At 39.0% G+C, this 124,535-nt stretch overlaps 1 protein-coding gene across 1 annotated transcript; it reads left to right on the top strand.

Annotated features, from left to right (window-relative positions):
- Positions 1-3,191: 3,191 nt before the first annotated feature.
- On the top strand, positions 3,192-77,927 carry REEP3 (receptor accessory protein 3). Its single transcript, XM_081104873.1, has 8 exons — positions 3,192-3,452; positions 37,958-38,030; positions 55,266-55,342; positions 58,493-58,613; positions 58,789-58,902; positions 66,702-66,849; positions 76,027-76,172; positions 76,847-77,927. The coding sequence occupies exons 1-8, from the start codon at positions 3,421-3,423 to the stop codon at positions 76,901-76,903; spliced, it is 768 nt and encodes a 255-aa protein (XP_080960999.1). The 5' UTR covers positions 3,192-3,420; the 3' UTR covers positions 76,904-77,927.
- The last annotated feature ends 46,608 nt before the right edge of the window (positions 77,928-124,535 follow it).

The raw sequence follows: 124,535 nt of genomic DNA, 5'->3' as shown, positions 1-124,535 counted from the left end.
GCCACCTACTAGTGCATCTCCATTATCCAAAGCACAGCCCCAAAATACAAAGATTAGAAACACCCACTACTAAAATCTAAGTACTTTTCATGAGAGGTTCCTCCTCAGATGAAGTTACTCTTAGTTTAGACCAACAATACTCAACCATATCAGACTTGATTTCCCCCTTCCAAAAAGTATTTTCCAACTTCTGCTTTGTCACCCCGACATGAAATAGCAATATTCCTACAGACAACTTCAAACAAATCCATAAAGCCTAAATAAAATATAAATGGAAGAGGGAAATGAAAATAATTTATAATAAGATAATATGTATTCCAATGTTAATCCTGAAACAAAACCGAACTAGAAGACATAAATGTAATTAGTAGCTACACGTGACAGCTACAAATGCAAAGTTGTTTGTGATGCAATTTTTCAAAACTGTCAACTCTTGGTCAAGTTGAGAAGAAAATAAATCTTCCTTTCACACATGGGTTGCATGTGGAAATAAACAATGGAAAGTTCAGTCTCAGTTAAAACCAGGAGTTTACTAGTATATGTAAAATGGAGGTTCTAGGTTCACATAATTACAAATAGTACACAGATGTCAGGCAGGATATTCCTAAACCATGCAGAACATTGTGACATTCTTTGTTCAGGATAGCTCACACACTGCAAAGAACTATAGCATCCCTGAACCCTACCCACTAAATGCTATTGATTAGCCCCTGTCATCCCAGCAATAACAAAAAATGTCTCCCAACTGGAACCACTGCCTTGACACAATTCACCTATCAGAGTATAATGTAAACAACGCATAGGAAGCATGGACTACAGTTCCAGTTCTGTTTCCTCTGAGCTATGAGGTCACTGGCAGTGAGTTATCTAAACCTCAGTTCCCGAAGTATCAAACGGGAATAAACACTACCTAGGCTTTTTGGGGTGTAGAGGCCGACTCAACAACATAACAATTTGGGTGTAGGTGGATTCCAACACATGGCATATTGAGATGTGAATAAGAGGGCTATTCCAGATTGAGAGCAGCAAAAGTAACATGAATGTGGAGGAGGCTGAAGATATAATGAGCATACAAAATGAGATTGAACACACAGTAACCCAGGGACATTTCGGAGAGCAGCCAGCAATCCTAAATATCTCACCAACCCCTAAAGGCATTACTATATTACAACGCAATGAAATAATTTATATTCAGAATGATGACCCCCAAATTAAGAAGATAAGAAAGACTTAGATCTTTAAGAGACTTACACTATACATGGCTGAAATTTTGTCAAGTTGTGATACTTCAGAGAGTAACTAATATTATTCAAACTTTTATTGGGCAATTACCCTATTCTACACACTGGGAAAACAGAAAATACCTAATATACCATACCTGTCCTCAGACATTTTACCATCCAGTAGATTAGACATCAGTAAAATATAGCCATAATATAAAGCAGATTGGCACAGGCATTAAATAGAAATTCAAGTAAAAAATTATGGGAGCCTAGGAAAAATATGAATAATTCTTACTGAGGAAAATCAAGGCCATCTTCACAGCATAGGACACTGGAAAAACAAAACAAAACAAGGATTCTGACAGAGAATGGGGAGAAAATCAATAAAGAAAAGTCACTGAGCATGAAAATACAACTTGGCTCCGAGAAGAGAGCTAGGGAAGGGTATATTAGGGGTTGAGAAGACAGTAAGATTAAAGCTATAAAAAAATTTCAGGACCGTTCATGGAGAAATTTGAATGCCATTCAAATGATTTTGTGTTTTTATTGCACAAGATTTTTCAGAAAACTGGTGTTTATGTGGCACACGTGATCCCCAAATAATGCTAATGGCCAAAAATAAGATTCTGAACAAGTACAAATTTTCATTAACAAGACCCCTCAAATTAAAATACATTCTTAATATGAATAAACAAAAAGAACCCAACATAACAGTATAAAACAGCTTCTGAGCTCATTTCTTAAATAATCAAAATATTACTAAATCTATTGAACCCCTGGGAATTTAAGAGAACTCAGGATAATCTTAATCTTATGTGTCTTTGATTTTCTTCCAAGCAAGTTTGAGAACTTCCTAAACATGTTATTTAGCACTGCCTCATGTCACCCCTAAAAGGCAAGAGGTAGGCTACAGTATTATTAGCTTCTTTTTACTATGGGGAAACTAAGGAACAAAAAGAGTAAATTACAGTATGGCCACAAAATAAGCTATTATATTTTCTTGGACTTTAATTAAAGACTCGAGACTCACATATCATCCATTATTCTTTGTACCATCTAAATATTAGAATTATCTTTCCCTATCTTGGCTGAGAATAATAATAAAAAAAAAGACACGACTAAACTTTTAGGTCATTTTCTCAATTTGGTACTGCCACCAAAAAAGTTTTAAAATTCTACCTCCTGAATTATGCTACCTGCGAGAACTGCGAGGTATACCCAGTAAGCCAGCCACCCCCCAATAACAGACAGCTGGAAATAGCAGAACAGGTCAGGAGTCCTAGGCCCAGCTTCTACTTGGAATGTCTGGCAGGCTTTGCAGATCTGGGGATGGAAAGGTGCCCTAAGAGGCCCTGCAGAGCGTCATCAAAACTACACCCACGGCTGCAAACACGAAATCCAATGCTTTCCTCCTCGGCCCCTCCCCTGCATTGCGCCACGCACGGCACGAGGATCCTGGAACACCCCAGGGCCAGAGCAGGTATCCGCCCTACTTTCCCCTTAAAACGCAGCCCTTTAAAGCTGCCCAGGGCGCCGGGACTCAGGGAACAGGGAGGACACCGGATGTAGCTGAACACGCCTCGACATCTTGCCTCTCCAGAATCCACGGCCTGGTCCAGGCGAGTCAATGTCACGCGGAGTTCCTGCTCCTTACGACTTTGTTTTTTCACACACGCGCTGACACCCCTACCTGCAGGCCCCCGTCCTCAGCCCCCCGCCACGACTCGCCTCCACGCCGGGTAGACGTCCCAGGGACTAGAGGAGGAAGAGGGGGATGAGAGCGCAGGGTCCCGGCCGCGAGACCGCTCACCTCGGGCCGGGGTCCCCCTCGCCCACCCACTCACCCACCCAAACCTCCGGCCCGGCCGCCCAGACCTGGCCTCCGCCAACGCGCCGCCGCCGCCGCCGCCTATCAGCGGAGCGCAGGGGCGGGGCCGGTGGCTCCGCGGCGGATCGGCCGGCGGGCGGGGACGGGCGAGGGATCGACCGCCTTGCAACTCGGGCCGCCGCGCGCGCACAACACACACACACACACACACACACACACACACACACACACCCCGGCCCAGCTCCCGAGGGCACCAGCGCGGCCCCGGGAAGCGCGAGGAGCCGGCGAGCGCGCGGCCTGCCGTGGGCCGCCCGGTCCGCTCCGCTCGGCGCCCACCGCCCTGGAGGTGGGGTCCTGGCCTCCGGGAAGATGGTGTCCTGGATGATCTCCCGAGCCGTGGTGTAAGTGCTGCTCACGGCGCCCCGTGGCCCACGCCAGGCCCGCGGGAGGTGTGGGAGAACCCCGGGGCCCGGAAGGGAAGGGCAGGCCTGGGCCTAGGCGGGCGCGGGCTGGCCCGGCCTCGGCCTGCCCGGGGCTGGGGGTCTCGGCCTCCTCACCCGAGTCCACGTCGCTGCTGGGCTCCCGGCGGCGGGCGAGGGTCCGGCGGCGGCGGTGGCGGTGGCGGCGGCCGGCTCGCGTGCGGCTCGGCGGCCCTGCTCCCGGGGAGCTGGAGGAGCAAGCGCGCAGGGCTGGCGGCGCGCGCTCCGCGCTCCCTCTCCGTCTGCCCGCGCTGCGCGGCACCGCCCTGCGGCCCGGGAGCGGCGCGCCTGGCGGCGGCCCCTACGCAAGCTCCGCAGACGCCGAGCGCGGCCGGCCCCGAGAGCCTCGCAGGATGCGCCGGCGGCACCGCGTCTTTGTATCCCGAGGCGGGCGCGTCGCGGCGTCTGTCTCCGCGGCTGATCGCCGCTCGGTCACGTGGGTAGGAGGAGAGACTGGTCGGAAAACCCTCGACCGCTCCCAGCTCGCCTCCCGGGGAAGGGTCCCCGTCGCCCCGTGATGTACAGTTTTACGCAGAAAGGAGCTCCCGGTCGAATGAATGGGGACACCCGCCTGCTCTCCCAGGTTCTAGAATTTGGTGGTTTGGGCGGAAATATTTGCTAAGTGAGAGGCTGCAGGTGCCTGTTGCCTTTGTTCGGATTATCGGTTCATTTTCTTGCGTTTTTACCAAGTGCTACAGGTCCACTTAAAAAAAAAAATTTGCTTGAGTTGTGTTTATTCTGTGAAGGTATTCGTTGGACTACAATTTAAACTGATTTCCTCCCATCCTTTCCATTTTACCCCTCTCCTCCTCAAAAAAAAAAACCAAAAAAAAAGTCACAAAGTAAACAACAATGCTGTAGTTTCAGCCAGGAACCCGCGGATTTATTATTCATGATCTCTGTAGGAGTCCTTATCTCCTGATCTTTATGAAATGTTTTCGTGAGGCGCTGGCTTCTCTGATTAGCGTTAGAAGGTGGGAGAAAACATTACCAGATATTTAATTTTGTTTCTCACTAGGGAGAACGCTTCATTTTCTTTGGGAGTTGGATTAATAGCTGAGTGGCCGTATTCAACCCGATTTGCAGTAGCATTGAAATTTGTCAGTTGATTGTCTTAATGCACTTTGCCCTTCCTCGGTACAGTTTCTAGTTTTAAAACTTCACAGCTTCCTGTGTTCATCTGTACAAAACTAAAACTCGAGAAATAAAAGCATATCACAGATTGTTGTCAGGTTGTTTTTTAGCCTGTTTGGGTCTCTCTTTGAGTATCATTTACATGATACAAGCATACCTTTTTCGACCTAGTGATGTCTATCAAGTGTTGTGTCTGCACCCAAAAAATCAAGTGCCCCATTATGAAACTGTACCTTAAGAAAACAAACAAACAAAAACTCTCTGGGTTCCCTTGATCAGTTATTTAACTGATTTAAAAGAGAAAAAAAAAGTGGAGCACAATTGATTTCATTTGAATTACTCAAATAATACTTTCGTTTTTTTATCGTTGACTACGAATATGAATGCCTTTTCTAGATGCTACCTGTAACACAAAGGTCAGTAACACAGTTGATCTTAATGGAACTGACAATTCAGGTACCCTATACCTGCAGTACAGATCAGAATGTCAAGTCTTATGAGTTACACCCTGTGTTATATCGGATAGACAATGAAGTTATATCTCGGAGAATCAGAAAAAGCAAGGGAGATTACATTTGAGATGGGCCTTAAAGGACAGACTGAATTTAGACAGCCAAAGATTAAACAGAAAAGGATTCCAGATAAAGGCATCACTGTGAGCCAAACCACAGAGGAGGGGAAAGCCCGGATTAGTTACAGAGGACTTGAGGGACTGGGGAGAGGAAAAGCTGGAAATTTAAGCTGGGGCCTGTTTTCAAGGAATTTGAGGAAGAACTGATCGGTTATATTAGGAAGCAATGGCTTTGCTTTGGGAATTTCTCTCCCTTGTTGTATGAGATGGTTGTACAGGAGAGAGACACTGAAGACTTAGAGAACTCCCTAACTGGAGAGAGGGTTAGGCCTGTGTTGCCAGAAGCTACAGAATTTAAATTGTGTCGTAAAAGAAAGGAAGCAAAAACGTGAGAGAGGAAAGATCATAGAAATTTATTTCATGAGCCATTGAACCGTTAGCGTATTAGAACGCACACTTGTCAGGTAAGGAAAGCATCATTCTTATATTTTGTCCCTGGGATCCTCAGTTTCTCTATATCTATGCACTGAATTTTTTCTTTTTCTCTTGATCAATATTATGAGGACACAAAAAATCAATCGCAGGATCTACCCAAACTTGGAAACCGTTTTTACAGCAGGAGATAGAATTTACTTACATTCTTTCTAACCCAGTGGAACAGCCAGCTGGTCCTGAGCCTAAAGAAAAATCAGACAGTTATCACAACATGAACCTCCGGTGGCATAAGCAGGGAGTCTCCGTAACCAGAGCTCCCTGTGGGCATGAGCACTTTCTCCCCAGACCTGGCGGCAGACCATTGCAGGGAAGAGCACTGGCTTGGAATCAGACCTGGATGCCAGCTAGTAGTTTTGTGGTCCTGGGAAACATACTCAGTCCATCTGAGCTTCAGTGTGCTTGTCTTAAAAAGGTTACCATATTTACCTTTTTAAAACTGTTGTAAAGATTAAATCAGTGCAACTAAAACACACCAAATGTGGCATCTCACATTTATGGTACATTTAAAACATGATATATAGGTGTGTGTGTGTGTGTGTGTAAGAGCAAAGTAAGATAGAAAGAAATATCATTGGGCTATCATTTAGAAACCTGGAATTAATAACTAATGTGGGTTATATTAAATCAGCTGAATGACACTGAGTCAGCCTCTTACTGCTTATAGCCCTCAGTCTCTGTCTCGCTTGAGATAAAGGATCTGATCTGGTAATCTCCAAACTCTTGCATAGCTCTTGCATTCTGTGACGGTGCGAGAGGATTTTTCATTAAAATCAACTTACTTGAACTTTACAGACAAGATTCAAAGGTTAGTTGGCAATTATTAAGGTTATAGTAATCTGAGATTACCAAATAATATTACATTCATACCTAATGCCCGTGCCCTACCTTTTGAAACATGATTGTTACAGATTGAGGGAAATCCCACTTTTCTAACTTTTCTTAATTTGTGGTTAACGTCAGGACTAAAGACAGACTGCCTGAATTAAAATCAGCTCTGCCGTTCTTGGCTATAACATACTCCATAGAATTAAATGCATTTGCACATAAAATGTCCATAATCCAGCATTGTGCACATGGTAGATATTTACTAAATATTAGTACTTGTTATCAGAGCAAGAACAAATATGTTCCCTGCCATTCCCAGCATACTGAACGTTTAAACTTTTCAATTTACATTTTTTAATATTTTTACTGATTTTTAGAGAGAGAGGAAGGAAGAGGAATAGACAGAAACATCGATGAGAGAGAAACATCACAGGATCAAGCATGTGCCCTGACCGGGAATCCAATCAGTGACCTCTTGATTCCTGAGTCAACGCTCAACTGCTGAACCACACTGGCTGGGCTTTCAATTTACCTTTGTCTTTCAATTTCTTTGTCTAATTAGAATAGGGTAAAAAAAAATTTCTATTCAATATTTTTTAAACTGTAAGCATTTTCTGTGTTGCTCTGAAATCTTATTTTTCTATTTGATCTAGGCCAGTATGCATAATTTTCATAGCCATCTATTTTTAATTTTATTTTTAGATAATTTCTAATATTTCATTATTAAGTAATGCCTCAATAAAGTTATAATGCTAAAATGGACATCATTTATATATACTTTTTCTTTTTATGTATTTCCTTAGGGCAGCAGTTCTCAACCTGTGGGCCACGACCCCTTTGGCGGCCTAACGACCCTTTCACGGGGGTCACCTAAGACCATCCTGCATATCAGATATTTACATTACGATTCATAACAGCAGCAACATTACAGTTATGAAGTAGCAACGAAAATAATTTTATGGTTGGGTCACAACATGAGGAACTGTATTTAAAGGGCCAGAAGGTTGAGAACCACTGCCTTAGGGTAAATATCCAAGAGGAGTATATCTGAGTCAAAGGCTATGAATACTTTTATGACAATTGATATGAATTGCCAAATTACTTTCCAAAAGGATATTAATATTTTACATTGCCACCAAGAATGCATGAGTAATATCTTTATCACAGGGTAACCAGAGATGGGGGAGTTTGACTTTTTTTATGTACTTTCTTACTAAGTATAATGAATCTCATTGGTTTCTTATGCATTTGCGTTATTAACAAGGTCCTAATGTTTATTAACTAGGAGCCCAGCATGATTCAAAATTGTGCAGTGCCTCCCACCCTCTGGTCTGGCCTGACTCCCTCCCTGGCCATTGAAGCAGCCTCCGCCGCTGCTGATCAGGCCCTCCCCCAGCGCAGGCTTGCGGAGGCCCCTGCTGCCCTACCCCCCAGTGCTGTGTGTGCAGCCTCCTCTTGTCTGGTTGACCGGTTACAGTGTCCCGGTTAATTAGCATATTTCTCTATTTTATATACACACACACACACACACACACACACACACACACAAGAGGCCTAGTGCATGAAATTCGTGCACAGGTCGGGTCCCTAGCGGCTGCCGGCTGGAGAGACCCTTCTGCCAGCCGCCTGCCACTGCCACTTCTGCTGGCCCCTCCCCCTGGTCGGACTCCTGGTTGAACTCCCGGTGGAGGGGACAATTTGCATATTAGGCTTTTATTATATAGGATAGATTATATCTCCCATAGTGCAAATCGTCTGTATGTACTTTACCCATTTCTCTCTTAATTACTTGGTAATTTACTTGTTGGCACACCTTACATAATAAAGAAATTAACCTTAAGTCATACTTGAGGCAAATATTGTTTCTCAATCTAATTATACTTCTCTTCAGATATTTTATTTTTAGTTGTAAAGGGAGTCCAGTTTTAATGCAGTTCAACTTGTTCATATTTTACTTCGTGACTTTTCACTTCTAAATATAAACTATCAATTGCTCCATTTGATAAGTACTACTTTTTCATATAGAACTGGATGAATTTGGAGACTTCCTTTTTTACACGTCAGTATTTAGCTTTTTACATTAGTAACATTTTTATCTTTGTTTTACAATTTTATTATCTGGCAATACTAGTAAAACATCAATCCTCTTTCTTTAATTGATTCTTTTCAATTATATTTAATGGGTGCCTTTAGAGTCTAAATTACACACCTTGAAAACCATACTCCGGCAATTTCCCCCCATCTTTCCAGCATCATCTGTTTTCCCTCTGCCAGATCATTCTTGTCAGCATTCAAACATGCTATTATTTCTCCCATCTTAAAACAGCAGCAAAAACTCATTCTGTTAATACTTTTCACCTCATTACCATTTGTCTCTCATTCTTCAAAGCAAAAACTCCACAAAAGAACGGCCTACAGACAAACTTTCTCCACATCCTCTTTTTTTGGGTCACTCTGAAACCCATACCATTTAGGCTTTGCCACCAATCACTTGATAGAAATTGCCTTGCTCTAGGTCAGCAGTGACCTCCACATGGCCAAGTGGTTTGGTCCTCATCTGACTTAGCAGCTTCTGATACAGTTGCTCACTCTCTCCTTGAAGTACTTTCCCTTGCTTTCTTTTTTCTTCATAACTCACTGGCTACTCCCTTCTTAGTCTTCCTTGCCACATCCCCCCGCCCTCACATACACACACACACACACACACACACACACCACCCGAACTTCTTTAAGTTGGTGTGTCCAGGGCTCAGTTCTTAGATCTTTTGTCTTTTCTATCTACATTCCTATAAGGATGCTCATTAATTTACATCTTCAATCCAGACCTCTCTGCTGAACTCATGATCATATATATTTTCAACTGCCGACTTAACTCCACTTGGAAACCTTTGACAGTCATCTTGAACTTAAGATATCCAAAACTGAGCTCCTGAATTTCCTTCCCCATCTGGCTCCTCAGCAGCCTGCGTCAGCTCAATTAATTACAACTGAGTCCTTCCAGATAGCTCAGGCCTAAAACCTTGGGATTATCTCTATTCCTCTTTTTCTCTCATTCCCTACACTTAATCCTACAGCAAATCTTGTTGACTCCACCTTCAAAATATACCCGGGATCCACCCACTTCTCACCACCTTTACTTACATTACTTTAGTGCAAGCCAACATCACCTCTTAAATGTATTGTTATAATAGCACCCTGCTTCTACCCTTTGTGTGTGTGTTAGTTAAGATTATTATGGAATTAAAAATACCTTATTTTTAAATCCTAGTGGAAGTTTGAGGGCAGTCACAATTTATAAGTGATATATTTCTTCTTTTATATGTGCTTTCAGTATTTTTAAATGGTTGTAAAATCTCAATGATGGCTAAAATATATTTCAGTTAGGTTAAGGTAGATTTTATCTTTGTTTACCAGTTTTGATGAGATCCATTATGGGAATAGCTTAAATGTTCATGAGCTGTATCTAAGAATAGTGTACTTACTGAAATTGCTCTTAGATAGTTATAAATAAGGTAGGTAGAAATGATGTTTTCAAGGAAACTGAAAAAGTTAAAATCTTAAAAATACAATTTGTTGTGAATGAGCTATAAGAGTTCATCTTTTCTGTCTTCCTTCATTAAGACAGAAGACACATCCTAAACTGTTGGGTCTTATTTTCATTGCATAGGCCAGAACTTCCAACAAGATTTCTTTATTAGCCTTTTCAGAAATAATTGGCTTTTGCCCATTTTTTTGTTACATCTGCTATATTAACTATTTCTTTTTCTGCTGGATTTTTGAACCCTTTTAGGGTGGTGATATTTATATTGTCTACTTTCAGTATAGATTTAAATGTTCAAAAATGGTATATTACAATAATAATGTCATAAATGGCTAATTTCAATATCTTAAAATAAATATGACATGACTGTTTTGATTGTCACATGGAAAAAGATTACTGCTGGGTCTGTGTTTTTTATTGATTTTTTAAGATAGAGGAAGGGGGGGAAGAAACATCGATCTGTTGTTCCACTTACTTATGCATTTATTGGTTAATTGTTGTATGTGTTCTTATTCAATATCGAACCCAAAACCTTGTGCAGGGACAATGCTCTAACCAACCGAACTACCAGGCCAGAGCCATTATGTCATTGGTTGTACATTTGCATTAACTTCCCCTTTCGTACATTTTTTAAGTTAAATGAGAAGTTAAAGGTACAAATTATTCTGTTAGAAATGTCTTATGTTTACAAAACTGTCTGTTAAGGGTTTAAGTATACCTATTATTGAAGTAAATTTACCCATCAATCATGTTAACTTTATAAAGGCTACTATGACTGAAAATCAGGACAGATGTCATACTCACTAAGATACTGTGGACAGAGAAAACAGTAGCAGTTGGGATGGAATTATTGAACAGTGGCTAAAACTTATCTATAATAATAAAAGTGTAATATGCTAATTAGACCAGATGTCCTTTCAGATGTCCTTCCGGACAAAGCTGGGGCTGTGAGGGCTGAGGCAGAGGCAGCCGCCAAGGCAGAGGCCCCTGGACATGGTGGTGGTGGTGGTGGGGGCCGAGCCCCTTGCATGAATTTCGTGCACCAGGCCTCTAGTCTATAAAGAGCCAGGGACCGTCACATCCAAAACAACAGAATGGAAAACTGAACAGGCTGAATAGGGCGACAAGTCCGGCAGGAGGGTTAGTGAGGGACGACCAAACGACTGAGCGACAGGCTGTGTGGGGTGACCAGGCCTGCAGGGGAGGAAGTTCTGGGCAACCAGGCTGGCAGAGAGGGGCAGTTGGGGGCAACCAGGCTGGCAGGAGGGCAGTTAGGGGTGACCAGGTTGGCAGGGGGTGCAGTTGGGGGCGACCAGGCTGGCAGGCAAGTGAGCAGTTAGGAGCCAGTGGTCCTGGTTTGTGAGAGGGATGTCCCGGATTGGAGAGGGTGCAGGCTGGGCTGAGGCTACCCACCCCCCTGCACAAATTTCATGCACCAGGCCTCTAGTTTTAAATAAAGAGCAGGCTAGCTAATGTTAGAATATTATACAGCCATTCATAATGGTATTCAAAGTATCTTTAATTTTATTTGAAGATCCTTTAAATATGTCAAGTTTTGTGTGTGTGTGTGTGTGTGTGTGTGTGTGTGTGGTGGGGTTTTTTGTTTTTGTTTTTTGGTTAATCCTCATCTGAGGATATTTTTTCCATTGATTTTTTTAGAGAGAGTGGAAGGGAGGGGGAAAAACATATTTGTGAGAGAGACACATTGATTGGTTGCCTCCCACATGCACCCCAACTGGGCCAGGGATTGAGCTCACAACCGAGGTACCTGCCCTCGAACAGAATCGAATCCAGACCCTTCAGTTTGCAGATGGAAGCTCTAACCACGGAGCAAAACCAGCTAGAGCTATGTCAGTGTTTTTTTAATGTAGCACTATGGACATTTTGGACTGGATAATTCTCTCTGGGTGTGTGTTTGGGGTGGGGGCCAGGGGAGGGGGGGTCTGTCCTATGCATTGTAAGATGTTTAGCAGCATCCCTGTCCCCTACTCCAAAGATGCCAGCCCCGCCCCCCCCCCCCCCCCCCGCCATTATGACAGCCAAAAATGTCTCCAGATACTGCCATATGTCACCTAGTGTGCAGAATTGCCACTGGTTGAGAACCACTGTGCTAAGTAAAAAGGGATGAAAAATATATATGGGAGGGAATGAGCCTGAATCTGTGCTGCTCAATGTGGAAACCACCACTCCCATGTGGCTATTGAAATGTAAATTAAGTAAATTTTAAATTAACTTCCTCAATCACACTAGCCAGATTTCAAGTGTTCAATAGCCACTCAAGCTTAGTGGTTACCTTATTGGACAGCACAGAAATAGAACATTTCCATCATTGCAGGAAGTTCTATTGCAGCGATCACCTACAAAAGACATTCTGCTTGGTATTCCCATCTGAAAATGACTTAGTTGTTTACTATTTGCTGCTTCTGTATACTCTATGGGAGAAATTATAGGCTATAATGATATTTGGGAACTCATGAGTGTCTTGGGATATCTCTCACTTAAGAATTTTCTATATGAATGTTTCTGATCTGTCATATTTTTTTTTTACTATTTCAAAATTAATTTCTGTCAGTATTACAGAGAATTTCCCACAATTGATGAAAATTGCTGATACCGTACACTTTGAAAACAATTTTTATAATCACGTATCTGTACATCAGCACCGATATTCCTTATTTTCTAAATTTACAAGTGAAATGTGGTTTACAAGTTATAATTTTCTGGTCCTAGAAGTTGTTAGGATGCTTGAATTTGAATACATAGCCAAAGGTTACCTACCAGTGTATTGCTTTCCTTGCTATTAACAGTGTCATCAATTCAGCAAAAGCAGAGCTACCAAGGAAATCATGAAAGCAAAACTCAGGAAAAATCTAAACATTATATGTTTGTACTGGCCAATAATTCAAAACGTAATTTCAGGATGTATTCAAATTATATTATTGCTGAGAGCATTAATATTTTTAAGTTTTGATGTGTACATTTTAGAAAAGAATTATTCTCACCCATAAATAAAACCAAACTTTCTGCTGTGGAAAATTTCCTTAGCCTTTTATCATGTCACATTTCTGGGAAATGTATTAGTTTGCTGGTATAACAAACTGGGTGGCTTAAGCAACAGAAATGTATTATCTCACAGTTCTGGAGGCTAAAAGTCCAAGATGAAAGCGTCGATAGGGTTCCTTTTGAGGGCTCTGAGGGAGAATGTGTTCATGTCTCTGCTCGCTTCTGGTGGTTTGCTGGCCATTTGTGTATTCCTTGGCTTGTAGTTGCATCATCCTGATCTCTGCCTTCATCTTGCAAATGGAAGACTCCTTTTCTGTATGTCTGTGTCCAAATTTCCCATTTTTATAAGGACACAAGTTATATTGGATTAGAGCCCACCCCAGTTACCTCATTTTAACGGGATTACTTCTGTAAAGACCCTGTCTCCAGATAAGATCACATTCTGAAGTAGTGGGGGTTACAATTTTAACATATCTCCTCTCCCCACTCCCCACCCCCAACATATCCTTTTTGGGCAAACACAATTCAACACATAACCATCTCTTTTACATATCTGAGGAAAACCAGTGGATTCCAAGAAGTAGTTTTAGGAATTGAATTAGAAAAACAAGAAAAAAGGCTAACAAAAGAACTGTCTTAATATAATTTGAATTGTTATGTGGGGAGGGGAGTACTGATTTTTCTCCTACTGTGAAATGCGAGGCTAGAGCAGTAGGTAAATGTTATAGGGAAGATGATTTTATTCAATAAATATGGGAAAACTTTCTAACACCTAGAGTTGTTCAACAATGAGACTGAGTCAACTTCATGAGAGCAGTATGTTCTCCATCCCTGGAAGCATGAAAGAGAGAGTCGAGCCTAGTTGAAGATCTTGACTATTATTGCTTGTGTGCTTCCTATGGAGAATCATAGATAAATTACTGCGAAGTATTTTGTATTAAATAAGGCAGATATTTAAATAAGTGAATACATTAACCTTATATTATGTAAATATCAGCAATTAATAAATGACATTATTTGGCATTTTATACAAAAAACATCATGAATATGTAAAGCACTGAATAGATTATATTCTAAAAATTCTGCTAATGTGACACTCTTTCATCATCAAACTGTAATCACTAATCTTTAGGGCTCTTAAAATTTGAAATGCACTTTCACCAAAACCAAAACTGTAAAGTGGATAAACTGGCTTCCTTTCCTTGTTTAACATTTGAGGCCCACAGGAACAATGAGCAGTAGACATTCTTGAGTGTTAACTTAAAGAAAGCACAGATATGGGAATAGAAGAAAACAAACTGGTGATATTTGCCTAATGGGTATCATTATTGCCACAATTGCTTCTCCACTGCTTTGTGCCTGTGGTCCTGTTTTCTATTGGGGGCACCAACCAATCTCACTATAACTAAGGTCAGTAAAACATAAGCAGGAAACCATTTTAAGAGTAATAGGTATAAAAAGATGCCCTGATTACCTCAAATGACCCAGAAATAGAAGGGAAATGCTAATGATAACAGGTTATTAAGTAACCTGTTAACTAAAAATAACACTGCCTAGATGCACGGTAAGTATGTGATGGGAGGAACTATATTAAGAATAAAAACATTCCATTTCTTCCTTTGAAGAATTCATTTCCGCTCCACTTCAAAGTATGTCCTCACTGTCTCTTGTCCTCTCTCTTATACTTTCTTCCCCTTTTTTCTAGTTTTACTCTTCTTTCCCTTTATTTCAGTAAAGGTGAGGAAAGAGTGATACAGTCTGTCATGTACAGAGATATAATAACTTAAAATGTTATAAGTATAATCTATAGTTTCAACCCAGTAGAGAAAAGAGGAGGTCAAAGGGGCATAAAAGACTAAAATAAAGGGGGCAGTAGGTGAGGGACATATGGACAAAAAAATGCTAGAAATGGGTTCATATATATCAGTCATGACAATAAATGTAAACAGATTATATTCTTCTGTTAAGAGACAGACTGTAACACTGGGAATAAAAACTACAGTATAACGAAAGGTATAAATAATGATTGAAAGATAAAAGATCTTAATAAATGTATAGCTTATATTAATGGATTAATATTAGTTTATGATTATCATTTTCCCCCAAATAGATCTATTAATTCACTGAAATTCCCAAAAGATTTTTTGTTATTTTTGCTTTTAAGGAACCTGATAGGCTAATTATCTGTAGTTCATAGGAAAAAGCAAAAGCTCAGGTATCAATAAGACAAAGGAAGGAAGATTTACATATCAAGATTTATTTTAATGTTGTTTTAATTAAGCCAATGTAGTGGTATTAGTGCGGTGCTTGACGATAGACTTAATAGAACCTATCAAATATTTTTTTTTAAAAGAATCCAGAAACTAATGTAGTTATATATGGAAATCTGATATGACAAAAGTAGTATTCAAAACCAGTAGAAAAGGATGGATAATTTAATAATGTTGTGAAACTTGGTTATCTCTCAGAAAAAAAGAATGAAATTACATCCTTACTTTACAGAAAACTTAAAACTAATGATAAACAGATTACCTGCCTAAATGTGAAAACTAAAACATTTAAACTTTTAAAAGAAAAGATAGGAGAATATCATCATGATTATGATTTGGTAGAGAAGAATTTTTCAGACCTATAATAAATCATATAGGAAATGATTGATAAATGTAGCCTATTGTATATCTGATGTTTATTTTGTAATAAGCATTATTCCAAGCACTTTTAAACTAATTTGTTTATATCTTACAACAGCCCTAATAATATAGATTCTGCTGTTATCCCCATTTGCCATTGAGTAATGCAAAGCTTAGAGATGTAAAATAACTTGCCCAGCTAAGGTGGTCACATAGCTTACTAAATGGCAGACCTAAGTATCAATCTAGCTCTAGAACCAGACATCAACCACTATGTTATAATTTATACTTATAATTTATACTTATTTTTTACATTTTAAATCAGTTTTATTGATAGAATTTACATATAATTTTAATGAGTTTTGTTAAATGTTTGTCAAATGTATAAACTCAGATATCACCATCCCATCAGGATTCAGTTTGCATTCTCAACAGTGGTAGTTAAATATCCACTACATTAACCATCCCTGACAATAATTTTATCTTTGCCAATCTATATGAAAATACCTAATTATTTAAAATATCACTTTCAGGCTATAAAGTTTTAAAAATTCTTTAGAAACTCATATTGCTATTTTTCTGTATTCCTCAATGGTTTTGAGACTGGGGGGTGAGGGGGGTGGTGGAGTACGGAGGAAGCTAGCACTAGAATTGTGGCCCAATGATGGTAAAAAATGCAGACAGTTTGGTAACATACATAACTAACAAAGTATGGTAGTCGGGAGATAAAAGCAATACTTTAAACTCAGTTTACTCAGTTTTTAAAAATAGGCAATCTAAAGAAAAATGGGCCAGTGAACCAGGCATATCTTAAAAGAGGAAACCATTGCAAACAGCATAGGAAAAGATACAAAAAACTTATTAGTTTTCAGAGAACTGTCAATTAAGACTACATGGAAATTCTATGTCACACCTTCTAGATTGCAAAAGTTACAAAGTCTGAAAATACCATGTGTTGACAAAGATGGGTAAAACAACAGCATCTTTAAAAAAAAAACTATCGGAGAGTAAGAGGCTGTAACTGCTTTAGAAAACAATTCAGCCCTAACTTACAGATATTCATCATTCACATACCCAATAACCCAGCAGTTTCACAACTAGGTAGAATTAGGCACATGCACCAGGAGACATTTGCAAGGATATTTATAGTAAAGTTCTTACAGCAAAAATCTACCGAGAATACTAATTCACATGGAGTAGAGAACGGGTAAATAAATGTTGGTATATTTACATAATAGAGTAAAACTGAATGAAATAACACAAGCATTAGCATGGATAAATGATAGGAAAATTGTTGTGTGTTTTTTTAAATATATGTTTTTATTGATTTCAGAGAGAGATAGAAACATCAATGAGAATCATTGATTGGCTACCTCCCGCACGCCCCTCACTGTGGACTGAGCCCGAAACCCAGGCATTTGCCCTTAACCAGAATCGAACCTGGGACCCTTCAGTCCGCAGGCCAAAGCTCTATCCACTGAGCCAAACCAGCTAGGGCAATTGTGTTTGTGTTTTTTGTTTTTTTTAAATATGTTTATATTGACTTCAGAGAGAGAGAGAGTGTTAGAAACATTAATGATGCCCAGCCGGCGTGGATGAACATTAACCCATTCACCAGGAGGTCACGGTTCGATTCCCAGTTAGGGCATATGCCCAGGTTGCAGGCTCGATACCCTGTGAAGGGCATGCAGGAGGTAGCCAATCAATGATTCTCTCTCATCATTGATGTTTCTATCTTTCTCACCCTCTCCCTTCTTCTCTGAAATCAATAAAAATATATTTTTTTAAAAAGAGAGAAGCATCAATGATGAAAGAGAATCGTCAATCGGCTGCCTCCTGCATGTCCCCACTGGGGATTAAGCCGGCAACCTCATTCATGGGTGGACGCTCACCCACTGAGTCACACTGGCTGGGCTGTATAGTGTTTATTTGTTGGTGGTGGTTTTTGTTTTTTTAAAAAACAAACAAACAAGCAAGATATGATTGCATTTCATATGATATCATTTTAAAGGCCCCAGCATAGGTAAAACTAAGCATTATGTAATTTAGATATATATAAACATAAGGAAAATCTACTTTTCAAGAAAGAAAAGAGAATGATGAACACAAATTTTATGATAGGGGTTATCTCTGAGGAAGTAGGAAAGGGTTCTGGAATAATGGTATTGGTGCTATTCTACTTTGAAGTCAGATGACTGATTCACTTCATTATGCTTCATAATTTAGAAGTATGTGTCATATTTATGTCAGCTGTTACATTTAAAAGATGCTTAACACCTGCAGGGAGTGAAGACCAAGATATTTACAGTAACTAAAGGGACAAGCTAAGACAACAGGGAGCAGATAGCAACAGAAAGGAGATGCTGCCCCTGCCCCAGCCCATATGCTTCTTGCTGTTGTAGAGGCCAGTTTTTAGTGCTCAGCCAGGCCCCAGATGGAGGGAGGCAAGGGGCTGCACCTGTCACGAAGAGAATGTGAACAGAAGGCCAGAACCTGTGTGAAATCACCAGGCAGGCTTGTCTCAAAGCTGGTATGTGTCCAGTGAAGTATGTCCAGTTTCTTATTTACCCAAAGGATTTTTGAGGTTTTAGAAGTAGCTATACAGATGGCACTTAGCTTTCTCTCTCTTTTTCTTTCCCTAGTTATCTTCAGATAATGGTAGTTTTCTTATCTATCCATTTGTTATGTGGGATATTGCTATAAAAAACTCAGTGTCTTAGAAATTGTATAAATTAATGGAGACTTCCAATTTAAGACAGACCTGGTTGCTCTGAAAACAGACTAGTGCAGTGATGGCGAACCTATAACTAGTGCAGTGATGGCGAACTCATTTTTTTGGTTGATTTTTCTTTGTTAAATGGCATTTAAATATATAAAGTAAATATCAAAAATATAAGTCTTTGTTTTACTATGGTTGCAAATATCAAAAAATTTCTATATGTGACATGGCACCAGAGTAAATTAGGGTTTTTCAAAACGCTGACACGCCGAGCTCAAAAGGTTCGCCATCGCTGGACTAGTGGGACAAGGGTGGAAGCAGAGAGACCAGTTAGGAGGCAGCTGAATCTACCTGAGAACTGATGTTGGTTTGAATCAGAGTAGTAATGCTGAATCGTAATGTCTGCTTTGCATTCTTAAATGATGTTGTTGTCCATTTTGTAGTTTAGCTGATGAAAAATATTACATTGCTTGAAATTCCCAAATGCGCAGATAAGAATAATTTAACTTTTAGGTTATGTATTTCAAAGCAATTCCCCACTATTGCATAGGTGACATTAGTCCTAGAATCTGGGATGGGTTTGAACCTACAGTGGGAGATAATGTCTAATCGTGACATTTATGCTAATATGTAGCTCTGATTCCTGATGCATGCTGAGCATCATTTATATAAGAGGAGGAAAATGGAAAATAGAGAGTTTTGTGTTTTCCATGTGGTCAGCATTGCTGTGGGGTGGTCTGGCTAAGACATCTGTCACCCACTGATGGCCAGGATTGATTTGGCCTGTGTAGGCTGTCCCTGCTCCTTTGTCATTCCTTAGTCAGTAGAGATGGACATTCAGAGCCTTGCAGTGCCTCAGGAACATGATTGTGAGACATTAGCTAGATTTCCAGTTCTGTCTATAGAGATTTCTTTTTTTCTTTTACATTAACATTTCAAGAAAAATGATCTTAAATATCATAGTGTTACATGCAATAAACACCAATTATTCAAGAAAAAAAGATCTTAAATATAATAATATTACATGCAATAAACATTAATATTTCAGAGATTTCTAGTTTGAGGAAAACAAAAGAATGGTCCATTTGTAAATGGACTCTGAAGTCAGTGACCACTTATTCCTTTTACTGCTATACAGATTCATGTTTCATTATTGTTTTGTCAGAGTCTTATGTTTTGCTAACCTTTAATTCCTCAAACTAATCCTAAAACTTCCCACTAAACAGACAAAATTTCCTAACCTTATTCACCCATTATGAAGTAATTTTATATGATGGGGTACTTTAAAATTACACCTTTGAACCAGAAAAGCAGTTCTATATAGCTTTACAAATGTGGGAAATTATTACTACTGTTTAATTTGAGAAATATAGTTGATTAAGTGGTAACTTTCATCTCTTAAGAGTCTTAATACTGTTGTTTTCACTACAACTGAACACATGATAAATTAAGAGTATCTATTTCAGAGATGCTTCAGAGTCTCATTTAGAATTAAGCGTTCATAAAGCACTCTACTGTATTTAAATGCTTTTAGAACACCTTTCTCCCATCCAAGTACTAACCAGGCCCGACCCTGCTTAGCTTCCGAGATCAGACGAGATCGGGCGCGTTCAGGGTGGGATGGCCGTAGACTTAGAACACCTTTCTCAGACCCCATTCCCAAAGATTCTGGCTTAATCTTAGGTGGGGCCTGCACATCCTTATTTTAAAAGGTCCCCAGGTGATTAGAAGGGGTTTAAACCATTACACTAGAGATTACACAATAGAAAACGTGGTGATGATTTTTTTTTTGAGAAGTAGTAGTGTCACAAAAATATCACAGAATTGAGCAGCCAAATATTGTTACCATTTTAAAACAAGGAAACAAAAATTGTAAAATATCCTTAGTTTGGTTTTCAGTGATTTGATATTAACACTAGGACATTTGAGTACCTAGAAAATATCTGAAGCTTAGTAATAAGCAACATGAGTGATCTATAAAGAAGCAGTCTTTCCAGAAAACTTGGTTGGTCTTTTTAGGTTAAATTACAACAGAAATATTAGAGGAAAGGAATGTAGTGGAAGGAATGTCTGGATTTTATTACAACATACTCTATAGTACTTCATGAAATTCAACTTGGAAATGCATTTCACGTTCCCAACTAGCACGTGAATGCAGTCAAGTAAACAGCAAAATATCGCATTTGTCAGGTTGGCTGAATAGCACATTTGCAGCAATAGACATTTATGCTGCCTTAAAAAGATTGTATGTAAAACTTGTCAGTATGGGTTTTTATGTTTATTTTTAGTTGAATTCATCAGTCATTCCATGCCTTTAAAAGTTTCCATAGTATTAATATTGTATATTAGAATGTGTTATACATCTTGATTAAAAAATTATAATTAATGAAAATCTGGTGGGGGATGGAAGGAAGCATCAGGGCAAATTTTATCTTTATTAGTAGAAAGACATGTAGTTTAGAGTTGAAACACCAACCTTTTATAATTCTTTTCTGAAAATTAAAGGATTCATTTAGGCATTGACATTTCTACTGTACAAGTAAAATTTTATGTATTCCTTGAGTTTTATTTATCTGTTAAATTTAATAAAATGTAAGTTAGGCTTTTTATTTTAAACTAGTGACCCAGTGCACGATTCATGCACATTGAAAGGAAATTAATTAGAAGGTGGCCAGTGGGGCAGGACTGGATGAGATGGACCGGACATGCCCTGGAGCCAACCTCCTGCGGACCCTCCTGGTATCTGCCGAGTGAGCGGGGTCCCTCTGGCAGATGGGGTCCCTCAGCCTGCCCTGCGGGGATCAGGCCAAAACTGGCTCTCCGACATCCCTCGAGGGGTCCCAGAGTGCGAGAGAGCACTCTGCAAAGTTGCTGTCATACAGGGTATGGAACACAAACGCAAGTGCGCAGTAAACCAGATTCAGGGCCGACAGTGCCCCAGGAACAACATAATCCACTGCCGAAGGTAGAATCGCATGGCCCTGCAAGGAATCAGGCTCCCTCCTCTCTGGTTTCTGGGTGTGTCACCCGAGAACCGCCACTGCCAAGTTACTGTAGCTCAGCAGCTCCTGCATTGAGTATCTGTCCCCTGGTGGTCAGTGTGCATCATAGTGACCAGTTGGATGGTGGACACTTAGCATATTAGCCTTTTATATATAGAGATTTTATATATTTTATGATCTCATTTTTATATATTTTTTGTGTCAATCTCATTCCCTACTAATAATATAGAAAAATATATTTGGATCATCAAATGTTATAACTGATTATTTCTGGTCAGTGGATCTGCTAGTTTATATTTCTATATTATTCTCTTTGATAATGTTTCCATAATAAATATAATTTCTACTAAAACCACTTATTCTTTTAAACAACTAGGCATGTTTTTTGTTTGTTTTGGGGTGTTTTTTTTTAATTCTCACTGAGGATATTTTCTCTATTGATCCTTAAAGAGAATGAAGGGAGGATATTGACAGAGAGAAACATCATGTGAGAGAGACACGTCGATTGGTTGCCTCCAGCATGTGCTCTGACTGGCCAGGATGGAGCCTGCAATCCAGGCACGTGCCCTTGACAGGAATCAAACCTGCAACCATTCAGTCTGAGGGCCGACACCCTGGCCAGGGCTATAGTTTCAACTTGTAATACCAATCATGACTGAAATCTTTTCAGCACTGGTCTTAGAATAGCTACTGTGTGCACAAAACAAACTGAAATACTGGCCAGGGCTATACTTTAAATGCCATACAGCTTTTCTCAGGGAAGGGTTATAAGGGGCGGGGGGGGGGTGGAGAGGGGATAAATAAAAGGAGCCAACCAAGTGCTAACCCCAAGGCAGAGCTCTGCTCAGCACAGGAGGTTATTGTGGCCAGGACTGAGCAATAGTGTGGCCAGACATGTAGGCCACTGTTAAGGACTTTGGAATTCACTCTTGAGTGAGGTGGGATTTGAGCAGAAGAGTGACATTATAAGATTTTACTTTAAAATATCTCTCTACCACTGAAAATAAACTGTATAGGCACAAGGTTGGAAGCTTGGACACCAGGCAGGAGACTACTTTAATAAACCAATGAGAGATGAACAGTGACTTAGACCAGGTTGGTAGCAGTTGTCAGATTCTGGATTATTTTTAAAGGATTGTTTGACAGATTGTCTGTGGATATCCAAAGAGATGAAACTGGGTGAGTTCACCTAGGGAGTGAGTATACTACAGAACAGAAGAAAATTTATGTTATTCCTAAAACATTTGGAAATGCAAAGCACCAAGAATGGCTAAGACAATGTTGAAACAGAAGAGCAAAGAATAAAAACAGTGGGGTGACATACTTACTTAGATATTAGTAATGGGATGAGTTAACCAGATAGCAAGATTACAAAGCTACAGTAATTAAGACAGTGTGGTATTGGGACAAGAATAGACAAGCCAATGAAAGAGCATAGACTCTAGTAGGAATCACATATATATGTAGATATTTGTTTTATGACAAAGGTAGCACTACAGAGCAGTGAGGAAAGGTTATTTACAATAACTCTCCTATATCAGTTAGACATCCATATATCTATATAATTACAGCCCCTAACTCAGAACACATACAAAAATACCAATTGCATTCTTATTGCAGATAAAAAGTAAAACAATAAGGTTTCTAGAAGATAACATAGAAAAATGTCTTTATAACTTTGAAATAAAACAATCAAAAAGCATTAGTCATAAATAAGAAAAGTGATCATGATAAATTGAGACAGACTAAAATTAAGCACTACTCTTCATCAAAAGACACCATTAAGAGAGTGAAAAAGGCCCTAACCGGTTTGGCTCAGTGGATAGAGCATTGGTCTGCGGACTGAAAGGTCCCAGGTTCAATTCCGGCCAAGGGCATGTACCTCGGTTGCAGGCACATCCCCAGTAGGGAGTGTGCAGAAGGCAGCTGATCTATGTTTCTCTCCCATCGATGTTTCTAACTCTCTATCCCTCTCCCTTCCTCTCTGTAAAAAATCAATAAAATATATTTTTTTTAAAAAAGAAGGCAGAGTGGCAGACAATATTTGTAACATACGAAGTTGACATATAGGTCACATTCAAAATATATAAAGAAAAATGGACAAGGGACTTTCCACCAAAGAGGGACAGGAGGACACGTGCAAATAGCCAGGAAACCTGGGGAAGGCGCTCTCACTTTTCTTTCTGGAGTGGTGGCAACATTATATAATGCTGGGCCATATTTCTGTTCCCTTTATATATCTTTGAGAAAAAACTAGAGCTTCTGGGTCTTTATTTGCACTACTAAATCTTTAAGACTGGTTAAGAATTGGAGATTGTTCAAATTTAATCTAAAATGTGAATGGTTACACATTTAAAGAAAACCAGAACCTATTCATGAACATCAAGATTACTGTTTTAAGGAAAGCTCTCCTGCTAGACCCATCCACGAGCATAAGCATAAATAATATTTTAGGCACATTCATGCAAACCTGTTTTAGAGATAGATGCTTTGACCTTGCTGCTAAAACTTGTGGTTTGGAGGGGGGGCAGTGATATCAGAAAAAATATCAAGAACACTAACATTTTATCTTAAAAGAAATATCCCTGAGGAAGAAGAATGCGGAGACTATTCTGTACACAAAATGCGTGTTTTTAAATGATGTTTCTAAATTTGTTGTGCCCTATTTTTCAAGATGTAACCTACAGGTGGAGGCTGCCCTGAGTGGCGGTTATTGATTGTCATAGGAGGAAGGTTTTCATTAGGTAGCACTGGGATCCAAGGTAACCAGCATGTGTTTATCGGGGACTGGAAGTGATAAGGATGGAAAAGCATCTGTGTTTAGAATGCTCCAATGAGCAATCAGCACTCTCCTGAGATGACCCTTTGCTGTTGCTAGGCGCTCGTTTCTGGAGTGGGTAGCAACGTTATGTAATGCTGAGCCACATTTCCATCCTCTTTATACATCTTTGGGGAAAGAATTAGAGCTTCTTAGTTGTTTATTTTATACTATTAAATTTTTTAAATTGAATAGAAATTGAGATTGTTCAAATTTGGCCTAAAAATTGAATGGTTATACAAAACAAGAAGGTCATAGACATCCTAAACAAGGGCATTTTTTAAATAGCCATAAAATTGCTATCACCTAAGATTATATATATACATATATATGTAACTTATCAATAAGTTATTAACACCTACAGTTCATATTCAGATTGCCCAAGTTGCCCTAATAATGCCTTATGTAGCTGCACTGTTGTTTTTAATACAGAATTCAGTCAAGGATCATACATTGCACTTTATTGTCATTTCTCTTCAAGTCTCCTTAACAGAACAGTCTCCTATGATGAGGAATTTTAACATCCCTTTCTTTTCTTTTCTTTTTTAATACAATTGATATTATTATTTTTTTATCTTTAAATTCTTTATTAGTTAAGGAATTACAAATGTGTCCTCATTCCCCCCCATTAACCCCCATGCCCCCACCCCTTTCTTTTTAATTAATAGATCAATTGCTGTTTGCTTAATCACTTTTATATATTTTTAGGGAGAAAAGCAGCAAAGTCAGAATTGGAAATTATACTATTTCTCAAGAATGCGAGTGGGGTCATCCCAAACTGCCTTTCATGAAACAATCAGTGATGTTTCATACAAGGCAGAGGGCTTGGTAGTGCCAACCAGCCAGCATGCTGTTTTTGTGTTGCTGTAATTACTGATGTCAGAATTAAATTAGGTGGTGTAGGCACACATTTGCTCTATTTTTTCATTGGTGTGTTACACAAGATAGTGTGAAGTCCCCACCTCTCTGATTTTCTTGTACAAAGAACTTAGACATTGCCCTAGCTGGTTTGGCTCAGTGGATAGAGCGTTGGCCAGCAGATTGAAGGGTCCCAGGTTCGATTCTGGTCAAGGGCACATGCCCAGGTTGCAGCTTGATCCCCAGCAGGGGGCGAGCAGCAGGAATCCGATCAATGATTCCCTCTCATCATTGATGTTTCTATCTCTCTCTCCTTCTCTCTTCCTTTCTGAAATCAGTTTTATATATATATAAACTTAAACATTTAATCAGTTGCTCTATCTCAAGAGAAGAGAACATAGTGAATATTTTTAAATGTTTTTGCAATGTTTAATTTTTATGTTCCAGTTGGGATTTTTTTTTGGTAATTTACTTTCTGTTACTGTTTTTTTGCTATACAAAATAAAAAGATCCAACCTTCTTTGAACCTCATTAATGAAAGGCAGTAACATGCAGGGTGCCAATGAAAAAGGGAAGGTTCTTAACATAAAGAGATAGATTGTTCTAGCTCTAGGGAGTGGCATGAGAAAATTTTACTGAGTTGCAGACTCTGGAGGTACTACAATAAGATTTGACCAAATGAAATGAAGGAAGTGGTTTAAGAAATATGAAAATAGAATGTTTTGATTTCCAGACCATCACAAATTTAGTTTTAATTAATAAACAATGGTGAGCTCACTGTTGTGTCTCAAATGCTGGAAGACAAGACCTGGCACGCAGTTTGCCATCAATGATCCTGTTTTTCTGCAATGGAGAGGAAATTAAAAGATTTGAAAGCAGAATATTAAATTCACTTTAGATTGGGTGGGGTCTAGTAAAGAGTTGTTGCACTCATCTGTGAAGTGACTGTAGATGACTGTAGCTTAGATTGCACGTAGGTATGAATATACATGGGAGGACTTAACAGTAGTTTTAGATCTGACTTCAATTCAGGGAAGTTCACTTTGTGATCATGTGATAATGAGTTGCCCACCCTGGCCAGTTGGAGCATCCTCCTGTACACCTAAAGGTCACAGGTTCGATTCCTGGTCAGGGCACATACCTGGGTTGGGGGTTCAACCCCGGTTGGAGCGCATAATGGGAGGCACCTGATCAATGTCTGTCTGTCTGTCTGTCTGTCTGTCTCTCTCTCTCTCTCTCTCTCTCTCGGATTTTTTTAGAAAATGGATTCTGTCCTATTCTGTGCAATTCGTTCCTGTTTGTGGCTGTCATTTTTGTTTTTGTAGTGGTGCATATATTTTAACAGAGAAATTTTCTCAACAGTTTCAGAAGTGGTTTGCTTGTGATTTTTCTTCAGACCGAATTTAAGCCTTAGATTAAACTGAGCTCTCGTTATTTCAGTGTTGATGAGGCTAATGATAAATTTGGGTTTTAACAGATCCTGTGCTTAAGGGGCAAAATAAAGAAAATCGCTCCTCTGCGTTAAGAATTACTCAGGAGGCAGGACTGGTCATATGATATGAGTAATTCTAAACTCCATCAAGTATAGCTTCCTCACCAATTTGATAAGAAATGACGTGCATGTTGATTAAACCTGTGGATATTCCTCTCTGCAGACTTTGTACACAATCAAAAAATGGGTCTCAGATATCTTTTTATTATATATGACAGTAGCATATTGTCAGGTCACAATTACAATTACTCAGATAACATCTGAATGTTGACTTCATTCAACTACTAATATTGGGGATCTTTGTGCTGTGAGTTATACATTATATGAAGTACAAAGTTTGTTTTTTCTATACAGGAACGAGCACAGGTCTTGAAATTAGAAGTTTTTCGTGTTTATTATGTTTTGGCTTCAGCACTTGCTGGGTGCTTACTTCATGATTCTTAATCTCCCTGAGCCTTACAGCTTTATTGTCTGTAAAAATAGAGCAATAACACCTACCCCACCTATGAGTTTGTTTTTCATTTTTTAATCCTCACCCAAGGATATTTTTTCCCATTGAATTCTAGAAAGAGTGGAAGGGAGGAAGGGCTGGGGGCCAGGAGGGAGGGAGGGAGAGAGAGAGAAACATTGATGTGAGAGACACATTGATTGGTTGCCTCCCACATGCTGGGGATTTGCTACAAGGTACATGCCCTTGACCAGGAATCAAACCCAGACCCTTCTGCCCACAGTCCGACACTCTAATCACTGAGCAAAACTGGCCAGAAGTTTCTTATTTGTAATGGCAATCAGAATGGAAGAATTACACCTGGTAAACTGGGGAATGCTGTAGATTGTGGGGACCATCATCTTTTAGCTACGTGAGCCGTTCTGTGGAACTCTGCCTACAGGATGCGGTGTTTACTTGAGTGCTTCAAGGGTTTATAGCCTTTGGTTTTAAGATGTACTCTATTTTGAGTTCAGCATTCTTTTTAAACATCTTTCTTTGGTTTGGGTCTACCACATAGTAAGCCCTAGTGGTTGGCTGAGGAGAGAGTGAAAGGATGATGAAGTACATTATGATTTGCTATGGATTGATTTCTTAGTTTTATCTTAGCTTTCCTTCTAGAGTAGAAATTAGAAGCTCTGGAGTAAATTTAGAAGTTTAGTTCTGACAGCATGAAAATTCCAAGCTTCATAGCTCCTGATGACTATAATTAAAAAATGTATAAAGTCTTTCAAAGGAATTTTACTGTCTTTTTCTCTCCTTAGCAGTTTTAAACTTATATCATTGATTATAGATTTCAGGATTTGGGTTTTTCTCGTGGGTTTGACTTTTTCTTTCTGTATGTAATTTTCGTATTTTTCTTTTTTCTTTTCTCCCCCCTAATCCTCACTCGAGGATATGTTTTTTTATTGATTTTAGAGAGAGGAGGGTGGGGCTGCTTCCTATACAAGCCCAATCGGGGAACAAACCTGTGACCAAGGTATGTACCCTGACTGGGAATCAAACCCACAACCTTTTGGGATGATGCTCCAACCAACTGAGCAACCTGGCCAGGGCTTCTTTTTTTTTCTCTCTTTTTTTTAAGGCCACTTAACTATTGTTTTACTAAATGGGAATTCTCTGTTAGCAGAGGTTCTTAGCAACAAATCTCTTTTTTCTTGAAATTTGTATAAGACAAAAGTTACATAATATATTAGCAGTAATCATGCATGGACTTTTGCTACATAATGGCTTGTTTATCCAGTGGCATAGTGACTCATGTAGGAAGAATATACATGGGTACATTGGTTATCACTGCACAAGCTGTAATCATTTGGCCTTAAACAGAATAAGGCAGACAATTCATTGCAAAGATTTGTTAAATTTTATCACTTGAATTTATGTGACTCTCTTTTCCCTATGATCTCTTACATTTATTTTAGTGTCTAAGTAAGGATAGAGTTTAGCAAAAGTCATTTCATTTTCACTTTAAAAAATCTAATTAGAGTGAAACCAGCTTACCATACTGACAGCATATTGCTTAATCATGATCAGTTTTAATAATAATAATAATAATAATAATAATAATAAAAACAAGGTAAGCATAACATTGTCACACCGTAAGTTTGTTGAAGATGCAGAATCCGGAAATTCAAATTCTGAAGCTTCACTTCCAAAGATCCTCATTCCCACTTGATTCTTATAGACACACAGGTTTGCGAGCTCCAGCACCATTTGTAGAGGATGCTTTCCAAACGGTTCTCAAGGGCTTAGGATTCCTCAGAGGATTCTATAATCAGTGAAATTCAGTTCTCTAAGGACAACTTAATTTCATTTGCCTCTCATTAATTTGCATTTGTCTCTTATTTATTGAGATTTCTAAGAAAGATTTCCTCTGAGTGAAAAATATAACTTTGAAAAACAAAACTATTGTTATTAGATTATTTCTAGGATTCCTTGTTATTTAAGATTCTAAATATATTTTTAAAAATTCATTAGAGTCTGTTAATTTACAGATCTAATATTTAAACAGAATTGAACTATGATAGAGGACAGAAAACTTTTGCCCTCGTCTTTTTTTTTTAATCTTGCTTAAAGCCCTTTATAAACTTGGTTGCCATAGTACCCTGCCTTTTTTATTTCACTAATTTCTGTGCATTCCCTCTGCATATAGTGTTTCATAGTTTCCCTCAGCTAAAAATACAAATAGGCAGTGTGTACCCATAACGCTTAACAACTGGAGGAAAGGGGACTGATTCATAGCATTTGCTAATATCCATGACGTAATTACTCCATACAATAAGCCTATTTTAAGCTACCAATGTGATGTCACTTAATGTGGAGCTGGGAAGAGATACACACAGCATACTTAGTATTTCTACAGATAGTATAGCTATAAACAACTTTAAGAGCATAGCAAATAGTAAAATAATTAGAAATAAAATAATTAGGAAATGATGAGGTTTTGAGTATTTGCTGTTTTATATTACTGTTTCTTTATTTAAATTATTTTACTGTAAGATATCCAAGAATCTATTTCATGCTTATCTTTGCGGAAATAGATTGTTTCAAAATGGGAGAAGACTTTGACTTTGCATTTTCTGCCTTATCCTGTTGTGTAAATTAACCAACCTATGTTTAATTTATGAGTAGCAACAACAAAGGTATTAAAGCAGCAGCTCTCCGGGTGATCTTGATGTGTTACAAAGTTGGAGAACCGCTGGTGGTTCTCAGTTACAGCTGCCTCAACTAAAAAAAGAAATGTTTTTCTTAGTTCTCTGAGAGCTTAGAGCTGAATTTTGTGCTTGATTGCAGTAACTACATGACTACTACATCTTAACTATTTATGCCTTGTCATGTTCTTTCAAATTATTTGAGAAACCGTTTGCAAAATGTGTGTGCTAAAATATTTTTAAAAGAGATTTAAGACTAGAAAAAATAGCAATTAAAGTACAAAATCAAACTCTAGTGAATACAAGGGTAAATATGCCAACCTTAAGGCCCACAGTGGTTGATATAGTTCAGTGATGGCGAACCTTTTGAGCTCGGCGTGTCAGCATTTTGAAAAACCCTAACTCGGGGTCCTCAAACTATGGCCCGCGGGCCACATGCAAATACAAATATTGTATTTGTTCCCGTTTTGTTTTGTTTTACTTCAAAATAAGATATGTGCAGTGTGCATAGGAATTTGTTCATAGTTGTTTTTTTTTAACTATAGTCCGGCCCTCCCACTGGGGATGCGCCCGCAACCATGGTACATGCCCTTGACTGGAATCGAACCTGGGACCCTTGAGTCCGCAGGCTGACACTCCATCCACTGAGCCAAACCGGTTTGGCTGTAAATTAACTCTTGATCAGATATGTTATTAAGCTATCATTGATGCTTTTTAAGGGTTTTTAAGCATTTGAGAGAATGATATATCAGACTTGTGAAAAGTTTGATAAAAATTGTAACATATATATGTAAATGTGTGGAATAACCTTTAACAAAAAAGAAAGATGGTACAGTCAGTAATGGAATTAGTAGTTAGTTTTATCCTTTTTATACTTTTCTACATCTAAAAATTATACAGTAAGCTGTTTTTAGGTTCTTAATTATAAAAATAAGCTGTAATCAATTTTTTATGGAATTATGCTGATAACTTCTATGATTAAATTACCTTATTCTAGTATTGAGAGCACTCTTGATAGTTGCTTCTGAGATTTGCTTTTGAACATGCTATTTATTATTCTCTAAAACAGTTTTGGTGAAGAATGCATTGTGTTTGGACATCTGTCCAAAAAATAGCTAATTCCTTGAAAAGTGATACAAGGACCATTTCCACTACTGCATTTTCATAAATTTTATTTCCTTTTTAAAGTAGTGTAAATTTTCAGTATAGCCAATGTTCATATAGGCAACTTTATCTTAATGGAAGGGAAGGGTGTCAAGAATATTTTGGCAGAGTTCTCCTTCATTAGGCAAAAATAAGACTAAAAGGAAATGAGTAACTATTTCTTCTTGCCTCTATAACTGAAACAATATTCTAATTTATAGGTGAATTTTATTTGTAGCAAATAAATCCCTTTATAATCCCTAAGTTTATCTTGTAGGTGGCCTTCTAAAATACACTTTATTTGATTTTATACACTGTGCTCACACTTTGGCTTTATGCCTGACCTCCCAGGTTGCAAACATCTACAGTAGGACCAAATATTTAAAAAAATAAGCCAGAAAAAAAACACCTGTAAAATATTACAGATGTGAGTAATAAATTACTCAGTAACATTCACATTGGAGCAGTAATAAATTATAATATTAATAGTGGGGGTCCTTAAAATGGTCCTGCTATTCTCTAAGACATTTAATCTTTCCCACATTCCAAATGAAACACATTATTGTTTTCTACTCTTACAAAAGGTAGGTGTTAGGGATATTGTGTTTATTCATTTGAATGGTTCTAATCAATACAGGGCTTAAAAAATAAAGGCAAAGCACCTGTATGCATAGTATCAACTAGCACCAAATCCTTACTATATGTAAGAAAATTATCTATTTTAGAAGTCAGTTATGTCCTTAAAGAATACATCAATCTAAAATAGAATATGCTAAAGGCAAAATGACTAATCCTGACAAATTTTAAAGTTCAAACAAATGTAACTTAGAAGTCTATGGAGATAGAGTATTGGATTGGGGGTTGGGAGGGGAGAGGTGAATTAAGCAATAAAATGGAAGAAAAAAAAGCAGAGGAGGAAAGATAAGGAGGGTGGGAGGCATTGCAGGTAAGGAGCATGCATTCCAGGACTGAAGTAGAAATATAAGAGAATATTGAGGAAACCGTGTTGGCTTAGATGGTTTATATAAGTAGTGGTTTTCACATTATGTTCTGATGACCACCCCCCTCCCCACCTCACCGCCACACACACACATAAACGGACTCATTGGCAAGAGGGTGCGAAGGCCAGCTACTCAAGTCCTTAAAGCAAGGCAGCGATGCGGGTATATTAGGAAGACTGATCTCACGTGGAGCCAGAGGCATGTGTTGGGAAACTAGTCATTAAGTCAGAGGAGATGACATGACCCTAAATGTATTATTAGCCACTGGTTTGAAACTCAAAGAGAATGGCTGGATGCATGAACTCTCACCCAGGAAAACCAACAGGACTGGGTTACTGATTGGATGGCTGTCATAGCAGGGGAAAGAGGAGCCCAGAAGCCATCCAGTGATAGAAAGGAAGAACCTCAGCTTGCCTTTACAATCAGTGGTACTCGAGTATATGGGAATATGGAAGATAATATGTTAATTGTATCCAAATTCTAAAGGAAATGTACAAAGTGGATTGAAATGATTAACACCTTGTTTTCTTAGAAGTCAATAAGCTGAAAAGCCTCTGCGCCCTGTGCGGGGCTGCCCCTGTGTGAAATTGAAAAGCCCTAGGCCCTGTGGCTCAGCTAAAAATCCCATTATCCAGAATCTGGGGATTGGCTTCTGGTGAAGCAGATTCAGAGGGTAGTGTTGTTAGGTAAAGCAGAGACTGTTACTGATATGGCTGCCAGTTGGTAAGAATAAAATCCCCAGCAGGAGAAGACTTGGTATTCATTTGACCTGGTAGCATCAGCCCAAAACAAAGGGTTCAGCTTTGTGAGGGATGAGAAAGTTACCAGGGATTTACCACCCCTCACCAAAATAAAAGAAATAAACTATAAACAACTAATAATTTGAGATGTAGGTATACATTTGCTCTCAGTATAAGAAAGACTTATCTATATATATATAAAAGCCTAAGCGACCTTACGACCAAATGACTGGAATGACCAGAACGACCAGTCGACCAGTCGCTATGACGCGCACTGACCACCAGGGGGCAGATGCTCAACGCAGGAGCTGCCCCCTGGGGTCAGTGAGCTCCCACAGTCAACTTTCCACGGCCCCCCTCTCTCCCTGGCCGGCCAGCCAACCTCCCACAGGCCCCTCCCCCCAGCTGGCCGGCCCCCCCCCATAGGCCTTGATCACCAGCCAGGCCAAGGGACCCCACCCATGCACGAGTTCGTACACTGAGCCTCTAGTTTAATATAAATGCAAACACTTATTTCATATAAAAGTTGTAAGTATACAATATGTGTTATGGGCTGAATTGTGTGTCCCTGTCCCCCCAAATTCATGTTAAACTCCTAATCCTCAATACGTCAGAATGTGAATACAGATAAGTTACTTAAAGGAGCAATTAAGTTAAAATTAGGTCCTTAGAGTGGACCTTAATCCAATATGACTGGTATTCTTACAAGAGGAAGAGATTTGGACACACAGACAGACCAAGAGATGACCATGTGAGGACACAGTGAGAAAACAGCCATTTGCAGTCCAAGGAGAGAGGCCTCAGAAACCAGCACCTCGATCTTGGACTTCTAGCCTCCAGAATTATGAGGAAATAAATATCAACCTGTGGTATTTTATTATGGCAGCCCTAGCAAACATGATACAGTTGTACTTCAGGAAACCTCATAAACAAAATCAAAAGATACAGTAACTTAGGAAGACGTTGGTTAACATGTAAGATAGACAGAGAACAGCCTAGTCAATTATGCTCCACTAATAGTGAGCATATCAAGCACCCAGATCTTGGTCTTAAATACCATCTTCCAATAAAAGAAACCACGGCCTCTTGGAGAAATAGCTGATTCTAAGAGTGAGGCAGGAAGTACACAGTCGGAGCCTGGTACATCATGTAGTGCCAGAAAGTAACAAATTGCTTAAAAAACAAAACAAAACAAAAACAACCCTCACAATTATAGAGCTGTGTCAGAGGGGCATAGGAACCAGCTAAAACTCTTACCATGTTCAAAGCTTTGAGCAACAAAATAAAGTATTACTGGAATAGAAACCAAGTGTAAAATAAACACATGAGTTCATAGTGATACAAATAAATCATTGAATAAATAAATCACAACGGGAGTATAGACAAATCTCCAGTGCAGAAGAATTCCACATAATTTATATAGATACTGCACCCTCAAGGTGGAGCATAGCTCCCCACTGAAGTGTGGCCTGTGCATAGTGACTTCCTTCTGAAGAGTACAGCATGGAGGAGGGGAGGGGGGTAGCTCTGCTGTGCCAAATCCAACAAGCACTAGCTCAGCCTGGTGGTCAAGGTTAGCACCAAGAGGGATAAGTCGTGTTGACAGCATGTGTCCTTGATACACTGCAGCGAAGCAGTGCTTGGCCTCTGGTCCTCTGTGGTCTTCCTCCCCAAGACCCATACCTCAGATTAATCACGAGGAAAACACCAGACAAATTCCAGTAGAGGGGCCTCCTACAGTTAACTTGACCAATACTCCTTTAAGCTGTCAAAGGTCATTTCCCAAGAAAACTCTGAGAAACTGTTACAGCCAAGAAGAGCTAAAGAAAAGGGGGATATATGTAGTACTTCCAACAAGAAACATTTTTTAAAAAAAAGAATAGCTAAGGAGGCAAGAAGCCGTTTAATATGCAATTCTCAGTGGGATCCCTGGACAGAAAAAAAGGATACTAGGTAAAAACTAAAGAAATCTGAGTAAAGTATGAACTTCAGTTAATAAATATTAATATTGGTTTTTAATTGTGACCATACTAATACAAGATGTTAATAATAGGGGAAACTTGGAGCAAGGTATATGGGAACTATGCTCTCTTCACAGCTTTTCTGTAAAACTTAAAACTATTTGAAAATAAATGATTCTTTTTAAAAATAGTCCAAAAACCACAAGTAGACAACAGGATATCACATACCCCAGGCATCAAAAAGCCAGTAAACACTTGGAAGAAATTCATACTTACTGGTGTTCAGAAATGCACATTAAAACATATATGAAATCATTATTTTATTTAGCTGGCAAACTTGTTTTGTGTGATAATTGGCAATGTGTAGGAATGTAAAGTAGAACTACCCCTCTGGAGGGCATTTTATTTTGGTAATAGGTTAAATTGTGTGTATTTGAAGCAACAACATCACAACCAGGAAGTGAACATCAATATACACAGACGTGTTTTTCACAGTATTATGTGCAATAGCCAAAACCTGGAGATTTACCAAATGTGATCAATGTAGGATTATTTAAATAAACAATGGGAATCTCAATGTAGAATGTAATGATGAATAATACGGTAGAATATTTAAAGACAAAAAATTCCATGAGGTAACATGTGAAAATGCCTCTTGTAAACCATATATATTCTGTCATGCCATTTCTGTGTCTGTTCTTTCATTATGTGTATACTAGAGGCCCAGTGCATGGATTCATACACATTGAAAGGAAATTAATTAGAAGAAATATTTTAATATCACTATTCGCCCTTTCTCTATAATAGAAGTGTCAACCAATTCACGATCGACAACGACAGATCGAAACACACGCATGTGATTGGAACCAGCAAGAGCTTAACCTTTTATAAATGTATACACACACACACACACATAGAGAGAGAGAGAAAAAACTTGCTTAATTAGACCTGCTTTCTGATTTAGCTTTTCTAGCCCAGTGAAGCACCCCAACTTCTCTTTCAGGTAATTGTTAGCAACACAGCAATAAATATCAACACGGAGCAGATTATTATTGTAGATCACGATCACGCAGGGAGAACAAAGGATAAAATATTTAACTGCAGCAGTGTTTGACTATTCTGTGCAGTGAGAAAACCTGAAGTCATTTTCAAGTTCCACCATTTTGTCTTTTCAGTCATGTCAAATTTCTAAACTTTCTAAATCTCTGTTTTCCGGCTAATACAAAGAAAATAGGGTTCTACCGAGTCTCCTACCTACCTACTCCAGGACTTCTATAAGGATCAAATGAGATGAGGCACGTGAAAATGTTTCACAGACGTTTGGTTAAAGTGTAAAATGTTTGTACCGGCTGTAAAACAAGTCGTGTTCGTGGGCTGAAGAAACTCCAAGGAGGCTAGTCACTAGGGAGAGGAAGCCGGGTGTTGCTATGGGACGTCGTTACCCGGCACCCACAGCGACCATTTCCAGGCCGGGCTGGGCTGTGGGCCGCATTTTGCTCCATGGCGTCTTGGCAGCATTGGCTGCAATTTGGTAAGGTGTTGCTCTGGGGTGGTGGCAGAGCTTGTGTCCCACTTGGGTGAAGCTGGGTGTTGGTTTGTGGGCACCAGGTTCGTGGTGCTGGCCAGTGCGTGTCACGGCAGCTCCTGCGTTGAGCTTCTGCCCCCTGGTCGTCAGTGTGCATCATAGCGATTGGTCGGACAGTTGGAGGGACACAGCACATTAGCCTTTTATATATATAGACTCGTGGCCCGGTGCACAAAATTCGTGCACGGGGGAGGGGTTGTTCCTCAGCCTGGCCTGCACCCTCTCCAATCTGGGACCCCCTCAAAGGATGTCCTACTGCTGGTTTACAGGGATCGAGCCTAAACCAGCAGTCAGACATCCCTCTCGCAATCTGGGACTGCAGGCTCCTAACTGCTCACCTGCCTGCCTGCCTGCTGATTGACCCTAACCATTCGGCCTGCTCTCCCCCAACTGCCCCCCGCCACTGGCCTGCTTGCCCCCAAATGCCCCCTCGCCAGCCTGATCACCCCCAACTGCCCCCCTCGCTGTCCTGATCACCTCCAACTGACTCCCACTGCCGGCCTGCTTGCCCCCAAATGCCCCCCTGCCAGCCTGATCACCCTCAACTACCCCCTGTGCCAGTGTGCTTGCCCCCAACTGCCTTCCCTGCCAGCCTGCTCACCCCCAACTGCTCCCCTACTGGCCTGCTCACTCCACACTGCCCCCCTCGCTTGTTCTGATCACCTCCAATTAACCCCCACTGCCGGCCTGCTTGCCCCCAACTGACCCCCCTGCTGGTCTGCTTACCCCCAGCGGCCCTGCCCCCACCAGCCTGATCACCCACAACTGCCCTCCCCTCTTGGCCTCTAACCGCCTCTACCTCGGTCCCGCCACCATGGCTTTGTCCAGAAGAATATCCGAAAGGTCTCCTGGAAGGTCTCCCAGTCTAATTAGCATATTACCCTTTTATTAGTATAGATATGTACACATCTCTTGGACCTGGGATTTGGTGAAGTAATCTTAACAGAAGGCATAAAAATAAGTCCTGTTTGTGATTTAGTAATTTTATAAATGCTTAAAGAGAGTTATTTTAATGCATATCATAATAAATATATCAAGTATTGTTTCCAAGCACTGTCATTATAATTAGAAGTGAAGGATCACTTTTTCATTGTCACAAATTGTGTGTCTGTGTGTGTGTATGTGTGTGTTATTTTTAAAGTATACTACACATATAAAAGTAGGATTTTACATACACTAAAGTTCTGTCTATGGTTATCTCTGACTAGTAGGGTTGGGACAATGTTTTCTTTTTTCTTTCCGTTTTCTGCATTTTCCAAATGTTCTTCAAAGAACCACAGAATATTTTTTGTGGTAAAAAAAATGTTTAGCCTCGGCCTGTGTGGCTTGTTTGGTTGTGCATCATCCCTGGCACCAAAAAGTTGCTGGTTTTTATCCGTCAGGGCACATGCTCAGGTTTTGGGCTTGATGCCTGGTAGGGGGCATACAGGAGGCAGATGATCGATGTTTCTATCTCTCCCTTCCTCTCTTTCTAAAAATCAATAAAAGTATTCAAGAAAAGAAAGAAAAAATGGTTTAAATGGCAATTTTTAAAAAAATCTTTTTTCCATGAAACTGTATCTGGAAATATTAAAATCATTTTTTTGTTGTTTCTTAAAAGTCCATATTTCTTTTGCATTTCTGAGTAATTTAGTTTATACACAAGTTTGCTTTCATACACATTTACACTGTCATATGTTTTCCATGTACTTTCTACTTTTCTGTTAGTTGATATTTTCATGAGCTGTTGAAAGCATTATTTGATTAGTCTTCTCATACTTTTTACTTGTAGGTTGGTGTTTGGAATGCTATATCCTGCATATTATTCATACAAAGCTGTGAAATCAAAAAATGTGAAGGAATATGTAAGTATAGTTTTATGAGTGATTAATTTTATTTTAATGTATCCATTACATACAAGACTAGAAAAACTCAATATTTTAGAAATGGCTGGCATAATGTTTTGGGTTAAAAATGTGATGTAAATGTGGAGTACTGAAAATTAGTATGTTTTTAAACTAATTTTCAGTAGAATTCTAAAGTAGGGTATGAAAAATAGTGCATTGTCAATTGACATTTAAATAAATCTAATTCCCAAATGAATAATTGCATGTCTCTTACGTAGTTTGTAAGTTCCAGTATAATTAAGAGGTTGGGGGATTGTCTGGTTTTTTAGCCTTATAAATTTATAGGTATATTACTAGTATATTTCTTCAGCCTCAAAACCTTTTCCCTCTTTCATAGTTGTTCTGTTACTTTCTAATTGATTTAAAAATGCAGATACCTCATTATTACTGACAATTGTAATCAGCAGTTTGCTATTTGTATGGACTTAACTATTCTGGATATTTTATGTTAATGGAATCATATGTGACCTTTTTGTGTCTGGCTTCTTTCACTTAGCCTGTTTTCAAGATTCATCCATATCATAGCGTGCATGTATTAGTATTTTATTCCCTTTATGGCTGAATACTATTCCACAGTATGCATATGCAACATTGTTTCTCCATTCATCCATTGATGGACATCTGGGTTATTTTTACCTTTTGTCTGTTATGAATAGTGCCACTATTAAGCTCTTACATTTATATAATTCCCTACCAATTTCAAAATTAACACAGTCCTATGGTTCAGAAATCTGAAATGGATCAACAGGGCTACATTCCTCCTGGGGGCTCTAGTGTAAAATCTGTTTACTCACCTTTTCAAGCTTCTACAGGCTGCCCACGTTCCTTGGCTTAAGGCTCTATTCCTCCATCTTCAAAGTGAGAAATGTTGGGCTGAGACCTCATGCTGTGATCTCTCTGGTTTTCTCTTCTGCCTCCCTCTTCCACTTATGAAGACTCTGGTGATTACAGTGGGCTCACCTGAGTAATCCACGATCCTCTCCCCAACTGAAGGTCACCTGAGTAGCAACCTGAATGCTCCTTTACGTGTAACCTATCATATTCACACATTTCAGGGTGGGATGTGGACCTTTTGAAGGAGGGGGATATTATTCTTCAGACCACAATATCTCACTGGTCCTCACTACAACTCTATAAAGTAGGCAGGAAAATATTCCAATATTATAGGCTCAGAGCAGTGAATTAACTTGCTCAGGGTCACATGGATCATTAAAGAAGGAATGGATATCTTCTGTTTCTAATATTTTATTCTTTCTTTTCTACCATGCTACCTTTAGAAAATTAGGTGAGGATCTAGCTTCACAAAAAAAGTTGAAATAGCTTTCACAGCCAGCCAGTGAATGTGCTTCTGATGAATTCCACGGCAGGTCTTCAGGGGCCACAACTATATGGGTATTTTCCAAGAAGAGCAGTGAGGCAGCTTAACCAGTTCTAGAGCAGGACCCATAAGCAACTAAATGAAATATAATCAAAATGGTAGAAAATAAAATTGGAAGTCTTTGAAAGTTCTGTAAAGTCTTGGCAGTTCTTTAAGTATTTCTAACCTAAATTTATTTCTGACAAAAATTTTCTTGCTGAGTTTCATCTAAACTTAGTTATCCAATGTAACCTTCAATTACAACAGTTTTCCCAGCAGTCTGTTCTCAGAAAGTTTTCCTGTATGGTGATCCCCATCCAAATTTGCTTTGTCTGTTCGTTTTTTAGCAAAATTAACCTTCTTAAAATTTCCCTATTTTATTTTTAACAGCCTCTTATACTATCTGTTACTATGTTATGTATTTGGTTTTGTTTGTCTTCCCCACCATAGAGAGTTTTGTTAACTGCTATAGTTCCCTACCTAGAACAGTATATGGTAGGCACTCAATATTTTTTGAATGAATGAATAAATAAGAAAAGGAATAAGAGTTGACTTTTAAGTCTATATCAAACACTAAATTGTGTTTACAGGAGCATGTGTACTTCTTAAGTAGATTGGTCTAGTTTCTCAGCTTTGCTGCTGGGGTAAGGAGTATACAATCTAGTCCCACTTATCCCAAAGCCCACTTTCTTTGAGGTATTTGGTTATTAACCTAAATTCCACTGATATCTGCTTCAAAATTATTTTCAGAAAGCGACATTTTTTATTAATTTACTTTTTCCCACCGTAACTACTACCATTCCCTGTAAGCCTTCAAATAGTAGATTGCACCTGATAAAACAGATGGCTGTGTTAAAATCAAAACACATGGAAAGTGCTGTATATTTTGGCAACCTTCCTTTCTTCCTTTGCCTATTTTTAAAAGAGAGCTTTCCTAGGATATAATTTCCTGTGTAGTGTGGCTGATATGGCCTACTTAAAGACTTTCAGTCTTGCAGTAATTGAAATGTAAACTTACTGAAGAATTAGTATGGTTTGCAAATTTTTTCAAGCTTATACCATTTCATGACTTGAAAATAGTGTGTTTACTTCCAAGTGGTGTGTAATTGCTGTAGCTTTTCTAGGAAACCAGTGTTTTTATTCTAAGAATGTTGAAGAAAGTGGCAATGAAAAGATTGTCTAACAGCACATAAAAATCAAAATCAGACATTTGGTCCTGAGATTTACTGTGAGCAAGAACAAAGAACAGGGAAAACTCTGTGAGATTAGTCCTTTAAAGGGCTAGAAATGACCCTCTAAAACTCTATTGACTTGGGTTTTGAAAGTGACCTAATTTTTGGCTGAGTATTTGGGTGATATGAAAATGAACAAACATACCACATACTGGTTCTTATCAATTATTAAAATCTGAAGTTGCTTACTAGATTTAGGGTGGAGAAAAAAACACTGAAGAACTCCTCTTTATTGTCAAAAAGTGTTCCTTAGGAATCTTTTCATATTTTGCATTAAAAATATTCATTTGGTTCAAGGATTGTAATAATGTAGGTAGTGTAAAGATTAACCCACTGATTAAAGTGGAATTTAAAATATTTTTTTTTGGAAATTGGCTTTGTCAGGCCACATACTTATCTGTTTATTTTCCATTCTGATATTCTTAGTTTTTATTTTTATTAAGGATGTATTTCTTTATAATTTTAAAATCAAAAATTTTTCAAGACTTACTATGAAAAACAGCAGTTTCCTACCCTCTCCTCATCTCCAGTGGCAACTACTTTCAGCTCTTTTATCTGAATCCTTTAGTGTATGTATTTTCATATCTAATTAACATGCTTATACTTTTGCTATTTTTTAATTTTTCACATGCACATCATCAGTTGCCTTCCTTCTAATAAAGATGACTTAGTAGTTGCTACGTTCTGGTGGGGGCTCTAAGTATTCAATTTATAAACTTTTACTTGGTTCCTGTTAGCCCTACTCTAAACTGTGCCAGAGATTTGCAAATCCAGAGAACCTTTGATTCACTCTTTACCAGAGACTAAGCCTCAGAGTTGGGCTGCGGGAAAGAGGGGTACCATCAGACAGCTAAAATCGGAGGGCAGTTGTGCCACCAATTCTTGAGCCTTTTTGGGGAGTTTTGCAGTGAAAGTTAGGTTTGCAGTTTTTCCCACTGTTGGCTAATACTCAGTTTTCTCAGGCCTCCTAAATCACTTCTCATCCATTTCCTTCCTAGCTCCACAAATTTGATGTTCTCTTCTCTTCTATATCCTTCTGAACTTGAGTCTTTTAAAAATATCCGTTTACTGTTGTTTTAATGAGATTTGTGGTGGGGATGCAATTAAATGTGCATATTCAGTCTACCGTCTTCACCCAGACTTCCAAATTGACCTTGTTAGTGGGATACTGTGGTTGAATTATTATGTGATACCAAGTAAGGCTTATTTTATCATTAACATTGATTTTAAATGTGTTCACATAAGAGATAGGTTTAGTCCTAACCGGTTTGGCTCAGCGGATGGAGCGTCGGCCTGTGGACTCAAGGCTCCCAGGTTCGATTCCTGTCAAGGGCATGTACCTTGGTTGTGGGCACATCCCCAGCGGGGGGTGTGCAGGAGGCAGCTGATCGATGTTTCTCTCACATCGATGTCTCTAACTCTCTATCCCTCTCCCTTCCTCTCTGTAAAAAAATCAATAAAAAATATATTAAAAAAGAGATAGGTTTAATGGTAATTTACGTCATTTTTAAATCTTTGACAATAATTTCAAATTTTAATTTTAGCTGACAAACAATGAATACATGCGTATCTTGTCTTGAGTTATAGTTGTTTATAAATCAGGTTTTGATAAAATCACAATTTTCACTTTGAACAGTAAATGAAATTACTTGGAACAGTTCATTATCCTTTAATGAAGTAAATGTACTTATATTTACCTGAAGTAGTGATGAGTATTCTTTGTAAGCTTAATTTTTGATGTGTCAGATTTACCTATTTTATATGTAATACATATCAATATGTAACTTAGCTGCTGAAATAATGGATAGTGTTATTATCCAGTGAGATACTCTACCTTATGTTTTCTAAACACACTTTCTTCATGGACATCTCAGGGTCATTAGTTACATTGGATCCATTTTAGAAAACAAGTGGTAAGCGTGAATAAGCTTGTCGAATTGGGGAGCTTTAAATGAATGCCCAACACAGTTTCTTCTAAAATTTTGGCATGTGGATTAGCGTGCCCCTTCCCCTTTATGAAATAAACTGAAAGCATCCTCACAACTTTCATGCCAAGATGCAGCTGAACAACCGCAGCTGTCTTGTCCTTTTCTAGCTTCCAGGGCAAGTACCTTGGAAAACAGACATAAAGGAAAAACAGTTCTCACGGTAACATTTAAACCTATGAGGCTAAGTCAGGCATTTGCTAATATCTAGGAAAAATTTTACCAACTATCGTGCCAATGGAAATAGATTTTTTAAAAACAGGGACAGAAACCGTTGTTTCCATGAAAGGAAATGTTGTTAAGTAATAAATTGGAGGGAGGCCTAGCCACCTCCACCCTAATCCCTAGTGATGGAACAGCTTAAAATCATAAAAGCTACAGCAACCAAAAAACTCAACTGCCACCACCCTCCCCGCAGGGAGAACTGTGTGCAGAGGCAGCCAGTATTCTGCCTCCCCCTAATCTGTTCAGAAATAACCACAAACTCACTACTTTGAAGAAAACCCCCAATAAGTTCCAAAAGGGAGAAATAATAATTGAATACGAGAAAAAATATAAAAATGCAATACTAGATGAGTTAAAAAATTAAAATGGCAGTGATACATTTAGATTTTTGAATATGATAGATTTATAAGCCTTTATTTTGAAAAGGAAGTGAGAAAATGAAACGTTAAACTCACAAAGCAAGAAAAATATCAAAATTAAAGGAATTTGTAAAGAAAAGTGGGCTGAATAAAAAAGCAGAGATAAAAATATAAAATTGGGAGAATTACAGTATCTAAGAGGTGTTCCCCTTGAAAAAGTCTAATAAGATACATACTTGAAATAGCTGAGATAGAGAGAAAAGTAGAAAAAAGGTCTGACAAAATGTGAAACAAGAGAGGAGTTAAGTAAACAATGATAAATTTGACAGTAAATACTAGACTACCTAATTTTTTTAAATTTAAAAATAGAATATTTTCTAATAATGAAAGGCATAGCAGGTCTTTTTCCTTTTTGGCTAAAGTTTACATTATTCATGCAGGAAAATCTTCTCTTTTACACAATCCAGGATATACCTTTGGAATGTTCAGCTACATACATCATCTTTCCACTATGTAATTTTAGAAATATAGTGCTTTACCAGCTACAGCTGTAATAATCAGATTGTCAGCCATATTGCCATCACACTACAAAAGGGCCCCCTAAAAATATAAAAGCTAGAGCTGTTCCTGAAGATTTTAGCTAAGTAAGAAAACTAAAATCTTTCCCAAAACCTCATGTAATTTTTAAAAGCTCATGAGATGTTACTTCAGAAATGTAATAGAATTGCAAGAAGGTGAAGTTCTTTTTTAAAGCTATAAAATATTTAAAATATATTGAATTATATAAGTATATAAAATTTTGTCTCGCTGTTGGCTATCAGAATATAGATTGATTCTTTAAAAAAAAATAAAACCACAAATCCAACTACTAGTAAAATAAAAGGTTATTTTCAAAAGGTTTTGAAAACACAGAAATAGATTGAGTCTAGTGGTTTCATTTTAAAATACAACTTTAACTTCCAAAGGTTTCCAACAGGCATCTTTTAAATGAAGACCTAACACTTGAGTTTTATTATTATATCCTTCTTGAGAAGATTAGCAAAGTAAGTTATGGAAGCCAACTGGGGAAGTTTTTGTTATTAACGTAATGTTTGAATATAACATCAGCCTAGTAATCAACCTTCTTACCTTCTCTCTGTAGGAGGCAGATTTACACCTGCCCTTAGGGAACAGTCTAAGGGCACTTCCTCCTTGGGAAGGGAGGGAGAGTTCACCGAGTGGCCACTCTTGAGATAACTGGGCTCTTGGGCTTTGGGGTAGTCAACAGGACCGTCCTCATGGAACTTCCGAGTGGAAGAGCCTGAAGGCTTCCCTTTCCTGAGCAGTTTGCTCTAAGCTTTTGTCTGCTCAATTGCTAGACATAAACAGTGCCTCTGAAAACTGGACTGAAGGCCCAGCTTCTGTTTTTTTAGCTTTTTGGTTGGGGGGTGGGGAGTGTTTGTTTGTTTGTTTTAATGATGATGTGCCTAAACTAAACAGTGTTATGAAAATAAGGGTACATTTTAACTTTTTATACTGAACAAATTTCCACACAAAACTGAGTCCATCATCTTTTCTCCAAACCCAAGCCTCTTCTGACATTCCGTTTATGAATGATACCACCTTTCTCTGCCTGATGCCACCAGAACGTGCACAGAGTAGCCTCCCACTGCAGTGTTCCTCTCACTTTAAGGGGCGTAGGATTGCCCCTGAGATTTGTTAAAATGCAGTTTCTGATTAGTCCGCATGGCCTGCGTTTGAGATTTTGCATTTCTAACAAGCTCCCAGGTGGTGCCAGTGCTGCTGGTCTAGAGACCACAGTTCAGGTAGCAAGACTTTTGTTGTGCATGTTCTCAACGGTGGTTACACATCAAAAACTCTCATGGAGCTTTGAGCCCCCTCGCTGCCCTCTCTCTGCACATTGTGATGATGGGGCCTAGGAATCTATATAAATTTTTTTAATCCCCAAGTAATCCTTAGCAAAAATCAAAGTGAAAATCATTTACGGGTATCCTATTTTATTGTGAAAGTGAATGTAATGACCACATTGTGCTTTTTAAATATAAGTTTATGTATGCAGATGGACTTCATCCTAGTTTCCCTGTTGTAGGGCTGGCCATACCCTAAGTTCTGCTTCAGTAAAGTTTCTCTTGAGAATCATCCATCTTGCTTTCTGCGTCTCTCTCCAGCCTTTGTTCTCCTCCCTGTGTTTACCCAGGGCCTTCATGCTGTCCTGCACTCTGGCACTTGGCCAGCCCTTCCTTACCCCAAGTATCCTGTGTTCCATCACTCGCCTCTCTCTGCACTCACCCCAGTGTGAACCTCAGTTCTCTATGTGAGGTTGACTGCACATGCTTTTGAAGGAAAGTAATTTAATAACACAGGCTCATTCCAATCATGACAGAGATTGATTCTTCCTATAGTTTTTCCTACCAATCTTTGCTTCTCAAGAAGGCTGTGTTTTATCATGTGGTTTATAAAGGCTGGTTCTTACTATCTGAGTGATTATTGCATGTTTAAATATGCTACCAGTTGTACGTAGAGAGTGGTATCTTAGCTAGAGAATGAAATTTTTCATTTACTATGTTAGTCATATAACCTTGTCAGTCACCTGGAGAAAGGAGCATACCTTTTAAAAGGCGAAAGATTTATGCGATCTGAAGAGAAACCAGAATATGGGGAGCATACCTTTTAGTGACTATGTTAGTTCACTTGTGAAAATAGCAAGATGGAATTGACTATGTCATGGTAGATTGGGCACAGGGGGACTTTGGTGCCTAAGAAGTGGTTCCAGCCCTGGTGAATACCTCAAGTAGGCAACATAATGGGCCAAGACTTTGTGAACACTGAGGGAAAAAAGAAGGTAGGGTGACAGTTTAGCATGGAAACTTGGATGATCACTAGGACGTCCATTTAGACCAGTTTAGTTCTTTCTATCAGGGTAGGCACTTTACCATGCTAACATCTGGAGAAATGCTATGTGGTATTATGAAAAGGGAACTGTGCCTATTATATTTATTATCCCATGTAAATCAATAGGACTTTAAACAATATAAAAAGTGAACTTCCGGGAATATATCTGAAGAAACCCAGAACACTAATTTGAAAGAATATATGCACCCCTATGTTCATTGCAGCATTATTTACAATAGCCAAGGTTTGGAAGCAGCCCAACCGCCCATCAGTAGATGAGTGGATAAAAAAGCTGTGATACATTTACACAATGGAATACTACTCATCCATAAAAGTGGAAGGAAATCTTAATTTTTGCGACAGCATGGATGAACCTGAAGAGTATTATGCTAAGTAAAATAAGTCAATCCAAAACCAGTACTGATACAGAGAACAGACTGACAGCTTTCAGAGGGGCAGGGTGTTGGGGGCTGGGTGAAAAAGGTGAAGGGATTAAGCAAAGAAAAAAGAACTCATTGACATAGACAACAGTATGGTCGTTACCAGAGGAAAAAGGGGTGAAGGGGCAGGTAGAAGAAGGCATAATGGTGATGGAGGAAGACTTGACTTGGGGTGGTGAACACATGAGACAATGTACAGATGATGATGATGCATTATAGAATTGTACACCTGAAACCTATATAATTTTATTAACCAATGTCACCCCAATAAATTCAATAAAAATTATTTTTAAGAAGTGAAATGTGGATTCTCAGCCAGTATGGATGGAGAGAGTTATTTTGGACAGAGAAGTCATTCCTTCCTAAATTCTGCTCCTGGCAACTATGCCCATAAGCAGTTCCTGTGTTTACACTGCTTTTTCAGCACTTTTTAGAAAATTAATTATCTTCTAGTTTTTAAATATTTTTGCGCTTTTTCCTTCTCTCAAGTTCCTCAAACTACCAAGGTTGGGGTGAGATACATGGGGCTTCTGTGATTTGAGGGCACCTGGGAAGACCAAGGCAATATTATGACCATATTTCTGGTTACAATCTGCCCCATTGTAATACCGGGGACATCTATGTAATGTGAGGCTTTCTTCAAAACATCAGGCTCTTCTGGGAGGTCTTTGGCAGTGGTACCTGGAAACTGCAGGTAAACCATGTTGCTGTGAGTTCCGCATCTGAAAATTAACTCCCAAGTAGCTGAGTCCTGAGGAGCTGGAGAGAGTGGAGACATTCTTAAATGGGCAGTGGGGGAAGAAGTTCCCCAAAGTTGAAGAAGCCCAAATCAATCCCAGCCTCACATATTCACCCCCCACAAGCCCCATCTTTAAAAAATAAAAAAGCAAAAAGCTGTTTTGAACCATGGTCTCTCTTCACTTTGAATTGAACTTCAACTAGCTTATTTTCAAGCAAGCTTCTAACTTGGCACAGCCCTGGGAAAAATCCCATAGCTGAACCATCTGGGTTCGATAAAAGAGGGAGTTTTTCTTTTTGATTTCTCACATTTTGTTCCTTTTTGTTTTTAATGGGGGAAATCATTATGAAGTAACCAAATTATTGCATAATGTTAATGAAATAGGAGAAATCTTTTCAACTCTATACTATTTCTAAAAAATTCTATATTAGAAGGTCTCTCTGTGGCCTCCAAAATGTGGTGTAGAATTAATGTTTGGGGTGAGTTGACTTGAGTGAACAACTAATAATGGTCAAAAAATAAAGTTCTCTTTGGGTGGTCTGAAATTCATCAGTGTTTATTTCTTTTGAGACTCAGCAAAGATTTTTTTTCCCAGTGAAGCATATTTTAGCATTTTATCCTCTGGATTTACTTAGTGTGGTTATAATTGAAATCATTATGCATATGTAATTTTCCTTTTTTTCTTAGAGACCAACATTAATTGCTTTATGATTCCAAGAGTCTGAAATTAAGAGATGTTGGGAAGTTGTTGAAAACAACTGTAACAAAATAGGCTATTTTATGTTATGAACTGCTGTTTGCAGTCCAGAGTTACTTGTTTGAATCTTAAAATTAAGAAACTGTTAAGTAAAAGTCTGTTTGTTTTACCAAACTCAGGGTACTAGGTCCTGAGAACATGATGATAAACAAGACAATTCTGGCCCCTATGGGTTGTTATAGTCAAATAGCAGAGGCAGATGATATGTAAACAATTACACAGATATGCTGCAATGGAAAGTACAGTGCACAAAGCACATACATGACCTGTGGAAGGCTTTCCTTTAGAACTGAAGATGAATACAAGGCAAATGAATAATCCTATATAATAAAACCCTAATATACAAATCGACTGAATGGCAGAACGACTGGTCGCTATGACGCACACTGAGCACCAGGGGACAGACACTCAGTGCAGGAGCTGCCCCCTGGTGGTCAGTGCGCTGCCACAGGGTGAGTGCTGCTCAGCCAGAAGCTGGGCTCATGGCTGGCGAGTGCAACAGTGGTATGGTGGTGGGAGCCTCTCCCGCCTCCGCTGCAGGTAGGCAGTAAGGAGTGAAGGGTCCCGGACTGCGAGAGGGATCCCAGACTGTGAGAAGGCACAGGCCAGGCTGAGGGACACACCGTCTCCCCCCTTCACCACCCTCCCTCCTGTGCACTAATTTCATGCACCAGGCCTCTCGTATATAATAAAATAGCAGTTATATGTTGGGTCAAACATTGTTACTCTTATCCTTTTTGGTCTTTTATTAATTCCACCCATGAAAGCTTCTTGAGATTAGGGATGCCTTCACACCAGGGTTTATGATGATTTCCTGTCAAAGGGCTTTGTTTATAATAAGCCCTAAGTAATATTTATCAAATTAACATATCACATAATTTTTATCATTCAAGTAATATTTAATAGTTATGTCACTTAACATATATGGTTGTTGATATTGCTGTTATAATATCACTCTAGTCATAACATAGAAAGAATAAGTTTTATAAAGATACAATTTAAGAAAAATACTTTTTAATTGATATGCCACTGCTGCTGGTATCTCTAGCTACATGCCTCCCGCTAGAACATGTTAGTCTCCTATATATTTGGAGCCTATGCATTGCTCTCAGTTTCTGTTATGGAAATCCTAAAGATTGTTTTACAGTTGTAGTTAACTTTTGTTTGCTTTATTTGTTTGTCTGGGGATCTAAATCAGTTTTGTAAAAATTGTCTAAGAATGTGAATCATAGAACCTGTTTTGTTTTTAAAAAAAAAATGTTAAAAGATCATAAAATGAGGCCAGTTTTTCTTTTGGCATCTGGGTAGATAAATGCATACCTATTAAATGGAGCATGGTCTTTTGATAGTAAATTTAGTCTATGGGTATATTCATTTTACAGCATTCACTCAGGCTTAAAATATCCTCTAAGAGAGAGTAAAGCTAAGAACACCATCACATGACTGTCTGGGTTTCTGAAATGCTAAGGCTTTATGAAAGCCTTATGGATTATGAGTAATAATAAAACAAGTGCTGGCTTGTTAAGTAAGATAATCTCTTCTATGCACTATATAACCTAGAATGTGATTTTAGATACTATGGTTTTACATCACAGATGATTCCATAATCATCAAAAGAACTTGCCTAATTATAATAGTGTATTTTCTTAGGAAATAAATTAATCTGGGTATTTAAATGATTTTAAGATTCCATTTGAGGAATCTTTTATTTATATTAAATGAATGTATTTATCACATTTCTTTAGTCATGAAAAATATAGTGGGTAAAGTATTCCAAGATTGAAATATGACAGCCATTGCATTGTAACCATTTTCAAAAGACATTTATTACCAAGTAGGAAAAATGGAAATTACAGTATTGCTTGTAAGTTAGCCCAGTTCATTAATTCTTCTAATAAATATTTTTTAGCATCTATTTTGTGCCAGGTACCTACTAGGTATTAGGTATGCTCTTGAGAAAGAAAACAAAGTTAGCAAAATAGGCCATCACACAACCTTTTCATGTAGTTTTCACACCAACTCTTACGCACTTCAGTCTTTAGCTATCTCAGTCTCCTACCCAGAATATATTTAATTTAAACTTCATGCATATTTCTTACAAGCTTATAATTTATCTGATTTCTTGATCTATCAAAAGTAGAAGGGGATCACTACTGAAGTCATATATGCTGACAACACAGCTGATGACTAACATTCACACAGAATAAGTCACATTTGCCAATGGGTCACAATAAAAATTCAAAATGGTATTTCTCTGGTTCTGCTCCGATCTGCTACATGAGAACATCCATCTTTCCTATCCTTCCGTTTCTTCCCACATCCTTCTGGAAGTCCCCTGTGTGCATCTCAAGCAGACTTTCATAAAATGGTAGTCCTGCTCTCCATCTCCAGATCATTGTAATATCACCCATCACCACTAACCCGGGCACTGGCTGTGCCACAGATGGCAGCCCTGGCACTGTGACTGATACCTACGTAATTCTGGAACTATTGCTCCCGTGGCCTTGCTCTGGGGTAAGGTGAGCTGCTAAAATTACAATATGCAGCAAAAATGCAGTGGTGAAAGAAATATAGAAATGCATTCTTTTCTCCCATAACAGTCCAGCTTGGGTGTTCATTTCAGCAAAGAATTCTCAGTAGCCGTTTCAACCTGGGGCTCTGTCCACCTGTAGCATAGAGCTCCCACGGCTGCCCTGCTCCGTGCCCTCCCAGCCAGCAGAAAGCGGGGAACTGACCTGTGGGCGAGCTCCTCCCACTTCTCAAAAGCCTTGGCTCACAGTCTGTTGGTAAGAACTGGACACATGACCCCACCTACCTGCATAGAGGGGCTGAGAAGTACTGGCCCTGGCTGGGCCACTTCCCAGCCACGGCTCTGTTATCCTTATGCCTTTTTGTGGACAATAAGCCATCACCTGTGTCTGATTCTCTCTTGTTTCACTGTCTTAGACCTTTCATGGTAGCCCCCCCTATCTCTAACACCCAGAGCAGCTGAGAGCATCCTCGGCCACACACTCCATTCCATCTGTACCCTCGGCAGTTCCCTTTCCACCTGTATAGACAGTATTTCTAAACCTTTACTGCTCTCCTTAAATCCACTCGTCCCCAGCTTTAAAAGATGGCCTGCCCTCATCAGCTATGACCACTTCAACCCTCTCGTCAACACGGCCACTCTTTCCTCTCCTTTTGTCCCGAGGAAGATGCATCCCTGCTACTTTCTTGAGCCCACTCTTCTCCCTAATCTTCTTGGCCCCATCTTGGATCTGGTTTCATTAAGGATTTCTGCTTTCTCATAATTTCAGTCTCACTATCTCCATAGTAAAACGTGCCATCCTTGAGGATGCAAACATGCTTTCATTTTGCCTCAGTCTACTTTGTATTACCTCTTCCTTTTTTCTCTTTAAACCAGATCTCTTAAAAGACTAGTTTATATTTACCCATCATGTCTTCACCTCCTATCTGCTGTCTAACCTTTTGCAGGCCCATATTCAGTCAACAGTTCATCAACGTATATTTCCTGAACCCCCTTCTGTGCCGGGCACGGGGGCTTCAGCAGTGCACAAAATAAGGCCTTTGCCCTCTTGGGGTTTACATTCTAGTAGGGGAAGGTGGGGAGGGGCAGTAAATATTTGTTAGATGTGTCTATGATATGTGACATATGCTAAAGAGAAAAATCAATCAGGATAAGGGAGCTAGGAGGATAGAGATATTTCAAGCAGAGTGGTCAGGAAAGGCATCTCTGATAATTATTTGCTCAGAAACCTGAAGCAAGTGAGGAAGCTCTTCATATGAGGAAGAGCATTTCAGGCAAGGAAACAGTATGTACTAAGGCTCTGAGGCAGGAGCATATCCACACACATGCCCAAAGGACAGGAAAAGGGCCACTGTGCCTGGAGATGAACAGGGGAAGGAGTAGGAGTGCTGGTGCCAGATCCATAGGACCTTCGCTGTGGTGAGATTCCTGATGGGGGCCATGGGAGGGATTTGAACCAGAGGAATGACATGATTTGGCTTGTGTTCTAAGGCGATAACTCTAACTGCTCTATGCAAAATAGACCCAGTGTAGCAGAGTGATCAGCTATGGGGAATCATCCAGACAGGAGATTATGGTCATCTGGGCTGGGAGGTATCTGTGGAAGTGATGAGAAGTGACTCCATTCTGGGGATGTTTCTAAGAGCTGACAGGCTGAGTAGTGCTGGAACCTTCCATCCTTCCAGTGGAGTTTCCTCTCCACACTCCACATTCTTTTCCTTCCTTATGGCCCAGGAAGCTGACCCATACAGATGGCATCAGCTCTGGCTTCCCTTTGGGTTTGCCCATGAGAGGCAGAAGACAAGGTGAACATGAGGACAGAATATTGTTCTCCCTACTTCCTGCCCCCACTAGTTGGCTGTGTCTCGACCTGAGGCTGCAGCCCTCCCCTACAGTGACCCTGTCTGGACTCCTGGAAACCTTTCCCACTCCTCCCTCCTTCACACCTAGGGGTGATGGCAGTTCCTGCTGTTGCTAGCTCAAGAGTGCACCACTATCCTTTATTGATTTTCCTCTACCTTGCCCACAACTTATAAACAGCCCCGTTAGTAAGCTTTCCTTAATTTCTTATGATCTTGACTCTTACTGAAGCTAGAGCATCTAATGTGAAAATAACAGAACTTTTTTTTTGGTCACAGCCATTCACTCATTTTTCTCCCCAATAAAATGTTAAATCCTTGAGGACAAAAGTTGTCATATTCCTATTTCTGTTACCATGACATGAAGTAGGTAGGGTTTGCTGCAGTTTTGTCAATGAATGTTATAATATAGTGATGCCACTTGAGTCCTTAAGAATTACCTAAATTATACTTGATATGAAAGATTAAAAGTAGGTTGTGTGTGTGGGGGGGGGTGTCCATCTTAGTGTTTATAGGTATAAGTTTCACCTTATTGGATAATTCAATTCAATTCCCTGGGATCAAAGAGACTTTTAAGAAACAGTTGAATACGTTTTCTTATTACTCATTGTTCTTGCAAAACTATCTAAACAACAGTTTGTTGATTTTACCAGTTGTTTTTGAACTGGAAAGAAATACTATTTGATCACAGTTTTTCAAGAACATAAATTTTACCAATAAAGATGATGCCAGTAACCTTGTTTCCAGTAACTTGAAAGGGGGATGGTGATTTATTAGTTACCTGTTAAGTGACTTTATTTGCATGACATTTTAATAGCACTTATTCCCATTATATTTGATTGCATACACTTACAAGATTATCAATGTGATTGTTTTCCTACCAATTTTTTTGTTTTAGTACTGCGTTTTGTTATTGGTGTTTTCTGCTGGCCTAAAGAATATCATCACATATTATTAGTTGTGCTTATAATTTGGTGACTTGCTCTCTTCTCTTCTTCTTTTTTTTAACCTTGACTTATTTCTGTTTTTCCTTTGGGCAAAACCTTAAACAGTAGGCTGGACAGCCTTGAGGTATAGTTTTAATAAAAGCTTTGCTGAGTAATCATTTGGTATAAAATCCCGACCAAATCCATTAGTGGAAAAAGGAAGTAATATCTTTTCAAGGTTAACTTTCTTTGTGGTCGCTCCCATGAATAACACACACACACACACACACACACACTGAATTCATTTAACTATTTCTTGGATTCAACTATATTTGAGATCCATAGTTCTTATAAGGAGAACAAAAATTCCATAAGGTTAAGAGAGCATGTTGTCAAATAATTTATTTATTAAAGATAAATTAAAACCATGGAGTTTTGCTTATGTAAAATTTTAGCCAATCCCCCAGGAAAATGTCCAGGAACACCCCATTGATTAGTTTGTTGATGTTTTTTAACTAAAAAGGCATACCCTTCTTTTTCTTCTTTTTATCCTTTTTTTAAATTGTTAACATTAAAATTCTCATAACTTAAGTACATACATGTTTTGCTTTTTTGGAGGTAAACTTTATATATTTTAAAGCAGTAATTTATTTTGTGGGTTTTAAAATTAATTTGATAATTTTATTTGAAAACTGAATAAGCACTTGACTACACTGAAGCAAGGGTGTTTTTGAAATCTATGGGGTGTGTAGCAGCTATAAATCCAAGAACTAGTCTTTCATAACATTCCACCAATTACTGTCTGTACAATCCCTTTCACCTTTACTCAGGTCTATTAACAGGCAAATTAAGACTCTCCTTGGAGTATTATTTATTGTTCTTTTCCACTTGGAAGATCACAAGCATAATGATGGTTGTGAAATTGTGAAATAATGAATAACAAGCATTGACTTAAATAATTTATGTTTCTGAAAGTTTCCTAAACTTTCTGTGAAAGTGAGAATTTAATTTAAGCCTCTACCTTCCCAGGAAATATGGTGATAATGTTCTCTGAGATCCCTGTACAGAGTATAGTATAGGGAGAGAACTGAAAAAAATTGGTTCAGACACCATCATTTTTTGGCTCTGTCCTTGTATGGTGGAAGGGGAGAGAGCTCTCTGGGGGTCCTTTTAGGACACTAATTCTTGAGGACTCTACCCTCATGACCTCATCACCTCCCAATAGCTCCACCTCCTAATACACATTTGGGATTAGGATTTTAACATGAATTTTGGGGGGGACCCAAACATTCAGTCTATTGTAACTGTCATTGTGGTAATGGATTAGAAGAAAGAAATGGATGTATGAGCCGTAACAGGTTTATATGTAGGGAAAGAAGAAGACACTAAACTTAACTTTCAAAATGAGTGACTAGCATTGTGCATATAACAAATCCAGGATTGTTCTTTGGTTTCTGAAAAGTTTCTATATATGGAAAATATAGGAATGCAAAATTTAAAAAACTGATACAGATTAAATGTGGTCTACCATATTATTTATATAATAATTAAATAGCTAATAGTCTCCAAAAGAAGGATTATAGATAAGATCTTCTACTTTCCTTTAGTTAAGAGAAATATATCCTGTTTTTCTAAATCTTTCATTCAGATCCTTCTATTACATTATATCATGCCCAGAGATGTGTTATTCTATGGTTCTTGTATCCCAGGACTGCTGATACAGTGATGTGTGGAGCTCAAACATGAAACCTGTTGAAAATTAAACCATTGCCTTCTGCATTTGATCCAACCTACTATATATATAGAAATGTATATATATGAGATATACAAAATTATTCAGAGTTACAAATAATTTTACTTTATTATTTCATAAGTATTTTTATTATTGGCAGGTTCGATGGATGATGTACTGGATTGTTTTTGCTCTCTACACTGTGATTGAAACAGTAGCAGATCAGACAGTTGCTTGGTAAGTTCTAGTATTGAGAAAGGACCAGACTATATAGTTATCAGGTGTCCTGAATTCTTATCCTGCTTTTGCTGTTAACTAAGTGAATTTGATCAAGTTCCCTAATTATCCAGTGTCTCGTTTTCTTGATCTGGTTTCCTCATAAGAACATTACTTTCCTTACAGTCTCTCTGGAATAAAGGCAGCTCATTCTTCTCCCCAGGCCACTCCCTGCCCATCCCCCAACATTTCCCAGGATCTGGAATAGAGAAATTGGTTCTCATTCTTTTTTTTCACACTGAGGTCTTCAGGCTATTTTTCTTTATCACTTCCTAAAAGATTCCTCTTTTGCTAAGTGAAATAAGCCAGTCAGAGAAAGATAAATACCACATGATCTCACTCATTTGTGGATTATAGAGAACAACATAGACTGATGAAAAGGGACAGACCCAAAGACTGAGAAACAGCGATCAGGCTATCAATCCCCAGAAGGAAAGTAGGGGAGGGCGGGGGTAAGGGGAAGAGATCAACAGAAGGACTTGTATACATGTATATAAGACAAACCAATGGACATGGACAACAGGGGGATGGGAGCATGAGTTTGTGTGGGGGTGGGAGGCTGGAGGTTAATGGGGGAGATGAGGACACATTTGTAATACCTTAACTAAAAAAAAAAAAAAAAAAGATTCCTCTTTTGACACCCACAGCAGTCCCTCCCCATCCTTAAAACTCTCATCTGCATTCAAATTGGATGGCATCCGTGGGGACAGCCATTGACCTCCAACTCTGTTCCAAACCTCTGAGATAAAATTATAAACCTCTGATATAAAGCATGTTTATATCCTCAAGGATCTAACATTTTACTGAGGAGCAAATACTTAATGCAGTGGTTCTCAACCTTCTGGCCCTTTAAATACAGTTCCTCATGTTGTGACCCAACCATAAAATTATTTTCGTTGCTACTTCATAACTGTAATGTTGCTACTGTTATGAATCGTAATGTAAGTATCTGATGTGCAGGATGGTCTTAGGCAACTCGTGTGAAAGGGTCATTCAACCGCCAAAGGGGTCGCGACCCACAGTTTGAGAACTGCTGGCTTAATGGGACAACTTGAATCTCTTTGTGCTGTATTTCAGTAGTGCGTTTCCACCTAAACCTTGCCATCACATGGAAAAGTCCTCCTTTCAGAATCTGTAAACTTACTACCTTGCCAGTATCTTAAGCTGCCCTTGCTGCGCTCATCTTCAGCCTAAATAAGCCCAATTGTCTTTAGTTCTTTCCCAGGCTACTAAATGAGCTGAACAAATCAATCAGTTGCTCATATAGGTATCAATTTGAACTTCCCTACTTCTTTTATTTGATTTTGGTCAGTTGCTACTTCCAATTCCCTCTTATATCTGTTTCAGACACTTACTGTTCTCTCCTTAAACTGTCTTTCTGACTTTGCTATTCTCATCATATTCTCACGGCACATTAGGTCACATTGGATTGCTAGGAAAAAATTGAAGTCATCAGACTTAAATGTTCTTAGCATCCTGCCCTTATTTATGAATTTCTCTGTACTACATCTCATCCATCTTTCTCTTCCTTTTTCTGTCCCATAGCTCATTCATTTCCCTGGTATGTTTTTGGTATAGGGGTTTGGGAGAGGGTTTTCTGTTTGTTTGTTTTTAAATGTCCGAACACAGATTCCAAATCATAGTGGGCCTCTTGAGTCTCAAAGTTCTTTTTGTAAAGACTTCTCGTTTTATGATTGCAAATATAGCATATATTATTAAAAAACTGGCCCTGGCCAGGTGGTTCACTTGGTTGGAGCTTCATATACCAAAGGGCTGCTGGCTCAATTCCCAGTCAGGGCACATGCCTAGGCTGCTGGTTTGATCCCTGGTCAGAGCACATACAGGAAGCAACCAAGTGGTGTTTCTCTCTCTCTCTCTCTCTCTCTCTCTTTTTCTCTCTCTTTCAAAAAAAAAAAAAAAACAACAAAAAAAAACCTCCTCAGGTGTGGAATAAAAAAAAAAACAAAGAACAATGTAGGGAGCATTTACCACAAACAGTGAAAACCAGAAATTCCTCTGTGATTGCGGCATCGCGGAGACCTTCTGCTGGCATTCCTCACTGCCCGGTACCCATCTGCCTCTCAGAAGAGTCCAGGTTTTCCAGTCATCGCGTATCTTCATGACCGCAGGATGTTGATTCCCTCATGCTGTATTAGTTAACTTGCTGTGGCAGCAAATAACCCTAAAAGCATAAGTTAGAAAAACAAACATTTATTTCTTGTTCAAACTACATGAGGGCAGATGGTTGCTGCCGCTTTGCTGGGCTTGACTATTTCAAGTGTCTCTTCTTTATGGGACCACGGCTGAAGAAGCACTTGTCACAGCCGAAGGCAAACATTTAAAGCAAGAGGGTGGGGGTGTTGGGGTGAGGGAGTCAAAGGGCATCTAAAGCTTCTCCTGGCATGTGACTTGTCACACTCATTCTGTTTGCAAAAGCAGGTCACATGGTTAAGCCCACAGTCACTGCTTGGGGAAGTGTACTCAGCCTACTGGGAGGGCATTGCAAAGTCTCATGAAAGGGGCATGGGCCAGATCTAACCCTAGCTCTCAGTCTACCACAGTGGTAATTCCGTTTCTTTCGCAAGTGAACAATTTAGGTCTGCAAAGTGCTGGAATTCTGGCCAAATGAGATGGGAGGGGGAGTTTCCTGGGAGTTCTGAGAATGAGAAGATGTGTGTATGGGCTAACATTGTGCACGTGTGGCCTATAAATGTAAGTCCTTATGGTTGGAGGTGTATCAGGAACTGCCATGGCTGTTGGGCACTGCAGACAGAACGGGGCTACCTCACTGCCTGGTTAAATGCTGTCAGTGCCCTCTGGGCTGCCACACTCGGTTGGCAGCTTCCCTGTGTGCAATGCTTACACTGAAGAATCTTTACTGGAAGGTGTGAATCTCTGTGGGGATCAGGTTGCTGTTCCCTCAACTGATATCTATATTTAACTAAATTAGTTTGTCATTCAAACGCAGGTGTTTCTTCGATCTCTCACTTTTACGTATGAAAATTTAACATAGAGACTGAACTTTTTAGAAAGTTTTTTGTTACTTGTTCATTGTCTGGGCTTTCTTTTCATTGGCTTTTTTTTTTCCCCCTTCAAATTTTTTCTTGTTAGGTTCCCCCTGTACTATGAACTTAAGATTGCTTTTGTCATATGGCTGCTCTCTCCCTATACCAAAGGAGCAAGTTTAATATATAGAAAATTCCTTCATCCACTTCTTTCTTCAAAGGAAAGGGTAAGATATTTAAATTATTGTCATCAATCATTTGTTAGAAATATATATCACCAAATGCTTTATGCTGTAAAAATTGTGAAATGATTATATTATGGGGGAGTCCTATTTTTTTGCTTCTGGACACTATACTTAAATATAATTAATATCTATGTGGTTGGGTTTTTTTTCCTCCCAGGAGATTGATGATTATATTGTACAAGCAAAAGAACGAGGCTACGAGACGATGGTAAACTTTGGACGGCAAGGTTTAAACTTGGCAGCTACTGCTGCGGTCACTGCAGCAGTGAAGGTAATTTCTTATTTACAGTGTTTATCCAAAGCACAGTAAGTCAACGGATAAAGTAGGGTGGCTCTTTATTTCAGATCGGTATGAAATGTTGGCAGAATTTTGCTCTCTGTTTATTTTTTTAATACTGGGAAAAACAAGTATGTCATGTTATAAGCATTTTTACACATTTTGTGTAACTAAATATTTTGAAACTCTTAATCGATCACAAAATGAGAGCTAGTTAATAAATAAACCAGAAAATGTCATTTTGTCATAACTTTCCTAGTTTATAAACTTAAAATAGTTTGAGTAAATCACCTTTAGTGAAGATGACCGTTCTTTCTTTCCTTGTCTTTGGCATTCTCTCTCTCGGTGGCAATATCTTGGTAGGATTTCTGGCTTACTTCTGCACCCCTACTTCAACCAATTTGAGGTAACTGATTATTCAAAATAAGGCATGGAAAACTTGAGATTTTACTTAGCCACTACTAATGTCATGTGTTGTGTTTTGCAAGCCAAGTTATCAAATGAATGCCTTCTGTGAAAACTTGCATTGTGGCTTTTGGATTCCTTTGCATGTAGTAATTAGTGTGGTTTATTTTAAATGTGATAGTATAATTGATTTTGGTGTGCAGTGTATGGAGAGAAAACGGGCTTCAAACCCCAAAGTGCTGAGTGTGACTCTCTAAATAACCGTCAGCAATTTACTTAACTTCTGTGTTCCTTAGTGGCCTCATGTATAAAACGGGGATAATAGACCCATCAGTGAGAGCACAGTGCTTATCAAAATATAGTAGGAACCCAATAAACAGAAATATCATGTATCTATCAAAATTCCAGGGAAAATTTGATTTTGTTGCTATTAAGTTAAGTTGAGACTAAATAGTATTCTAGCTTTTGAGTTTGGCTTTTTCAACTTAGTTATTTTGAACTAAAACGTCAATGCTATGGAAATAAATAGTCTAGTTAAGTGGTGGTTTTATATAATAGCAATGGTGAAGGGATATAAAATGTCAAATGGGCCTTCTTTTTTCAGGGTGATCTTTGGCTGAAGTATCATAATTAATAGGATTAACAGGATAAAAAGTTGACATTATATACTAGAAGTGTTACATTGATAATTAAGTGGAAAGATCCTATCTAATAATAGACAAACATGGTAATTGACCATACCTTCGCTATGCCTCCCATTGGCTAATCAGCACAATATGCAAATTAACTGCCAACAAAGATGGCGGCTAATTTGCGTACTGCAGGCAGGGCGGGACAGCGCCATCCTGCCTGCCCTGCCGCCATCCGGGCCTGCCATCTGCGACCCGGGGCAGCAGGTGTCTGTGTGCAGCCTGACCCAGGGCGGCCGGGTGGTGCAGCAGCGATCACCAGCCCGCCCCGCCACCATCCGGGCATCCCGTGTGCGATCCAACCTGGGGCAGCCGGGCGGGGCAGCAGCGATCGGCCAGCCTTCCCGGGCGTCTCGTGTGTGACCTGACCCGGGGCGGCGCCCCAACCCCCAGATAGGCCCTGCCATGTGTGTGACCTGGGGTGGCACCCCAACCCCCAGATCAGCCCTGCCATGTGCGTGACCCAGGGAGGCGGGGCAGGCACCGAGGGATCGGGCCTGCCATCTGCCACCTGGGGAGCGGGCCTAAGCCAGCAGGTGGTTATCTCCCTGGGGGTCCCAGACTGTGAGAGGGCACAAGTGGGGCTGAGGGACACTCCCCCCACTCCCCCTCCCCTGCCAGTGCACAAATTTTTGTGCACCAGGCCTCTAGTTAACTATATAACACTATACATGTAAGACAAGTCTTATTAATTATTATCTATCAGCACTTTAGTACAGTTTCCCTATTATTGGCTTCTGAAGGTTTTTATTAGTAGAGATATAAGCAAATACCAAAATAGCAATATTTCCAGCTTATTTAAGGATTATTTTTTCTTGTAGAAGAAGTACATTTGCTTTTTATATCTTGCTTAATGAAAATGCATTCCTGGTTCCCATGTCTAATAAAAAAGGTCATCCAGGAGTCCCACCACTCAACAACTAGGAATTGCATAGTCAAAATAAGTGTTATCTCACAGAAATGCCTCTCTGTAGAATCATATACCTATATTTCTGTCTTTTTTGTGATTCATTGTTTGTTTTTATTTATATATATAAACCTTAAAAACATCTCCCTTCAAAAGCAGGAAACAGAGAGCATAAAATCATCTAAGTGACCACTTAGATAAACACTTATTCCATAATTTGAATTCATTATGGAACTTTCCCTTTTTGTTTGTGATTTCATGATCCTTTTGTTATCAAGATCACTGTCTGTGAGGTGGCCCTTGCCATTCTCAGTGTGAGCACAGGAAGGTTGGCTTCAACCATCCTGGATTGTATTCATTAGAAATACTCATTAAACATGCTGAACATAACATCACAGTAACACTATTTGTCTCAAGTTGTACTGTGCCTATTTTAAAGTAGGTGAAATTAATTTCATCTCTGGAGATGTCAAAGAAAGACACCATGATGGAAGAATTACTGAACCAGACAATTCATTCAGAGGAATAAATTGAAACTGAAATAGGAAAATAGGTCAAGTTTGAGGAGAAACTGCAAGAAAGCCAGGAGTTAGGTTTGAGAATTGTTTAAAAATTTTACAACATATAGTTTCTTGAAATATATCTCTTAGGCTAAAAATATTTGGACTCTTGGTGTGACCTTTAAATATTGGTAATGCCCTGACTAGGTTTCCTTGGTTGAACCACCTGAGCCTGTTAGAGATTAAAATAGGAATCTAATAGAGCATTTATTACACCATAAAGCAATTTTCTGAAAATGTTACTCAGTTCTATGACCTCATTACCAGGCATCTGTTCACAAGGTCAATGTACGAGTTTATTTTGGCTGAGCAAAGCATAAACATATGAAGGACCTTCAAGGATTTTGCTGAGGGTGTTCAGTATTCCGTAGATTTTCACATGAAAAATGCAGGTGGCTTTTGTACAGATGAACAGCACTACTGCCGGATGAAGGACAAGTTAATAAGACTGTTAGTCACATTAACCATCTCTTAGAATTTTCTCTGGCAGCCTTTGGTAAATTATTTAGCAGATATTATTTTCAAAAAATCGATTATCACAGAAATTAGAGCCTTACAGGTAAATTTGATGATCTCTAATTGACTTCAAGTGTTCAGGATTAGGTCAGAGATCCTGACATCTTGCTGTCTGTTTTAGTGGCTTTCAGTTTGTGAAAAGATTTGAGGATATTCAGCTGCTTATTAGCGATTTTAAAAAGAAGGCAGTTGTTCAGACAGTGGGAAAAAGTGGCCATGCTATTTCCCTATTGTCTAGGAACCGGAATGTTATAATGAACATGGAATTCTATAGCAGTCAACTCATCTGCCATTTTCAGCTCTGATGCTGCCACAAATCAGCCATGAGATTTTTGGGCAAATCATCTGCACTCATCTCTTTCAGTATAAATTTTCTTACCTGTAAAAACAGAGGGGTGAAACTTGACTTCTAAAATCTCTTATATCTCTAAGAGTGTTTCTCAAAGGGGTTGATTTTGCCTTCCAAGGGACATCTGGCAATGTCTGGAGACATTTTGGGTTGTCACAACTGTGGGAGAGGATGCTACTCCTAGCATCCAAGAGGTAGAGATCAGGGAGGCTACTTCATATCTTACACTGCACAGGAAAGTTTCCCTACAACAAAAAATTATCCAACACAAAGTAGCAATAGTGTTGAAGTTGAGAAAGTATGATGAGTCCGATAAAGCTAAAAGGATATTTAAATAGGTATAGGTAGTTTTGGTGGTAGATTACAAACAATTTTTCTTTTGTATCTTTTTCTCCGTTATAAATGTTCTTTGATAAATATGTTTTTTCACCTTAAAACCACTAAAATACATTATTCACTTAATGCAAATACAGTCAGTTCTATTTTAGACTTGATCAGATTAATTGATGAATGTCCATAGGGAAAAGAGATTTCCCTAAAACCTGGCAACTTGCCTTCTCTGCATTACAGTGTAGTATGTCAAGGATAACAGAAATGGAGCTTACTGGCCATTCATTGTTGAACAGTATGGTAAGAATTGTTCTGTAAAAGATTGTTGTAAGCTTATAAACATTATTGAAATTTTTAAAAAATATATTTTATTGATTTTTTACAGAGAGGAAGGGAGAGGGATAGAGAGTTAGAAACATCAATGAGAGAAACATTGATCAGCTGCCTCCTGCACGCCCCCTACTGGGAATGTGCCCACAACCAAGGGACATGCCCTTGACCAGAATCGAACCTGGGACCCTTTAGTCCACAGGCCAACGCTCTATCCACTGAGCCAAACCAGTTAGGGCAACATTATTGAAATTTTTATTATGCATCTCATTACAATTAAAACTTAACTTACACCATCTATGGCTAATTTTGCAATATTAAAGAAATTGTTGAAAAAAAAGGGAAAAATCACTCATCCCATCTGCCTAAACATTATCCTGTTTATTTTTTGCATATTTTCCCTACTTATAACCACACTTCATACTTATAATCATACTATGCATATGATTTCGAAATGTGAGGTAGAGGGGATGTATTTCCACTTATTTTATTACAAACATAATTTCTTTCTTAATAGACTTTTTGTGCTAAAGACATAAAAATTAGAGGGAGCCCTGACCGGTTTAGCTCAGTGGATAGAGCGTCGGCCTGTGGACTGAAGGGTCCCAGGTTCGATTCCGGTCAAGGGCATGTACCTTGATTGCGGGCACATCCCTAGTAGGAGGTGTGCAGGAGGCAGCTGAATTGATGTTTCTCTCTCATCGATGTTTCTAACTCTCTATCCCTCTCCCTTCCTCTCTGTAAAAAATCAATAAAATATATTTTTAAAAAAATTAGAGGGAATAGGTCTGCATCTAAGTGTGATTATTTTATAATTAGAGTTTTCCCTGGATGCTTACAATTTATATAATGTTTTCTGAGTTCACAATACTGCATTAATTTTCTCTTTCCATATTAACTCTATTCTGGGCCCATTAGAAAATATACAGTGGTAAAATAAGATTTTTCGAAATGATAATGGCTATTGAAGTGTTGGGAGTCCTCAAAGGTAGTGTACAGCCTCTATTTGCTTTTCCTGGCTTTTCTTGAAACCTTGAAGAGATTGATAATAATTAGGGCTGTAGAGTTGGTTACTTGAGCTACATTAAAATCTTTGCTGTAAGTAGATTACCCAGATACCTCAGGGTTGGTCCTTGCTCACCTTTAATTTAAACCTGAAACAAACCTCTGATGGATGGTATAGTCTACCCATGTAGATACCCATGGCAATACTTGTAGTTTGCATTTAAGCTCTGTATAAAAACACCAGTGTTTATGTTTAAACAAGCCCCTATCTTTAGAGAACTCAAGCAATCAAGAGTAATAAAAAAAAAAACCCCTGGCCGGGTAGCTCAGTTGGTTAGAGTGTCCTCCTGATATGCCAAGGTTGCAGGTTCGATCCCCGGTCAGGGCACATACAACAATCAACCAATGAATGCATAAATAAGTGGAACAACAAATACATGTTATCTCTCTCTCTCTCCCTCCCTCCCTCCCTCCCTCCCTCCCTCTAGCCTTTTTGTTTTTAAGAATAATGAAAAAGAAGAGGCATAAAAAGAATAGTTTAATTATTACCTGCTCAGTATGTCAGTATCAGTACCATATCAGGTACATTAGGAAAATTGAAGAAGCCCTAAGGTTTATTCATCTTATCTAGTTTCTTAAAATCTTGTTTTGGAGGCAAAATATATACAGCACAACAGAACTAACAATAATGTGTGGGTTCATTTGTGATTAGTAATTAGTTGATTATACTAATTACTTATACTAAGTGATTAGTTGATTATACCCAAAGATACCAAAGTTTGTGGACGATCTAAAGCTAGACTGATTCAGTGGCACTTTGACTCATTTGCATTCTGAGAAGTACTTTCCTGAGTAGGAGGGCTTGTTTGGGCATTACACCCAGCCTTGGAAATTGCACCTGAGTCGAGTAGAGGGTAACAGGGATGTGTATGACCTTTATCATTTGTTTGGCAGTAGGTAAAAAGTCAATAATTTCTAAGAGAGGGCACAGAAATACAAAGACAAAATAAAGACATTGATAGTTCTGAGAAAACCAGGCATCTGTTTCAGAGAGCACTGGTCACTTCCTTTTTTTTATTTAAATATATTTTTATTGATATTTTACAGAGAAGAAGGGAGAAGGATAGAGAGTTAGAAACATCGATGAGAGAGAAACATTGATCAGCTGCCTCCTGCACACCTCCTACTGGGGATGTGCCCGCAACCAAGGTACATGCCCTTGACTGGAATCGAACCTGGGACCTTTCAGTCCGCAGGCCGACGCTCTATCCACTGAGCCAAACCAGTTAGGGCGGTCACTTCCTTTTAGTATCTGTCTGAAATCTTCAGTCACCGATATCTGAAGTAACTGATATCTGATAAGGAGGAAGAAAGAATAATGAATTAAACCATGCCAAGAATGTTTTAAAAAATGTGTGGAACCCAGTTACTTTTGTTGAAGATATAAATCCTGTAATCAAGTAATTTCAAACTCAAAAAAAAATATGGTAGAACTGCAAAACTTAAGTGGGGTAAGGCATTTGATTTTAACATAATATATCACAAACTCAGAGTAGCTGAATCAAGACCATTTCCTTCAGGATAAAATACATGTTAGCAGTAACGTTCAAATGTTTATAGTGCCATACCCAGGCTTTGAAATTTAGAGATAAACCATTATGGACAAATTTCTATGGTAACTTTATAACTAGAGGCAGTCATAAATTGACATGTGTGAGAAGGAGAAAGAAGTGTAAAAATCCACCAAAAGAATATTTTTAATTCAGCTATACATAAGAAATGAGTCATCTATGTGCTATGCAAATTTTCAAAATGAGTAAATTTAGAAATCTTTTTTTCTCTTTCCAAAGCTTTATACTTTAAGGGGAAATCTAGTTATGTCTGAAAGGTTCAGAAATGCCCTTTCCGAGCTGTGCAATGATGTAATAATTGAACTTTCTGCAGCGGCAGAAATGTCCTGCATCTGCATTATCAAATACAGTAGCCACTAGCTCCATGTGGCTGGCTGCTGAGCCTGTGAAATGTGCAATTAAGGGCCTAGATTTTTAGTTTATTTAATTTTAGTTTATTTAAATTTAAATATCCACGTGTTCAGTGTCTACCATATTGTTAACCTGACAAAGTCAAATTGCATAGTAGTAGATATGTCTTGCCAGAGAGTTAATTCATTAACTGAATGTCATTTTGTATCCAAGATTTTAAGGCTCTTCAATTTTTTTTTATCCTGTTCTGGGTAGAGACATTACCATTCCTGACGTAGTTTAGCTTACAATAGTACCGCTCTTACTTTAAAAATATCTTCTGAATCATAAGCATAAGCCCCAAATGATAGTTGTAAGAGAGAGCAAAATTATGGGTGCTGTTTACTCTGAGGGTAAGCTCTACATGTTTTTTACACTTTAAAATTAAATATAAAGGTGACATGTTTGGGATGGAATGTGCTGATATCTACAGTTCACTTTGAAGTGCATTAAAAATTGTTGGATGGATAGATAAATGATAGCTATGGGATAAAGAAAATAAAGCAAAATGCAAATGATATATGGGTGTTCACTCTATAATAATTTCAACTTTTCTGAAAGATTCATAATAAAATGAATAAGCTTCATGATCAAGTGTTGGGGGACATGTCCCGTGTAAGCATATTAAACATTTTGAACTGTACTTTCCTTTCTGGGATCTGTCGCTTCTCTGTTCCATAGAGCCAAGGAGCCATCACTGAGCGACTGCGGAGTTTCAGCATGCACGACCTGACAGCCATCCCCGGGGAGGAGCACGTGAGGCAGAGACCATTCCAGCCTCCACCAGAGACAAAAAAGAAAAGTAAAGCCGCCTCCAGTGAGTCGGCAGGTGCGCTTCTTTGCTTTAATATATCATCCTTTCACAGTTTGATTTTGAGTCAAGATGGGTAGTAAGACAATCCCTGGTAGCTCTGAATCGGGGTAGACAAAATTTCCTTTTAAGCTTATATTTTTGAGCTTTACCCTTAACTGTAGTTAGTGCTTGCCTTTTGTTGACTCTGGAGATAATCCAACGAAGAAAGTAGTGGTAGCCTTTTGTGCTGCCATGAATGTTTAGAAGCTCTGGGAGTGGTTACCCCCATTTCCCCGCCATCAGTACTAGTTCTGACCTGTGATCAATACTCTTTCTCCTTAAACCATAGTGACATCTAAGGAGTTTCATAGTTAAACATTCTTTACTGTAAGTACTCTGAACAAATAAGGATATTGACTCACAAGATAAAAGGTTTTAAGTGGGTGACAAAAGATGACTCAATTTGAAAATAGGATTACTCCAATGGAAAATGTGTTGAAATTACATGTATTTCTAGTTCAAGAACTAACTTGTAGGCATATTCTAATGTAAGTCGTGAGCATGTCAAAGTTGACATATTGAAAACTTTACCAAAAAATGTTATATTACACATAAATAAAAAGACATAGTTCCTTAGTCATTTTGTCACATATAAGAAAGTTTTAGTTCAAGGCTCAGCTGAAAACTAAGATCTTCAGGACCACTTATTAATGTATTATTAAGTCCATAAGGTACAGGGCTACTTGATGATCTTGTTTTTTTAGGAGATTTCTTTTGAGGAAGATTAAAAATCATCCTTTATAATTGAAACCAATTTGGCTCTGGCCAGTTGGTTAGATCATCGTTCCAATATGCCAAGATTGTGGGTTCAATCACCGGTCAGGGCACATACAAGAATCAACCTAGTACAAAAATAAGTGGAACAACAAATGGATCTCTCTCTCTCTCTCTCTCTCTCTCTCTCTCTCTCTCTCTCTCTCTCCTCTGCTTTCCCCCCTCATTCTCGCTCCCTTCCTTTCTCTAAAATCATAAATATTTTAAAAATAATTAAACTGGTTTGAAAAATAAAATAACTGTCTCTTCTTATAGTGGAAAATAGTGAACTTTCTTCTGAGTTCTTAGAATGAATAACTTTACAAAGTTGGTGACTAATATCTGAGAGATAGGCTTGGTCATTGATTAAGGTTATAATATCTTTAAGAGTAAGGAACCATTGAACTTTGAACCATCATTCTTAATACATAAATAATGTGAAAGTAGTTTCTAATATAGGCTTTTTCTTAATATGCCCCTAAAAATTAGGTATGCTGATGTTTTTGTTGTTGTTAATCCTCACCCAAGGATATTTTCCCATTGATTTCTAGAGAGAGGGAAAGACAGAGATAAATATCCATGTGAGAGAAACATATCGATTGGTTGCCTCCTGTATGAGCCCTGACCAGGGCCTGGGAAGGAGCTTGCAATCAAGATACATGCACTTGGCCAGAATTGAACCCGGAACCCTTTAGTCCACAGGCCAATGCTCTGTCCACTAAGCCAAACCATTTAGGGCCTGATTTTAATTACAAGCCAATTATTGGCAACTTTATCAAAGAATACAGCTGACCAATTAACACATGAAAAGGATATTTAGCCTCAAATAATAATTTTTGTTCACCACATTGGCAAAAAGTTTTAATTAATAGTGTTCTATGTTGTAACTATTCTAGTTGTGTGTTGCTGTGTAATAATAAATCACTTCCAAATAGTGATTTAAAAAATACATATTTTTATTGATTTCAGAGTGGAAGGGAGAAAGAGAGAAAGATAGAAACATCAGTGATGAGAGAGAATCATTGATTGGCTGTCCCCTGCATTCCCCACACTGGGGATTGATCCTGCAATCCAAGCATGTGCCCTGACTGGAAATTGAACCACGACCTCCTGGCTCATAGGTCGACACTCAATCACTGAGCCACACTGGCTGGGCACCAAATAGTGATTTAAAAAAAAATTATGGTCATTTATATTGTTCATAGTCTGGGGGCGGGGGGGCGGGGTGACTGGGCTCAGTAAGGCATTCTTGCTCAGGGTCTTGTACATCTATAATCAAACAGCAGCTGGGGCTGGAGGCATAATGTGAAAGGCTTCTTCATTACACATTTGAGCTAGAAAGAGTCGAACAGCTGGTCGCTAAAACAGCTGGAGCTTCTCCAGCATCTCTCTCTCTCTCTCTCTCTCTCTCTCTCTCTCTCTCTCTCTCTATATATATATATATATATATATATATATGTATGTATATATATGTATATATATGTATATGTGTGTGTGTGTGTATGTATATATATGGTCTCTGAGGATCATTGGACTTCTTACCTGGCAGCTGAAAGCTCTCAGAGGCAGTGTCCCAAGAGAAAAGTGTCAGAACATGTGTTAAAACCACCACAGCAACCATGCTAGGAAACAAACACTCTCGTATACTTTTTATGAGAGATTTAAGTGGAATAATCCTCTTGGATGACAGTCTGGCAATAACTATAAAAATTTAATCCCTTTAACTCAACAACAAACTTCTAGAAATATGCCTTAAGGAAATAATCAGACAAGTGTTCAGAGATGTATGTACAAGTATGTTCATCTCATTGTTTGTAGTAAGAAAATGTTGGAACAAACCAAATACCTATGAGAAATGTTTAAGCAAAAAGGTGGTTTATTAGCCATGAAAAATAATAAGGTCAGTCTATACTTACTGAAATGAAAATATAACCAGATTGTGGGGGAATCTATACTAATAAAAGGGTAATATGCTAATTAGACTGGGAGACCTTCCAGACATCCTTCCGGACAAAGCCATGGTGGCGGGGCCGAGGCAGAGGCCGTTAGGGGCGATCAGGCCAGAAGGGGAGGGCAGTTGGGGGCGATCAGGCCAGTGGGGGGGGGCAATTGGGGGCGAGCAGGCCGGCGGAGGGGGCCAATTGGGGCAAGCAGGCCAGTGGAGGGAGGCAGTTGAGGGTGAGCAGGCTGGCAGTGGGGGCCAGTTGGGGGCGATCAGGCCTGCAGGGGGGGCAGTTGGGGGTGAGCAGGCCAGCGGGGGGGGGGGGCAGTTGGGGGCAAGCAGGCCAGTAGGCAGAGTTGTTAGGGGCAGTCAGGCAGGCAGGCAGGTGAGCGGTTCGGAGCCAGCGGTCCCAGATTGCGAGAGGGATGTCTGACTGCTGGTGGGATCCCTGTGGGACCGGGCCTAAACCGGCAGTCGGACATCCCATGAGGGGTCCCAGATTGGAGAAGGTGCAGGCCAGGCTGAGGGACACCCCCCCATGCACAAATTTTGTGCACCGGGCCACTAAAACAATAACAGCTTAACAGTGTGTGTATTATAATCCTGCACCAATTGTGTTATATCATATTGTGTTATAATATAGAGACGTAATCGATAATAGAGAGTCTGGGGGGATATTACTAAAATATTAACCTAAGTGTTTAGCTCTAAGTAGTAGAATTTTAATGATTTTTTAAAAAGTCAACCTTTCACTCAAAATCAGAAATAAGCCCTGGCTGGCTTCGCTCAGTGGATAGAGCATCAGCCTGCGGACTGAAGTGTCCCAGGTTCGATTCTGGCCAAGGGCACATGCCTGGGTTGAGGGCTCAATCCCCGGTGGGGGGCATGCGGAAGGCAGCCGATCAATGATTCTCTCTCATCATTGATGTTTCCATCTCTCTCTCCTTCTCCCTTCCTCTCTGAAACCAATAAAGAAATATATAAAAAAAAAAATCAGAAATGAAACAACAGCACTTTCCCTTTTGAAAATAATTAAGTACTAAATTTTTTTATCATGCATTTTTTCCTATTTCATTTACTTCCAAAATTCGTCAAGAAAAAAACAACACACAAATTGCTTAGTTTTTAAGTATGAAAATTACATTCACATTGCAAAGTCTTTACTGGTTCATGTGATCAATACATTTACCTCAGAAGCTCTGTTTGTTCACACAGGCAAACTCAAATATTTGCAAAAGTGAGTCCCCTTTGGAAACTCACCATGGCCTGCTCTAGGCAGTTTGAGGTTAGCTGATCAAAAGAAGTCCTCCTGCTTTGATGAAATCATTCAAATCTTTATGTTGTCACCACAAGGAAAAAAGATCTTCCTCCAAATGCTTTCCTGTAAGACAATGGATGCGTTGAACATGATTGTTCACGTCCCTTGAGAGAACACCATGTTTTGATAGGTGGAAATATTTTCTCTGCAAAGAACCTGCTGCTCCCATATTAGTTACAAGTGGTTCAACATTCAGTTTCAATACCAATGCATAAAGAGATTCCTTGTTTGTTTTAGGTGCTTTACATATTTATTTAATCCTTAAGATGACTATGCAGGTTAAGTATTTTATCCTTATTTTGTAGACGAATAAACTGAGACTTAAAGGAGATTAAATTATTTATTAAAGTCTACATACTTAGTGACAGAAACGGGGTATCCAAGGTTCCTAAGCAAATGTTTACTTTTAAAAAAAATCTTGTAACATACTCTTATTTATTTCAGAGAGGAAGGGAGAGGGAGAGATAGAAACATCAGTGATGAAAGAGAATCATTGCTCAGCTGCCTCCTGCACGCCCCCTACTGGGGATTGAGCCCACAACCCCAGACATGTGCCCTTGACTAGGATCTAACCCAGGACCCTTCAATCTGCAGGCTGACGCTCTATCCACCAAGCCAAACCAGCTAGAGCTTTTTAAAAAATCTGTATTGTTGAAAGTATTACATATGTCCCCCTTTTCCCCCCAGTGATACCTTCTGGCCCTCCCCTCAGCCCAGGCCTTCACCACGCTATTACTCTTTTTAATTTATAAAGAGGCTACACTTAGTGAGACAGTTGGGCTGAAACTATGAATTCAAATAATTTGAGCAGGAAGGACCTTAGAGATGCTTTAGTCAAAGGTAGCAAATAGGCGACAAGCGTACTCCCATGCCCATGCCAGCAGACATTGCAACAGCTGCAGCCCCCGGGCCCAGGGTTGGCAACACAGACTCCTCATTCTTTGGTCCCCAGTCACCACTCCACAGGAATAGGCATGGGAGGCACCATACTGAGGGCTCTCTCCAGTCTAGATTGATGATTTAAAGCAGCCAACCTTAGCATCAGCTTTGTATGACACCAGCAGTACCCATAAACCACGCAGCCAGCTAACTGCTTGAGTTCCTGCTCAATTCAACATCCAGATTTGGGTTTCTCTCATAATCTCAGGTCTCCCTCTCCTCCTCCAAAGACTTTTAAATACTCGCATAACATTGGCTAACATCATTTTTAGCACTCATAAGAGAATTTTCATACATACTCATTTCTGGGTATTAAGGGGGATAAAATGCATATTTTAGTGAGGATGTTTGGCTTGACTCCTCTCTTGGATGGAGGGATTGGTTTACTAAATTGCTAACTTAATTATTTCACCTCCCAACATTGGCTACTTTCTCAGTCCTCACTCCTTGGACTTTGTCATTTCTGACCTACCATACTGCAGTAACCCCCCTGTTTCCAATCTTATCCACTATTCTCCAAAGTGCAGGAATAATCTTTTAAAGAATCCAAATATAATCATATAACCCTTCTGCTTAACATGCTTCAGTGGCTCCCCATTGCTCTCTGATGAAATCCAAATTCAAGAGCATGTGGTGTATTAGCTCCTTGGGCCTGTTCCCACTCCATCATGTGCTAGCTGTATAGAATCATGAGCCTTTCAGGATTTAGCTTACTCACCACCTCCTACAAGAAGTCCTCCTTCACAACCCACTTCCCCCAACCCCAGGCTGAGCTAGCTCTTTTTTACTATTTGCTCCAATAGCACCTTGTCCTTATCTTCCATTTGTGGCATCTCTTATAGGATTCTAATACCCAGTAGAGTCTATTTCTGTAAGTTTTTTAAGGTAGAAAATGACAGTTGTGTCTTTTTTCACCATGATTCAACACACTGCCTCCCATGTAGAATTTTTAAAATATTTGTGGGAGAGAAAAAAAGTCATCACTTTTCCTGAAACTGTAATTAGAAAGCTGATAAGATTTTTAAAGTAAAATTAGGAAATACAGAAATAAGATTTATATCATCTTTTGAATGGCATTCCAATTCCTAATATAAAAGGAGAGGGGATTAAAATAGCAAGGGCCACGTCTTTTGAACTGTAGTCTTATGCTTCAATCTGGGGCCTCAGAGAACTCTCTGGTCACAGATTCTTCCTCTCTTTCTCTTCATTCCTCATTCTCTGTTCTATCTACCTTATTTTTATTAGATTGGGACCAGGAATATTATGTAAGCAGTAGCATTAGAGAAAAATGTAGAAATGTCAACCTAAAAACATTTTTTTCTGGTCTTTTCTCCCCAATTATAGAAGTAATACAGTTTTTAAAATAAAAATTTGGCCCTGGCCTGTGTGGTTAGAGTATCAGCCTGAATACCGAAGGGTCATGGGTTTGATTCCCAGACAAGGGCTCGTACCTGGGTTGCAGGTTTGACTGGGGTCAGGGCACATGCAGGAGGCAACCAGTCAGTGTTTCTCTCTACATCTCGCTCCCTCTCTTCCTCCCTCCCTCACTCCCCACCCCACTCCACTCTTTCTAAAAATCAGTGGAAAAAATATCCTCTAGTGAGGATTAAAAAAAAAAATTGGCAATTTTTTTTTAAAAAAAAAAGAAAAATGAATTTAAAATCTCCTAAAAGTCCATTTTGAAGAGATTCAATGGGTTCATCATTTTTTTAATTTAAGTTCTATATAATTTAATGTATTACATAAGTCTCCTTTTTCCCCCTTTGACCTCTCCCCAACCGCCCCCAACCACCAGCACATGCCCTCACCACCACGCCCCCTTCCCAGCTGTGTCCATTGGTTATGCTCATATGCATGCATACAAGTCCTTTGGTTAATCTCTCACCCCCTCACCCCGCCGCCTTCCCTCATAGGTTGGACAGTCTATTCAATACTTCTATGACTCTGGTTCTGTTTTTGTTCATCAGTTTATGTTGTTTATTATATTCCACAAATGAGTGAGATCATGTGATATTTATTGTTCTCTGACTGGCTTATTTCACTTAGCGTAATGCTCTCCAGTCCCATCCATGCTGTTGCAAATGGTAAGAATTCCTTTTATATATATATAATTGATTTTCTACAGAGAGGAAGGGAGAGGGATAGAGAGTTTGAAACATCGATGAGAGAGAAACATCGATCAGCTGTCTCCGCACACCCCCCCACCCCCGGCCCGGGGATGTGCAAGCAACCAAGGCACATGCCCTTGACCGGAACCAAACCTGGGACCCTTCAGTCCACAGGCCGACGCTCTATCCACTGAGCCAAACCGGCCAGGGCAGAATTCCTTTTTTTTTATAGCAGTGTAGTATTCCATTGTGTAGATGTACAATGAGTGCATTTTTATGTTTTTCCTTTGTTTGCTTCTATATGTACATTCCCCGCCTAATACTGCATTGGGAGTGTTTCCCCAGGACTACCAACCCATCCCTCCCCGGGCCACACTGGCCTCCTCACAGCTCTTCCAAGCAGTTGCTTCCCCCTGTCTTAGTGCCTTTGCACCTGCTCTCTCTTCTCCCTAAAACATACTTCGTTGGACTGCTGCAGCGCAACTAAGGATCCTGACCTCAGTAATGACCGATTCTACTCCTGAATCCTTCCTAATTTCTAGTCTAGAAGTCTGGCAGCCTAAATTGTACTAGCTCAATATACAAAGATGTTTGTCTTATTACCAGACTAAGAAGCTTATGAACAATTTAGTGAGTCTCAAGTTACACATGTCCTGTGAGAGCAGATTAATAACGTTTAGTATCTTTTTCTTCACACACAAGCAGTCCATCTCTCGTCCCCTTCTGGTCCTGAAAAAACCTGCTGCTTTTTCTCACCGTAAGATTTAGGTATTTATGTTCCGTTTTAATAGGAGAACTTGAAATGGGCCTTGTAAACTCACCTCTGTCTTTATAACCCACCTAGTACTCTGATTGCCTTACACTCAGCCCCTCCTTTGCTGCATCCAGGCAGTGGTTCCGAAAGTGTAGGCCCCAGCGGTTCTCAACCTGTGGGTCGCGAACAATGAAAATGCATCCTGCATATCAGATATTTGCATTACGATTCATGACAGTAGCAAAATTACAGTTATGAAGTAGCAACGAAAATAATTTTATGGTTGGGGGTCACCACAACATGAGGAGCTGTATTAAAGGGTCGCGGCATTAGGAAGGTTGAGAACCACTGCTAGACCATGAGCATAGGCATCACCTGGAAACTAGTTAGAAATGTAATTCTCAGTCCACCTCAGGCCCAGCAATCCGGGGGTATTAACTAACAAGTTCTCCAGGTGACTCATAATAGTCTGCTAACGTTTGGGACCATCTGCTTCAGGAATAGGAACTTTGTTGTCCCTGAATCCCAGCATCAGGAGGCCTCAGGCTTCCTGACAACAGTTAGCCTGTCTGCCTAGAATCTAGGCCCTAGATGTTTGCATATTTGCTAATGTTAAGCCTTTGCAGCTGCACTTAGCAGCCTGTTAGCACATCCCCACAATCTCTTACTGCCCTTCCTGATGCCGCCTCTTTTCTTTGACATCTGTCAGCATAGCCTGTGGTATTTCTAATTACTGTAGCCTGTCTGGTTGGGTTTTATCTCAGCAGCTACAACAGTGTTGGTTCAACATCTCTATCACCTGCCCCTAGTGCACTTGCCCAAAATTCTAGCCCCTTTGGGTCTTCTATGAGTCCTTAAGTTCACCCTACCATTCCCAATCTTGACAAAAGGTTTGCCACGTGGGATGGGGAAAACCCTAAATTCCTAATTAAAGTAAAGGTACAAATGACAGACTAAAACACACAATTGCTTAGGTTATTTAGAATTCATGAAAAGGAGAAAGGACAGGAAGAGACTTTTTGCTATATATCTATTTATATTCTTTGATTTTTGAACAAGATAAATGTGTTACCTACTCAAAAATAATTATTTTTATTTATTCTGAAAAATGCATAGTAAAAAAAAATGGTCAGGAAAAACTTTCTGGAAGAAATGAGTGTGAGCTTCATGTGGAATAGTGCAGTAGGCACAGATCAATGCTGAGGAGTCGGAGCACATTCCAGATGAGGAAGGGGAGGAGTAACCGGACAAATGCAGGCCATGCAGTGAACTGCAGTTAAGAGGTGGTTCTGACTGGTATGTTTTTACCAAAACATGCTCGTTTTGACAACTCCCTTAGGTTATGGAATTCCACTGAAAGACGGAGATGAGAAAACAGATGAAGAAGCAGATGGGCCGTTTTCAGATGATGAGATGTTAACACACAAAGGGCTTCGAAGATCGCAAAGCATGAAATCTGTGAAAACCATGAAAGTCCGCAAAGAGGTTAGTCAATTACAGAGTTGTTTTCCTAATGATTAACATGAAAGGATTTCCCTGTTGCATTATCATTCAGGGTGTTAATGATCCTTAAGTGAAGGATTGGGATGGTAGAGCCAGTTATTTTTTAAATTCTTTATTCAGATCAGATATAGTAGGATATCTGGAAATTTAGAAATTGCTAGTCTTCCACTATACCTAGAAAATGGCATCCTCAGATAGAGAATTATATGGTTGTCATAAATACCCAGTTCCAGCCCTACCCATAAGCAAAGAAAGCAGTTAACAAGATTAACTACATAGATCTGTTTTGAACCAGCAACCCTACATGAGGATTAAATGGTAAAAGTTTATAATTATCCACTGTGCCCAGAAAGCAATGGAGGATTCCAGGGAATGGCCTCAGATTACTATGAGCAATGTACCAAGCAAAGCATAAATAATAACAGCTAGTGTTTTTTTATTAGTGATAATAATCTACAACATATATTCAACATAGAACCAACTACATTTTTTAGAATATAAATAGTGTTGTCTTTTGCATACACACTTACAGGATAATTGATTCTTTATATCAGAAAAGTTAAAAAATTCTTATGCTGATTATGAACTATTAAGTCTTATATCATTTCAAAAAAATAACCATCTAATTTGTAATAATAACACATCTCTCTCTTCAGGTGCGGTATGGGTCACTAAAATATAAAGTGAAGAAGAGACCGCAGGTGTATTTTTAACCATGTGCGCTTCAAGTATCCCAAGACAAATTATGCTAATACATCAACTTTTTTTTCCTAACATTATGTTCAGTATTTACATATTGAAGTAATCCTTTAGATTGTGGCGGTGGTAGGGTTTACTTTTGTTAATTTAAATAATTTTTATTTCTTTAACAATTACTTTTAAATCTTGACTACTAAAGGTAGTTATGCAATATATATATATCAGGAAGAATAGAAAATTGTGTTAATCTGTTTTCAAATTCATCAACAACATCAAGTGCCTGGGATTTAAGAGAAAACACAAACCCAGTATACTTGAAAAAAGTCATCTTATGGTTCAAGATCCATCGGCCTTTGTGGTATTGTATTGTTTACCTCCATTTATGTTATAGCTATCACATGAGGATAGTCATTAAATAGGCCTCTGATCCAGCAGTGATAGCACAAGGGCATAATGTGAGATAAAGTATGTTTTATATATTCTTTAAAATTTTTACTTTTTTTAAACACTTTATAGTTTTTCCACCATCAACTGAAAGTTTTCAAAACAAATATTTGAAAACCAGGTATCCACATAGCACTTTTATTCCTGACTAGTTTTGCACACTTGAAAATTGTTTACTTTTTTTATGACTGTACATTTTAAGTTTTACTGACACTATCTTTATTATTTGTTGGATTCTGATATGTCAAATTTATGCCTTAAATGATGTCATCTTTTTCCTGTGGGTTTCATTTGTTAAATTTGCTTGATTTTATTAGTAGAAAAATATAACTAATTGTTCTTAATCTCATTTACATATAAGAAATTATCTTAATTATTAGTTTTCTGTATTTAGCTGTACATTGTAGTTGAACTCAGCATGCTTTTTATTAACATTGGTTACATTCTCAGATTTTAAAAGTAGTAGCTTTTATGAAATAGTGTCAGAGACCAGTATAGCACTTAGGTTTCTTCTAACTAATGAAAATATCTAGCCAATCCATTCACAAGCTTGGCACTTATATGTGCTTCTGATGAATAAATCTGGCATTAACTAAAATCACTTGAATCACTTCTTTTCTGGCTGATATAATTTCCTGAAGATAGTTGCCAATGCAAAATACAGATGTCATTAATCTCATGTATTAGAAGCTATTGGAATAGATATTAGAAAATATCATTTTTTTAATCCAAGCTATTTTTCAATTACTGGACTGTGAGGCATTTTTAGCTTGCATTCATAGCTATGCATTATGAACTCTAAGTCAGTATATTTCTGGTGATGGTTTTAGTGATCAGTAATGAAATTTGTACAATTATACTTTTTCAGGTAATTTACTTGACGATTCTACTTGTTTTTCCAAAAGAAAAAACAAAGAGATTTGTAAGATCTTTGACTTTTCTACCTTTTAAGAAATGAAGCCAGCTGACAGTGTATATTCCGGACCTCCTCAGAGTGTTGGCAGAGAACAGAATGGTTACTCAGGAGTACCTTAGTTTAATTCAGACACTTCTCTTGATACAAGTCTTAAAATATTTTCTAGGCCTTTGGTGTGGCTCAGTGGTTGAGTGTTGACCCATGAACCAGGAGGTCACGGTTAGATTCCCCACAGGGCACAAATCAGGGTTTCGGGCTTGATTCTCAGTAGGGGGCATGTAGAAGACAGCCGATCCATGATTCTCTGTCATCATTGATGCTTCTATCTCTCTCCCTCTCCCTTCCTCTCTCTGAAATCAATAAAAACATGTTTTTAAAATATATTAAAATATGTATTTTTTCTAGATTATCTCACATTCTTGATACATAACACCAAGTAAAAATTCATTCAATGTCTTTTCTCCTAAAGTTTATTTCTATGAGTATTTTCATCTACTTTACCTTGACTAATTTTTAGCCTCTTAGTTTCTGGAAAAACTTTGTGTTCAAAATTCCTATGAATTCTGATGAAAACTCTTGAAAGAGAGTTGTACTTATATTGCATAGTCCTAGACTTACCAGTATAAAAGCTACACCTTGCTTTCCTGTGCAAAGGTAGTGTCATCTCAAATTACCTGACAAGGTCATTGTTTCAAAAACGTTATCTATTGGAGCTGATTTGTACCATTTTATCACTTTCAAATATAATTTCATTATTATACCTATTCTTTAATCACGGTAAACTCGTACTTTTCTAAACTGGAGGAATTATGCATCCCTCTACACTTCTAGAATCAACACGTTTAATCAAAGACAACATCAGTTTCATAGAGGTAATTAAGCTCTTCTATTTCATTGTGTCTCTTCACACTTACAATGCTTCCTCTGATATATTTCTACTGTACTGGTTACATCCTTATATACAGTGAGGTAATTTTGCTTTCCTGTCATTTCCTTCCTCTCCTTTTCTTAAATGTTGCTTCTTTTCAACTTTTTTTTTAAAGAGAGTAGGAAGGAGGGAAGAGGAGAGAGGGAACGAAATATCAATTTGAGAGAGACACATGGATTGGTTGCCTCCCGCACACAAAGGAACAAACCTACAACCCAGGTACGTGCCCTTGATCGGGAGTCAAACCCTGCACCTTTCTGTGCTTGGGCCAACGCTCTACCGCTGAGCCACACCGGCCAGGGCGCTTTTCTCCTACGTGTTTTAGCATGCCCTTTCCTTTGAACCTTGTATAATAAGCTTATACATTTTAGTTTCTTTTAAGGTTGAGCAGGACAGTTTTGTTTCTCTGCTTGTAAGTCTACTGCTTTTAGAAGAGGTAAATTTATCCCTAGACCACAGTGCCCTGCTTTCCCACCACTACCACTTGGTGTGAATGGGCATCACATGCTGCACAAGCCTATTTAGGGCACTATTTTGGTAGCTGTTAAAGTTTATCCAGAAATTGTAGCCATTTTATCATATATGCATTCAACTTGTTCATTAATATTAACTGTCTCCAGAGTTTGTTTAGATGTAAGAATTGATTTGTTCTTTAGTTTATTGTATTTTTCTGGTATAAAAAATGAGCCAGAATAAGCCTACTTGCTAAGTAATTAATTATATAAACCCACCTACAACCTGCATAAGATTTCCTCCACACACTTCACTATATGTATGTGGATTTGGCTAGAAAATGATACTGCCGGCATTACTAATTATGAATACTTGACTACACAGATTGATGGAACAAAATTATTAAAGTGTTTTCAGGGAACTTAATCCATATGTCACCACCAAAGATTTCTACAGTGTTATAAAGGATGTAAATATTATAAATTTCTGTAAGACAGTGGTTAGACAAATATATTTTCCTTCCTTTTATTTTTTTTTTCTTTTGAAATAACAGTTTATGCTTCCGGAATGCTTGAACTGTTGTGTTATTCAAAATAATACAATACTTCCTTATCTTTAATATCAATAATCTGTGTGTTTAATTGTAATAGACTAAATTTTTATTTCGATTTTATCAGGAAAATTAAGGAGTTAATATGTATTAGAAAGCAATTTCCTGTTTTCTCTTATATGGGCTGATTGGCTTGCAAGCTAAGTAATTAATTAATTTGTAATTAATAAGTAATTAGTAATTCACTACTATTAATGTAAGCTAGTAGTTAAATCTGGGAAGATCATTGTTAGTATAATACACAGTGTACATTTTTAAATAAACATAATTTAAGAGTAAAGTTTTCTGAAAGGGAACGACATTTTTTTCTCTAAATGTTTTTTAAGACATAACCTTCTAAGGTATCCTACAGATTTAATGTGTAAGAATTCTTTAAATGTTTACCATGAATTAACATTTTTTTCTTCTAAAACCTTTTAAATCTATGTACTTTAGTAGTTAAGAGAAAGTAGTTTTGCAAACTCTTTGTAAAGGCTACCTTTTAGGCCTTATATAGGGGTAATTTTACAAATGTGGTTTTTGAAAACTGTAATATAAAATAAACTCGTTTTATTAGTGATGACTTGGTTTTCTTTCTTGTCAGAGTACATATGTTGGGTTACATGAATTGATTATTATTATGATTCGATTGAATAATAGATAGCATATGCACACATTTAAGATTATAAATCACAGAGCAAATTATGAAAATCATATACATTCTGGAATGCTCATCCAGGGGATTAAAAGAAACACTGAATTATTAAATTTGGATGTTGGGAAGAGAAGATAGGAAAAGACAATTAGTAAAGAAACCCTAGCCATCAATTTGTATTGGCTAGGTGTCTCAGACATAGAATATAACACAAAATTCAGTTTTACATATCCTGGGAAGGTTCTGGGGTTCCATCTGTTGTAAAGTCATACGTCTGTTTGCCTCACATTTAAACTTCAGAAGGAAATCCTGTGTTTAAAAGTTCCTTTGTGTTACTTCATTATGGTATATAATGTGTGCTGAAGTATTTCAAATGGAGTTATAGTTTCATTTTTTAAAAAATATATTTTATTGATTTTTTACAGAGAGGAAGGGAGAGGGATAGAGAGTTAGAAACATCGATGAGAGAGAAACATTGATCAGCTGCCTCCTGCACACCCCCTACTGGGGATATGCCTGCAACCAATGTACATGCCCTTGACTGGAATCGAGCCTGGAACCCTTGAGTCCTCAGGCTGATGCTCTATCCACTGAGCCAAACCGGTTAGGGCTATAGTTTCATTTTTATTAGGAGGTATATCCTTGTGATGATCCAAAGAAGTTAGAAATGTAAATAAGAATTCTAGCCCTGACCAGTTTGTCTCAGTGGATAGGGCATCGACCTGCGGACTGAAGGGTCCCAGGTTCGATTCCAGTCAAGGACATGTACCTTGGTTGCAGGCACATCCCCAGTAGGAGGTGTGCAGGAGGCAACTGATTAATGTTTCTCTCTCATCGATGTTTCTAACTCTCTATCCCACTCCCTTCCTCTCTGTAAAATATCAATAAAATAAAAAATTTTTTAAAATGAATTCTAAAGAGCACATGGATATATGAACTATGACATTTTTTCTCCCTTTAAAGTGGTTCACTGTTCTTGAGAGATTCATAGAACAAAAATCATGTCAGAGACTGATTCATTGTTCCCTGAAAAACATTCTGCCCTTTTATCTACCTATCAGTATTCTAGCCTTGAAACAGTCTCCTTATGGTCTGGTTCTGATAATGTTTTTTAAATTGCTTTTTTATAAGATAATGCTTCAAATTGAAATTTTAAAGCACAAGATTGATAACTATAAGTATAGGGTACTGAAAGTACAGGATGCTAAAAAACTGCTCAATAAAAGCAGGAAAGTCACATTTACCCTTCGATGGCCTGGCAGTTCCAGACTAAGGACAAGAGGAGGAAGAAAGAAAAAGGAAAGTATGGTGTTTGGCATATGTACAAATCAGATTAGCAACAATTTTCTTTTTCATTCAAAAATATTTCTTGAGCCCTGCCAGTGTGGCTTGGTTGAGCATCAACCGGTGAACCAGGAGGTCACTGTTTGATTCCTGGTCAGGGTGCACGCCCGGGTTTCCGGCTCTATCCCAGTAGGGGGCGTGCATGAGGCAGCTAATCAATGATTCTCTCTCATCATTGATGTTCCTATATCTCTCCCCCTCTCCTTTCCTCTCTCTGAAATCAATAAAAACATACTTTTAAAAATATATATTCTTTTAGTGTCTACTGTACATAGTATCTCTGTTATGTTTCTTCACAATGCCTATATCCAAGTAGGATAGCATAACAATTTAAGGAAAATAAGTTTTGCTTTAATAAAAACAAATTTACTTTTACCAGATGTTTGGATTCTTTTAGTATCATCAATGCTGGGATTTCTTTTTGGTTACTGAACCATTATTTGGTTTCTCTTACAGCACTCTTTTTCCCTTCTTTTAATCCTTGGAGATCTCCTTACCTTCATCTCTTTCTTACATTAATACATTAGTAAGTCCTTTTGGCTCTCTTCAAACTGTGTACTGAATTTGACCATTACATTCGCCTCTCCTTCAACTGCCCTATTTTCAGCCATCATCATCTCTCATCTGGAGTACTCAGGGCATTACTTTTTTGTTGTTGTTAGAAGGGTTTTTTGTGGGTTTTTAAAAAAAATATTTTAGACAGAGAGAGACAGGAAGAGGGAAAGAAACATCGTGTGAGAAAGAAACTGATCTGTTGCCTCCAACACGAGCAACCTGGGTACGTGCCCTGTCCAGGAATCAAAGCAGCAACCTTTCGGTGCAACCAACTGAGTCACACCAGCCAGGGCTCAGAGCATTACTTTTACTTAAGGCAGAATTTCTTGAAACCTTACTACGTTTTTTGTAGCCTTGCAAATTTTTCAAGGTAACTTTTAACATTTAGTCCCATAGAACTACCACAGTTTCTTATCATTCGTATTTCTTTGGGAACTATAAAAAGAAGGTTGTGAAGAGGGAAGGGAGGTAAAACACAGAAACAAAGGTTTTGTATATCACCCTTGGAAGAGGAGTTTTTCTCTTCCAAGCATTGTTGAATGCTGAAATTTGGAAAAAGAGAGAAAGAGGAGTTGATGAAACCAGGTTAGAGCTTTTGGCTGAATTATGTGTTTTGACATGATGCTATCTCAGAGTACTGGGAAAATGTTTCAGATATAGATGGATATTCCCCACCCCCAAACCCCTTTGTAATGTTAGGCCTAATTTCGGATACTCTAAACTCGTGTGCTACAATAGATCATGGTAGTGCCAAAGTCAACTGTAGGTATCTGTATTGGTCAAAATTCTCCAGAGAAATGGCACCAATAAGATATATGTGGATGTATGTACAGTAAGCCCTCACTTAACTTCGTCAGTAGGTTCTTGATAACTGAGACTTTAAGCAAAATGATGTAGAGCGACACGAATTTTACCATAGGCTAATTGATAGAAACAAGAGTTAGGTTTCTATGGCATATTTCTGGTCACAGAAACCTTACCAAACTTCTAAATAAATACACAAAACACCTCTAATATTAAACACTAGAAAATGTGTGCACTGGAGGGGGTCCCTCAGACCGGCCTGCCCCCTCTCACAGTCCAGGAACCCTCAGGGGATGTCCTATTCACGGCTTAGATCCACTACCCATAGGGAGCAGGCCTAAGCCGTAGCCTGGCCTTCCTCTGAGGGAGGCAACCTGGTGGATCAGGGGAAGGCAACCCCCCCCCTCCCCCATCATGCCACTGCCAACTGCAGCGGCTGCCTGAGCCTTGGTCCAGCCAGGCAGTGGCAGCCGCCATCCGCAGCTTTGTCCTTGTCCGGAAGACTCCACTCTAATTAGCATATGACCCTTATATTCGTATAGATTCAAATAAATGTGAGCTATGCAGACATTTAAGAAAGATTAGTAATAAGTAAAATAAGTCTTTTTCAACCCGCTTATTCCAGTTCCCGTCATGAGCGGCTGCCTCTCCTGGCAGCTCAATGAAAGGTAGGAACCAGCCCTGGACAAGATGCCCATCCAGCACAGGGCACACTCACACCCCCACTCACTGGAAAACTTTCACAGGCCAGTTAACCTCACATGCACAGCTTTGGGAGGTGGGAGGAAACCAGGGTCACTAGAGGAACCCATGCAGACATGGGGAGAACTTGCCAGCTCCACACAGACAGTGGCCTCACCAAGAATCTATTTTTTCCCCCATAGGTTGTAAACACACAAGGTTGAAGAAAACATTACTCGAGGACCTGCTATATACAGTCTTGCACTGCTTAATGACATGGATTCATTATAAGAAATGCCTCCTTAGGCGATTTCATCATTTTGTGAACATCTTAGAATGCACATGCACAAACCTAGATGGTATAGCCTACTGCACACCTAGACTATATGGTATAGTCCCGTGGTCGGCAAACTGCGGCTCACGAGCCACATGCGTCTCTTTGGCCCCTTGAGTGTGGCTCTTCCTAAGCCTTAGGAGTACCCTAATTAAGTTAGTAACAATGTACCTACCTATATAGTTTAAGTTTAAAAAATTTGGCTCTCAAAAGAAATTTCAATCGTTGTACTGTTGACATTTGGCTCTGTTGACTAACGAGTTTGCCGGCCACTACTAGTCTATTGCTCCTAGACTACAAACCAGTACAGCACGTTACGGCACAAAACAACACGGGACTCAATAGTGACTAACCGGGGACCCAGCCACAATTTGGATTTAGACTCTGCGTCATTAATTCCATTACACTTGGTTATCTTGGCAATCACAGACTACTTAAGCAGCTAACATAGAAATGATACATACATTATACAAAAATTTCGGATTATTAGAAGATTAAACAAGTCTTTTTAAAGTCGTTTGTAGTTAGTGATAGATTTGGTTTTAAGAGTAGCTTCAGTGCGGAAAGGATGCTTTTAAAATAGGAAAAGTAAAGACCATTTATTATCAATTACTGGTTAAGATAAACAGATAGAGATGTGAAGAGAGGATGTAGCTTAAACAGGAGGAGTATCCTCTCAGGAAGTACTTTCCTTCCTTCCTCACCTCCCTACCAGCATTTGCTCCACGACTTCCTGTCTTCAGCCACACCTTGTAAACCCTTTTATGTGCTCTGTTGACAACAAGAAGAATTCTCCTGTGTTGTTCCACACTGGGTCATAACTAATAAAAAACACAAAAGAAGGGCCAAATGCCTTTTTACACTGGAGATGGACTTTATTGTCTTTTTAAAGTTGAAAACAAGTACAGTTAGGATATATAGCAGGCTACAGTTTCCACATGTTCTAGGGAAGTGGAACTGGATTATTTATAGTTTACAACATGTGTAAAATTAAAACTCACAGGGGGCTCCCAGGGAGATAAATTAGAGAAGGGAAGACTTGGGGGACTATTTGGCTATATCCTGAGACGATGCCTATAAAAACATAATATGTTTTTGAATATTTAACATTAAAGAATGTACAGAAGAGATTGTAGTCTTTACCTTGCAGTAACAAATTCTAAAATTAACAAAAGCTTTGAAGGCTGAAGAGGGGGGGAAGTGACAACTTTGTAATCTTAATAGAAAAAAAAGGGTTTCAGAAAAGCAGGGGGAAATAAAATGGTCAGGAAAAAGATGTATCTTCCAAAGTGCAAAGTCAAGTTACAGGAGATCTGGTTGATATTTGACCCGACAGTCTCAAAGCAAGTTAGACTGCAGCAAGTAATTGCTTCCTCATTTAGATGAGACAATGAGTTCTCTCTGCAAGCTGCTCTCCTCTAAATAGATTGTATGGAGTAATTGAAACGAGTTACACTGGGAAGTGGAGTGACCCATTCCTCAAAGTGTGAGAGCAGAGCTATGGTAACCTCTTGAGCCTGGCCTTCATCCTGTTCCTATTTAGGGAATCCGCAGGGCAGCCAGCGTGAAGTGCAGTCTGCACTTCGCCAGCCTTATTGTTTAGACTCGAAGGGAAGGTCATATGCCCTCTTCGACAGGGAGGTTTATGGGCTCTCTCTAATTAGCAGCACCCTCCACCAGACAGACTGTTGGCCACCTTCCAAGAGCGGGGTTTGGTAGCGGCCACGGATGAAGGAGAAAACAAGGTTATTTACCCTGTGACTGTAATTCTTGGCACAGGTTCTCTCTTTACACTAGGACACGTTTTCCTTTTGTTCCAACTTGCCTTTGGAATTCTGAGCAGGGCGTTAAGGGAGGGAAATGCGACTATATACTTAATAGTATAAGCAATCCATATGTTAGCCTCACTTAAAAAAAAAACAAAACTATTCTAGAGCCTCACGGTTCAACATGCATTTTTGAAAAAGGATAACATATTCAGAGCGTTGCTTGCAAATGCAAATGCTCGAGTACAAGCCCACACACAACCTCAGAAAAGGAAGTTTAATTTGCAACATATATAAAGTAACGACAGTTGTACGTTAGGACACTTGGAAATACCAGCGGTGACGTGTGATTGGGTTTAGCGAATGCAGGAGCGTTAGAAGGGTACTTTTATAATTGGCTTGTCCTGTTCTGTCAGTTCCGTAGGACGGTGGGTGCAGCTGATAGAAATGCTCTTTGGTTGATTCAAACCAGATGCTCCGACTATTTCTGTCCTGTTGGCCCGCGCGGCAGCGCTGAAAAAGGCAATACTGCCCCCCTCGGCCGGCCGCCAGCTGCAGGCCAGGAGCCGCGTCTCCTCCACCTCGGCCATAAAAACCTTTCAAGTCCCCATTATTATTCCAGGCACATTCCGAGGGGGTTGAGTCACAGGGTTCACTCGGCTTTTCTCCCGTCCTGAACTGCCTGTACCGGTTGCAATACGACCTCCAACTTCAAAAAAGGAATCCATAACCGGTCAAAGAGCACTTCAGGGCAAACCCCAAATACAACCACACACGGGGTTTGCTGGCTGCACACGTGGGGTCCCACGGCCAGGACTCGGGCCGCATGGTCAAAACATAGGGGGCTCTTCTGTGGGGAGTCTCGTAGCCCTGCTCTATTTTCCCTGCTGGTTTGGGAGGTTCCTAGGGCTGTTCGGCAGCGGGGCCGGGGCTGGTGGGAAACTTTTCGTTGGGGCGGCGCGTCCGGGAGCGCCGGGAGGCCAAGGCGGGGTGCCCCGGGGCCTGAGGTTCCGCCGGCGTGGAAGTCAGCTTCCCGGGAAAACTCCCAGCCCCCGCCCCCTCGTGCACCCGCTCAGACTCGCCGGCCTCCAGGCCAGGGCGGGGGAGCGCGCACATCTGGCAGCCCAGGAGCCACAGATGGAACGCTAACCCCCGCACCCAGATGTTCCAGGGGCCAGGGGAGTCCAAGAAATCGAAGGGCGCGGCTACCGCCGTTGTGGCTCCTCCCTGTAGCCCGGGCAGCGGGGGTATAGACTGGGGAGATCGTCCCGGAGCGCGAGATAGGCCAGCCGGCGCGGGTTTGGCGGGGGTGGGAGTGCGGCAGCCAAGCTGGGGCCGGGGGAGGGGTGTTGTGATAGTAGAGCGAGGCTAGAGGAGGCGCGGGAAGCGTGTGCGGAGAGGCGATTGGGCGCGGGGGAGGGGGTTGCTGGACCTGGTCAGTGCCTCGCCCCGCCCCGCCCCGTCGCTGAGTCCGTCCCACCCGTGGGATTTTACAACCCAGGTCCCCAGGAGGTAGTGGAGGAGGGAGGGGCGGGCGGGCACGTTTCCTGCGGGGGAAGGGCGCGCCGATCATGCGGGGGGGGGGGGGAGGGGAGCAGGGGGGGAGGGGAGCGGAGGGCGGGATTCCCCCTTCCTCCTCTCCCTCTGCCCAGCGCTAAGGAGCTATGCGCCCGCGGGTTCTCTGCACTTAGTTGGGGCTACAAGGGTCCCGCATCCCGACGAGGCCTCGCTCGCCTTTCCTTCTCTCCTCGCCTGACCCTGAACCGGGAGGGGGAGGAGCAACATGTGCCCTCCAGACTTTCTCCAAAACTGGAGCTGCTCCGAGGAGTCTGCTCCGAGGAGCGCGGGTGGGCGCGCCCCAGGTTGTTTGCACGCGGGAGCGTGACGTCTCGCTACGCAGCCGTGTTTATCGTGGAGTCACGGCTGTTCCCTGAGAGCCTGCGTCTCCTGGATGCTTTAATTACTTCAAAGTTGACCTTCATCCAAGTTGTCCTTAGAGTTTCATCTAAGCGTGTCAGCACCAGGTCATTACGCAAATGTTTTGTGACAATTTGGAGAACCAGAGGGGGGAAATATCTTTAAAGGAAAAAAAAATTAACGACAGGAAATGTTAAAAGACGTCCTCCCCTTTTCATCACATATTCTCCGCTAAAGTAAAATAAGAAACTCTACTTACAGCTTTCTTGCACTTAAGGGAAATCTCCCCGCGCCCCGTTAGGGGCAACGTGCGTGAATGGGCTCTGGCACCACATTAGCTCCCAGCTGAAACGGAGCAATCCTTGGTGTTTCCCAAAGACTGCTGGGCTTCACTGAGAACCGTAACAAGAATACAGGGTGTTAAGTGCTCAGCGTTCAAATAATAGCTCTTCTATCGTTGTGTCTGTGACCTGTGGCAAGTTACTCTGCTTTTTGGCGCTTGGTGCCTCCGTTTCACCATTCTAAAAATGTAACTGTCCCTATGGCATCGTGTGGTATAAGGATCAAGGATTCATGAGATTGTGCAAATCGAGTTCTTAACACAAAGCCCGGTGCATAACAAAAGCTCACTAATCATTATTATTATTATTAATGGGAGTAACCTCTGTCACTGACATACAAGTTGTGGGCATGGGCAGATGGAAAAGACCGCCTCCAGAGTTCACCGCTTTTAAGAGCATGAGTTTTTACATCCGTTGAACAGGTAAAACCTGCAACCCTGGTCACACATCTCCAAGTCTATAAACCCCGGTAGAATTTTCAGTCTAATGAGATTAAATTGGATGAAATGATAATGATGCATAGGCTTTCCTCATAATGTAACTTGTTTTTATAAAGTGAATTTGACTTCTGGGTTTCCCATTATATACCTCCTCTTCCTTGTTCTGCACATCTCCTTCTCCCTTCGCTAAATATGTATAGAGGAATCTGATTAGGGCAGCCTCTATCAAATGAAAATGTGAAAACTTTGAACTAGTTTAGTTTAGACATAGTTTCAAATATAATTCTGAAAAAAGTCAAGGCTATTGTGTACACAGGGAGCTGCTGGAACTTCATTGTGAGTCACATATTCTCCAGGTTCATTGTCCTCCACTTTAAAGTATGTGTCAACCAACCTGCTGTACGCAAGTTGAAAACAGTATTTTGATCCCTGGTTGGGAATGAGAAAATACTTCTTTCCTTCAGGGGTTGGTTGAATCCATAGAGGCAAACCCGGCTAAGATGAAGGTCCCACTGTGTTTATTGAAGAAGAATCTGCATATAAGTGGACCCGTGCTGTTCGAACCGGTGTTGTTCAAGAGTCAACTGTATAAAGCAAGGTAAAGTACTTATAACCAGGAAAGGCTAACATATTCGGTGCATACAGTGGATATATTCATCTCATAAGCATTGGTATACATACTTTAAATACATAAGGTACATTTGTATTTATATATAGCATATCCAGCATAGATGCTGTATACACACAGGTCCCTCCTTTGGGAAGTTTTTCCACCACCTGCAAAAAAGGTAGAAGTTTCTTCTTCTGGGGGTGACTGGTCTGACTTTTCCAAAGAGGGGGCTGAAACGGAAGCTGTCCTTGATTCTGACTGGATGAGAGAAGTGTGACCTCTTCTGGGCCTCCTGTCATGTTAACTAGAAAATCCCCCAAGAAAGAAGGAGTAGGATGGTGGTCCTTATGGTCTGGACCCGAATCCCATTTTACCTTAAAATGTCTCCCATGAAGTTTCCCCTCATCATCTTCCCTGAGAAATATTTTCCAAACAATAATGCAGCTCCCTCCTTTTCATCACCCAAGATTCCTCTCCCTCATGCTCCACGTCCAATCTATCATCACGCCTGTCAACTCTAATGTATAGATGTGGATATAATAGAGATACAGATATGTCACAACTCCACCCACTCGTACTACCTTCTACACTAGCAACTAGTCCAAGCATCATTATTTTTTGGCAAACCGACTGCAATAATCTAATTATTCTTCCTGCTTCTACTCCACCCTACATTTCACTCTCCACACAGCAGCCAAAGTTGTCCTTTTAAAAGATAAAAGGACTCCTGTTCAAAATCCTCCAGGAGTCTCCCATCAACACTTGGAATAAAACTCTCACTCCTAACTATGGCCCATATGATTTGACGCCTGTCTAATTCTCTCACCTGATCCTCTGTCACTTTCTCCTCTTTAGTTTATTCCTCTTTAGTCACATCAGCCTTCTCGATGTCCTAAAATAGATGTTAAGAAGGCTCTTATTTGGGGTCTTTGCATTTTCTGTTTGCCTTGCCTTCAACCCCGAGATCTTCTCATGGCTTACCTTAATTCATTCAAGTCTCTGCCCAAATGTCACCTCAGAAAGAACCCCTGCTTGTCTTATCTAATATAGATGCACCATGCCCATAGCTATTCTCTAACTAATTGCCCTGATTATTATCATATCTCATCAAATCTCTTAAAATTTTACTAGATTATTGTCTCACCTCTAGACTATAGGCTCTCTTCAGGTAAGGACTTGGTCGATCTTGTTCAACAAAAAATCTCCAGTCTAAAACAGTGCTTGTCTTATAAAAGGCACATAATAAGTAATTGCTAAATGGAAGTGTAAAAAGAGTCTCCACCTGGAAAAACAATGGGGAAACAAGATATCCCTTAGCGTAAACCCAAGAAAATGTCATGCTTCCCTGATCTCATGAGCTTATTCCTGATTGGCTCCAGCTCCAAGATGGATATTGGCTATTGGAAAGAAGTTTAATCCTACATGCATATAAATATGTGAATCAAACTACATTCAGTCAGTGGGGAAGGAGAGAAATGGAGAGAGAAAAAACAATGTAAATAGCGTGATAATTCTGTTTATTATCGTTTACTCAGAAAGTGTATGTACTGAAATAAACATGAGATAAGAGACTTGAATCTGCTCTCAGTTACTCGCAGTTTGTCTGTGCTCTTCATATTATGACCAATGTGTCACACTGGGTGTTTAAAAATGCTGATAGTCTGAACAGCATGACCCTCAAATATAAGGCAGTTGGGAAATGAATTCGGATCCTCAATGCACCACAATAGTGTGTGACCCCTTCAGCACCTGTTTCCTCTTCTGTGAAAGGAGCCAATAATACTGCCTCCTTCATAGGATCTTATAAGGATTAAATATTTAATATTTGTAAGGTTCTCAGAACAGTGTCGGGAACATAATAAACTTTCTGTGAGAATTTAAAAAAATGTTTTATTATTGATTTTACAGAGAGGAAGGGAGAGAGATAGAGAGCTAGAAATATCCATGAGAGAGAAACATCGATCAGCTGCCTTTTGCATGCCCCATACTGGGGATTGAGCTTGCAACCAAGGTACATGCCCTTGACCATAAGTGAACCTGGTACCTTTCAGTCCATGGGCCGACACTCTATCCACTGAGCCAAATGGGTTTTCCCCTTTCTCAATGATTTTGTAACCTAAGATCCTGCTCCATTGTGATTAGCACTGGAGTTTTCATTATGGTTTTAGACCAGTGATTTCAGTTTTAGCACCAAGCACAGTAATTATTTTACAGCTATTTCTACTCTTGCATCTACACCAGCTGTGGGCAAACTACGGCCCGCGGGCCGGATTCAGCCCGTTTGAAATGAATAAAACTAAAAAAAAAAAAAAAAAGACCGTACCCTTTTATGTAATGATGTTTACTTTGAATTTATATTAGTTCACACAAACACTCCATCCATGCTTTTGTTCCGGCCCTCCGGTCCAGTTTAAGAACCCATTGTGGCCCTCGAGTCAAAAAGTTTGCCCACCCCTGACACTTACTAATAAATTCCATTTAGGCCAAAGTATCCCCAACTTTGCAAAACAGAAAACGTCCCTTCAGAGAATCACCCATTCTATTATAGTTGAATAAAAGGTGTTCCTTACTTTTCAGTGTTGTAAGCTTTCCTTGGCCAGCTTTTCTATAACAATATTGTCATTTGGTAGTTGAGTGTCAGTCAGCTCTACAGAAAAATAAATATCAGTGTTTTTCCCAAACCTGTTTGCTAAATCATCCCTGAACCAGGGGAACTGAGCCAGATAATCTCTGGACGGCTCTTTAGCTCTCTTCTTATGTGGTTTTTGTGAAAATGAAAATAGCTCAGAGATGAGAGTTTCAGAACTTAGCACTATGTTAACTGTGCCTGGTGGCTCTGTGAAGCATGGACAATTGAGATGGTTTAAACTCCACTGTACTACTTGGAACAGACTAGGTTTCATCAGAGCCAACAAGAATAGAATCTGTTTAAACTGTAGACAGCCTGTCAGTACCCATCTAGGCTCAACATTTCACTACTCTTTCTAGGGCCTTGACCACTCATTCATACTGTGTCAGAGCCTCTTAAGAAAGAGCTGGAAACCTCCTTGCTAATATTTGTTAAATATCCTTGAATGTACTCTACATATGATACATTAATAAACATACTCCCTTTATGGTATTATCATTCATGTATTTATTCATTTAATAAATATTGACTGAGGCCTTCATATGTCCAAGTTATAAACCTAGGAATCATCTTAAACACACCCTGTCCCTTGCTCCCCACATAATAGATCAGCCACCAAACTGGTGCCAATACTACCTTCTAAATATCTCTTTAATAGTTGTCCTCCTCTCCACTCACTCCCCCTGTCACTACGTTAGTAAAGATGGGCTAAGCCCAGCTGCTGTAGAAAGCAGAGGATGAGGCGCTCTATTTAAGAGGTGGGAAGGGAATGAGGCAAGGATAGATGTGACTTAGTGAGATGCACTGTGTTACCACAGTGGTCCTGTCGTGAAATGACACAACAAATCACTCAACAAGCATGGGACTTCTCCGAAAGGGTTACAAGGAGGAACTATATCTCAGAATCATCCACAACAGAGAGAAAAGAGGAGAAATGTATCTGCTGATGTCTCTCTTGGCTTCATTTTTTAAAAAATAATTTTTGAAAATATATTTTATTGATTTTCTTACAGAGAAGAAGTGAGAGGGATAGAGAGTCAGAAACATCGACAAGAGAGAAACATCGATCGACTGCCTCCTGCACACTCCCTACTGGGGATGTGCCCGCAACCAAGGTACATGCCCTTGACCGGAATCGAACCTGGGATCCTTCAGTCCGCGGGCCACGCTCTATCCACTGAGCCAAACCAGTTAGGGCTCTCTTGGATTCATTTGCTACTGGTGAAGGTTTATCTCAGAGAGAGCTAAATGCCCCCAAACTTCTCGGTTGTAACATATGGCCACATGTGGCACTCAGGAAGGCAGATCTCATGTCCAAAGTGTGGTACCCCATACAACTTCATAAGTAAAGCAGCAACTTGGCACTGATGAATTTCTGACCTAGAGAGAGAGAGAAAAGGCGGAGGAGGCATTCAGGGGATCTGAGAAGGTGCATGAAGTTTGTGTCTCAATATAAACGAAGACTTCATAATTTTTCCTTCAGGTTTTTATAACTGCCTATGTGGACTTTGTGCCAACCATTCCCTTTTAATCCATTCTTCATGCTATACCTAAAGTGATCTTTCAGACGCAAATCTTTCACTAGATCTCCTTAAACTCCCTAATAAGATTCTATCCTTCTGCCATGGCATGTCAGGTTCCATGGTCTCCCCTTGCCTGTTTTTCGGTCTTCTTATTAAAGATAATTTTTACCAATACAGTCAGATGGTCATTCCTCTCAAGCTCCTTGTTAGCATTTACTGGTTTTTTTTTCTAACTCAAAAATTAATATGTTCATTATAAAAGACTTGGAAAATACAAAAATACAGAAAAAGCAATAAAAACCAACTATGTTGAGGAGAAAACTTGTTAACATTTTGGAGTACATTCTAGCTATATTTTTTCTATGCATATATGTGTATTTTTTAAAAAATATCAGAGGCATATTTTAAATGAAAATTGTACATCAAGAATTACTGCACTGAAGTTTATATTTAACCAAAAGTACATGTCAAGACCACCCAAATGGTTCATTTTGATATATGAACTTTACTACATTTTTTCATTGCTTTGATTTATTTCCTTTACTGTTACTTGAATATGCATTAAAAATGTATGTTTACATTTCAGAAATATAGCATATTAAAAATTCCTTGGTAACAATAACCTCTTCTCAATATATATCTCTCTTTTAAATAAAATAGCTTAATAATAAACTTAATAGATAATCTAAAAATCATAAATGCAACTATTAGCTTTTGTTTTACTCTATGGGGAGAGATCATTTAAGGCAATTATAATAAGCTGCTTTCCACATCCTGGCCTACAACTAGATACAAAACGTGCCCTATAGTAAGGGCTTGACAAGGTTATTTTATGATTCTATGAAGACAAATATGGTTATTTACTCTTTTTATTATCAATAAATTGACATATTAGCATCACAAATTACTACTTTTCCCCAGTTTGTCAAGTATGGACTTTCCATAGCAGTTGACAAATAATAATATGGTCAGGATTTTGAAAGCAAGAGCTGAGAAAGTGATCTTTAAAAATCATTGTCTTTTTATATTGCGTCAGCATATCTAAACAAAAATAAAGCTACTAAATAGTGAATGTGTAAATATTCATTTAAGTTTAAAAGTATGAAATTCAAGAAACAGTGAATCAGGTTAAATCCATATAAGTATTATAAAAAGACTTGCATCAGGGTTCAATCAGAGGAACAGAGGCCCTATGACATCCTAACTTCTCTGAAAATTATTTTGAACTACCACTTCAGTTAGATAAAACTTTTAGAGTGTAGGTAACATAACAAGTAAAATGATGTTAGAAAGGCATTGTTATGATTCTGAATATTAGGACATTTAACTATTTAGTCTTTTTTTTTTTTTTTTTTTAACAGGAAGTCTTTATTCCTTGAGAAAATATTAACACACTTACAAATGAAAGGCATATTTTGTCTAATGATTTATTAGAGAACCACTTATTTAACTTATTCATTAAATAAGCACTCAAATTGTTTTACTTAATACAATTAGAAAAAAACACTGCATGTTGGCCACAATTCATTTTATACATTATATTATTCTCTTAGGCCTTCAATTAAATGGTATAAATCATAGAAAGCAAACATGCTTTCTAACATTCTCAACTAATATTTCAATTATATTTAAATGATTCAAAGTGAACATTAGTAATTACTTTTAAAATCTAAGTTTTCACAAGTTCAGTTTTTAAAACAACATAATCTGATTCCATCAACCAACAGCTTTATACTTAAGCTAAGTTTTTTAGTTATAAAAGCAGATTAAAATTTTTTCGCAGGCTCTTACTAAAAACAAGTTTCTGAAGTACATATGGAATCTAACTTAGTATTCACAAAGACTCTCTGAAATTCTACCAATTTTCAGCCCAATGTAAAGTAAAACCATAGTTATGCATAAACAATACAAAATTAGAGCTTACAATGGAAATGTCAACAAGTCATAATTCCTATATCTATAATGAGGGGTTCTGCTAAACTTACCCTGAGATGCAACAGATGGCGAAATTTGATACAGAGTTTCCAGAAAACTAGCGCTGTCAGAGCTATAAATAAGGAATACATTGTCTACTAGAACACAGCAAGGCCAGGGCCTCAATGCTGTCGAAAGTGAATAGGATTTGAAGTAAATATCTCTGAAGCATAGAACATAAGCAGGCCACAAAGCAAAAAACTCTATGCTTTTAATAATTATTTTCAAAAGAAAAACATTGATTTCTACACTGCAATGGGCAGTGATTTTTTTTTTTTTAATCTCCCAGACTACTGTGCAATTTTCAAACCCTCTTCCAGACTGGCATTATCTCATCAAGATTTCTCCCTGAAGTCAGACCGTCATATTTTCAGCAGCTTTCCTGCTCTGATGGTCTTGCAGAGTTCCTTCCTCCTCTTCCCACCTCAGGGGTTTCTGCCAGCCTGCTGCTCTCCTGAGTGTGCTGTCCTCCCCTGGCTGAGGCTGAGGCAGGGGGAGGACATGCTTAAAATTGCCTGCTTTCCACCAGCCACATGCAGGGCTGGGGAAACGGGGCTCATTTCTGCCGAAGCTAGGCCATCACAACTAAGCTACGCAGTGCTGTCTTGCAGCTTCCCTCTGCCTAGTCCCAGAGGAGGAGCCACGAGCCGAAAGTTCTCCGTCTCGCCTGCACCTCCCTGACGGTTCCTACCACCTCCCCACAGAGGCCACTCCAAGATGGGTCGTGTGGACACCAGCACCCAACCTCCTCCCCTAGTCTCCTCCTGTGGTCTCTCCTTTCCCCTTCTTGAACCGAAACTTTCCCTCAACTTCCTCTTTTTGGCTGTAAGGTGCTGCTCTTACATCATATCCTACTGTGCGGGCGACATTGGCCCTTTCTCTTCCCTGGGGCCATAATGCTAGAATGGCTGGCTACAGAGGAACACAATTTATGGGAGGAATAAAAAACACACTGGTTCAATATTTTCTAGATAACCCTCATTATGCTATAGTAAACGATACCCAACGTTGCTGATAACGCTCTTATCTGTGATCTCACTCTCATCATGTTGCAGTGTGCTGGTCGAGTTCCCAGAGAACAGAGTCTAAGACGGAAAGATTCTGGGGGTGCATGCTCTGAGGAAGGGCATCTGCGAGGGAGTGAAGGAGAGCAGACAGGGCAGCGAGAGGCTGAACTGAGATGCCTTATATCCGAGGGCTCAGCCTGTCTCACAAAGAGCTCGGCGCCGGCGGAGCCCTTCAGATTCCCCCCGGGTGGAAGCATGAGGGCCGGGCCTTCAGAGCCCTGAACTGACAGTCAGTGGATGTGAGCCGCTGCCTGGGAAGGGGACATGACCTCGGAGGCAGCAGCTGTTTTCAGCTGCAAGCAATTTTCCAGAGCAGCGATTTTCAGCCGGTGAGCAAGAGGCACACCGGTGTACAGCAAGAATTTTTAAAGCATGCAATACCTGACTATTTAGGTGGGGGCACTGACCTCTTTTCCCATATATTGTCAAATTAAAAAAATGACAATAGCTGTCAGGTGTGACTAAATCAATATTATACCTTTTTTTTTTGGTCAGATCAGCAAAAAAAATGCAATCTTTGGTGTGCCGCAGAATTTTAGTAGTTACTGTATGTGTGCCGTGAAATGAAAAAGATTGAAAATCGCTGCTCCAGCGGGACTAGGATGACACTTGTTACCTGGCAAACCCCAGGCAGCTGGGGAATGAGTGCTATAGTCCTGAAAGGGGCCGGGGGGGGGGGGGGATTGGGGGATGCATCACAGCATGTAATTTTACCAAAAGTGAACTTGCTTCCTTCCATATATTTTTTTAAATATATTTTTTATTGATTTTTTTACAGAGAGGAAGGGAGAGGGATGGAGAGTTAGAAACATCGATGAGAGAGAAACATCGATCAGCTGCCTCCTGCACACTCCCAACTGGGGATGTGCCTGCAGCCAAGGTATATGCCCTTGACCGGAATCGAACTTGGGACCCTTGAGCCTGCAGGCTGACGCTCTAGCCACTGAGCCAAACCAGTCAGGGCATTCCTTCCACATTTTATGCATGGGAACCGGGGATGCAGGGAGAGTAATTAGATCAAATTTCTAGAGAAAAGAAGTGACTTCAATATTTTATTTCACTTGGCCTGTAAAATAATTCTATCAGGTATTTCTTGTTAACTCCCTTTTACGGACAAGGCTACTGAGACTGGGAAAGTTTAAATGATTCCCCCAAGTATTCAAAGTCAGCAAAATTGTACAACAAAGATTCAGATGATCTAACTCCGAGTCTGTGTTTTTCGTGTCTCACACACTGGCTTGATCTGGTTGAAATCTCTCGGAATAAAGGAATTTCAGGACTGAAGAGACTTCAGAAAACAGTCCAACCCACGCATTTCTCAGACAGGTAAAGTAAGTTGGTAAATTGTTCAAGGAAATGAGGCTGGTGAAAAACCTCTCTGGGTGTCAGTTTTCTTATCTGTTAAATGGGATCTGTTAAAACCTACAAGGTGGTTTTAAGACTCTGATAATGATGCAAAATCAACTTGAAACTGATTCCAATCGTACAGGCTTGTCAATGTTGATCCATTAGATGCTACATTGTGGGTAAGAAGGGGCCCCCCAATTGTTTACAACAGTGCAGTCAGACCAGTACAGCAGAATGGAACATTTTAAGTTTTGGAAGTAAGTTTATGATTTAACGAATTCTGTTAAAGGTGGACAAGTTTCCAGAAAAAATAAAACCAAAATAAAAAACAAAACAAAACACTTACATTTTGGCAAGTTTTGGTTAGAAATTACATCTTGGGAGGTACTTGCTGTGAAAAATTCTAACTGATGCTCAGAATTCAAAATCTCGTAACTTCCTATTCTCAGATAAAACAGCACAGCCTAGTCCGCTTTGATATAAAGGAAACACCAGAGTTCCTTCCTCTGAACTTTGGAATTATTTATGACATAAAAACAAAAGACCCAACATAGTTTTGTGCTTTCTTTTGTCATGCAGGCTGAGTTTCTAAACCACCACAATTTAACACATTTAGGTTGTGTGGCTCCTTTCTCCACAAATAATCACAACTTCTGCTGTATCAGTTCCTTAGCATGGAGCTTGGAATTCAAGAGTCTGTGAGTTGATTGTTTGACTGTTTCTCTTCTGGGAAGCCCACAGTACACTTATTTTTCATGTTTTTAATATCGCAAAATGAAAGTGCAAGTCATAAGGTTGTTCATAACAACAACGATGCTGTCCTTTTAAAGGCAAAATGGATTTTATCTATTGCTGCTTAACAAATCACCCCAATACTTAAAATAATAATTGTGTATTACCTTTCGCAGTTTCTCTGGGTTAGGAATTCTAGAGCAATTTGGACAGGTGGTTCTGGCCTGGGGCTTCTCAGAAGGTTGTAGTCAGATGTCAGCAGAAGCCTTGTGAAGGTTCTCTGAGCCTGGAGTACCCCTTCCAAGGGGACTCACTCACATAGCTGGCAAGGTAGTGGTCGCTGTTGGTGCGAGACCTCAGCTCTTTTCACATGAACTCTCCAAGGCCGGTTGGTGTTCTCAGATCTAATTATAGTTTAAAGATTACAATATTCATCATAGCTTTTTGTTAACAGTATGTGGTGAGAAGACATGCATGGATATATTTTGTAGGCCATTAACCTTTTAAACAAGTCAACTTGGAACTCCCAGATGACAGACACCATTGGTGGAGTTAAGGGGTGAAGATGGAGATGAGACTTGATCTGTAGCACTATAAATAAAAAAGAAAGACAAGTTCTGAGTGTGTATGACAAATAAAGAAACCTCATGAAAATGATAGTAGATGCAGATCTTTAGTCAAACATAAATGGTGTGTTATTTTAAAAAGAGATTCAGGGCCATCTCAGTTTATGCTTATTGTTTTGGGGGGTATAGTGCCAGAGGTTGTCTTGATCAAGACAAAAGTCATATGAGTCATAAAAAGCTCACCAAATATGTCCATCTAACAGAGGAAATGGCATATATAGTAACAGAGAAGAACCTAAAAGCTTTTGGTGAAACATGAATTTCTCAGGCCTTTCTTATTTCACTTTTTATTTGGAGTTCAAAAAAGAAATTGATGGTTGAATTATTTCTGCGGGGATTATGTATATAACTAGAAATTATATTTTTCTTAAAAATAAAAATACAAACAATATTCTTAAATCTTTTTTTAATTGAGTGATTTTTTTTTTTTAAAGAGCAAGAGGGAGAGATAGAGAGAAAAAAACACATATTGACTTGCTGTCCCACTTATTTACGTATTCATTGGTTGCTTCTTGTATGTGCCCTGACACAAGATCGAACCGCCTTGGCTTTTCGGGATGATGCTGTAATCAACTGAGCCACCGGCCAGGGTATGAAAAATATTCTTTATAAATAAAAAGGTCTGAAGCTAGGACCAGCTCTTTGGACTATATTAATAATGAAACGTCTCTCAGGTGGAATAAATTTAAACCAAATTCACGCTAAATGATTCATAGGATTGCTTTTGCATTTTCCCCTCCAAATTTTGAGTTTCTCACCTTGAATGTTAGGAAAGGTCATTAAAGTTGTACAAAAGATTTATTCAAATCAGAGTATGATTCAGGGTTGCTGACAATATTTTTAAAATTTGCGATCTACCTATATTTATTCACTGACATAGGTAAAAATGTGTACTGTAGTTTACTTTTTAAATAGCCTTTTAATTTTTAAAGTATATTCTGCTGTCTCAAAATGAAGAGATGATTACTTACCATAAACCAGTAATGATGCCAATCCCCAAAGCTAAATCAACATCAGACAGGGATTTTCAATCCTACTTTCAAAACACTGAATATGATCTAGATAGAATTACCTCCAGGTATATTATAGAATTCTAAGCCCTAGCAGGTTGGCTCAGTGGATGAAGTGTTGGTCCGTGGACTGAAGGGTCTCGGGTTCAATACCCATCAAGGGCACATTCCTTGGTTGCAGACTCAATCCTGGGCCCTGGTCAGGGGGCATGTGGGAGGCAACCAACATCAATGTTTCTCTCTCTCTGCTCCCCCTCCCCTTCCATTTTTTCTAAAAATCAATGGAAAAATATCCTCAGGTGAGGATTAACAACATCAAAAAATTCTAAAACTAACTTGCTAAATTTTTAAAAAAATATTTTTTTTATTGATTTCAGAAAGGAAGGGAGAGAGAGACAGAAACATCAAAGATGAGAGAGACTCATTGATTGGCTGCCTCCTGCATGCCCCCTACTGGGGATCGAGCCTGAAACCCGGGCATGTGTCCTTGACCAGAATCAAAAACCGGGGCCCTTTAATTCACAGGCCAATACTCTATCCACTGAACCAAACCAGCCAGGCACAACTTGCTAAATTTAAAAAAGACCTTTCCAAATACTTTGATTTCACTTTAATCATCTTAAGAGCTCTTTGACAAACTTTTTGAAGAAGGAAGAGAGTTTTGTTGTTGTTGCAAAAACCTTTATTGTTTCCATTTGGCCCAATGCATGGTAGAGGAGGGCTCCCAGGTGGTTATAAGGGTTTCCAGGAGAGGCTCAGGCAAAAACCAGACGCCAGGGGAATGCAGAGGGACTCCTCAAAGGTTCCAAAGGCTCCTAGATGCACTTGAGGATGAGCCTCTCAAAGAGATATTTGCCCAGCCCAGCCCAGTCCAGCCCAGCCCCGGGCCTGCAGCCTGCGAAGGTGAGTCAGGTGTTGTCCATCTTCTTGCTGAGTTTCACCTGCTCACCCAGGAAGTGGATCTCCAGGAAGTCACGGAGCTGAGGGTCTGCGGGTAGAACCAGGGCACGCAGATCCCCCAGGGCCTGGTTCAGGTCCTTCTCCAAGGCCATGGCGGTTTCCATGGTGTCCTGAGTTTTACCCCAGTTCATCTTAGGACGACTTCAGCATGTCCTGGAAGAGAATGCGGCCACTGAGCTGGTTTTGCGCCTTTAAGAGACGCCCTCCCGCTTGTCCTTAGCCACCTTGAGGAAGAAGTGGCCCACACCTTCCAGAGCCACATCCTCCCGGTCAAAATAGAAGCCCAGAGAGAGGTAGGTGCAGGAGGCCTGCAGGTGCTGGGTGATCAGGCGGTTGATGGCAGTCTCCTCCTGGGTGGAATAATTCTGATGCATTTGGGAGCTCATGGTTGTTTGGCAATAAGGAGTTAAGCTAAAAACAAACAAACAAAAAACGGTGTTGGCTGGTCTCAGAGGCTGAGGATGGCTAAGGTGGTTCCGAAGGTGGTGACTGGAAAAGATGTTGGAGGGAGGCTGGAAGAAGGGACACCCCTGGGTCTGTTCTGTCCAAACACTGTTGAAGCAAGAGACAGATCCAGGGGGGACTGCCAACGGCACGGTGGGAGGAGTCTTTAATTCAAATAAATGGTAACATTATTTGAATCTGTCAATATATTTGGGCATCACAGAGCCATGCAGTGAAGGAGAAGCCCCGTTTACTGCTCTTTGGCCTTTGTTGATACACTTAGGAAATGTAAAAGAAGGCCCAAAAAATCAAAAGGCTAGGTTCTGTCACTTTCCTACTGGGTGGCCCATATATATTACAAGACACTGACCACCTCTGAGTTTCTTTTTGTCTTTTTAAAAGAGAAAGAATACCACTGACCTCCCAAAGTTGCTTTGAAACTTAAGCACGATAATGAATGCTAAAGCACATGCTACTGTACAAATATAAGATATTCTTAAACTCTTTATGTGAGAATGAACATTTTGGATATATCTATTAAATAAAATATATCACTATTTTAAGAACAAATTGAAAATACCTTTTCAGTCTTTAAATTTTAAGTTGAGCATTAATGAATGAGTGAACTCTTTGGAAAATCACAGAAGGAAGACATGATTCAAAATTCAAGCAAAAGACATCCTAGGACAGATTAATTAGAGAATATAATAAAATTTATATAATAAACTAAGGGCAATTTATTGGACAGAGATAGAAATTGATCCTCAAAATGGAAATCAAAGAAGTTTCTGAGCATTCCATAAATTGGAATGTTTTAATAGAGGAAAAGAAAACTGACAACCGTGTGTTTTATATTGGCCTGATTTTTAGGAGCTTTGGAATTATTTTTATATTTTGGTTAGTACTTGTGATATAGGTAGGATAGTCTGAAAACACCATGAGTGCTTTCTTCACTTACTGCGGGTAATGAATCACCTTGACCTGATATAAATAAAAAGAGATCTCCACTACATGGCTGTATGGCCACTGCTTCTGGATTTATTTTTTTTTCCCTCTCTGTGGCTTTTGTTCTACATTAGCCAACACAATGCCTGTGCTAGGAATGAGTCATATCTTTTCAGATTTGTCCAAGCCAGGTTTTTCTTTCTCCCACTCAAGAGGCTTTCCTCTCATTCCAGTTTGTTTCACATGTGCGTGATGTGTTACTATAGGTGTGGTTTATGTTGGCAGACAGCATAAACTGATAAAGATCATCAAAGGATCCACATTCCCAGCCTTGCATCTGCACGGAAGATTGGCGAATAAATGTACATTCATATGCTTTAAGTTAAAATAAAATGTTTAATTATGTCACTTTTTAAACTGTGATCCTTTACTTTAAATGAATTTTTATTGTTAACTAAGCAAATACCAGTCCTGTTTCCCCAGAGGACAGATCTAGAGATCTCTATCAATCATAGAGACAGATAGATTCTGGCTCAGAATAGACAGGAATTTCCAAAGACCAGAATGGTCCAAAAAAATGCTTTCTTAGTTGATAATCCTACAATTGGGAGGGTTGGTTTTCTTTTCTTTTTTTTTTTTTTATCAGAGGTTGATAAATATTGGTCATGGGTGTGCACTCATCACATAGCCATTCATTGATCTAGTCATAAAAGATGTATTGAGTCCCAGCTATATACTCAATGTATATCTTATACAATGGAGGATTTCATGGTGAGATCTACAAGGAGGTACAAATTCATGGAGCTTAAGAAGACTCAAATTTGGATAATGCAAGGGATGAGGCAAAGAAGGAGCTGAATACAATAGCCTGATATTTTATTCAAAGTGTCAAGTTCCATCTGAGAGCTTGTTAGAAGTACAGAATTTCAGGCCCCACTTTAATAAAACTCTACATTTAACAATTTCCCAGGATGAACTGTTCTAAATTTTTTTCTAATCCCGAGATTATATGTTTCTATGACTCTAGATCAGAGGTTCTCAACCTGTGGGTCGCGACCCCTTTGGGGGTAGAATGGCCCTTTCACAGGGGTCGCCTAAGACCATCAGAAAACACATATATAATTACATATTGTTTTTGAGATTAATCACTATGCTTTAATTATGTTCAATTTGTAACAATGAAAATACATCCTGCATATCAGATGTTTACATTATGATTCATAACAGTAGCAAGATTACAGTTATGAAGTAGCAACGAAAATAATTTTATGGTTGGGGGTCACCACAACATGAGGAATTGTATTACAGGGTTGCAGCATTAGGAAGGTTGAGAACCACTGCTCTAGATCTTTCTACACCAGTAATGAAAGATCCTGGAAGAGTAAGTGACTTTATAAGGATTAGAGCCATGGAGTGGCTTTCCAATATGGGACCAAATTTTCAGGATGTTGCCTTAGTCTAGATCTAAGTTTCCAGACCAGTCTGGAAAACTCTTACATTCAGATGTCTCTTTCCCAGACTTTTTTTTATTGGCAGCCTCTGTGCTACATCTATTCTCCTTCGGTAGTGCAGTAACGGCCTGACTTTGGGATTCCACACAAATGGTCAATGATTGAATCAAGCCAATAAGAAAATTTATGTACACATGAGTCATTCTAATGTTGATACCCCTCTGATATTTCACACTTATTGTAGGAAACCTGGATTATTCTTAGTAAAAGATAAAATCAAATACATGTGCGCGCGTGCATGTGTGTGTGTGCGCGCGCACACACATATATCAGGTTGTATTATTTTCTGCTTAAATATACGATTTCTCAAGCCTCATGCCACTGTCTCCCTTGTTCCTCACACTAGTCCCTCTGCTCTTCTGCCAGTTACTAGAGCTCTGTTCTGCACTAGGATCCTTGAATGTGTTCTCTCTGCGTATATATCTCTTTCCCAGGCTTTCAATGGGACTGTGTCCTCATCACTGAGGTCTCCGCTCAGGTGTTACATTTTCAGAGAGGACTTCCCTGACCCCCTCATCTAAAGCAGGTCCCTTTACTTTCTCTTCACAGTCCCATGCTTACTTTCTTCATTGTATTTCATTAATGATCTCCATTGTTTTATTGGGTTTTGACTTGTTTATTGTCGCTTTCCCACTCTGTGAAGGTGCAGACCCTGTCTTCTCTTTCATAGCACACAGAGTGCCTCATTCATAGTAGGCTTACAATAGATACTTGTTAAGTGAATTCAGGAATATCATAAAGTCACTTTTTTATTTGAAAGTTTCATTTGCCTCAGTGAAGTCATAGCCAATGATACCCATTTGCAGAAATATTTTACAAACATGACAGAATAGCTTCTATCTTGGATTGTAAAACTAAGGTAATTAAGGAAAAGAATGGAGATGATAAATTTTCTTTTTCAGGGCTGCAATGTCTGTTTTATCAGCTGTAACCTTGATATTGCTGTAGTTATGTTGTAGTGTAGTCTTTTTTGGGGGGATGACATCATTTTAGTATAATTTTTTTCTTTTAGAATCTCCGACTGCTATTAATTAAACACGAAGCCTATAAAATGAGCCTGGTGTCATCTTATCCTTTGCTGGTTTCCTGATTGGAAAGTTCAACCTTGGATCACATTCATTTGGCAGAAAGTCAGTGTATTTGATGGGTAAGGGCATCAACATGTTTCTTTTCTTGGCTAAATGAATTCTTCTTCCCCAGAAATATAGTATAAGTTGAGCTAATATGTCAAATAAACCTGCAGATACTATTTCTTCTAATTCTCCAAGTGCTACCTAGCTTACATCTGAGGAATAGAGTGGGTATCAATGGGGAGACTAAGTCAAATATAAGCTCAGTGAGTTGATTAGCTTGGGACTTTGGTTGGCTGGCAGAGTACATCTTTTTCCCCTTCCCTCTTCACTAAGTTATAGGTTTTTTGGAGGATAAAGATGTTGTCCTCTTTCTTTGCAATTCTGCATATATATATATATATATATATATATATATATATATATATATATTGACTGCTTGATTCATATAGTATTACTAATTATGCACTATGAAGTGGTTTGGACTTTATGGAAGAATGGTTCACATAATACAAACTTAAATAGATGTAAACATAATCTACTTAAATGAAAAACAACAACTCCCACCTGCTTCATTGAGCAATATTATATAATGCATCATAATTGCAACTGATATGATATTGTTGAATGCATATTATATATGAGGCACTACTCTATATGATTTACATATATTTTCTTATTTAATACCCTATTATAGCATGCCAGCCATTTAAATATATGTGGAAAAGAACTAATGTAGAGATTGGGCTATTGTAAATAATTTTATCATTTGCTTATCTGTTTGTTTTCCAGCTTTATTGAGGTATAATTGACATAACATTGTATAACTTTAAAGTATACAATGTGATGATTTGGTACTCATATATTGAGAGATCTTTAGCGTAATAAGGTTAACACATCCTTTACCTCATATAATTACCATTTGTTGTTTAGTGAGGACATTAAAGCTCTACTATCATAGCATCTTTCAGGTATATAATACAGTATTGATAACTATAGTTCCCATGCTGTATATAAGAGTCCCAGAAATTATTCATCCTATAACTGGAAGTTTATACCTTGTGACCAACATCTTCCCGTTTCCCCCACCACTCTGTCCCTTGCAACCACCATTCTACTCTGTTTCTAAGTTAGATGTTTTTTGATTCCACATAGAAATGAGATCATACAATTTTGTCTTTCTCTGACTTATTTCCTTTGTATAATGCCATCAAGAGTCATCCATGTTAATAGTAAATGATGAAATTTCCTTATTTTTTATGGCTGAATAACATTCCATTTTATTTTTATAGTACATTTTATCCATTTGTCCATTGATAACACTTAGGATATTTCCATGTCTTGGCTATTGTGAAAAATGTGGCAATAAAAATAGAAATGCAGATATCTTTTTTAAGATAGTGATTTCATCTTCTTTGGGTATATATCCAGAAGTAAGATTGCTGGATTATATGGTAGTTCCATATTTAAGTTTTTGAGGAACCTTTATACTGTAATTTATATTCCCTAATTTATATTCCCACCAACAGTGCAGCAAAGTTCCTCAATAAATCTTTGTCAGCATTTGTTCTCTCAACACATTTTTAATCCTCACCTGATAATACTTTCACCTTTGATCTTTCAGAGGGAGTGAAAGAAAGGGAGGAGGGGAGAGAGAAAGAAAGTGAGAGAGACACTTTCCTCAACAAATCTTTGTCAGCATTTGTTCTCTCTTCTCTTGGTTGGGCTTAGACTGAGGTTAATGTGATTCCAGAGTCCACAATCTTGACAAATACGCTATAAATTGCCTCCAAAGTTTAAGGTTCTTATAATTGATTGTGGTTTCTTTCATTATTCCCCCAAAATAAATTTGCTTTTAAAAAAAATCAAGGAAATGTTTGAAAAACCATTAGGATGAGAATCTAGGGACATGGGTTCTAACCAGTATCTGTCATAAATGAGATGAACCTTGGGAAGTCACTTAACTTCTACTCTCAATGAGGTATTTGGATAGAAAATTTTATGAGTTCGATCTGAGTCTCTTATAAACAACACTAGAGGCCCAGTGCACAATTCGTGCATGGGTGGGGCCCCTCTGGGTGGCCTGCGGGGATTGGGCTGAAACCTGTAGTCCAATGCCACCTGTAGCTCCTACCTGCTGCTCCTGCTCATCCCAGCCCCACTGCGTCTGCTGCAGGCTTGCACCCAATCAGTCCCAATAGGGAGAGGCTCATGCTGCCCCGCCTGGCGCCCTCCTGAGGGGAGTGGCCTGCGGGATCAGGCTGAAAGCGGCTCTCTGACATCCCCCGAGGGATCCTGGATTGCGAGAGGGTGCAGGCTAGGCTGAAAGACCCCACTGGTGCACAACCGGGGAGGGACGGGGAGGGAGGGCTCCAGGGCATGTCTGGCCCATCTCACTCAGTCTAGATCAGCCTGACCCCAGCAACAAGCTAACCTACCAGTTGGAGAGTCTGCCCCATGGTGGTCAGTGCACGTCATAGCGAGTGGTTGAGCGGCCTTAGCATATCATTAGCATATTACGCTTTGATTGGTTGAACAGTTGACCAGTCACCAGACTACCAGACACTTAGCATATTAAGCTTTTATTATATAGGATTACTGAAAAATAAAAAGGTCATCTTGTGGCTCATCTATGCACTTACATATATTTATTTACTTTGTATAAACACTATGTAGATGTTATCTTATGTTTACTTAGTAATTGTCATTTTCTAAACCAGGAAATTCAGAGAATAGTGATTTAGAATCAATTATAATAAAAGAACTATTTTGCAAGTGTGCCTGTCATTCTTTATTGCTTCTATCATTTATAAATAATAGCTCAGTGTTATTAAAAAGCTAGACAATTAGCCCTGGCCAGTGTCCCAGTGGTTAAAGCACTGGCCTGTGCACCAAAGGGTCTTGGGTTCGATTCCTATACCTGGGTTGCATGCTGGAGGCAACCAATCAATGTGTCTCTCTCACATCGATGTTTCTCTTTGTCTTTCTCCCTCTCTCACTTTCTTTCTCTCTCCCCTCCTCCTTTCTTTCACTCCCTCTGAAAGATCAAAGGCGAAAGTATTCTCAGGTGAGGATTAAAAATAAAAAAGCTAGACAATCTAGATCAGGAATTTTTAACCTGTTTGTACATTAGAAACACCTGCATAGGGGTTGGGAGGAGGGTAGTTTTGAAAAATATGATCTCAGAGCCACCACATAAATTATATAACAGAATTTCTGGCTGGGGCCTGGGCACCTATATATTTTAAATGCCTCCATCTTATGATTTTAATATATAGCTGGATTTTCCAACTGCTCGTCTAGAATGATCAATGATTTTCAACCATTGTGCCTCAAGAATTTTTAAAACTTGCAATACCTGACTATTTAGTCAGGAGCACTGACCTCTTTTCCCTAAGATTGTCAAAAAAAAAAAAAAAAGTAAAAGAAAGAAAAAGAAAAAAGACAGCAGCCAACACAATAATAGCTTTCTGGTGTGAATGAATCAAAACCATGCCTATTTTTTGTCAGAGCAGCAAAAAATATATTTTTTTGGTGTGCCTCAGAATTTTATTAATTAGTTTGTGTGCGCCATGAGATTACAAAGGTTGTAACTCACTGGAATAGATCATTGTTTTTGCATTAAGGTTTCTGATCATTGCTCAATGGCTTTTTCATGAGCCAAACCAATTCAGTAATAAAGGGCTCTAATGGGTCATCAATTGTTAATCCAAAATCAATTACTTCCTTATTCTACTAGGGCTATAGGATTTTTTTTTATCAGCAATTTCAAGTCAGTCCTTATAGTTCATTATTTGTCTGTACATTCTTAATAATTATAGAAGTAGGACAGTTCCCTAGCTAAGAACTTGATATTTTTTAATGTGGAAGATGAGCATCTGACTATCTGAAAAAAACATGTGGGTTGTCAATTTAAGTTTTGAAGTTCCATTTTGAGTTCTAATAAGTTGGCTTATTTTGAAATCTCTATTTTAAAAATAAAACAATGATATAATTTTATATTTTTCTCCCAAATTCTTCTACAATTCTTATACACCATCAGTTATTTCTGTAGTGAAATGTTCCCTGAGGTTTTCATTAACTCATTTTCATAAAATTCAGTAATAAAACTTGAATTTATATTAACTGATACTGAAAATCTCTTATCACCAAATGACTCTGAAAGTCATGGTGAAAGATATCCACTTCTAGGTCAGGACACAAAGGAGACTCAACTCTTTGGATGGCTGATTAAAGGAATTATCTCAAATTCTGCAGTCAAAACATTGAAACAGACTTGGTTGTAATTTATTTACTTAGCCATCTGGTCTCAGGCACTGGAGGAAATAAGGTTATATAACGCACAGATGAACCTGCACTTCAGTGCACCAATATATTTGAAAGGCTTATTTAAGGCTCGCCCTGCTGCCTAAGAAGACCATATCTGATCAAACTGCAGAGCCATTGGCCCTGGGCCACTGGCATGGGCCTATCTCAGAACCATCCAGTGATGTCTCCTTTCTCTAGGGAATGAATGGGTAGCAGGGAAAAGGCTCCTCTAAACCTTTCTCCAGGTATGAACCACCTGCCAGAACACATGGAGAACCCTCTCAGTGGGAACCATAGCACTCAGGCATGGTACACTATCCTTACATCCACCCACACAATCAAGGCCAGGACCGAGTCTGAGGAAGGAAAGGAAAAGACAGGTGTACCCAGGGTTACATAAGGTCTTTGTTGTTTGTCACCCGTGACAACTTATTTGTAATACTACCATGGACAATAGAATGAAATGTAAATAGAAACATTTCCTCCTTAGAGAATGAGGTGGTGCCATGCAACTGTGATTCTCTTATTTTGATGTAGATTTTTTTTTTTTTTTTTTTTTTTTTGCTTTGTGCTGGCCATCATTTCATTCTGATTTGCTTGTGTTGAGACTGGTTCCTGGATTTCAAAGTGCTTCCTTGAGAGGCAGCAAAAGAAGACTCCTCCTGGTTCTGGATGCTGCTGGGAGGGAGTACTTATGTAACCCAGTGGTCTTTTTCATGATCACTTTTCTTCTCCACTTGAATCTAAAGTAGGCTCTGATTAGAAAGCTGATAAACAAACAAACAACAACAAAAAACCCCAGCAATCCCTCTCCTGGGTATCTACTGGAAAAAATTAAAAACATGTATTCTAAAAAATATATGCACCTTATGTTCATTGTAACATTATTCACAGTGCCCAAGACATGGAAACGATCAAATTGGATAAAAAAGATGTGTCACATATATACAATGGAATACTACTCAGCCATAGGAAAAAATGAAATACTGCCTTTTACAACATCATGGATGGATCTTGAGAATATCATGGTAAGCGAAATAAATCAGATGGAAAAAGTCAAGAACCATGTGATTTTATCCATATGTGGGATATAAAACTGAAAGCTACAGATAAACAAGATGAACAAATAAAAAACTCATATACACAGACAGCAGTTTGATAGTTACCAGAAGGGAGGTAGTTAAAGATAAAGATGGGTCATTTGTATGTGATGGAAGAAGATTTGACCTGGGTGGTAAATACACAATGCAATATACAGATGATGTATCATACAATTGTACACTTGAAACCTATATAATTTTATTAACCAATGTTACTGCAGTAAATTTAATTTTTAAAAAGTCTTAAAAAACACTTCTAGCGGAACCGGTTTGGCTCAAGTGGATAGAGCATTGGCCTGCGGACTGAAGGGTCCCAGGTTCGATTCCGGTCAAGGGCATGTACCTGGGTTGTGGGCGCATCCCCAGTTGGGGGTGTGCAGAAGGCAGCTGATCGATGTTTCTCTCTCATCGATGTTTCTAACTCTCTATCCCTCTCCCTTCCTCTCTGTAAAAAAACAATAAAATATATTTAAAAAAAAAAACTTCTAGAACTATGAGGGTGCTTTTGTTAAATGAGAAATGTCTTTATTAAGGGTTAATGGGGGTAGGAGGAAGGCTGAGGAGGAAGCCTCCTAATTGAAAATTACAATGACAATAGACCCTGCTGACTTTGTTGAATCACTAATAATGAATTTACTTATTTACTTATTGTAATACTTAAAGACATTATCTGAATCCATATACACGTATTAGCCTACCTTTGGCTGGTAAGATGTGATTACCCTTCTATATTCAGAGGGACTGACCCTGATCTTTTAATGTATACAGAAATTGTGCGGTATGCCTAATCAAAAGACTTCTAAACACTAGTATACTGGTCACTGAATTATTTTTGTTTCATACATCAAGTTATTTTATATTTCTTTATTTTAACAGCATACACTTTCCTTATTTTTTAGAATCATGCACATGCATTCTTTGCATAATTTTAAAGAGATAATAAAAGCCAACATATTTTTTAAATTACTTATTTAATCTGATTTCTTAGGGTTTCTGAAACGCTTTCTTTTTAAACATGCATTTAAGAATTTGCATACTTTTTCCTTTGCAATTGTATCTGTTCTAGCAAAAACAATGTCTTGAATATCTTTTTTACACTAGTACTACTTTGGCTAACGGCTTGCACATACTAAGCTCACAGTAAATATATATATTTTTAAAATATATTTTATTGATTTTTCACAGAGAGGAAGGGAGAGAGACAGAGAGCCAGAAACATCGATGAGAGAGAAACATCGATCAGCTGCCTCCTGCACATCTCCCACTGGGGATGTGCCCGCAACTCAGGTACATGCCCTTGACCGGAATCGAACCAAGGACCCTCCAGTCCACAGGCCAACGCTCTATCCACTGAGCCAAACCGGTTTCGGCTCACAGTAAATATTTACTGGTTGATTGATTTTATGTTACATATGGGACACAATCTATAATAATGAGTTTCCACACTTACAGATCCCATCAAACGTTTTGAAAAGAGTAATTTCGCTTCTGTCTCTATTTCTTCACATCTTACTCATTCTGCATTCACTGAGATGTAGTTCTCTTATCCTCATCAATCCACTGAAACAGCCTTTGATGAGGTCACCAGTGGCTATCTAATTGGAAAGCCTTTTCAATTAATATTTTTCTGGATCTCTCTGTGTATTCTGAAACTCTCCTCTCCTTTGGCTTCCATGGTATTTCCTACTTCTTTGCTCCTTCTCAGTATCCCTCATAGATTTCTCTTCTGCTGCAGACCCCTTACATATGGTGATAGATTCATCTTAGTGACCCTTCTCTCCTTATTTCACCCTCCTTAAGGAATCTCATTCCACTTATAGGACTTCAGTGCTAGTTGTTGGTGAATCTTAAATTGACTTGTCCAGACAGGAGGTTTTCCTTGGTTTTAGACCATATTTCTAGACATTTCTACCTGGATATCCCAAGGGCATCACAAACTCAACATATAAAAACTAATCTCTTCATCCTATCCTTACAGTTCCCATATGGCTCCTTCTCTTTACCCCCTTTATCATGACTTAGTGAATTTCATCCATTTCCCACCACCCCATCAGTTGTACCAGATAAATAGCTTGAAACTATTTGCAGAGGTAGCCTCTGCTAAGGTTCTATTAGTTGTGGGACAACACATTCTTGATTTTCTCTGCCTGGTGACCTTCATCCCATAGCAGTCAACTCAAGTGCTATCTCCTTTTGAGGCCTTAGCCATAGCCCATAAAGCAGAGTTAGGTATTCTAATCTCTGTATATCCATAGACGCATTTACTTACTTTTACTATAACACAAAAATCATGTTGTATTATGATTGCTTATGTACATCTGTTTCTTTTACTGGACTATAACCTCCTATGAGTTCATAATGATACTAAAAAATAAAAGCTAATTAGTCATCATTATTGGATACTAGTAAACCAACTCATTATTTTGAAAACTGGTAATAAAAAGAATGAAGTAAGCATTTATCCTGTTTTTACTTTATGAACTGCACTTCTGGAGAGCTATATAGTAAATGAGGAAATTTTTTTTTTTTATTCTGGCTAATAAATAAAGACAGACTAATAGAATTATAACACCAGCATTATACAATCTTTAATGAATTAATGAATCTAGACATTGAGCACCTAAATTTGCCAACATGTTAAAACAAGAGATAAACAGACATTAGTTAACCAAATCTGAATCTTTCAAGTCTGTTCAATTCAACTATGAATTTGAAACCAACAAATTGAAGAATGTGTTAAACAATAATACCACAGGTTTGCAATCAGCAAAACTCAGTGTCTATAGGACAAATATTCTGGTTCCTAAAACAAATAGGTTACAAATAAAATAAAGAGATGGAGGGAGAGCCTAGAAAATTTTAAAAAGACATGAGAAGCATGTAGTGAATTATAAAGAGTGAACTGTATTTGGATCTTGATTCAAACAAACTGTTAAAAATTAGTATATTTATGATACAGTGGGAATGTTGAACACTGCCTACACTGCCTATATATTTGATGATATTAAAGAATATAAAATGTTTTAGACATGATAATGGTGTTGTGGTTACTTTAAAAAAATCTTTTAAAGATATATACTGAAATATTTATGGATGAAATGGTATGATGTCTGGGATTTGCTTCAAAATTACATTTGAGGAAAAAATTCAGTGGGATATAGTTAAAATAAGATACACTAACAGTTTTAAGATTCTTGAAACTGAGTGATGGGTCAAAGGATTCACTGAAATGTTCAATTATAGGAAGTGTTTTGTGTTTTTAAAATAGTCTAAGTCTCTGATTCCTAGTGCAGAGCTCTCTCCTTCACTCCATGGAAAGGGATTAAATTGGCCATGGGAAAAAGAAGAAGAAAATTCTAGCATTTCCTACATTTTTTTTTTTTAATTCAAAAAGGATTCCTAAACCAAGGAACAAAGGCAGTGGTTAAAAATGTCAGCTCTTGGAGTTCATGAACTCTGTTTTCTCATCTGACTTTTGCCAAGAACTGCCAATGTGGTCTTTGGCAAGATTAGGTTTTTTTGTCTTGATTTGATCACTCTCCAAAAGTGGTCAGAGGTCAAGATCCACATTATGACTTATCAGTAGCAGTTTCAGCTGAGGAGGGCTCCACCATTTGTGTCAAGATGGTGTATAAAATGAGTTTATTTTAGAAGAAAAGTAAATCAACTTTAAAAAATATTCTTTATTGATTTAAAAAAATTTTTTTAAAAATATATTTTATTGTTTTCTTACAGAGAGGAAGGGAGAGGGATAGAGAGTTAGAAACATCAATGAGAGAGAAACATCAGTCCGCAGGCCGACACTCTATCCACTGAGCCAAACCAGTCAGGGCGATTTTTTTTTGCGAGGGTGGGGTGTGGGGGGTTGAGGGGGAGAGAAGAAGGGAGAGGGAGAAGGAGAGAGATAGAAATATTGATCAGCGGCCTCCTGCACGCCCCCTACGGGGGATCAAGCCTGCAATCGGGTGGGAATCGAACCATGACCTCCTGGTTCATAGGTTGACAATCACTGAACCATGCTGGCTGGGCTAAATCAACTTTTAAATAACTATTAATACAATGGATTACACGACAAACATAAAGTAAAAAACTTTCACAGAGGGAAAAAAAAGATGCTTTATATAAAAGACTGTTATTGACCAAAGCTTTATAAGTAACAATAGTATTGGCTGAAAATAGTAGGACTGTTTTTTCCTTTAATTTAAGATATCATGGTTGGGGTCCTCTATAACTATTCTTTTTTCTTTTTATGGTTTTCCTTTTTGCTTGCTATTTGAAACATGATAATGTTCACAGTTAATATTTCTACACTGGCATTTATCTATGTTTCACATTAATTTCTTGTATAAAGAGTGCTTTTAGACATTGAGAGTTTTTCAAAGCCAGTATTCATAGAGAGCTTTGCAAACAAATGAAAAATGATCATTTGATATTGAATCATATACATTTTATTATTTGTTTGTCTTAAACTTTGTATAATTGAACATTTCAATGAATCCTTTGACCCACAAATAAATGAGGTGGTAAAGTAAGTGGAATCAACTTTATTTTTTACCTACCTGGCATCAATTGTTTTCAACTCCAGACATCTAGTTGGTACTTAGTCAGCCAAGGAGGTTGAGGGTCATCCTAGATTTCTCAGTTGCTTATGTAACAACTAAATAATATCCTTCTGTACAGCGGTCCTCTCTCCATGCTAATTCTGTACAATGCATTTGGACAGACATGCTTTCTCAACCACAAACCTATGCCTACCCTACTTTTCTTTCTCATCTCTGTAAGTTATTTTGTCCAACATATACTTACTCATCTGTTTCATATATAGATTGGTCTCCCTTAGTGTAAATTTCAAAATACTACCATTGCTATTGGAAATTGTTTTTTTTAAAAAAGAGAAAAGCACATGCTGGGTAATTATAAAACAAAACTATCACATATTCTATCAGAGGGAAGAGAAAGAGTGGGGGAAGAGAAAAAAGCAAAATGGACACACCAGAAAGTTTTAAAGCTTCCACAACTCACAGAAATGAATGGTGAATCATGGGTTGAATTTCTTGCTCTAGAATATTGACAGGAAATATTAATAGCTATACAAAGTGTAGATGATAAATCTTGGGTTGAAAAATAAGAATATAAAAATGTACAATGATGATGTGTATGTATGTAGAGTGGATATTTCAGAAATATTAAAAACTAGCTGTCATTGGTCAATAGATTTTCTACTGGGTCTATCATAAGTGTTCAGAGACATACAGTATTAGAATAGACCTGAAATTATAAGTGTAGTGTTAGAAGTTCATAAATAATATTTGGAATTTACAGCCCAAACATTCTTTATATTGTTCTCTATTATATGCCCTTGTCAAAAATGGGTTCACAAGACATATTATAAGAACAAGGGCTTAGCTATCCTCCAAATGCTAGGATGGAATTGCTAAACTAAATCATTCTGAACTTTGAATATTTATTTTTTTAATTTACACCACTACAGAGTCCTGCATTTCTATAAGTTTTATTGAGAATCAGCTATTCTAATAATGGCATTCAAATACTGTAGTTTTTAATAATATATTTTAGGAGCTAACACTGTAAGACATGCTTAAACAATTTTAGAAAGTTGTATGATTTTAACTAAAATAGAGCCAAATTATGGATTAGTAGTCATCATGTGGCAAAGATTGGCTAGATGCTCACTGAATCCCACTTCCTCTTCTTGTCTCAATCCTGCTTGCAGTTAGATTGGTGATATCTGACTAGACGCTGGCCAGTGGAATGTCTATAAAACATCCTGAGTGATCCTCTTTGCTCTCTCTGTTTACTTGATGGCTGAGTGATGACCAAACAGTAGCTCATGGAAATACTAGGGATAGTAGAGCATAGGACAGAAATAGCCCAAATCTCTGAGTCACTCTCTGGAGAACAGCCTCCAAGGAGAGCTGCCCAATCTGTATTGGGCAGGGAGGTGAGAAAGAAAGTTTTTAGTAACTAGGCAGGAATCCTTTTACAATGTGTACGTATATGTATATCAAATCATCATGTTGTGCACTTTAAATATCTTACAATTTTATTCGTCAGTTATACCTTAGTAAAAATTAAATGAAGCAACAACAATACAAAGAAAAAATGTTGTTAAGACACTGAGACTTGGGGTGCATACTAAAAGCTGCTAATATTGATTACCATGAAGAATAACATTATTTGCTGGTATTTGATATACCAACCTTTTATTTACTAAAAGCCACTGTGCTCAGTATCTTGTCTCTGTTTCTTACATCATGATCTGAACTTCTTATCCACTCCCAGAGCTCTGAGGTTGACCCTCGGTCCCATATCATGTAGGCCACGATATTTTATACTTCCAAAGACAGCTCACTTCTGGATCCTAGGTTTGAAGAACTCACAGAGGGCTTGTCCATTCTGTAGGTAACAAATACACCCATTCAAGCAAAAATACTTTCTTTGGGACAATAAAACAATTTTTTTTTTATAATAAGATGCTTTACATTTTGGTGCTATTCTCCTACACACACACACACACACACACACACACACACATACACAAAATTTCTTTTTTTTTTTTCATATTCTTATTTTTTAACCCAAGATTCATGGTTATATTTTGTTTGGCTATCGGAATTTCCTCTCAATATTTCAGAGCAGGGGATTTTTACCCATGATTCACCATTAATCTTAGGTTGTGGAATTTTTAAAAGTTTTCTGGTGTGTCCATTTTTGCTTTCACTACTTGTCCCTGTAAAGTGTATAAACAGCTCTATGTTATAATTACCTGGTGTGTATTTTTTTTTTATCTGTTTTAAAAAAGCTTCTGTATTGGGAAAAACTCAGTCCTCCTTCTGTGTTTCTCCTTTATTCTCACACCACTGCTACACTTAGAACCCTGTGACAACAGATGTGTGTGGGTTTTCCTGCACCAACTAATTCTGCATCCCCAACTGGGTGTCCTACAATTGAACTCAATTCCGACACTATCTCCCCTGAGTAGAGCTGTATCCCACAGGTCAGGGCGCAGTCTCACCAGACTGCCCCGGTCCTTCAGATTCTAGTCACAGTCCAGGTTATCACCTGCGCTTCTGACCAAACAACTGTAGGCTGGAGGTTCCTACAACCTCCTCTTTGTGTTCAATTAATTTGCTAGAACAGCTCATAGAACTCAGAAAAAAAAAATGTTTGCTTAATGTTTGCCAGTTTATTATAAAGGATACAGATGGGCATCCAGATGGGAGTAATGCACACGACAAGGTCTGAGGGAAGGTACAGAGCTCCATGCCCGCTCCGGGCACCTCCACGTGTTCACGAATCTGGAAGTTCTCTGAACCCCACACTACTGGGATTTTTATGGAGGCTTCATTACACAGGCATGATCGCTCGATAACTTCATTTTCAGCTCCTCTTCTCATCCTGGAGAAGAGGGAGTGGGGCTGAAAATTCCAAACTTCTGAGCATGGCTTGGTCTTTCTGGTGACCAGCCCCCTTCTAGGAGCCCACCAAGAATCACCTCATTGGAACAAAAGATACTACTATCACCCAAGAATTTCCAAGGGATTTAGAAACTCTGTGCCAGGGACTGGAGGCAAAGACCAATGCTTATATTTTCTATTATCTCTAAAAATCACCCGAAGTTCCAGGTCATTGAGGTGTGTGGTGGAAATTACTCTCATATCTAGTTATATTCCTCTTCCAGGCACAACTGACAGTATTTCTCAAACCCCTTGTGTTAGAAGAAGCCATGACATCAATCCTGGCTAATCAAATATGAGCAGAAGTGACATATGTGGGACTATCCAGACCACCTTTCCTTTCACCACCTCTTCTTGGTAACATGTTCCAGAAGGTGCAGCTGTAAGCTCATAGAGCCTTAATCTGCGGGAGTCCTTCCGTGGCTGCGGGGAACATTTTTTGCTGATTCCCATGGAGCATGTAGTGTGAGCAAGGAGTAAACTTGTGTTGGGTTAACCCTCTGAGATTTGGGAGTGGTATGTTGTCACAGAACAACCAAGACTATTCTGACTGATATGAAGTGGAATAGCACTTGAGTGAAATTTGCCCAAGGCCACCGCTATCCTTGCTTATTTAGTTGATAGCTGCTGACGGCCTTAGAGAATTCAGTCCATATTGAGGTTGGCAAATGTAATAAGTTTTCTTTATTTAGCAATAATGGTTGCTAGCATCTACTAAAATGTATTTAAGTAGACATATTTTTAGTTCGAAACAGAAATGTTTAGGGAGATCTCCTCTTGACTAGACTGTGAGCTTTTAAAATCTGACTAGCGAAGATATGATACATTATGGAACATTTATCTTTTAATATATTACAAATATCTAGATTTGGGAGCTAACCCCCATCATTTGCACTAACTTTAATCTGGACAGAATTTTCTACATGTCTTCTGGGTGTTTGCTACTGTGGAGGCACATTGACTTAATGTATCTTATCGGTTCAGAAAAACATTACAATCTGTCCTGATAAAATATGTTAAAATGACCAAGTCACATTTTTTCATTTAGCTCCTCTGGAGATAGCATGGAAGTTGGGGCCAGTTACAGCCCTTAAGAGGCTTTTAAGTTTGACTTTTGTGGATTTGTATTCTGTGTGCCCTCTTTAAAAACATTAATTGTCCATATAAAGCAGGTTAGGTTGTTTAGACTGTCCTTGTGTTACCTTAGTAAAGTGTAAATTGCCCAGGTGGAAGAATGGCCTCTAAACAGATTCTGCTGGAGTGATTGTGTCTGATTCTTGGTCCAGAGCAAGATGCAAACTGGCATCTTTCTTGTTTTCCACACCTATTCCTCGCCCCCAATTCCAAAGGTTTAGATTGCTTTAGAAGGTTTTTTGTTTTGTTTCGTTTTTGAGCCTAATTGTATGCACTCCTAGTCTGGCTGACTTTCTTGGCTCTGATCCAGTTTAGTTGAACACTGTTTACTCTCTTTCAGAGCCATCTTGGGAGACTGGTATTTTAATTAAGAACATATTGATCTTAGATATTAGAAAATGTCATTTGACCCAGAATGTCTCTCCATTCTAAACCTGCCAGACTTCTCAGTGAGCCCTAACCTCTCCCTAAAATTGCTGGCAATCTATTTTTAGCATATTTGCATTGTTGAATGTAGTTTTTCTTATTTCACTCAACACATTTCATGCATCTTGGCTAAAGTAGTTTTCTAGTTTTCCCCCTTTTTTCAAAATTTAGTTAGTTTATACCTCCAAGAAAATCTTTAGCACGATAAGGTACATTCAAGATAGAGGGCAATTAACTGACTATAACAGTTATTAATAGCTTTTATTACTGATTATTAAGATAACTTGGGATAACTAATTATTTATTAAGCTCCTGGTTTGTGATCTATAAGGATTGCCTTTCACAAGTATGTCTCCCTTTTTAATATTTAAAAAGAGATAATCCTAACTCCAATATAAAAATGGGGCACCTAACTGGTATGGCTCAGTGAATAAAGCGTCAGCCTGCGCACTGATAGGTCCCAGGTTCGATTCCAGTCAAGGGCATGTACCTTTGTTGCAGGCACATCCCCAGTAGAGGTGTGCAGGACGCAGCTGATCGATGTTTCTCTCTCATAGATGTTTCTAGCTTTCTATCCCTCTCCCTTTCTCTCTGTAAAAAATCAATAAAATATATTTTTAAAAATGGGGAAAAACATGTGAATAACAAAGTAATCGATTAAGTAAAGAGAAACAAAGTTCATATTGCTGTGGGTTGGGTTTATCAGCTCAGAAGACCCTGAGGGAAGGATTCAAGTTCAAGTAGTTTATTTAAGAGATAATCTTAGAAAATGCTGATAGGAAGTGAAGAAGTGAGATAGGGAAGGAAAGGAAGCCACAAATGGTGAGTTATCAAGCCACTCCCCTGCGGGCAACTGGGGAACTCTGAGACATTTCCTCTGCGGGCAACTGGGGAACATTTCCAAGAGTTATTCCAGGGAAGGGGTGCAACTGGGTTACTTATCCCTCAACTTGATTGCTGCTCCTGAGTTTATTAATTTTCTGGCACTTGCCACTCCCCTGCATAGCTTACCATTGCTGGAACCAAATAAATCAAAGCAGTGGAATAAGCAGCCAGAGGTTGTAGAGTTGGAAACACAGGGATATAGGAGGGCCTGTCAGTGTCTGCTACTCTTATGAAAAAAATAATCAGTCTCACAAGTAACCAAATAATGTAAATTGAAACAATCCTATATAATAAAGAGCTAATATGCTAATTAGACCAAACAGCAGCACTACCGTCAGGATGAAGCCAGGGCTTCCAGGGCCTACCAAGGCTGCGAGGGCCAGCCGGGGGCTGTGAGGGCCAAGCCCCTTGCACAGATTTTGTGCATCAGGCCTCTAGTGGAATATATTTTGACATATTAGAATAGAAAAGGGGTTTTTGTTTGTTTGTTTTTACAAAACCGAGGATGTTGGAAAACATATACTACTGGTGAGGTAAATGTTAGTACAATCTTTCCACAGGGCCATTTGGGGTATGAATCAAAAGCGTTAAAAATGTGCTTCTCTTTGATCCAGGGATTTTGCTCCTAAGAATGTCTTCTGAGAGGATAATTAGATCAGTATGCTGTGTTCATTGAATCATTGGTTATAAAAGTGAATCTCTCATCCATCTATCCAATCCTTTCCTCCAATGGAATTCAATGTGCATTTGAAGCAGAAATGATTACCTGGAATTATTTTTATAATATACTGATAAATGTTCAAATCAGATGCTCCTATATTGTTAAAATATGTTTGGGTGTGTTGTGGGCATGTAAAAAATTCTGGATGGCCCTGGCAGGTTTGCTCAATGGTCAGAACAGCAGCCCTCAGATCAAAGCATCCCAGGTTCAATTCCTGGTCAAGGACACATACCTCGGTTGCAGGTTCAATCCCTGGCCCTGGTTGGGGCATGCTCGGGAAGCAACCAGTTGATGTGTCTCCCTCACATCACGGTGTTTCTCTTTCTCTCTCTCTCTCCTTCCGCCCTTCCTCTCTCACACTAGAGATCAATAGAAAAAAATATTTTTGGGTGAGAATTTTCTCCATCCAAAAAAATTTTCTGGATGGATAAAAACCAAAATGTTAAAACCTGCTGTTGCTGATTGATAGGAATATAGGTTTAAAATTTTTAAAGTGTATTTTTGTAATTTTACAGTAACTTATAGTCTATAATAATAAAAGGGTAATATGCTAATTAGACCATATGTCATTCCAGACGTCATTCTGGACATCCTTCTGGGTGAAGCCAGGGCTGGAGGGAAGCCCGGGTCCTGGGTGCTGGAGGGAAGCCGGTGCCAGCAGCAGCTGGGGGAAGGAAGGCCTACTCTTACACGGATTTCATGCATCAGGCCTCTGGTGGTATTATAATACCATCTAACAAAATTAAAGTTATTTTTTAAAAGTGAACACACACACACATATATATATAGCTTATGAAATTATTATCTAAAGTCCACTTAAGACATAATAAATAATATATTAAAAATGCCAGTTTTATAAAATAAATGTTGAATGATGAAAGCTACTTATGTGAGCTGAAAAGCATAAGATATACATCAATTGAATCTGAGAGAAGGTGTGTGTGTGTGTGTTTGTAAAATTAAAATCATTTTATTCTTTTATTGAAAAATGCTACTTAACACTCTCTTTTCTCTATACAAAAATATGGTTATAGTAATTTTGTCTTGAGTAGAGTTATAGCTCATGCAATTTTACAACTTGGAGGAAAAACTTATTATAGCAGAAAACAAAATTAGAAGTAAATCATGTTTAAAAGTTAATGTAAATTCTGTACTTAGGAATGTGGAATAGCAACTGAGAATACATATTCTCATAAGATCAAAATGATGACCAAAATGTTATGACACTTTATGGCCTAAAATCATGGTTTCATACATTATCTGACTAGTTTCTCACCAAAACCTCTTGAGGTTAGTACATTACTACTATCCCCATATCAGGGACAAAGTCCCTGAAACCTAAGAAGTTTTACCTAATTTTTTTCTACCTCAGCTAAAAAAAAATCCATTTTGGGAAGCAGAGATTTTCTGGTTCTTAAGTTGATTTTTTTCTTCCAATACTGCACACAAGGTCACAGGGCCTGCTCTTGTCCCAGGCCCCATTTGATGAATTATGTATGAGCACACAGTCTCTCATTTGGTAAAAAAAAAAGAATAGTAATATGTATAGATTAGGGCAGTTGTAGTGTGTATCAGAATCATTTGGAGGGCTTATTTTTTTTTATCTTATTGAGATATCATTGCCACATAACACTGTATAAGTTTAAAGTTACAACGCGTTGATCTGATAATTGGAGTGCTTGTGAAAGCACAGATGGTTGAGCCTGAGCCCCACAGTTGCTGAATCAGTAGGCGTTGGGTGGGGTCTGAGAAGTTCTCAGGTGATGCTGATGTTGCTGGTCCAGAGACCTCTCTTTGAGAACCACTGGTTTAGGATCCATTCGCTAGTACTCTTACTGAGAGTTGGTTTTACTTATTTGTCCATGGCATTCTAATTTCAATATATATGTATTTGAGGTATTTTCTGCAGGTATATTATGTTATTTTTAACTGTCAGGTTTTCCCCAAATTATTTAAGTCTTTTCTATGTTGTGCCCTTGTAATGGAATTATGAATAATATCTCTAATGTGAAAATTATTTGGGGTAGTTATTTTGGGTAAGAGTGGCATTTATAGTTAGCATTGTTTATTAAACACTAAATGTATGATAAAGCTTTCATTCTCCAAAAATAATACCTGAGTTGCCCACTCAGAATTGCACCTTGCATCCTCTCAGGACTGCTACTTACCAGATTTTCTGCATCATAAAGCGTGAGAGGTGAAGTATTATTGTTATGGAAACAGAAAACAAATAAAGCAGAGTGACTGAAGTATGAGCTGCTTATTTGTTCCTCTTCTTTTCTTCAGCTACCCTTGGAACCCGAAAGTAATTGCACAATTCTCCCCATGCTAGAAGAAATCTTAGAATCTGGGTCATAGACCACAGACTCTCCAAGAGGGAAGTGGGCCTAGGAGGGGCCAGATAAGAGAACTAAGATTTATCAAGTGCCTTCCATGTGCCTGGAGCTGTGCTAAATTACTAGGCAATGATGGTGACTAAGAACCAGCTCTTAAGGAACTGATAATTTGAACAAATAATCAGAAATTATGATACTTGTGTGATAAGCAGTATGATGCCTCCTGCCTATGAATCCCATGGTTCAAAGTAGAACTTACTTTTGTTTCTCCGAAGTACATCTTGCTCAAGCTTCAAGAGAGAGTCTCATTCTAGCGAGTTAAAAGCAGAATCATTTTTTAAAATCCATACAATTTATTAACTTTTATATCTTTTAAACATTTACCTTTTTCAGACTAAAGGTAATCTCTTTATATGTTTAAGTATGAAAATAGACAATAGCTGCTGTTTGTAATCCTAGAGTGTGCTAACTGGGCTTCACCAACTAGATATAAAATCTTTTTTTTTTTTAAGCCTCAGCTGAGGGCATTTTTTCATTGATTCCAGAAAGAGAGAGGGAGAGAGAGAGAGAGAGAGAGAGAGAGAGAGAGAGAGAGAGAGAGAAAGAGAGAGAAACGTTGATGTGAGAGAGAAACATCAGTCGT

The sequence above is a fragment of the Myotis nattereri genome (genome assembly GCF_964212035.1).
Source record: "Myotis nattereri genome assembly, chromosome: 13".
NCBI lineage: Eukaryota > Metazoa > Chordata > Mammalia > Chiroptera > Vespertilionidae > Myotis > Myotis nattereri.
This window is presented reverse-complemented; position numbering and strand designations above follow the sequence as displayed.

What these genes read in the sequence shown, in the direction of transcription:
- REEP3 (XM_081104873.1), top strand. Translation starts at nt 3,421, where the DNA reads ATGGTGTCCTGGATGATCTCCCGAGCCGTGGT. An exon ending in CAAAAAATGTGAAGGAATAT is followed by an intron (nt 38,031 to 55,265) that starts GTAAGTATAGTT and finishes TATTATTGGCAG; the next exon opens with GTTCGATGGATGATGTACTG. An exon ending in CGGTCACTGCAGCAGTGAAG is followed by an intron (nt 58,903 to 66,701) that starts GTAATTTCTTAT and finishes TCTGTTCCATAG; the next exon opens with AGCCAAGGAGCCATCACTGA.